Genomic DNA, 144179 nt, shown 5'->3' with positions numbered 1-144179 from the left:
CCGCGCTTTTGTTATAGAATTTTGCGCGTGGCTTTGCCCTCTCCCCTGATAGGGTTGTGAGGGCTATAGTGGTGCAACTTCTTGCAACTAGTGAAAAGTTTTTTTTTTTTTTTTGATAATTTTGTTTTTGTTTTGCTTGGTTGTTTATACACTGGGCAACAAAATATTAACATCTAGTGGTTAAGTAGTTTAATTGGTGAAGGGTTTTTTTTTAGTTTTTTTTCCTTTCCTTTTTAAGCGGTTGTGCACCGCTTTTGAGCAACACTCATGGCGTCTTCGGATACCTACGTTGCGCGAACTAGATACTACCAACCGTCTTCGAAAGGACCATGGGTTGTCTTTTTTCGGCCTAAAAATAAACCTTTGAAAACTCTCGACATTTCGAGAGATTTGCTGCGGAAGTATCCGGGAATCTTGGTACATAAGGAGAGATTCAATAAACTGCGTGTAGAAGCACCGACTTATGATGTGGCAAATAAAATTGCTGAACATGAGCTGTTTAGTGTTGAGTACAACATCTACATCCCTTCTCGAGATGTGGAGATAGAAGGTGTGGTCTCCGACGCGAGTCTGAGTGTCGAGGATTTAAAACGAGCATCGGGTTGCTTCAAAAACTCGAAAATCGGTCAGCAGGTACAGATACTGGATGTTAGGCAACTGCATTCAGTATCTTTGCAAGATGGCAAGAAAGTTTATCAGCATTCAGACTCGTTTCGGGTGACTTTCGCTGGTTCAGTTCTCCCAAACTTTGTCAAAGTTGATGGTGCTTTTTTTCCGGTGCGGTTGTTTGTACAGAGGGTATATAATTGTACCAACTGCAAAAGGCTGGGACACTCAGCCAGCCATTGCGGCAACAAAACTCGTTGTGGCAAATGTGGTGAAAACCACAAAGAGGATTCTTGCCACAAAGAATCAGTAAAATGCGCTTACTGTGGCGAGAATCCTCACCCCTTGCAGGAGTGCCCGATGTACAAGCAGCACTCCGATAAAGTGCAGCGTTCAATCTCTGGACGCTCCAAGCAGTCATATGCACAAATGGTGAAGGCTGCATCAGCCGTCCAAGATGAAAATCAATTTTCGATTTTGTCAGCTGAAGAATCGGACTCTGACTCATCCGATGAGGGTGACTCTACGGTGGTACACGCACCTTTGAAAACGATGGGATCCTCAAAACGAAAATGCTCCTCCCCGAAAGTGCGCCGTAAGAAAACTAAAGTCACTCCCAGAGGATTGCAAAATTCCCAGGGTAATGGGGATGAAAAAATTAAATCAAAGGCTCCTACTGCTCCACTTCCTGGCTGCAGTAAGGATTTTCCGCCATTACCCAACAAAGAAAAGAAAAACAAAAAAGCTGCTCCTCAAACTTCTCAAAAGAAATCCAAGTCCGAACGCGGTTTGCTAGCTTTTTCGGACATTGTGGAATTCATATTAAATATGTTCAACATTCAAGACCCTCTTAGAAGCTTAGTTTCTGCCTTGCTTCCAACATTAGAATCATATCTTATGCAATTGACTGTTTCATGGCCCCTCCTTGCATCAATCATATCTTTCGATGGATAATTCGTCGAACGAGGTTGAAGATATGATCACTGTGCTACAGTGGAACTGCCGTAGTCTAGTGCCTAAACTAGACTCGTTCAAATTTTTACTTCACAATTCTGATTGTGATATATTTGCTCTCTGTGAAACATGGCTTTCTTCCGATAAAGAACTCAACTTCCACGATTTTAACATTATTCGCCTGGATAGAGACGATTCTTATGGAGGAGTACTTTTAGGGATCAAAAAGTGCTACCCTTTCTACAAAATGTCCCTTCCTGCTCTATCAGGCGTCGAAATCGTCGCTTGCCAAATAAATGTGAAGAACAAAGATCTTTGCATAGCTTCAGTATACGTTCCACCAAGAACCTCCATTAGCCGTAGTCAACTCTGGAATCTAGTTTCGATTCTTCCATCCCCAGTATTAATTCTGGGTGATATGAACTCCCATGGTACTGGGTGGGGCGATCTATATGACGACAATAGAGCGGCTATTTTTTACGATTTATGTGACGATTTCAATTTGACTATTTTGAACACTGGTGAAGCGACACGTATAGCAAAACCTCCGGCTCGAGAAAGCCGACTCGACCTATCTTTGTGTTCAAGATCGCTATCATTGGATTGTCAGTGGAAGGTTATCAATGATCCCCATGGTAGCGATCATTTGCCAATCATCATTTCAATAAAGTGTGGCTCTCACTCTGCAGAACCATCTCGGGTTCCATTTGATCTTACAAGGAACATCGACCGGCAGAAATATGCAACGGCGGTGACAATCGGTGTCGAATCAATAGATGCGCTTCCACCATTGGAAGAATATCGATTCCTAGCCGATTTGATTTACAAAAGCTCACTGGAAGCACAAAAAAGAAAAGTTCCAAGTGCACCCTTTAAAAGAAGACCAGCCACACCTGGTTGGGACGAAGAATGCACAAAATTGTATGTAGAAAAATCTGATGCTTTCAAAGCTTTTCATAGACACAAAACCTCCACTTACTTCGAGGAATATTCAAAGCTTGAGACAAAGCTGAAACAATTAATCAAAGCAAAAAAACGCGGTTATTGGCGCAATTTCGTCGAGGGACTCTCACGAGAAACCTCAATGAACACCTTGTGGAGGGTGGCTCGCAACATGCGTAACCGCTCATCTTTCAATGAGAGTGAAGAATACTCCAACCGATGGATATTCGATTTCGCTAAAAAGGTCTGTCCGGACTCAGTTCTAGCACAAAATATTCTTCGAGAAACGTCTCCTAGCGGCGGCTCTCTGGATAGACCATTCTCAATGCTGGATTTCTCTATGGCTCTTCTTTCATCGAACAACTCCTCACCGGGAAGCGATATGATTAAATTCAATCTTCTGAAAAATCTCCCAGATATCGCTAAAAGACGCTTGCTAGACTTATTCAATTCCTTACTAGAAAACAACATTATACCGCCTGAATGGAGACAGGTCAAAGTAATAGCCATTCTAAAACCTGGCAAACCAGCGTCTGACCATAACTCATACCGTCCGATTGCCATGCTTTCGTGCATTAGGAAATTGTTGGAGAAAATGATCCTTCGGAGACTCGATCAGTGGGTCGAAACAAATAATTTGCTATCAAATACACAGTTTGGGTTCCGCAAGAGCAAAGGAACAAACGATTGTCTAGCGCTGCTTTCCACAGATATTCAACTGGCCTTTGCGCACAAGGAGCAATTGGCTTCAGTATTCTTGGACATTAAGGGGGCTTTTGATTCAGTTTCCATTGAAATTCTGTCAGACAATCTGCACAGATGTGGACTTTCTGGAATTTTAAATAATTTCTTGTACAATTTGTTGTCAGAAAAGCAAATGAACTTTTCCCTTGGACAACTGACAACTTCCAGAATTAGTTACATGGGCCTGCCCCAAGGCTCATGTCTCAGCCCTCTTCTTTATAACTTTTATGTCAAAGATATCGACAACTGTTTGGCAGAACAATGCACGCTAAGACAACTTGCAGATGACGGAGTGGTTTCCGTAAGAGGTCCACATGCCGTGGACTTGCAAGGACCATTGCAAAATTCCTTAGATAACTTGTCTTCTTGGGCTATGAATCTAGGGATCGAATTCTCGCCGCAGAAAACTGAACTGGTAGTGTTTACTCGAAAGCGGTACCCAGCCCAAATGCAGCTTAATCTTTTGGGCAGAAACATTGCCCAATCATTGTCTTTCAAGTACCTTGGGGTCTGGTTTGATTCAAAGTGCACTTGGAATGCCCATATTACGTATTTGAAGCAAAAATGTCAGCAGAGGATCAACTTTCTCCGTTCAATTTGCGGCACATGGTGGGGTGCTCATCCGGGAGACCTCATAACGCTTTATAAAACAACTATTCTCTCTGTTCTCGAGTACGGCTCTTTCTGCTTTCTCTCGGCAAGAAAAAGTCACCTAATAAAATTGGAACGTATTCAATATCGTTGTCTGCGTATTGCCCTTGGCTGTATGCACTCAACGCATAACATGAGTCTCGAGGTTCTGGCAGGAGTAACACCCCTCCAGAACCGTTTCTGGGAGCTCTCTCTCAGAATACTAATCAAATGCGGAGTGACGAACACACTTATAATTGCTAATTTTGAAGAAATTCTTGGGCTGAACACACAATCTCGATTTATGAGAATCTACCACCACTACATATCATCAGATATGTGTCTTCCTTGTTATACTCCAGACCGTGTTCACTTCACCAATCGCAGTTCCTCAATTGAATATGATCTGACCATGAAACAAGCAACTCATGGGATTCCCGATCAACTTCGACCTATTATTATTCCGCGTATTTTTACTGAAAAGTACCAACAAGTCAATTGCATGAAAAGATATTTTACAGACGGGTCCCGTCTCAATGGATCCACTGGCTTCGGTGTCTTCAATGAAAACTCTAGCGCCTTCCGCAAACTTCAGGAACCTTGTTCCGTTTTTGTTGCTGAGCTGGCAGCAATCAACTTCGCATTGGGGATGATTTCCAACATGCCCGCAGACCATTACTTCATCTTCACGGATAGTCTCAGTTCGATTGAGGCTATTCGGTCGATGAAACAAGGTAGGCACTCATCTTATTTCCTTTCAAAGGTAAGGGAGCAGATGTGTGTGCTGGTCGAAAGATCATATATGATTACCTTTGTATGGGTCCCCTCACATTGCTCAATCCCAGGCAATGAGAAGGCGGACTCTCTCGCAAAGGTGGGCGCGCAGGAAGGCGAATTGTATGACAGGCAAATTTCACACGATGAATTTTACCATTTAGTGCGTCAGAGTACCTTTTCGAGTTGGCAAACCGATTGGGACACTGGAAATCTTGGACGGTGGTTACATTCAATTATTCCTAATGTTTCTTCGAGAGCGTGGTTTAAAGGCTTGGGCTTAAGTCGTGACTTCATTCGCGTGATGAGTAGACTTATGTCCAACCACTACTCGCTAGATGCTCATCTCAATAGAATAAACCTCGTGGACAGCAACATCTGTCGGTGTGGAAACGGTTACGATGACATCGAACACGCAGTTTGGCAATGTACGGATAATGACGCCGCCAGAGAGCGACTTTTGAATACCCTCGAGGCCCAAGGAAGACAACCCTATGTTCCTATGAGAGACGTGTTGGCAACCCGTGATCTCTGCTATATGCAGTCCGTTTACGTTTTTCTTCAAATGTCTAGTATAAGAATTTAATTCCTTTTGTCTTTTGTCTCTCTTTATTAGTTTTTGTTTGTCTTGTCCCCCCGTCTCGATGAGTCTCATCGTCGCCCACTGGTCACCCACCATAGCCGGTCGAACTCTGGACGAAGCTAGAACAGCACTACCGTTCATACTGGCGACAACGCTCTGATGAGACAACGAAACCCTACCCCAAGCTCCTCCCCTGATCCTATCCTTCGAAAATGTACCCTTCTAACCTCGAGCAAGCCGCGAGTAATCGGCCCAACTCCTACTAGACATAGAATTAAGTGAATTTTGTTACACACAGTGAACAATGAATTATCGGCTCCGTAAAGCTAACGCGATTGAGCCTTCCAAATAAACGAACTAGATAAAAAAAAGAATAAATTATGGAATGATTTTTTGAATGTTTTTATCCCATTAAAAATGTTGATTAAAACAAGATTTTTATGGAAAATTCGTGGGAAAAAAAAAAAAGGCTGTAAGTTTTTAAATGACTTCAAAATTAAATTTTTAATTAAGACATAATATTCTAGTGAACGATAGAAATTTATTTAGCTTCACTCTCATAAAAAAAGATTTAAAATTGGTGCACTAGTTCCAAAGATATTGACATTTTAGTAATCGTACTTTTGTCCAAAATTCAAAAAATCAAAATTTTTGTATATCTCAAAAATGGCTCTACTTTAATTTTTTCTGACCACGGCATTGAATTCAGCGTAGGATTTTGCATTAGAAACGTTGGTCAACCACTAAAGTTCACACTTTTTATGTTATTTTGTAAACTAGTGTAAGCAGGGAACATGGCACTCTTCCTAATGCAAAACCCACCACCTCCATCGAACTCTTTGAATCACAACACATTATAAACAACGAAATTATCTGCAAGCATCAAATTTATTCTTTTTCTTCCCGGACGCGTACACAGAATTTTATAAAATACGAGTAGGCACAAGTCCATTTGATCCGCAACTTGCCACCGAGTTCATTAAGAAATATCAGCAACAACCACTTTTACCTTGCACTATAGACGAGTGCACGGATGTCGACAAAAAGTGACACAACAGCGGGGCCCTGTTTACTAAAAATGAACACATATGTGTTCATTTTTAGTAAACAGGGCCCCGCTGTTGTGTCACTTTTTGTCGAGTGAATGAACTCAAATTCATCCGTGCACTCGTCTATTAGGTTTTGCACCGTCGGGGTTAACCTCAATCTGATGACAGTTCAGTGGTACTGTTTACGTGGACTTAGTCGTATTTTTCTTGGGTAGATTTTCTCGATAATTTTTCAGACTGCAGTGAGATGTAAACCACACTTCTGCATTGTCCACGAGCAACATCCTTTCACCGCGCTGTTCCTCGACAATTTTCAAGTTAAAATTCGGAAATTTTAGAATTTTTTTTTCGAAAAAACGACTAAGTGCTTGTAAACAGTACCACTGAACTGTCAAAAAGGTTCAGCCTATTAACACTGAGTTCATTTGTGACGTCACGCTGCAGAACCTAATAGTAGGTCAACAGGCATTAGGTACTGCAGCGTGACGTCACGAATGAACTCAGTGTTAATCGGCTGAACCTTTTTGACAGTTCAGTGGTACTGTTTACAAGCACTTAGTCGTTTTTTTTTCGAAAAAAAAAATCTGAAATTTCCGAATTTTAACTTGAAAATTGTCGAGGAACAGCGCGTTGCAAGGATTTTGCTCGTGAACATTGCAGAAACGTGGTTTACATCTCACTGCAGTCTGAAAAATTATCGAGGAAATCCACCCAAGAAAAAATCGACTAAGTCCACGTAAACAGTACTACCACAAACGAAGTGACAGACGACTAACTGGCGAAGAAATCCATTTAAATAATGTGGTTCACTGTAATAGAATTTTCTTGGAAGCTTGTGCCATCATCCACCAGATGGGTTAGTTTTTTTGTTTTGATTTGAACAAAGTTGATTTTGTGTACAATGATTCTTTGACAGTGTGCAAAGAGTGCGTATCATTTTGTAATTTTTTTATGCATTTTAGTTTTGAGTAGAGTGAAAGAGATAGAACCAAAACATTCTAATACATTTGGTGAAAATGCTAGTACAATCCAGTAGTAGTGTTGCCATGTGGTACAATCTAGTAGTAGTGGTGTTGCCATGTGGTACACTGAAGAATTGAAATAGCCGGTTAGTCACCAAAGTTTTCGAGCCGCTCCGTCTGTCACTTCGTTTGTGGTACTACTAAACTGTCATCAGATTGAGGTTAACCCCGACGGTGTAAAACCTAATTGTGACTACTTCTCCGAGTACTTCTCCGACTCTTGTCACTTATTAACAAGGCATAAAAAGTAACATGGACTAAAATGTGTTCCTTTGATTACTTTGATAACTGAAAAATTATGTTCCCGTAGTTTGAAGTTGTCAGGACTAGGGTTCGGAAATAGATTTTATACCAGTAACGCACCACGAAAAGGTGATCTACCAGCGCACAGTGGTCCAGAATGCAAATTTAGGTGGAATGATATGTTTTGAGCCGGAAATTGAAACTTTAGACTAAAAGTCTCTTCTACAAGGTATTGACAAGCTTTGTGCGGCAAAAATTTGCGCCTTCTTAAGATCTAAAAGTTATTTGGAGACACCTTTGCTGAGAAATTCGAAATAAGAAAACTAGAGCAAAACAACTGTTTTTTTTAGAACCACCCTAACTCAATTCAAGAAAATAGCTCTAAATCGGCCAATTTAAGAGATACAAAAAAGTTGTTTTCTACAAAGTTGCTATAGCTCAGCTATAAATTTGCAAAAGAATGTATACCTTAATTTATTCAAACAAATAAGTTAAATTTTTGATTTTAATGATAATAGGAACCACCCTAGAATTCATTGTCATAAAAATGAGGGCATAACTATAAGGAACAACTTGGTAGAATAGACTTTTAGTCTAAAGTTTCAATTTCCGGCTCAAAACATATCATTCCACCTTAATCTGCATTCTGGACCACTGTGCAGCGTTACTGGTTATATGTCAGATGCGAACAAAAAGTGCGAAAAGCCTGTTTTGCTACACTGTCTAAAATTTATAAAAGGAACAAAATGTATGATCATACAAGTACCTACAAGATTTTTTTTCTAATTTATTTTTGTGAAGTTAACCTCAGGATATGACATAAATATAACTGGAGAAACTTATTTAATTTTAAAATATTTTTTATGGATTTGAAAAAATTACCTACAACTTATTTTCGATTAAATACGAACCTGAGAAATTGTGGCGAAATTTGAATGACTAGTCTTAGAGCCTTAGATTCGTTCCCAAAATCCTTTAGACTCACTTTTGAAGTCCTGCCGGTTCTTCAAAGATGTTTACTACGAGATTTCCCTTTGCAATTAGCAATGCAATATGTTGACATTATTGTGACCATATTAACTAAATAATATATTTATTTTATACACATTCTTAGCCTTAGGATATTTGCTGTATTGTAAATGTAGAGATAATTTTACGGATAATTTACGCAAACTATCCGGAAAATACTTATTTCTTCTGTTCAGCGGTAGATAAATCTTGAATTACGTAGTCAGTATGTTAATTGGAACTAATTAGCATATGTCATAATTTGTTTCTCTTGCAAGGGCTCGTCTTGTGTCAACATACTTAGATGTATTCACTTCACGCCGTACGGTACGGTCTATTATGCAGTAATACGTGAAACTAATCAAACATGCATAATTAAATAGCTAATGGCTAAAATTAACACCCATCAAACAGTGGGTAGCACTGGGATCACTGATATTTGATCGCAATCATTATGATCGTCATTCCAGGCGAGCAGTGTAGCTGTAGGTATTAACAAACCAGTTTAATTGGCAATGCAAAACGTGTGCTTGGGCGCTCACACCATTTCGCAGAGCTATCGATTGGACCACGCGGTGACGCAGTTGGCGGCACTGATGGTAACGGCGGCGCTCCATCGATAAACGGGTTTCACTTTCACTTCCATCCTAGGGCCTAGGTGGAACATGGTATGCTCTTCTGTGCGTTCTAATTCGGATTCAGGAATGAAGGAAACGTTTTTCAAATTTTAACTTCATAAAACAGGGACTACATTATGCCTACATTTTTTTTTTTTAAATATGTGATTCAATCTAGTGTGGAGTTTAACGGATCGATTACAATACTAGCGCGGTTGATGAAAGTCTTAGGTCAACCATGAAAGAGAGTGTACACACTCAAAATACGTACAAAAAAAATCACTTGGGCCGCACGCCGAATGGCAATGTCACGGCATACATATGGAGACAGTCACGAGCCCCCCGGAACAGAAATTTCTCTCTCTGCTCAGTTCAGCTACGGCAACGGTTTCGTGCGGTTCGAAAAAATTTAAACACGCTAATCTGGCATTTCGCATTTGGCAAGAGTGTAAAAGGCGAAAATCAAGCATATCGTATTGAAAAATGCTCCACACTTTCGGTTACCTAAGGCACCCCGCTGCGGTGTTGTTTTCTCTTAGCCTCGTTTGCGGGGCTATAATTTTCCCGAGGGTCCCGGATGTCCTTAATCCGCCCGTTCCGGATAGTGTTGATCTGGTAGAACAATCCGCTGCTCTACAGGAAGGAAATCAGGACCCGGAAGTGACACCTGGGTTGTTTCAGGGTGATATGGCCCTGGACAACCGCATGTACAAATACTGGAGAGTTGGTCTCAAGTGGGATGTCTTCCCGGAGCGGAAATGGCCCAATGGGACCGTTCCCTACGCTATTAGCCCGTTATACGACGTCGATGATCAAGTCACGATACTACAGGCAGTCAGAACGCTGAACTTCATGACGTGTGTAAAGTTTGTACAGTGGAATGGAAAGGATAAGGACTTCCTGCTAATTTGGCCGATCAAGTACCCCAAAGGATGCTGGAGCTATGTAGGAAAGACAGGTGGAACCCAGATTGTGTCGCTGCAACCGCCAGATCATCAAAGTGTGAATTGCTTGGGGAATGAAGGACGTGCGATTCACGAGCTGATGCACGCGATTGGTCTATTTCACGAGCAGTCTAGAGCCGACCGCGATCGATTTGTTAAAATAAACTGGGACAATATCATTCCAGGTTAGTGCGGTTAACATGTTAAGTAAATTGTCAGTGATATAAATACAGATTTAAGTTATTGATCAATTCAACAATGTAAGGTAAATCAACGGAATTACATGGTCATTGAACTGAAACATAATAACATTGACAATACTTGAAGCAGGATATAATTTTGCATAAGCTCAGAAGTTCGTTAAAGAGTTATAAATGAGCATCCAGAAAACAATTTGAAATAGTGTGGGAAAAACCTCTAATTAAATTTATTGATGATCCAGCGAGTGAAAATCGCTCAGTTAATTGGTTACATAACCAATTCATGTCAGTTTAAATCCATTGTTTTCAGATTTGGCTATTCCTACCATGAAAGCCACTTAAATTGCAATCTAATCTTCTTCTGATCTCTACTGTTACGCCATCTTCAAGAATAATAAAATTCAAAATAATATTGGATAAGCTACACCAGAGCAAGGGGGACCCGAGAGGGACGACTCTATCTACGATGCAGGAAATATTGTGTTTTGCTATGGCTAGCTGCGCGTACGCTGAGTAGATAGAAAGAAGATTTTTTTCACGATGTTGGAGATTTCCTGCAAAAAAATGATGCGCGATGCAACTAGATGCGAGAAATGAAAGAAGAATTGAGATTTAGATGTGTCGCCCCCCTCGGGGGGGACCAACAAATTTTATAGTTCAGCTTCATGCGATTGTGTAATGAAAAATAATATTTTTTTAATATTTTCAAAGCATTAGTAATTATCTGTAAGCATCCCTGCAGAATTTTGAGCTTTTTTTTTTGAGGCTCTGGTCCAAATTTGAGCTAAATCGGGTATTATTTAACCCATTTCTCAAGCGGGTTGAAGTTTGTAGGGGAAAAATCAGCAAAATGTATGGAGAGCCACCATGTCTAACAACTTTTCCGAAGACCGGAAGACGATCCGAGATGATTGGAAAAATTATTAGCATGTTTTGAAGTGATGTCTGACTGATACTAGGAAAAGGCCTAACACAGTAATTTGAAATTCAACCATTCATGCAATTTTGATTATCCAGTATGATCAGAAAAGTAAATCGGTGCTGTTTATTTGTTTGGTACGGTTAGGTTGACGCATTAGGGGGAGAGGAGTTTATGTTGTCCAAAGTAGAAATACTCAGAGGGAGAGATGGGCGGAGAGAATGTTTTGAGCCAAATGAACTGTCAAAATCTAAGCCAATCGAACATTTCAATTAGAATTTTCCGAGGATTTCTTATTCTTACTAGAATAAATTTGAGAGTATTGCAATCGAACAGAAATTCAATCACCTTTATGTTTTGTGTGCTTCTCAAATTCAACTAGTTTTTGGAACCAAAAACAATATTCTAACTCTATTGATTAATTGATCTTCGTTGGTTAATGAATGGCACCAAGAAATGCGCAAAATATTGCGAAGCAATCGATTATTAGTTTTGCACGTAAATCGAATCAAAAATAAAAGTCATTTGAAATGCTAGCTTCTAGCAAGGGTTGAAAGATAATTTAGGAACAAATCCCTGCTGCCGAATTGACCAGTTTTGGCGTGACTTTCTACCAGCGATATCACAAAACTGGACCAACTAAGTTCTATTTTTTTATGAAACGCACAAATGTTGGCTACTTTTCTCGTGGTTCTAGAAGAAAAAATCTCAAAATAATGTTTTATTTCAAAGTTCGAGTGGTGGTAAACGTCATTTTATCTGCTCGAATGAAGCACAGAAACAAAATACATTGGCAAGAATACTATATTGATGGTTTAAATTAAATACTCCCACCAATAGATTTTTGCAGAAACGAAATTCATTTAATTTTACTATTTTTTCTATCAAAACTACTATCCCGTAGAAATCATGGTAGATTTAACGGTATTAAGCGTAGTTATACTGAAAATAATTTTTTTCTGCAAAATAGTATTCCTAACTATGGTCATTGTTTCAGTGTATGCATTAAATACATTACACGCAGAAAAATATTTTAAACGTAATAATATTTGCCGTAAAATCAATAAGAATTTCATTTTGTTTTAGCGTTAGCGTTAGCGTTGTTATGATATACTTCGTAGATTGGATACTAGCGACACTCATGTCTCTTCTGAAATTCTCAGTAAGACTACTTTCAGGAATAATGCTGGGGAGTAAACGTTGGTTTCAATCTAAACAAGATCAACAGAAGCATGACTGTCGCTATTCCTGGCCACGCCCATCTTTACCATATCTAGGGATATAGAAGGCAACAGATGTAATACTTACTTAACGAGAGGCCACCGACTTAGCGACACCCTCATAAGTGCTACGGAGTTGGAGGGTTGGGTAGGGTATTCGGTTAGGATTCACCTCAAGTTGGCGATGCAACCAAAAGTATGTATTGTTTATTTGCTGTTTATTTAATCTCTCGATAGCCGGCTATCGAAAGAACATATTCATTTTGTTTAGTGATCATGAATTTTAAGAGTCATGACGGAGAGCTTGGGATAAACCTATGATTTTCTGCTCAGTAAGCAAAAACGATCCCTCCAGGGTCATCGAGCATCTCAGAACCATAACGCTTCGCGAAAATGCAGGACTACGTTTTCGCTTAATATGCAAATAGTTTCCGAGGTTAATGTTCAATATCAAATATACAAATGATGGTGGCGAATTATTGTGCTGTGGAAGAGCTTGAAATTAAATCCATGATTTTCTGCTCAGTAAGCAAAATCGATCCCTCCAGGGTCATCGAGCATCTCATAATGCACAGCGCTTCGCGTCAATGTACGAATATATAAGAATTTCATTTTGTTTTGGCTACAAAAAGAAATCCTTATTGTTTCAACAATCCAGTATTTTTGTTCCTTAAAATCCATGGATTGTTAAATCAAAAAGAAAATCTTTTCGAATTTACAAGAGCTTTCATGGTTTTGACCGAGGGGGACGACTCTATCTACTATATGCAGAAAAGATTGTGGTTTGTTGTTGGTAGCTGCGCGCACGCTGAGTAGATAGAAAGAAGATTGATGATGATTCTGAAGATTTCCTGCAAAAAGATGATGCGCGATGCAAGTAGATGCGACAAATGAAAAAACTGAATCATACGAGAACAGTTTTGTGTTATTGTTTACATTTTTGTCCAGGTGAAAACGAGGGAATGGTTGGTAGTTATTTTTGCATGCATAGTCCGGGGAATGGACACAACAAATAAATGCTAAATTAAATTTAACTATTGTTGGCTAAATAAAAGAATATTGTTATTTTTACAATAGTTGCAGTTTATGTTGAGTTAGTGGATTTTAAACTCAGTGGGAAATGTTCTCCACCTGAGGGATTGATAAGCGAACCTCAGTGAGATTATCACCACCTGAGGAAAACTAATTTTATTAACTGGCTTTTTCTTTATACTCAGAGGGAAATTCTACCTCCTGAGGGCCAAAACCATTTGATTCCTGAAAAACCCCATCAAAATACAAATGCAGGCTTTTGGATTGTTCAAATATCAAAACAAGTAAACAGATAGGAATAAACTCCTTCTCTTTATTAAATACCTGTTACTGATATACAAAAATGTATTTCTAGAATACATAAGTTTAGGTAACCTCAGTTGAACTTTTTTTTTTTTTTAACTTTGAATGATCTATATTTCTTGTATTTGTTTGGTTTACATGTATGAATTTTCAAGTGACACAGATGCGTCTTTTCAACTTTAGTTATTTTGAAATTTTTAATTATTATTTACTGTTCCTAGTCCTATCAGGCCTGTTAAAGTATGACCACCTTAGTGGGATTGGTTTGTTTTGAATTGGAAAAAGGAGACTACTTAAAACTACTATTTACAGCTACAACTAATCTACAACTACTATATACACCTAACCTACTATATACAAATTGCTTATCAAAGCATGTTCTGATGTATTGCATTTCTGTACAAATTTGTTCCTAGTTTCGTTAATTTGAAAATCTACTTTCGGGATGTTAGCCTCTTGATGGAGGTCGGAAATGCGGGTATCGAAAGGACGATCTAGGATCATCCTCAATACCCTGTTTTGCGCTACCTGTATTTTGTTCCTGTGAGTTTGTGCACATGATTCCCACACCGGAGCTGCGTAGAAGATCGCAGGCGCAATGATTTGTTTGTAGACAGCCAGTTTGTTCACCCTAGAGAGACGAAATCTGCGGCAAATAAGTGGATACAAGCACCTAACTAGATTGGAACACTTAACTACTGCCCTATCTATGTGCGAGCGGAAAAGGAGCTTTTCGTCAAATAACATACCAAGATATGTTACTTCGGTGGACCACTCAACCCTTGTGCCATCCATTATTACAGTACAAGAGGGAGCCGGTTTTAGTTTGGGAGACTGTCGATGGAGGAACATTATTGATTGGGTTTTGGAGGCATTGATTTTGATTTTCCACGTGTTGGCATAATCAGCAAAGGCGTCAAGGCATCGTTGAAGTTTGTTTGTTATTTCACGAGGCCTCCTTCCCTTAACGGTAATAGCGGTATCATCTGCGAACAGGAAGAACACGCAACCGTTGCCCAAGGGAGGAATGTCGGAAGTGTAGATGCTGTATAGCAAAGGGCCCAACAGGCTACCTTGCGGAACACCTGCTGGGATGGAAAAGGTGTTTGAATTGCAACCATTCAACGATACCTTAAACGACCTTTGCTGGAGGTAGTTACGGGTGATTTTTACAAGATGTGGTGGAAAGTTGAAGTTACAAAGCTTGTATACAAGCCCATTGTGCCAGACATTATCAAACGCTTTCTCAACGTCTAACAATGCCATGGCTGTAGACTTGGATACAGCTTTGTTACTTCGAATGTTATTCATCACCCGAACTAGCTGGTGATTTGTGGAATGCCCTTTCCTAAGCCCAAACTGTTCAGCTAGGAGAATGTTGTTCTCCTCGACAAAATTGAGCAAACGATTGAGAATTAGTTTCTCGAACAATTTGCTCAGCGCTGAAAGGAGGCTGATTGGTCTATAGCTGGAAGGTAGTGATGGATCTTTACCGGGTTTGCGGATTGGTATGATTTTTGCTATCTTCCAGATACTTGGAAAGTAGTGCAGTTCCAAGCATCTGTTGAAGATAGCAGTCAAAAGCGAGTACACTTTCGTGCTCAGCTTCTTCAATACCAAGTTGAATATACCGTCAAACCCGGGAGCCTTCATGTTCTTGGTGTTTTTCAGCGCTGAGCAAATCTGCTCCACTGTAATATTTTCTGCCGGAGGGACGACACAAGCAGAGGTATCCAAGTTTTGTACGCATTGCGTCACCTGATTTTCGAGCGGACTTTGGATAGTTGAGCCAAGCAAATGCGATGCAGCAATATGATTGCCAATCGCATTTGCTTTCTCTTGTGGGGTAATGAGCCGATTGTCATCATTTCCGACTCTGAGAGGAGGAATGGGTTTGGGATGAGTTTTCAGCACCTTGGCTACCTTCCAGAATGGACCGGAGCGGTCATCCAGATTCTGGACAACACGCCCGAAACTTTCATTTCGGAATGAGTCCATTCGGGAAGCAATCTGCCTGTTCAGATCGGCCATTTCATGTCATGTCCTCTGAAACTGGCGTCTACGCACATTTCTCAAGCGAATCAGTAACTGGGTGTGGGAATCAATAGCAACAAACTTACCCCTCACAGGAACTTGTCAACCGCATGTCTCGTCAGCCACGGATATGGCCTGGTGGAGTCCTTCCAGAGCCCGGTCGATGTCCTCTACGGTGTCAAGCGGCGGATTTTCGTTGATGTTCAGGTCTACCACACCTCCAAACTGGACCCAGTTTACGTGGTGGTAGTCTTTTCGTAGGATTGGAGCAGGAGCTATGTTGATACCGAACTCAGCCACCACCGGTTGGTGATCGGACCTTAAGTCGTTGATTGCCACCGGCTTGGATAGCCCGAAGTTCGTCAGGAAGAAGTCCAGCGTGGAAGGGTTTCCCGCCGGAGAGATGAATGTCGGTTCATCAGGAAATTGCACTGTATACAGCCCATGCTGCGAGTGGTCGAAGAGCAGACGTCCATTCTGATTCCGCTGATAGTTCCGCCATGCTTCGTGGCGGGCATTTAGATCGCCTCCAATGACGAATCGTGAGCTCGTGCGAGTGATAGCGGTGAGGTCGTTCTTGAATTTCATCCTTAGTCCGTTGCTGGCAGTACACTGACGAGGGCAGTATACGGCGATGAACCGGACGTTTCCGGTTGATGATTCCACCTCCACACTAAGGGCCTCGCTGATAGAAGTGCGGATATGCGGCAGCGTGTAGAACTTTATTCCTTTCTTGATGATGATCGCAACACCACCCCCCCTGGAGTCGATACGATCAAGCCGGATAATGTGGTGATCAGGTAGCCAAAAACTGTCACCGGATTTAAGGTGGGTCTCTGTTAGGAGGCCCACGTCGATACTTTGCTTGCGGAGGAAGTCAGCAAGCTCGAGTATTTTTGCTCTTACAGAGCAAGCGTTCCATGTGACGACAGTTATCGGTTTAGACACCATACTGAATAATAAACTTACCGAGCACTTGGATCTGTTCGGGCTTGCTGCGGCACTGACCAAGAGCACCGGTCATGTCGACGAAAATCTTCATCAGCTCATCCGCAGAGAAGAGATCGGGATTGGCGTTTTGTGCTGGTGGTTGTCTCCAGAATCCAGGGGGGATAGAGAGCTTTGTCCAGCTGAGGCACCAGATGTTTCTTGGCGGGGGCCGGATTGCACCCGTGGATTTGCTTGACCGTGTTGCGTAGCAGGAAGCGGCGGGAAATCCTCCTGTCTGAATGCCGGCGTATTGTCCTTCTTTCGTCCTGGTTGATTTCTTGTGGACGCCTGCTTTCGGATCCGTTTGAAATCTTCGCGTTTGGGGCACTGTTTGTCGGACCCTTGATGAGCGCCATTACAGTTGGCGCATTTGGCCGTTTCCGACTCGTCGACAACACACTCGGAGGAGATATGGTTTTGGGCGCATTTGCCACAGCGCGGCTTGACGAAGCAGTTTCGGGTGCCGTGCCCGAAATTCAGGCAACGTTGACACTGGGTGACGTCGTGACGGCCGCCACGGTATGGCTCGGACAATGATGGAATTGATGGAGCGGATAGCCTTCAACGCATTGATCGTCACCGTTCCCTTCTGGAAATGCACCAGGAAAAGACAATCCGGATACCTCTTGACGTTCTCGTCCCTCCTTGTCATTCGGAAGACGGCAGTTGGGGCCAGCTTGTAGCGGTTCTTGATTTCCGCTTCAATCAACTTCGGGTCAAAATTCGGTAGACCCCTGATGACGACCTTGAATGGTTTCTCGCCGGGAATGTCGTGGGTGAAAAATTCCACCTTGGTAGTCCTCAGGTGGGCAACGACCAAGTCATACTCCGCTTTCGTACGGAGCATGACCTTGGTGCCGACTCTGCCCAACTTGAATTCGGCTTTAACGCCCAGCGACGCCAGATCTGCGATGAGATCGTTAAGATGGGCATTTTTTAAGCCAACCAACGGAGGTAGTTTTACTTTTGCCGTGCTTGTGTCGGCAACGTCACCGAAATCTCCGACATCACTGCCGTTTGTCACAGTGGCATCGTCGCAAGAAATCGTGCAACCGGACTGGCTCCGATTCTTCTTCCTCTTCTTGCTGCGCTTTCCTTTTGCAGCTGGCTGGGTATGCCCATCAATGGGAAGAACAGCAAACCTGTTCGATGTGGGCACACCGGAGCTTCCTTCACCGGGGTTTTGGTCCTTCACCGGGCTTCGTGAGCGATGCTTCCCCATTTCGGGGCACACACACACGCACAACAGACCACGAAAGAGAGAGCGCGAACACTAGCTAAAAAACTTTCCGAACAACTCAAGAGAGTGAGCTCTAACCGAACTAAACTGCTTGACGTTCAAGCAGAGAATGATGGTAACCTCAGTTGGGTTTGTAGCTACTCTATTACCTACATGGAACAAAGTCCATTAGCGATTCGTACTTCAAACCTATTCTGCTTATTTACTCTTTATATACCTAACGCACTAGCTCTGCTGCGAGCAGCTGTTGCTGATCGTTTTGGATCGTTTTACTGTCAAGAACTACTGTCTGCTATAGCTATATGCCCTATGGAAAATTTCAACACCAACAGTTTAAAAGTGGCTTATTGAAACAAGAATCTTAGTTTGAATTTATTTGAATAAGGATCATCGAAACAATAAAATGCAATATAATTTCAATCGGAATTGTTTGTTTAAATACAAATAAAGTTTTTTTTTTGGTTCAATGCAAAAAAAAAAAATCTGTCCGTTCAGTCTAACAACAAAACAAAATCAGTAGAGTTGTGGTTACCATTTCCGCTTTCCACGTAGAAACCGAGCATCCTTTCCTTGGAATTAGAAAGGCGAAGAGGTAATCATTCCCACAGGGCCTTGAAGGAGCTAGAGTTGCGATCGGGAGTGCTGATAGGTATTCACTTACAAGCAAGCTGTTATTGATTATTGAGCTGCCCATATGATGCATTCAGTGACGTCGCGTAACCTCACTTTTTACCTGTTCAACAACTTTGAAAACGATATTTAGGGTCATGTTTACATTCAAATCAATTTCAAAGGGCACAGAGTTCTCCATTTTGACTGATTTGTATCCATTTGAACCAATATTGTTTTGTTTGAGGAAGGGACATGGTTCGAATGTATATGTATGTCATACATTTTCTAATATCTGTGTGGTGCGTGCCACATCAGAAATAATGAAAACAATCACTAAAGAAACACCCTTCCCTGTTCTTATTTTGGGGTTAATTTTCCCACAGTTGAATAATATTTAGTAAATTTTGCACATCATTTTATTAATATTTTATTTTATTTAAGCATATTATTTTTGTTACAGTCAATTAGCATTAGCATACAATACAAGAGATTTAATATTACTTGCTCGGTTTTGCGTAAAATAATCAATATGTATTTTGCTTGTAATTACCTTTGAATTTTTTTTTTTTTTTGTGATTTCAAAATTTTCCTAGTTTGGTTAGAAGTTTCGAAGCTAACACATGTCCACAGGCCTAATAGAAAGATAGACAGACAAAGCGTATCATGAAGAATAGTTGCATGCCGGGTTGCTTCCACTCACTTTCTATAGATGAGTGATTTTCGGAGTTTTGAATTCGTTAGATGTTGTAATGGAGGTTTGTGTTGTTGGATGCGGGAGGAGATTGGAGGGCGGGTGTTTGACGCATAGAGCCTGTCAATTTTGCTTTCAGAGTGTCGCAGTCAGCGGTTTTATGATTCGTGAGCGCTCGCGATTCGTAGAATCGTTGATTGTGACTGCCAGTGGATTTGGCGGGTTTTGTGTGCCGGACGCTTGCTTTTTGGCCTTTTCTTGTGTCTAACATGTGCAGAGTATCATTATAGCGTCTAATGGTTTTGAGATTCCTGGTTGCGTGAAATATACTTGTGAGAATATCTTTTTGAGATTTTAGTAGTCACGTTTTGTTTGTATGTTTAACCAAATGAATAGTTTCAAGTCCTATTTACATAATGAATACATATTGAGGCTCTGAACCATTTGGTGGATTATTTTAACTTTTGGTTAAAATTTGAGAGATGAAAAGTTATCGATTAACCCTGCTATCCGAGCATGGTTATTTCTGACAGACAATAAGTTAAATTTTGACAACCGTGGCTCGAAAACCGGTCGATCGACAGCACGGGGATTTTCGAACATAGAAAATAACTTTCGAAATGTCACTTTTAACCACGAGTTAAATTTAACTCGGCAAATGGTTCACAGCCTGAATATTAAAAGTAACCTTTGTTATACACCATTAGGGGTAACAGGGGTATAGTGAGCATCCCGTGCACCAGCTTGTACTTCCGGCCTTTCTGAACAAACTGGTTGGTTGTAGGATCAATATCATAATGAAATTGAACCTACTGCCAGTTGATTTGTTTCATGCAGCTAGACTGCCCATAATCGCAAGTCAGTCCCATCTGTAAAAATCTGGAAATGAGAAAACGGCGTTCAAAGATTTTTCAAGTTTGCTGATTTTCATTCCACTGCGTCCTAGCAAGAAGTACGGTCGACTTAGTTCGCGCTCCGCTATTTTGGAAGTTTTCTCGCTATTCGCTTGATTTAAATTGTCAGTTTTTTCTCGCTTAGAGTTCCCAGCTAAATAATTAACTAAAAGTGAGTTTTTTTCTGAGAAGAAAGTGTGTTTTCGGCATCATCGGAAGGAAAATTGTTTTTACGATTGCCAATTCGCCAACCATTTTGCGCACCATCGGTGCGTGGTAACGCATACCTGCACACGGATCATCGTCATCGAGTGTCAGCATCTGCCTCCGCATTTACACCGCTCATCTATCATCGTGTGTTCAGCTGAGTGCCGACCCTCACATAAGCACACACCAACGAAGATCATCCACGCTGCGCGTCGCTCCGCTGCTGCCGTTTATACGCTCGGTGGTAGTAGTATAGGATTATCAGATAAGTTTTTGTTCTTGTTTCTCTCTTTCGCCAACAGTTAAATTTTAAGTTTGTGTTCTGTGTTTGTAGTTTTTTTTTGTGTATTGTGTCCGAGTGATTATCGTTTCAGTGGTAGAGCGTTTTTCGCTCCCACTAGTACGGCAAAATGGACATTTTGTCGCAAGACGAAATGGACGTTTTGTCGGAAGATGACACCACTTTGCCACGCGATGGCAAGAAGGGTCGAAAACGTACGTCATCTCAAAAGAAAGATGATGTCATCCCTGGTTCATCGTCTCAGTCTGGCAAAGGACAGGCTCAGATAAACCCCGATCGCGAGCCTATCCAGATGACTCGACTGGCCCATGGGTTGTCTACTTTCAGCCCAGAAACAAACCTTTGAATGTAATGCAAATTACTAATGATCTGACGAAGCGATACTCGGCCGTGACTGAAATCACGAAGGTTAGGCACAATAAACTTCGTGTCTCCGTCTCTAACCTGAAGCAGGCTAACGAGATTGCTGCCTCCCAGCTCTTCACGCTCGAGTACAGAGTTTACATCCCAGCTCGTGATGTGGAGATCGAAGGTGTGGTAACCGAAGCGAGTCTGACCCCCGAGATCTTGGAGAAGCAGGCGGTTGGCCGTTTCAAGAACCGTTTGCTTCCTCCGGTGAAGATACTGGATGTCCAAAAACTGGGCTCAGTATCTATCAGCGAGGGTAAAAAGAGTTTTACCCCCACAGACTCGTTCCGTGTGACCTTTTCTGGTTCAGCCCTTCCTTACTACATCGAGCTGGGAAAACTTCGACTACCTGTGCGTTTGTTCGTTCCCCGGGTCATGAACTGCCAAAACTGTAAGCAGTTGGGACATACGGCCTCCCACTGTGGCAGCAAGGCACGCTGTTCCAAATGCGGAGAGAAGCATGGGGATGACACCTGTGCAGCTACCGCACCAAAATGCGTGTACTGTAAGGGAACTCCTCATGCTATCTCGTCATGCCCGGTGTACAAACAACGCGGGGAGAAATTACAACGCTCACTTAAGGAACGTTCCCGGCAGTCTTTTGCAGAAATGCTTAAGACGGCCACGCCATCGACCAACGACAAAAATCCCTTTTCTCTTTTGTCAGATGACGAGACTGACTCTGACTTGGCTGAGGAGGGAACTTCTTTCTGTTTTTCAGCACGGAAACGAAAAAGCATCCGTTCGCGGAAAGTTGAGAATGAAGAACCCCAAATCAGCTTGCCCAAATCAAGGAGTGATGGAAAAAAGGAAGTTTCTACTCCTCCTGGATTCAGAAGAACTGACTATACCCAGGATTTTCCACCTCTCCCGGGGACATCCAAAACCCCTGATGTCCCATTTTTAAGAACAGAAGCCCCTTCTTCATCTGGGTTGTTCTCATTTGATAAAATTGTGGACGATATTCTCAAGTACCTGAATATTTCTGATCCTCTCAAAAGCATTGTTCTGGCAATGCTTCCTACTGTGAAGACCCTCTTGAAGCAATTGACATTGAAGTGGCCCCTCATTGCAGCAATCATTTCTTTCGATGGATAATTTTCCAAACGAGGTCGGGGATTTGATCACTATTCTACAGTGGAATTGTCGAAGTCTTATTCGTAAATTAGACTCTTTTAAGTTTTTAGTTCACAATAATGATTGTGATGCATTTGCTCTTTGTGAAACTTGGCTCTCTTCAGATATAGATCTTCCCTTTTATGATTTAAACATTATTCGACTGGATCGTGAGGATTCGCGTGGAGGAGGGGTACTTTTGGGGATCAAAAAGTGCCATTCTTTCTATAGAGTGAATCTTCCACAATTTACAGGTATTGAAGTTGTCGCATGTCAGGCTATTATTAAAGGTAAGAGCCTTTGTATTGCTTCTGTTTATATTCCTCCTAGAGCCGTTGTTAATCGAAAACAACTTTCAGATATATGTTCAGTACTTCCTGCTCCACGGTTGATTATGGGAGATTTTAATTCCCACGGTACAGGCTGGGGGGAACTGTATGATGACAACCGTTCTACTTTTATATATGACCTCTGTGATAACTTCAATATGACAATTCTTAACAATGGAGAAGTAACACGTTTGGCTGGACCATCTTCGAATGGAAGTAAATTAGACCTCACACTTTGCTCTAACTCATTATCGTTGGATTGCACGTGGAATGTGATCCAGGATCCCCACGGTAGTGATCACTTGCCGATCAAAATTTCGATTGCCAGTGGGTTCAATCCGTCAGAATCCGTTAACGTCGCGTACGACCTCACCCGTAATATCGATTGGACAACGTTCAAGACCGCGATAGAGGAAGCCGTGTCGTCGGTAGAAGGGCTTCCACCGTTGGAGGAATATAACTTCCTCTCCAATCTGATCTTGGACAGCGCGCTTCGAGCTCAAACTCGGCCGGTTCCAGGAACGTCTTTGCGTAGGAAACCTCCTTCCCCTTGGTGGGACCACCAATGCACTGAGGTTTATCGTAAAAAGTCCGACGCGTTTAAGCTTTTCCGGTAACGTGGAACACCCGTGTATTTCGAAGCGTACTCGGCTCTTGAACGCGAACTCAAGAGCCTCATCAAAGCCAAGAAACGCGGATACTGGCGGCAATTCGTGGACGGATTATCGCGCGAAACGACGATGAATACGCTTTGGAACGCGGCGCGAAGGATGCGTAACCGGTCTTCGAACAACGAGAGCGAGGAGTACTCAGATCGTTGGATTCTTAAGTTCGCGCGAAAAGTATGTCCTGATTCCGTCCCGGCACAGATGATTCCTCGCGAAACGACGAATTCTGTAGACGAGATCAGCTAGCCTTTTTCAATGCTGGAACTCCCACTCGCGCTCCTTTCGTGTGGCAATTCGGCTCCGGGGGCTGATAGAATCAAGTTCAACTTGTTGAAGAACCTCCCAGACGTCGCTAAGAGGCGCATGTTGAACTTGTTTTGTCAGTTCCTGGAGCTCAATATTGTTCCGGATGATTGGAGGCAAGTGAGAGTTATAGCCATTAAAAAGCCTGGAAAACTCGCTTCAGATCATAACTCGTATCGTCCCATCGCGATGTTATCGTGCATTCGAAAATTGTTGGAGAAAATGATCCTTTTTCGCTTGGACAAATGGGTTGAGACGAACCACCTACTCTCAGATACTCAATTTGGATTTCGTAGGGGCAAGGGAACGAACGACTGTCTCGCGTTGCTTTCCACTGAAATTCAGTTGGCTTTTGCTAAAAAAGAGCAAATGGCTTCTGTATTCTTGGATATCAAGGGGGCTTTTGATTCAGTATCGATTGAAGTCCTTTCAGACAAACTCCACGCTTGTGGCCTTTCTCCATTAATAAATAACTTTTTGTACAATTTGCTGTCAGAGAAACATATGAGCTTTTCTCATGGAAACTCTACAGCTTCTCGATTTAGTTACATGGGTCTCCCCCAGGGCTCATGTTTAAGCCCCCTTTTGTATAATTTCTACGTCAGAGAAATTGACAATTGTCTAAGTGACAACTGCACGTTGAGACAACTTGCAGATGACGGCGTAGTGTCTATGACAGGGCCCAAAGGGGTCGACCTGCAAGGACCCTTACAGGATACCTTAGACAATTTGTCTACTTGGGCTATTCAGCTAGGTATCGAATTCTCCACGGAGAAAACTGAGTTGGTCGTTTTTTCTAGGAAGCATAGCCCAGCACAACCAAAGCTTCAACTTTTGGGTAAACCGATCACTCATTCTATGTCCTTCAAATATCTTGGGGTCTGGTTCGATTCAAAATGCACCTGGAGATCCCACATTGAGTATCTGAGACGAAAATGCCAACTAAGGATCAATTTTCTCCGAACAATTACCGGAACGTGGTGGGGAGCCCATCCGCAAGATCTTCTAACGTTGTACCGGACAACGATTTTATCAGTTTTAGAATACGGTAGTTTTTGTTTCCAGTCGGCGGCTAAAACTCACATCATCAAACTGGAACGTATCCAGTATCGTTGTCTTCGTATCGCGTTAGGATGCATGCACTCGACTCATACGATGAGTCTCGAAGTGTTGGCGGGCATGTTGCCACTATCGGATCGGTTCTCGGAATTGTCCCTCAGGTTCCTCACCCGTTGCGAAGTTATGAACCCACTGGTAATCGAAAACTTTGAAAAGCTTCTTGAGATGAACCCTCAAACTCGTTTTATGTCATTGTACTACGTGTACATAACACAGGATGTCAGCCCTTCACAGCATAATCCTCATCGTGTACACACTTAATCTAGCTCGGTAAAATCTCCAACAGCCGATTACCTCGGCATTTACTTTTGCTGATATCTCTGCAAAATTTCTATTTGTTAGCTGATGTCTCAGCAAAATGTTATTTGTTAGCTGAGTCTCGGCAATTGTTTTACTGAATCTCAGCAAAATAAATTGCAGAACTACTCGGCTGTTGGAATCTCGGCGAAAAAAATTAAGTGTGTATGCTTCTCCGACTTCGGCAATTCAGTTAGTTTTGATTTATCTATGACGCGGGAGATTCGTGGAATCCCAGAACATCATCGTTCCATGATTGTTCCGTCAATTTACGCTGCAAAGTTTGGCCAAGTTGATTCCGCAAGATCGTTCTTCACAGATGGATCACTAATAGAGTCGTCCGCTGGTTTTGGTATTTTTAACGAATTTCATAGCGCCTCTCGAATGCTTCAAGCTCCTTGTTCCGTATATGTTGCTGAGCTGGCGGCAATACATTATACGCTAGAAACGATCGCCTCACTTGCACCAGATCATTATTTTATTTTTACGGATAGTCTCAGTTCTGTCGAGGCTATTCGCTCTATGAGGCCGGTAAAGCACTCCTCGTATTTTCTCATGAAAATACGAGAGTTTTTAAGTGCTTTATCTTTAAGATCTTTTGTCATCACCTTTGCATGGGTCCCATCTCGTTGCTCGATTCCGGGCAATGAGATGGCTGACTCACTTGCTAAGGTGGGCGCTATGGAAGGCGATATTTACGATCGACAAATCGCCTACGATGAATTTTTCTTCATTTATCGTCAACAGTCACTCGTCAGCTGGCAGAATAAGTGGAGTGAAGGAAGTTTGGGACGATGGCTATATTCGATCATCCCTAAGGTGTCGAAGAGTTCTTGGTTCAAGGGGTTGGATGTGGGTCGAGACTTCATTCGTATGATGTCTCGCCTCATGTCCAATCACTATTCGTTAAACGCTCACTTGTTCCGTGTTGGGCTGAAGGACAGCAATCTCTGTGAATGTGGACAAGGTTACCAGGACGCAGATCACATTATTTGGTCTTGTGCTGAGCATCGCGGAGTCAGATCTGAACTGTACGATTCCCTTCGGGCTCGAGGTAGACAACCTAATGTTCCAGTTCGGGATATTTTGGCTAGACGCGATCTGGAGTTTATGAAACTCATATATGTTTACTTTAAGAATATTAACATTAGATTGTAAGTTTTATTAACCTTGTGTTTAGTTTGTATTTTGTACGTGTGGGTTTTTTTTATGTTTGTTTTCAAGATGAATAGAAATTAGTTCATGTTTTAGGATTAATTAAATATTTGTATCGTAAACCACATTTCAAACCTCCCTCTCCCTTTTCCCATCCAAAAAAAATGTAAATCCCCACTAACCTCGAGACAACCGCGAGTATCCGGTCCAGCTCCTTTAACTTTAAATATAAGAAATCAATAATGTATAACAAAAATGATAACTCGGCTCTGTAAAGTTTATTCGATTGAGCCTGTACAAATAAAGTAATTAATAAAAAAAAAAGTTTGCTGATTTGACACTTATTTTGGAGTGATAAATTTAAAAATAAATGCACAATGTGATAGAATGCATCTATGTTTGCCCAAAAATATTGGAAAAATATCATGAAAGTTTTATTTTATGGCCACAATCTGAGTGGGACTGACTTGCGATTACATTTAACGTCAATGAGAAAAATAACCGCAAGTCAGTCACAATTCCATGACGATGCTGCATTAGTTTAGCACAGTATTGAACAGTAGAAAGATACCATGGTCCCATAGAAAGTTATTGATTTCTGGATTTGTTCCTCTGGTTCCAGAGCAATGGCCGGAATATATTCCGGTGAGTATGTGTCTTCATCAGACTACAGCTTTTCATCAATGTACCAAACTCACCATGCGATAAATCAATGCGCATGAGAATTCTAAAATAAGATCAATAGGAGTCATGATGAGTGAGCAGTACCATGTGGGCCACACCCGGACATGTTCCGGATATCCCCGGGGAAGTGGTAAATCCTTTTTAAATCAAAATCCATCAAGCCATACATCAAATCGTATGCGAATTCAAAGCCATAGGGTAGGCGCTAATTCGTCGTAATCGCTCATTTCCGTTCTATCGATCAGAAAAGATCAATAATATCAATGATTTCACCGTTCTTCTATTATCCACGAGTTCCAACTTTGATTTGCCAATTCTAGAGCCGTAAATAAAAATAAATTTTACTAAAGATCGCCCAATCCTAGGTTGAATACAAAACCACATAACATGTGGAACTCGATCATCAAAAATCGACCCCATTTCAGTGATTTCAGGTGATATAGAAGGACATCGATCTGTCAAATTGATTATACCAGCTGTAAAATGAGAAAGAAGATCAAGGGGATACCCAACAAATAATCGTCTATTGAATAAACTAGAGTCGGTGTATAATGAGTCACGCCAAGAGTGAAGCCAAGTCTACCTATTGAACTGTCAAAACGGCTACCTATCGTGCAAAGTAAATAAACATTACGATGCTATGAAAGGTTCACGAAAGGTATTGCAATAAAATATAAAATATAATCGAAGAAATGAGCATAAACACGCAGTGAGCGTTAAATTGTCATGGGATACGCTCGGTAATGATTAGTAATGAGAATTTCTACTATTTTTTGTTAAGATAATTTGACAAAATCACTGATATAATAATTTACTACAGCCGCAGTATTTTTTCTCTCGCTAGAAGTCATTTGAAGTTGTTGTAGAAGTCCTCTGTTGCCAAGTGAAAAGAATTGGAATCTTTCGAAAACCGTGATGCGAGTTCAACTGTTTTTCTCTTGGCGTGACTCATTATACACCGACTCTAGAATAAACGACTTGTTTGATTTTCATTTCATTTTTCAAGCACAGAAGGGGGTCATAGGGCCAAGTCACCAGCGAAAAATCGCTGTCCATACTGCACCAGGGTAGAGGTATAGATTTGGCATCACAGAATAATAACCACAGGGGTCAAATGAATCCTGTTTACGATACCGGAAGTAAGGAAAGCTGTTGAACATAGGGGATAGTCAGAGTAACAGCAATAATAGTGAAAGTTAGGAAAATAAGCAGGTAGAGATGGTTGATTTGCAATGGCTATCGACTCTGTTATATGGCCTGTTTATATGTTATTTCTTTCATGTAATTATCGTAAATAATTGTTATTCAATAATAGATAATTCATCCATATATTCAATAATAAATTTACGAATGACTATAATTTGGATACCTAACAATTGGACAGAATCACTAGCAAGAATAGGTTGTGTTCGCCTTCGAAAATATCGATTCGTTTTTTCAGGGTTGTAGTTTTGGTTTTCATCAGTGGCCCGGCTCTGATTGTGAACGATTTAGGTAGTATTTTTAGGTAACTATTTAGCTTTTAGCACAACTTTGCTACTACGAATCCACACACTTAGAAAAAATTACCGACTTCGGTAATTCATTTACCGAATTCTCAACAGCTGAACGGTCGGTAATGTGTTCGGTAATCGAGAACATTACCGAAAAATCTGTAAACTGAATCAGCAAAATTAGCTGTCAAATTTACCGAACGATCGGTAACGTTTACCGAAAAAAACAAGCTTGATTTGTAATTGATTTTACCGGAGAACTGTAATTTTGGAGTCGATATGGAAAATGAAAATTACCGAAAGATCTGTAATTTTTTTTAAAAGTCTACCGACTTAAATTTAATTCGCTTTAATATTGTTTCAATGTGTTTTTCGGGTTTTATCAATTATACAAATTAAAAACAAATACTCCGATGAATATTTTTGTTAAGTTCATTCAATGATGTCTCTGATTCACGGGTAGAACTTGCTTCATTGCATTGAGTAGGCATTTCATGACCGATGAAAAGGGTTTCCCCGAGTGGATCGTTTCCCTTCGTGGTACTTTCGGCTGGAACCAAGTCCCCGGCAAGGTGACAGATAACCTTAGTTTCACGTACCCACCTGCAAATAGTAGATGTCGCCACATAACGTAAACAAAAGGATTGTCCTTCACCATCGCAACGGCATTTCTCTATGAGAAACCAACTTTTTGTTTCACCATGTGTGGATGTCAAACAACAAGCAAAAATGCCATATGAAAAGAGCGAATTTATGATTTTAGAGGGGAAATGAAATAAATCCAAACAAATTGAAACAGATTGATGGAGGTCATCCTTATATAATCAAATGGAAATAAAAATACTTTGGTTACTTCTATTATATTTTGCTCTTGAATATTATCAGCCTTAAGAATAATGTTTCTGAGCATAGTTGTGCGATGAAGACTTGCAATAAAAAGCCGTATAAATAAACAGAGTTTACTTCCCCATCGAGGTAAACAAAATAATACAAAATTGTTTCTTATTCGCGGTATACACTAAGCTGTGTGAACACTAACATTTCGTATATCCATTTAAAAATAAATAAAATAAATTAAAATAAGCATCTCACAAAAAAAGGTTATTCATAATGAGCTTCTAAAACGAATAAATTTTAGTGATTGTGTATACACGATCTAACTCTAAGACCAGAAGGTCCCGAAGAAACGTGCTCAACTGTTTGGCTCAGCTCTGGTACTCTCTTCGGTCCCAAGCTAATCGAACCCCTCATTTTATTTGTCAAACTTTCATAGCGAATCAAAACAAACATAGTGTAGTACTAGATTGTCGACTAGAATGGGATACGCTTATAGATGTACTTGGGACCAATAGGCTAGTCAAGTAGAGAGCCAATTTAAAATCGTTAGTTTCCACCGGTTGATTGTACTAAAGTTGTACTCTTTTAAGCTATTACCTCAAATTGTGTATTTTGCAGTACTAGATGCATATAATTAGTATGCTCTTACTCGCTGCAATACCATTCTTTCTTTGTTCATGATCGACGACAATAGCAATAGCGTCTAAGACATCGAAAGTATCCTCGCTAAATTCTCATTTTTTTCGATTCATTCGATGGCAATCACATTTTTTTCGTTTTACAAATCATATATTTAAGCCTTTGGTTTCGTTCTGCTGCTAGCAAATCATTTCCGCATTCGCCCTATTCAGATAACACTTCTGAACTTTGTGAGTTTAACAGAACCACCAGCACCAAAATTTCGAGGTACACTGGAAATGTACTGGACTTGTCAAGTTGCCCCCGGGTTGGCTGGAACAAAGCTTTCAAGTGGATGCTTTTCAATGATATGGCGTTTTTAAGAATAGAAGTTTTTTTTTATCTTGCATCACATTTCTGATATGTACAATCAAAAATTGTGTTTGCTGGTATAAAATCTTTCATTTTTATGTGGTTATTGAGGTTCGCAAACGACCTCTCACTCCGTGGTGGGATAAGGATTGCACCGACGCGAACAGCGAGAAGTCCGCCGCGTTTAAACGTTTCCGCAAACACGGTAAGGTCGAGGATTTCGAGCGGTACACCGACCTCGAGAAAACTTTTAAGAGCTTGATTAAAGCCAAAAAACGCGGTTACTGGCGTCGGTTCGTCGATGGTTTGTCGAGAGAGACTTCCATGAGAACACTCTGGAATGTCGGCAGGAGAATGCGCAACGCGTCATCACCGGTCAACGAAGACAAGGAGTACTCAGACAGTTGGATATTCAGCTTCGCGCGGAAAGTTTGCCCGGATTCGGTGTCGGTTCAAACCAACGTTCGTGATAGTCCGTCGGGTAGTAACGAAATAGATTCTCCGTTTTCGATGGTGGAATTCTCACTTGCTCTCCTCTCATGTAACAACTCAGCTCCAGGAATGGATAGAATCAAGTTCAACTTGCTCAAAAATCTCCCAGACGTCGCGAAGAGACGCTTGTTGAACTTATTCAATCAATTTCTGGAGCACAACATTGTTCCGGATGATTGGAGGCAAGTAAGAGTTATCGCCATTCGAAAACCCGGTAAACCCGCGTCGGATTATAACTCGTACCGTCCCATCGCGATGCTGTCCTGTATACGGAAATTGTTGGAGAAAATGATTCTTTTTCGTCTAGACAAATGGGTCGAGTCGAATGGTTTACTTTCAGATACGCAATTTGGATTTCGGAGAGGCAAAGGAACGAGCGACTGTCTTGCGTTGCTTTCAACTGAAATTCAACTGGCCTATGCGCAAAAACAGCAAATGGGTTCAGTTTTCTTGGACATTAAGGGGGCTTTTGATTCTGTTTGTATCGATGTCCTTTCGGATAAACTCCACGATAGTGGGCTTTCACCAATTATGAACAACTATTTGAGCAACTTGTTGTCTGAGAAATATATGAGCTTTTCTCATGGAAACTCGACAACTTCACGAATTAGTTACATGGGTCTCCCCCAGGGCTCATGTTTAAGCCCCCTTCTTTATAATTTTTACGTTAAAGACATTGATGGTTGTCTTGATGAAAATTGCTCGCTAAGGCAGCTTGCAGATGACGGCGTTGTGTCCGTTATAGGGCCAAGTGCACCGGACCTGCAAGGACCATTGCAAGATACCTTAGACAATTTGTCTACTTGGGCTATGAAGCTGGGTATCGAATTCTCTCCGGAGAAAACTGAGTTGGTTGTTTTTTCTAGGAAGCATCATCCTGCACAGTTACAGCTTCAACTAAAGGGTAGAACAATCACTCAAAGTATATCTTTCAAGTATTTAGGTGTCTGGTTCGATTCCAAATGCACATGGGGAAAACATATTGCGTATCTAAAACAAAAATGCCAACAAAGAATCAATTTTCTTCGTACAATTACCGGAACTTGGTGGGGAGCACACCCGGAAGATCTTATCAGGTTGTATCGAACAACCATCTTGTCGGTTCTAGAGTACGGTAGCTTCTGCTTTCAATCCGCGGCGAAAACACATATCTTGAAGCTGCAACGAGTTCAATACCGTTGCCTCCGAATCGCGCTTGGCTGTATGCACTCGACGCATACGATGAGCCTCGAAGTACTCGCGGGTGTTCTCCCACTGACAGATCGTTTCGCTGAGCTGTCTTTCCGGTTCCTTATCCGTTGTGAAGTATTGAATCCTTTGGTAATAGAACACTTTGAGAAGCTGCTCGACCAAAATCCTCAAACAAGATTCATGAGTTTGTACTATGAGTACATGACGCTGGAGGTTGGTCCTTCTTCATTAATCTCCAATCGTGATTGCTTCCAAGCCTTCTATAGTTCCTCTGTAAATTTTGATCTGACCATGATGCAAGAAATCCATGGAATACCAGATCACCATCGGTCGATGGTTGTTCCCTCAATTTTTGCAATCAAGTACCACCATGTAAGTAACGATAAAAGATTTTTCACAGATGGGTCAACCATAAATGCTTCCACTGGATTTGGTGTATTTAATCAATTTCATAGCGCCTCCTATAAACTGCAGAAACCATGCTCCGTATACGTTGCGGAACTCGCAGCTATATTTTACGCAGTAGAGCGAATTGCCTCACTACCTTCTGACCATTATTTCATTTTTACGGATAGTCTTAGCTCATTGGAGGCTATTCGTTCAATGAGGCCGATGAAGCACTCCTCGTATTTCCTGCCTGAAATACGATCTAAACTGAGTGCTTTATCTAACTGCTCCTATACTATCACCTTAGCTTGGGTCCCATCTCATTGCTCAATTCCGGGTAATGAGAAAGCGGACTCATTGGCTAAGGTGGGCGCTATGGAAGGCGATATTTTTGAGCGACAAATCGCCTTCAACGAATTTTTCTCCATTGCTCGTCAGCAAGTCCTCATCAGTTGGCAACAAAAATGGAATGATGGTGAATTGGGAAGATGGTTACATTCTATTCTCCCACAGGTGTCGAACAAACCATGGTTCAAAGGGTTGGACATGAGCCGCGACTTTATACGCGTTATATCAAGGCTTATGTCCAATCACTGCTCGTTAGACTCGCACTTCTATCGAATTGGGCTCTCAGGCAGCAATTTATGTGCGTGTGGCAGTGGTTATCACGATATCGAGCATGTTGTTTGGTCGTGTACCTTACACCGTGTTGCCAGATCTGAGTTATCCACATCCCTCAGGGCCCGAGGAAAACAACCCGCGATACCCGTTAGAGATGTCTTGGCGACCCGAGACCTTGACTATTTGAATTTAATTTATGTGTTTTTAAAACGGATAGATTTGAGGATTTAGAAGTTAGTGTCATCTTGTGTTTTCCCAAGTTGTTAGCTACCCATCGGTGTACCCCCATGTTTGTCTTTTTCATCAGAGTGTCGCCTAGTTCGAGATCAAGAGCACATTGCTCTCCAAACCTTGTGTTCACAATCCCTACCCTGCCATCCATTTGTTACAATTTGTTACCCCTAACCTCGAGATAGCCGCGAGTAATCGGCCCCCGCTTTACTAACGTTAGTTTTAAGTAATTTTGTTATCTAAACAATGAATATCGGCTCCGCAAAGCTACAGCAAATGAGCCTGGAAAAATAAACGAATTATTAAAAAAAAAAAAAATGTGGTTATTGATGAAAAAACAAGCAACAGTATTGGCCATCTGTAACAATGGGTATTTATTTAGATAACGAAATATCATTACTTACGGAAAATATCTACGAATCGCTCATCTTGGTGTTGCAGCTGGTCCATAACAGCCTCCATAATTGAACTTTTTATTTTTCACAAGTTTCCACTTACATTTTTTTTTAAGAAGGTCGAAAATCACAATATGGTGAATTTGACGTTTCTCGCTGTGAAAACTACCGAACTCGGTAATGGAACGGTTTGTTTACCGAAACTTCAGTAAAATATTTCGCCGAAGTCAGTGATGAAGCTGATTTACAGATCTGCCGGTAATTTTTTTTACCGTTTTCGTTGAATTGAAATGAAATCACCGAAATTCGGTAATTTTATTTACAGTTTTCAGCAATAGAGCGAGAAAATACCGAAACATCTGTAATTTTTAGGATTACCGATCTAAGACGGTAATTTTTTTTACCGAACTCAGGGTCTCTGTTTAAGTGTGCATCATTCGAATTTTCCATTGAATGTGTAAAATTAGTGATTTTCTTAAGGTGGCCAAACTGCCCCACTTACCCTTATTATGTTTTTTCATCAAAATTCACGGACTTTTCCCGGCGATTTCGAATTTCCAGTTTTTTCCAGGTTTCCCGGTTCACTGACCACACCCTGAACTGTTGGTTAATTCATGATTTCTCCATTACATCTATGCTTAAAGTAAAGTATCCAAACGAGGTATTTTTTAAAGAAACATTCTCTCTAAATATCTTTGCAGCATTCAAATCCAACTTCGAGAAGCAATCACTCAAGAACACCACCTATAACTTCGAGTATGACTATAATAGCATCATGCACTACGGGCGGAATTATTTCAGCGTCGGAAAGGGTAAATCAACCATCGATCCCAAAATGCCAGGCGTCAAGATTGGACAGCGACAAGCCCTTAGCAAAACGGATTGCTTGAAGATTAACGATTTATACGGATGTTTGGATAATCCTAAATTAAGTAAGAAGTACTACAACATCTGTAAAACGCTCGGTATTTGAAAAGTGCGCAGAGTTGGATCCAAGTGCCATTTGATGAATGTGTATTTATGTGAAATAAAAGGTAATTTATTGTTATGTGAACTGATTTTTATTAGCTTCTTTTGTTTTTTCTTTTTTCATTGAGGAACCACGCGGTTTACTACAAATACATGGAATGTCACCGCTCTTGTGTTGAACGGGTCAATCCAAACAAAAGCCTTCAATTTAAGATTCCTGTTTTTATTTGTTATTTCCAATTTTTGGTAAATGATTGCCATTTCAAACTAAAACTTCGAACTAATCATTAACTGATTCGATTCAAACGTGATACTCGACTGATGCTATATCACAGCAATTAGGATTTGTGTAAGTATTTCCATCTACTTCCCGAGCTTTCGGTGCGCGATCATTTTCAAAAGTTTTGTTTTTTGTTCAACTTCGGAGGGCAGAAATTCACTTTCTCTTATCTAAGATTTGTAAAAAAAAATTGTATGAAACGTTACTGTTTCGTTCCTTGCACGTCACTTAGCGTAAGACAACGCACATAAATCAACTAAAACAATACTTTTCGTACGATTGGGTTGTTTAAATTAAATAGAATATCTTTAAGATTAGAGATAAGACGTTGAACTAAGACTAAACTTACTAGAGATGAGACAAAGTGCAGTTAGACGAAGCACCTAAATGGGCGACGCATTTAGTCGTCGAATTTTATGTGCTTCATATTACTGCTGCCTCCTCCACTAGAACCGTTGCGATAGCTGCTCGAGCTACCACCATAGCCGTTCGACGTCGAGCCTCCTCCGTAGCTTGAACCTCCAAACGATCGCTTCGGACCACCTTTGTCGTACCGATCACCACTGCCTCGGCCAAAATCGTTACTGCGTCCTCCCTTGAATGTACCGAACCGGTTTCCACCGCCGCCGCTGTTGTATCGGTTGAAGCCACCTCCGCCCATGTGACGCCACTTGAGCAACTCTGGTGGAACTTCCTGCTTGGCTTCTTCCAGGATGGCGACCAGTTCTTTGGCCATCTTACGCTCGTTCGATGTGAAGAAGGTGTATGCTTCTCCGGTGGCATTCGAACGGCCGGTACGACCGATACGATGAACGTAGTCTTCCGTTTGCTGGGGGTAGTCGTAATTGATGACCACTTTGATACCGTCGACATCTGGCGGGAAATGGGGAAGGGTAATCGATTGATTAGCGATTGGTGGTGTAAAAGATTAAAAAGAAATGTTCCAATTCATCAGATCGCTGAAGATAAGTCATAATCGGAAATAGATGGCTAACGCTGGCTCGCAAAATGGATGTTCTTCGTTTGAAATTTCGAACAATCGTTGTATGTATGATACCGTTTATGTGATTTAGTTAGATTGATTTGCATTAACGAAAATTTAAAAGGACTATTAATGTTTTCTAATGTCTCTTCAGCGCTCATCACGAAAACACTGCAATGCCACACCTTTTAAGGGGGCGGTTGAGTTTTGTATGTGCCGGAGAGTTTCACTGTTCGAGCAGAATTAAAAGCACTGGCAGGACCGGAGCATATTGCTTAACATCTCAACCAGCGACTCTATGCTCGTGATACACTATAATACCACCTATCACGCAACCGATTGTGACCTTTCTTCAACATTTGTGTGAATAAAAAAAATGAAAGTGAAATGACGAATTCATGTTAATGAATGATGTTAAAACGAAAGATGAGATTGGTGAGAAAGTATTGTGGTAAAGCCAAGGAACGAACCAGATACAAACCATTAGTCCAATATATAAAGATCAAATTTTGGAATCCGGAAGCGCTCCCACGTCCAGTTGTTCAACTGAACATAGAAGACATCCGGGGGATCGATATTGGACGTCAACATTAGCAGCAATTCACAAATGACGGAGTGTAAACCCACCCCAACGAGATATCACCAGACCAATCAATCAATCAGCAACAACGATTCCGGAATCGATTTCAATTCCGTCGATTTCGTTGTTCCAACAGTGCTTCCATTCCAATTGCTCAGTTTCTTCAGCAACGACGACCGATGCTGCATTAGATCCACAAACTCCGACTTCCGCATCGATAGAACGTGGATCTGTGCTAGCTGTTGGAAATGCTGATCGATGGTGGTAGGTCAATATCTCACGTCACAAAAACCCCATTCTGCGAGGCCGAATTATTTCCTTCATTGGATGAGGATAGAGTGCCATCTCCGAATATTAACTTCCGTTTATCGCTGATTGTGTCATAGTTTTCCAAGCGAATCTGTTTCACATACACTTTTCCCGGTCTCCCGCGCTTTTACGAGACACCAACCGGGTGAAACATATGTAAATCGCTCGGCGTGATAGTGCAATTAAAACGGAGATGTGCAGCTGGCGGCAATCGCAAGTGATTGCCAACCGATTTATCCCCATCACGAAGTGTTCCGGCCTCTGGAAGCAGAAGAGTGAGAGAAAAGAAAAAATGGAAAACGTATGGTGAATCAACTGCTACAAAGCCATCTTCGAAGGTGGTTTGGAATGTTAGAAGCTTCGAAGAATATGACGAAAGCTGAAATTGCTCACTCTAATCTACTTTTTGTCTAAAGGTGGAATGTTGCTGCTGCTGTTGCTGCGACTGCGGTTCGTATTGTTACAAATCAAAATTTACTACAGAAACGAATCATGAAGCGGATAGACATCTAAGAATATCACTTACCTAGACCACGAGCAGCAACATCGGTGGCAACCAGGATGCAGCTGTTGGAGTTACGGAATTTGTTCAACGCTCTCTCACGTTCCTGCTGGCTCTTGTCTCCGTGCATGCCGACTGCATCTTGGCCGTAACGACGCAAATAGCTGGTAATCTGATCGCACTTGCGTTTGGTTGTGCTGAAAATCAGGATCTTGCCCGAAGGCCCTTTGGAACGTAGATTGTCCAAGAGTTTTCCAAGTCTGTCATGAGAGAAAAACAATCGGGTTAACTGTGTTCAGAGAGCTTTGATCGATGGATGTATCCTCAGCGCTCATTACGAAAACACTGTAACGCCAAAATGGCAGTTAAGTTTTGTATGTGCCGAAGAAGTTACTTTTCGAGCGGATATAAAAAGCACTGATGGGACTGAGGTTCGTAACTTAGCATCCCAATCAGCGACTCTGTGCTCGGTAATTGAAAGGAACATCAAAAAAAAAGTAGAATACTTACTGTTCATTCTTCTCGTGTTCCTCGATCACTTTCACGTACTGAGTAATGTTGTGATTAGCAGATAGTTCCAGAGATCCAACGTTGATCTGAACGTAGTCACCGAGGAAATCTCGGGCCAAACGCTGCACTTCTTTGGGCCATGTGGCACTCCACATGAGAATCTGGCGATCTGGGCGAACCTGCTCCAGAATTTTACGAATCTGAGGTTCGAAACCCATATCCAACATACGATCGGCTTCGTCCAATACCAAATAGGTAACACGCTGCAGCGTGGTTGTGCCAGTTTCAAGGAAATCGATCAAGCGACCAGGAGTTGCAATGACAATCTCAACTCCTCGACGCAAATCACTTGCTTGGGGTCCCTTGCTGGAGCCTCCGAACAAGCAGGTGTTGCGAATGTACGACGACGAACCGAAGTCAGTCGCAACCTGTTGGATCTGCTGGGCCAACTCACGGGTTGGCGCAAGAACAAGCACCAATGGACCGCGAATGTTCGTGTCTGGTTTCTGGTGGTTGATGTGCACAATTGCAGGAAGCATATATCCAAGTGTCTTACCGGAACCGGTCTTAGCAACGCCGACCATATTCAAGCCACTCAGGGCGATTGGCCACCCTTGAGCCTGAATCGGCGTAGGACTCTGGAATCCTTGTTTTTCAATTTCATTCATGACGTAGTCTGGGATGTCAATTTCATCAAACTCAGTAATTGGTTTGGGACACTGTCCAATCAATGTTATGTCATGCTTTTCCAAAAAACGATCAACGTCTCGCTGAGAGCGATTCTTGATTGCCGAATGTTCGCGGTAAAAGTCCTTTTTGAAGGGAACCAACTGCATTTTGCTCCAGTTGATCTTCTGGAGCTGCTTAGACTCCATGGTCCATTTATCGCGGCCTCCTCCTCCTGAGCCACCGAAGCGACCACCGCCGCCGGCACCTCCACGGAACCCACCTCCGTCACGGCCATCTCGACCGGATGGGCGCTTAAATTCCGTTCCCGTGCGCTTCACTCCATTATACGAATCCTTTTTGTAGTCATCACGTTCGAATCTCGGAGCCCTGTGCAGATGAGAGTAAAAAAATATATATATATTTCATAAGTATCCATACAGATTTGAAGAGAAATCCCATTCAAACATCCACAAGCGATGTACATTATTTTTTGTGTAAAACAGCACATCCATTCGAATCGAATTTAAATTGTTTTCTGTTTCCAACCAGAGTCAATGTTATAATAAGAGTCCCACCAAGAGTAAAGCCAGAAGATAGTACCAATCGAACTGTCAATCAGGGTCCCGAACAAGAAAAGTAAATAAACATTATTGTTCCCACAGCCAGTGAACTACAAGTAGTATTGCATTCATTCAAGACAAACAATTGAAATGGCCTTAACTCCATTTTGTAAACAAACCTTGTAAGGCCATTTTCTCGCGAACCGAATCCTTCATTCGCAAACCTAAACCACAATTGGGTAGAGGAGAATTTTTCCTACCTGTTAAGTATGTTGGTTTGCCTTTGCGGACTTCGGTGCGCGAGAAAATGACCTTACAAGGTTTGTTCACTATCAAGCTGGGGTAAATTTCCCCTATCTGGTGGTAGTGTGATAGCGAATTCGTTTAATATTCAATTCCAACCTGGATCGGGTATCAAGATTGAGTCTGCTTGTTTTCTGACAAACGTCAATTTGCTCGTTTGTTTTTAAAACCTAGCTCAGGTTGAGGTTCGCACTGACAAAAAGTTCGGTTTCACACTGGGTTGGAACTGGTTTCAACCCCGATAATAAACGAATTCGCTATTAGTATGCGTGGGCGAGCTGCCAGTTATGCTAAATCGACGATCAAATGCATTGTTTACCAAATCTGATGCGTCCCTTTGAAAATAGTAATTTTAGATGAACAACATTACGTCGCTTTATTTACTACATTGCGGAATTTTTTTTTTAATTAATACCAAGCACTTGTTTGAACATTTTTCAGGTTCTATAATTGTTTTTGTCTCCCAGAAGCTCCGTTATCGACATGAAATTTTTCACTTCTGAATGAGTCATCGGCAAAAAATCTGGTTGCCGTTTACTGTAAAATAAATCACAAACAGTGCTGATTGTTCGCAACATTTTCTCTTGGTGGGACTCTTATTATAAAATCGACTCTGTTTCCAACCAACTTCATGTCGGAAGTGTATGTATGCACACAACAACCGTTACTTTCCCTTCAACGCTATGACTCTCTTCACCACGTTCACCCCCACCAGCTGACTCATTCGCGAAACGTTGCAAATGCGTCAAACACAGCTGAAATTCACTTTCCGTTTGTTCCTTGAACTTGAATCTTCGTGCTTCTCGGTGTGACGTCACGCAGCAGCACGTTTTTGCAAATGTGACGAGCACTCCGAACTTGATCAAGTTAGCCGCCATTTTGAATTTTTCTTCCAACAAAGAAAAAACGGAATTTCACCATTTCAATCGAATTTTCCCAAGGTTTTTCACCGATGAAAATCTTTTTACGTAGAATATAAGTCCACGTTCGACATAATCTCGAACATTCAAACGCATAAATCAGAATTATTAGCAATTACATATTGGCAAATTAGCCACGTGCGGATTCTTCCGGTACTTACATTTCACTGAATTCTTCGTTGTTCTCCTTGTCGACTGTAAATGATGCGGTCGAATGGTAATGCTGGAGAACCGTGGAATTCCTTTCTACGGCCTGGTACCTGTGCTGGTAGAAAACGGCTTCCGAGCGCAGCAAGTTAGAATTTCTTGCGGCGAAGATGGAACTACGACGTGCGCTACAAAAAGGCGTCGATTTGCTGCAAGCAGAAATGATCGCTGACGTTAGTACCCGTTTCGTTTGGTGGAAGAACATGATGGCCGGTCCCGGGTAGTTGCTCCAGAGTTGGTTAAGGTAAATAGGAAGTTTTTTTTTTTTGTACGGCACAGCCGCGCTTCCTCTCCAAACGCTGTCTAGCACTACACGAGCACGCGGATCGAACACTTGCGATGCTTACCTAATCACGTTCAATAATGGAAAGAAACTGCTCGCGAATATACACACTGAAAAGATGTGACGCGAAGCGAAACGTCGAGAACACGACCAAAGCATCCGAACATTTACAGCTTCCGAAAAGGGAAAACCCGAATACGGTTGTCAGTTGCAGGGTTGTCATAAAGGGACATTTTCTGATTGCACGAAAAGACGAAACAACCCAAAATTAAGTCTTTTTTACTCATCCTGGCACCAAAGTGAAACCCAGCCCAGTGGCAGGCGCGTAGGCAACATGTTATGTTATATACCTAATACCCCGTACAGACTATGGCTTATATCATGTACCATAGGCTGTCTTGAAATGAGCACTCATACACGGATACGAATTTTGTTCATTTAAACAAAAATTTAAATGTTTATACTTTAAACATATGACTTATTCAAAGTAAATTGAAAGTAGGTTTAAAACTAAAATATTTATGTTTGAATTATATTCAAAAGCATGTTTATTTCAACAATATAGGATTTGGGTAAACGGTTTTTAGCGTGTTATGCCTTTTTATTTCCTTCTTGTTACATTCGGAAAAGGTTGCCCCAGCTTTGCTCAACCTCAACAGAAAACGGCCATCCATTCCGAATCCATTCCGGATCCTCCTCCGATACCGAACATGGAAAGAAACCGGTATGAGGACCAGTGGCAGAAACCGAGGCAGAAACGGCAAAACGACGCTAGTAACACAAATTTACACCGGTTCAACTGAACTGGAACCCCCGGACACCCACCCCGACGGGTCCTCGCATCCCGGACCAGGAACCCATTACTCATAGGTCACCCTTAATCGCACCCGAAAAAGAGCATGAATTTAGATGCCCTGCCCGAAGATCTTTTTTTTCATTTCTTTGCAAACCGTTTAATTTTGCTTTACCCTGCACTCAACTACTAAAATAATTCCAAAATATGTATGTTTATTTTAAACATCAGAAGCATGTTTAAAATAAACATATTTACTATTGTTCGCATAGCTGTCAAACCAAACAAAACTAAATACGTTTATTTTCAACACGAATATTTTTGAAATAAACGTAACATTATTTTTATTTCATGACATCAAACATGGAATACGTTTGAAATCAACCTAATTTATGTTTGTGGCCAGAACAAACTGAGTTTACGTTTAAATTTACCTCAAATATTTTTGTTACGACGATAGTTTTTTTCTGCGTGATGTATTCAAATACGCGTTTATACTGTTTAATATGACACTTTCTGGGCTAACAAAATCCGCATTATAGAGTGTCGGATTACCGGGGAAACATCAAACATGGAATACGTTTGAAATCAATCTAATTTATGCATTCAGACTCGTTTCGGGTGACTTTCGCTGGTTCAGCTCTCCCAAACTTTGTCAAAGTTGATGGTGCTTTTTTTCCGGTGCGGTTGTTTGTACAGAGGGTATATAATTGTACCAACTGCAAAAGGCTGGGACACTCGGCCAGCCATTGCGGCAACAAAACTCGTTGTGGCAAATGTGGTGAAAACCACAAAGAGGATTCTTGCCACAAAGAATCAGTAAAATGCGCTTATTGTGGCGAGAATCCTCACCCCTTGCAGGAGTGCCCGATGTACAAGCAGCACTCCGATAAAGTGCAGCGTTCAATCTCTGGACGCTCCAAGCAGACATATGCTCAAATGTTGAAGGCTGCATCAGCCGTCCAAGATGCAAACCAATTTTCGGTTTTGTCAGTTGAAGAATCGGACTCTGACTCATCCGATGAGGGTGACTCTACGGTGGTACACGCACCTTTGAAAACGAACGGATCCTCAAAACGAAAATGCTCCTCCCCGAAAGTGCGCCGTAAGAAAACTAAAGTCACTCCCAGAGGATTGCAAAATTCCCAGGGTAATGGGGCTGAAAAAATTAAATCGAAGGCTCCTACTGCTCCACTTCCTGGCTGCAGTAAGGATTTTCCGCCATTACCCAACAAAGAAAAGAAAAACAAAAAAGCTGCTCCTCAAACTTCTCAAAAGAAATCCAAGTCCGAACGCGGTTTGCTAGCTTTTTCGGACATTGTGGAATTCATATTAAATATGTTCAACATACAAGACCCTCCGAGGGGCGATTCACTTGTGTATTTTCGATTCAGGCCAACGTATTGATGAACGTATTGAAGTATTTTTTTATCGAATAAACGTGTATTTTGTGTAATAATGTATTTTTTTGTATTTTTTGAATATATGTATTTTTTGTGTATTAGAAAAATAAAAGTGTATTTTTATGCATTAATGTATTGAAAATCAGATATAAGTGTATTCTGTCATATCAGTGTTTATGTTTACCACTCGAACCGAGGATCAAACGGATCAAACTCACAATTTTGACGTTTTGTTTGACAAATGCACAACACACGTGAACTTTAAAATACCCACTGATGAGTAGAATTTCACCCATTTTAAAGAAAAGAGGCTTAACTCATTAACTACTTAGACAGTTTTTTTTTGGGTTTCCTCCCCCCCCCTTATAAACCTGCGTAGACAAATGCCCAGACAAAATTTTTAAAATTTGTATGGGCCGCGAATAATTGCCATCCCCCCCTTAATTGTCTACGTAGATTATGAACAGCCCCTTACCTCGCTCATTACGCATTAATAAGCATCTGTTACATTACGCTACATCTGTTACATTACGCATTAATGAATTATCGTTACTTATTTGTGGCTCACAACTACTCAAAATGTTTTTTTTTTATTTAATAAATGATTTAAGGCACTTTTCTTAAAAATGGGCGAAATTCTACTCATTAATGCATTGTTTTGTGATTCAAGCTCAGATTAAAACACAAAATAATAAATTTACGCATTTTGTTCGAATTCAGCATTTTGATTGTATATTTTCGATTTTTTCGTGCAAATGACGAATTATCGTGTATTTTTATTATTCGTCGAATATTTTTGTATTTTTTTTCCGAATTTTGTATTTTTTTGCATTTTTTTAATAATGACGAGTAATGATGAATTTTTGTGTATTTTTTTCATTAACGTATTTTCGATTCATTCTCGAGAGCAGTGAATTGCCCCTCGAGACCCTCTTAGAAGCTTAGTTTCTGCCTTGCTTCCAACATTAGAATCATATCTTAAGCAATTGACTGTTTCATGGCCCCTCCTTGCATCAATCATATCTTTCGATGGATAATTCGTCGAACGAGGTTGAAGATATGATCACTGTGCTACAGTGGAACTGCCGTAGTCTAGTGCCTAAACTAGACTCGTTCAAATTTTTACTTCACAATTCTGATTGTGATATATTTGCTCTCTGTGAAACATGGCTTTCTTCCGATAAAGAACTCAACTTCCACGATTTTAACATTATTCGCCTGGATAGAGACGATTCTTATGGAGGAGTACTTTTAGGGATCAAAAAGTGCTACCCTTTCTACAAAATTTCCCTTCCTGCTCTATCAGGCGTCGAAATCGTCGCTTGCCAAATAAATGTGAAGAACAAAGATCTTTGCATAGCTTCAGTATACGTTCCACCAAGAACCTCCATTAGCCGTAGTCAACTCTGGAATCTAGTTTCGATTCTTCCATCCCCAGTATTAATTCTGGGTGATATGAACTCCCATGGTACTGGGTGGGGCGATCTATATGACGACAATAGAGCGGCTATTTTTTACGATTTATGTGACGATTTCAATTTGACTATTTTGAACACTGGTGAAGCGACACGTATAGCAAAACCTCCGGCTCGAGAAAGCCGACTCGACCTATCTTTGTGTTCAAGATCGCTATCATTGGACTGTCAGTGGAAGGTTATCAATAATCCCCATGGTAGCGATCATTTGCCAATCATCATTTCAATTAAGTGTGGCCCTCACTCTGCAGAACCATCTCGGGTTCCATTTGATCTTACAAGGAACATCGACTGGCAGAAATATGCAACGGCGGTGACAATCGGTGTAGAATCAATAGATACGCTTCCACCATTGGAAGAATATCGATTCCTCGCCGATTTGATATACAAAAGCTCACTGGAAGCACAAAAAAGAAAAGTTCCAAGTGCGCCCTTCAAAAGGAGACCAGCCACACCTGGTTGGGATGAAGAATGCACAAAATTGTATGTAGAAAAATCTGATGCTTTCAAAGCTTTTCGTAGACACAAAACCTCCACTTACTTCGAGGAATATTCAAAGCTTGAGACAAAGCTGAAACAATTAATCAAAGCAAAAAAACGCGGTTATTGGCGCAATTTCGTCGAGGGACTCTCACGAGAAACCTCAATGAACACCTTGTGGAGGGTGGCTCGCAACATGCGTAACCGCTCATCTTTCAATGAGAGTGAAGAATACTCCAACCGATGGATATTCGATTTCGCTAAAAAGGTCTGTCCGGACTCAGTTCCAGCACAAAATATTCTTCGAGAAACGTCTCCTAGCGGCGGCTCTCTGGATAGACCATTCTCAATGCTGGATTTCTCTATGGCTCTTCTTTCATCGAACAACTCCTCACCGGGAAGCGATATGATTAAATTCAATCTTCTGAAAAATCTCCCAGATATCGCTAAAAGACGCTTGCTAGACTTATTCAATTCCTTACTAGAAAACAACATTATACCGCCTGAATGGAGACAGGTCAAAGTAATAGCCATTCTAAAACCTGGCAAACCAGCGTCTGACCATAACTCATACCGTCCGATTGCCATGCTTTCGTGCATTAGGAAATTGTTGGAGAAAATGATCCTTCGGAGACTCGATCAGTGGGTCGAAACAAATAATTTGCTATCAAATACACAGTTTGGGTTCCGCAAGAGCAAAGGAACAAACGATTGTCTAGCGCTGCTTTCCACAGATATTCAACTGGCCTTTGCGCACAAGGAGCAATTGGCTTCAGTATTCTTGGACATTAAGGGGGCTTTTGATTCAGTTTCCATTGAAATTCTGTCAGACAATCTGCACAGATGTGGACTTTCTGGAATTTTAAATAATTTCTTGTACAATTTGTTGTCAGAAAAGCAAATGAACTTTTCCCTTGGACAACTGACAACTTCCAGAATTAGTTACATGGGCCTGCCCCAAGGCTCATGTCTCAGCCCTCTTCTTTATAACTTTTATGTCAAAGATATCGACAACTGTTTGGCAGAACAATGCACGCTAAGACAACTTGCAGATGACGGTGTGGTTTCCGTAAGAGGTCCACATGCCGTGGACTTGCAAGGACCATTGCAAAATTCCTTAGATAACTTGTCTTCTTGGGCTATGAATCTAGGGATCGAATTCTCGCCGCAGAAAACTGAACTGGTAGTGTTTACTCGAAAGCGGTACCCAGCCCAAATGCAGCTTAATCTTTTGGGCAGAAACATTGCCCAATCATTGTCTTTCAAGTACCTTGGGGTCTGGTTTGATTCAAAGTGCACTTGGAATGCCCATATTACGTATTTGAAGCAAAAATGTCAGCAGAGGATCAACTTTCTCCGTTCAATTTGCGGCACATGGTGGGGTGCTCATCCGGGAGACCTCATAACGCTTTATAAAACAACTATTCTCTCTGTTCTAGAGTACGGCTCTTTCTGCTTTCTCTCGGCAAGAAAAAGTCACCTAATAAAATTGGAACGAATTCAATATCGTTGTCTGCGTATTGCTCTAGGCTGTATGCACTCAACGCATAACATGAGTCTCGAGGTTCTGGCAGGAGTAACACCCCTCCAGAACCGTTTCTGGGAGCTCTCTCTCAGAATACTAATCAAATGCGGAGTGACGAACACACTTATAATTGCTAATTTTGAAGAAATTCTTGGGCTGAACACACAATCTCGATTTATGAGAATCTACCACCACTACATATCATCAGATATGTGTCTTCCTTGTTATACTCCAGACCGTGTTCACTTCACCAATCGCAGTTCCTCAATTGAATATGATCTGACCATGAAACAAGCAACTCATGGGATTCCCGATCAACTTCGACCTATTATTATTCCGCGTATTTTTACTGAAAAGTACCAACAAGTCAATTGCATGAAAAGATATTTTACAGACGGGTCTCGTCTCAGTGGATCCACTGGCTTCGGTGTCTTCAATGAAAACTCTAGCGCCTTCCGCAAACTCCAGGAACCTTGTTCCGTTTTTGTTGCTGAGCTGGCAGCAATCAACTTCGCATTGGGGATGATTTCCAACATGCCCGCAGACCATTACTTCATCTTCTCGGATAGTCTCAGTTCGATTGAGGCTATTCGGTCGATGAAACAAGGTAGGCACTCATCTTATTTCCTTTCAAAGGTAAGGGAGCAGATGTGTGTGCTGGTCGAAAGATCATATATGATTACCTTTGTATGGGTCCCCTCACATTGCTCAATCCCAGGCAATGACAAGGCGGACTCTCTCGCAAAGGTGGGCGCACAGGAAGGCGAATTGTATGACAGGCAAATTTCACACGATGAATTTTACCATTTAGTGCGTCAGAGTACCTTTTCGAGTTGGCAAACCGATTGGGACACTGGAAATCTTGGACGGTGGTTACATTCAATTATTCCTAATGTTTCTTCGAGAGCGTGGTTTAAAGGCTTGGGCTTAAGTCGTGACTTCATTCGCGTGATGAGTAGACTTATGTCCAACCACTACTCGCTAGATGCTCATCTCAATAGAATAAACCTCGTGGACAGCAACATCTGTCGGTGTGGAAACGGTTACGATGACATCGAACACGCAGTTTGGCAATGTACGGATAATGACGCCGCCAGAGAGCGACTTTTGAATACCCTCGAGGCCCAAGGAAGACAACCCTATGTTCCTATGAGAGACGTGTTGGCAACCCGTGATCTCTGCTATATGCAGTCCGTTTACGTTTTTCTTCAAATGTCTAGTATAAGAATTTAATTCCTTTTGTCTTTTGTCTCTCTTTATTAGTTTTTGTTTGTCTTGTCCCCCCGTCTCGATGAGTCTCATCGTCGCCCACTGGTCACCCACCATAGCCGGTCGAACTCCGGACGAAGCTAGAACAGCACTACCGTTCATACTGGCGACAACGCTCTGATGAGACAACGAAACCCTACCCCAAGCTCCTCCCCTGATCCTATCCTTCGAAAATGTACCCTTCTAACCTCGAGTAAGCCACGAGTAATCGGCCCAACTCCTACTAGACATAGAATTAAGTGAATTTTGTTACACACAGTGAACAATGAATTATCGGCTCCGTAAAGCTAACGCGATTGAGCCTTCCAAATAAACGAACTAGATAAAAAAAAAAAAATCTAATTTATGTTTGTGGCCAGAACAAACTTAGTTTACGTTTAAATTTACCTCAAATATTTTTGTTATGACGATAGTTTTTTCTGCGTGTACCCATAATCGAGGGCGGTGACACACTCGGCGACACATCTAAATCTCGATTCTAGATGCTCAAAAAATCTCACACTAGCGAATAAATCTTTGAAAAAATTTCTTTCATTTCTCGCATCTACTTGCATCGCGCATCGTTTTTTTTTTTGCAGGAAATCTTCAAAATCGTGATAAATCTTCTTTCTATCTACTCAGCGAACGCGCAGCTAGCCACCAGCAAAACACAATATTTTCTGCATCGTAGATTGGCGTCTTGCAGTGAAACTTTTCCAAGCTTTCGCCACCTACATTTCGAAGTGAGAACTACTAGAAGGAGGATAGATTCCAAATTTTCCAAGTAAAACAGACGCTTTTCTTGGGGCAAATTGGTCCATAAAGAAAAACTAATAATTTCCCGTGGAAACTTTTGCTTGAATCGTGTAAGGAAACGGGTTTGAAAACTTTTTGTTATTAATTCGGTATGGATCGGAGATGTTTTCATGGAAAATTATGCATAACAAGTTTGCACCCACAGGGAGAGGTTACCTCCTGCGCAGCTGCATTTTTCAGAAAATGGTTAATATGTGCGATTTTCACTAAGATGAATGTGGAAATTAAGTGAATTTACTTGGGAAAGGTTGTATCATGCTGGTGGTAATAGATAATTGGTTGTATGGGACGCCAAAACTCAATAAATGCTCATTTTGGCCTTTTTTAAGCAAACATATTGATACTCACAATTTTTGACGAAAAACGCACCGGAGCTTGATTTACTCAACACGCACCATACTATAAAATGGTGCTAGATGATCTTCAAAGTGATAACAAGATGACAAATCATCTTTATTTTGAGCAATTTACTTCTGTTTACCATCATATTTACGATGCAGTATTGATGGAGCCGTGAAATGAAATGAATATATCTTATGAAAGTTCACCTGGAAAAGTCAAAACTGCACATCATTCTGATCGTAAAAACGTTTTCTTCTTCAATTCGAATGTTATATTGGAAAGATTTCACGCAGGCTTGATGAAAATTATGATTTCATGCTAATTTTCACGAATTTTATATGCAGTCTGTCAACATTATCATCATCATGCAGTGGCGACATCTACGTTGAGCTTTTGCGGCAATCTTCCAATAGAGTCGTCCCCCTCGCCCATAATCGCATATCAGTCCTATCTTTGCTTGATTTCCTATCCATATGGCACTGGTATGCGATTATGGGCAGAATAATGGGTAACAGTTACTCACTAAATAGGTAAACAATTTACCCATTAATGAGTTAAGCTTTTTGAAGAACTTTTCTTCAAATTGGTTCTTTTTTTCAACCATTAATAAGACTTTCAAGTTAGCGTGTAGTTTTGACAGCTCGTTGCATTTTTCTTATATGCGATGAAATGCAGCAACGCATGAACGCATCATTCAAAGGGAAAGCGAGATAGCAAGTGTTATTCTGACTACATTCAATGTGGAAAAAAGAATAAGCATGACGGTACTTTCTCTTGTGCTGCGCTGCACTCCACGATCATCATCATCAAACGCCAGTGTAGTTCTTTATTATTTTTCATTGAGCCAGAATAAAAATAAAAATACGGCTTCATTTTTATTGCCGTCACCACCTAGATTAAGTACCAAAAGGTTGATCAACACAAACGCGAGTGAATGTATAATAATAAAACCAAAAAATAATACTGTCCACTTCACAGCCCTAAAAACCGAAACGACGACGACGACGGCGGTGGTGGTGAGGATGATAAGCGCTTCGGATCTGTTCCTGTTCGAATAATATTTTGTTTGCGTAGGCAGATTTTCTGCTAGAAGAAGTGCTTAGATTGGCGGTCCGCCGGAATCTTGAAAAGACGCAAACGATGAACCTGATGGATAGCAACCCATATGGGAACGGACTGCTGTATGCAGGTTTCAATCAGGACCAGGGTAAGTAGGTGTAATGATTCTGCGGCCTGTGGCGTCATATTTTACGATTTTTTTTTTGTTCGGATATGGATGGTAAATACTACCTATGATTCAGACAGTTCTAATCTAAATGTATAGGTAGGTATCGGTATGAATTTCGAATTGTTCTTGCTTTTGGGAAGACCTTTTCTGAGGTCATGTAAAATATGTAATGTCGCGTTCAATTCAATCCGGATTTACGAAGGGGGTGTATGGGGATTTCAATAAATTGGCCAAGTCAGCTTGTAATTTCGTTGCAGGAGTTAGGTCCCTTTAGTCGTAAGTGAACTTTAAGCCGTGTGCCCAGTGGATGAAGAAAATTTGTATATTATTATTTTTTATGTTACTTCATACGCGAAGTTAGCGATTTTCAGAGTTGGTTGGAAATGCTAACATAAAGCTTTAGTGTGATAATTTATTAGCTAGAGAATGATATTGGGAAGAGGGTAGGTGGATAATCGTCGAAATCACGCACGAGTTTGTCACTGTTGAGACAATTAGATGAGGGTGATGTGGAACTAGCTTAGTTAGTGCACAAGGAGCCGAGGAAATTGATGGAGCCCTGTCCTGTGTGCTCACGGAGCAGAGGTCCAAACTATTACCATTTTCGTTAACTACATGGTTAATTTGAGAAAGCGTCGCTGAGCTGTAGTTGTCGAGAAGGCTAATAACTCCTGCGTGAAATGTAGAGCTATCAGGATCTGGGTACAGGAATCCGCTATGAGATGAACTCGACGAAACGCCTGGCAAATTGAAGTCAACAAAAATGAATATCTTATCAACTGGAGTGGCACTTTCGGTAACTGTGAAAACTGACCGACAGTGAGTATCGATGAGTTCATTGTCCCGGACTCGATCAGGTGGAATGTAGAGAGCGCATAAAAATAGTGTGCGATCGATTGATGGCTGTCCAAACCTGCTCCACTTAGTTCCATGAATCGTTCTCGATGGCCTTTGCCTCCAACCTTTGTCTCGGACAGCTACAAGGACACCTCCAGCAGTAGATTTACGGCTGTTGTTAGGATTCCGATCGCAACGAAAGATCTCGTAGTCAGGACCGAAGACTTGACTGGAAAGCGTTCGATGATCGAGCCACGTTTCGTACAGGACAATTACATCGTAGCAACAATCCGATACAGCTAGGCGGTACTCTTCAACATCAGAATTCATTCCACCGGCGTTTTGGTAGAAGATCACGACGTCCTGCTTGCGGCAAGGAATCGAACGACTGCTCTCCCTGGAAATCACAGATACATCAGGCAATAACTGGTCATCATCAAGTCTCATTGGATACTCGCCATAGTGAATGGGTTGGAAGACATCCTCCACATCCGATAGCAGGTCCGGAACGACTATGATGAACGAAAGCTGCTGATGTGCAATTCAATTGCTGATGGTTGATGGCAATTCAATTTAATAAACTATTAAAATCTCTAATTCACCTAATTAATCATAACCCATGCTTTATTAAGTACCTGCACTTGTGCTTGTAATCTAAAACCTATAACCTATACCTATTTATTATATATATTTATTATATCTTAGTTCGACCCAGGTGACACCTTCAAGTTACTAAAATGCTTCATTTTGAAGCTAGTTCCCTAGCTGATTTTTAAATTATATAGTGTATATGCTCCAACTATGCTCACACGCTTCCACTATTTCGCACCACAAAAATACGTATGGGTATGTCACAATAGAAGCACACCACAGTGGAAATCCCGAGCCATAGTTCAAACATTTATCCCAAATCAAAATGAAGCACATATAAAATTAGTTACAATAGCATGTACAAAAAATGATGTTTAACATTGTTCCCTGGGTAACGGCGCCGGTGTTGTAGTGGTAAGCGTGATTACCTCTCACCCCAGCAGGCCTGGGTTCAATCCCAGTCGGCGCCGCCGGGATTTTCTGAGGCATAACATCTCTGATCACGCCTTCCTTCGGATGGGAAGTAAAGCCGTTGGTCCCCGGTTCATGAGTTGATGGGTCGATAGGTAGGGTCCAGGTGTGGGAGCTGCCTTCCTGGCACGTCGGTAGCATTGGTGCTTAGCACGGAAAACAAGATCGACGGAAAAAAAACAAACCAAAGGAAAAAAAAAATTGTTCCCTGGGTAATACCTCAATGAAAACAACAATGAAAGCTTTTTTTTCATTTCGTTTATTTGGAAGGTTCAAATGTTATAAAAATAACTTAGCGGAGCCGAGTACATGGAATACCAATTTTGGTACTCAAAATACAAAAAAAATATATATAAAAATGCATTTTATCATAGGATTTTTCTGGGTGGCGATCGAAGCGGCGACAAAGCGATCTTCTCCCGTGCACGCAACTTCTTTCTTTCCGAATTTGTTCCTCATTTTCATTGAACCCGAATCGTGATCGCTGCTGCTGCTTCTGAACGTCGTTTCCCGTTGCATGCTCTCCGCTACTCTCGTCGGTCGTCGGGGTCGTCACGTCCATTTCGTTATTTTCATTCAGCATCTCCAACCTCGTGTCCGTTTCCTGGTCGCTAATGACTAGCGACGCACCTTCCACCACTACACCAGCATACGTACTCCTGCTGTTTTGTTTTCTTTCACTTTCCTGCTTTCCTTTTTCCTTAGGTTGCTTCTCCGCTTCCTTCCCAGCCTTCCGCATGGGACAGGAAAGCTTCCGGTGTCCGTCCGCCTTGCACAGAAAATATTTATCTTTGTTGCCATCGTAAAATATATTTCCTTTGCGATTGAAGAAATGTAATGACGTGGGGATTTCCTTCTTCACATCCATATATATACCGCGTATCCCTGTATATACCTCAAAACACAGATCAGATGGAAATTTCTCCCAGATGATGCGTTTAATTTTTCCATATTTCCCCAGCACTTTATCCAGCTCGTTGTCGGGTACCTCTGGTGGCAAGTCATACACACGCACATATTGAATGTATTCACCAGCATGCGACATGCGTACCTTTGCCGTCGTTCCATTCGCATAATGGAAGATTAAATCCTCCGAATTGAACGTCAGAGCATGGAGCATCGCTTCCTCTGATTTGAACTTGATGAATACTCCCCTTTCCTCACCAATGCGATAAACAGCTTTCTTTTCACTTCGATCCGCGTCGAGTGCTTTGGCGAAATTTACAATCTCTCCGATGTTTGGTTTAGCATCATGGTGGCTTCACACATCTTGCACCGTAGCAACGGTAGCAACAAAAGGCACCGAACTGCTAGCAACGAACAAAGAGCAACTATATAATAGCGAGTCTCGAAAACAGGCTATCGCGTGGTTCACACCGAAATAAAAAATCGACTGCTGCTGTAGACAGCTGTGGGACAACTGAACAATGAAAGCTTGTCACGCAAATAGAAGGAGCACTGTTGGGCACTTTCTGAAATATTTCAATAGTATAATCGTATAATCATAGAGGTAACTCTAAAGGCCGGCGCACAATAGATACGTTTTCGGGTTTTTTGACAGATAATGCATGGGCTAACTGTCATAAAACTCGAAAACGTATCTATTGTGCGCCGGCCATAAGACTAGAAGGTCCCGAAATAACGTGCTCAACTTTTTGGCTCAGCTCTGGTACTCTCTTCGGTCCCAAGCTAACCGATTCACCCCTCGAAGCATAGGAAATTCCACGAACCCCTCATTTTATCTGTCAAACTTTCATAGCGAATCTAAACAAACATAGTGTAGTACTAGAATTTCTACTACAATGGGATACGTTAATCGTTTGCTTGGGACCAATAGGCTAGTCCAGTAGTGACCCAATTAAAAATCGTTAGTTTCGTATTGATTGTTGGTATAATTCCCTTGCAGTCCCAAATAAATCGATCTGCGTACATCTGCGAATGACAAAGATACAATTCAATATTGGAAACATTTAGTTATCTCTTGTAAATTCTTACATAAGTCATCAGTTTTTTTTTTGGCATATCTCAAAAACGGTATAAGATACCATCTTGAAATGTTCACCGAAAAAAAGCTTATAAATTTCCAAACATGATTTTTTTTTTGATAAAAATCCATGATGCAGACGATAATTTCCACAGCTTTTCTTTTGGATTTTCATTAATGGTGAAAACTTTCATGAGAAATTTGTTTCCAACTGTATTTTTTTATGAATAGTTGACAAAATTTCTTTTTTGAAATTAACTTTTGTTAATATATATATGAACTCTACGCATGGGCAAAGTTTCATAGAAATCGAAGTCCCTTCGGCACAAACCTGTTCGGCAATTTAAAAAATCCCCACTCTCAATTAATAACTGTGGAAGTGCAACCGTAACGGTCGTTGTCATTTGCGCGACTATTTTAACAGCGCACAGCGCTCTCATTTTAGTTTAGTCACTCTTCTCCACACCGGTCGCTGCTATCGCGGTTATCAATTTACTCGCCTTTGTCCGTACCGGTAGTGAGCATTTTGACATTTCTACGAATAGCAACCTTTCTCCCGCGCTGCTATCGCGCTGCTATCCCGCTGCTATCGCGCTGCTAAATTTGGTAGCGCGCTTCTCACCGAGAAGCCGACCGCTATTTTAGTTACTCGTATGGCAACCCCCGATACGGTAGCTGCGCTATGATGAAGGCTGCTAAAATGAGTTTAGCAGCGTACCGTTACGGTTGCTCTAAGAACACTAAGTTGAGAGCACACAATAAGCTAATATGCGATAAGCAATAAGCTTGATATGCGAAAAAGAAGAAGACTTCTTGTCACGTGAGTGGACGCGAGTTGATCAAATTCTCCGCCTCGATCAGTGCCGTCTGTAGGATTTCGACTGTCAGCTTCCGACCATTCGTGAACACATTCAATGCTTCTTTCACCATTCGCACCATAGTCTCTCTCGCGCGCCTCATATGTGTGCTACATATTCATCCGTCTCTGTCCGATCTTCCATCCTCAAGATTCCATTGTATGCCCCGCGTACAAGAAGCGTACCAACAATGTGAAGCGTTCCATAAAAGAACGCTCCAAGCTGACGTTTGCAGAAATGGTTAGGTTGCAAAATGGAACCTCTGCTTCGTTGGCATCAGCCGCTCAAAATGAAAACACTTTTAAAATTTTGTCTTCCGATGAACTAGACTCTGACATAGCAGATGAGAGTGAGTCTCCGGAGGTACACGCCCCCGGTAGCCGACTAGCTCCCCGGGAGCGCGCCGGAAAAAAAAATAAAATCACTCAAAAGCAGTGTTGGGAAAATATCAAAAAATCAAATCTCACCAACGCCCAAGATCACGCTTGATTTTCGTAGACAAAAATCAACAAGCAAACAACTGCGGTTGATTTTGCAAGCTGTGATATCGCCGCTCGGAATATCAAGCTAACAAAACTCACCAGCTGCAAATCTCAACAAACTATGGTGTGATTGAGGTTCATGATGTTTGCTTTACACCCGAATGCAACCGAAACTTCCATAACGGCTGGCAGAAGTCACTTCGTGTCTGCCATCGGTGAATAGTAAAAAGAGATAGCAAACTATACTTTCTCTTTCTAAGAAAACGATGTGCAACGGAATCATTTTTATGTTGCGTTAACTCTCAGCTTGATTTTTGCACGTTGTGAATAGTCTCGCAATATCAAAGGAGCTTGTAAAATCAATATCACGCGTGATATTGCGCGCGCATGAGAGCGGAAAAATATCAATTGATTGCTGATTTTGCCAACACTGCTCAAAAGCATGCAAAAATCTGAAGGTAGCGGGGATTCATTGAAAAAGCCGAACAAATCGGTAATTGCTGCTCCATCTGATCCTTGTTGCAACTATTCCACCCCGCCGCTACCTAATAAAGGTAATCGTAAGAGGTTACCAAAAACAAACACCACGTCTACTCACAATTCAAAGAAAACTCTCCCGTCCAAGCGAGGAAAGATTAAATTTAAGGACATTGTGGATAATATTTTGAGGGCTTATTGACCTGCTTGTTCCTATAGTGGGAAACTACTTCAAGCAATTGACTGTATCATGGCCCCTCATTGGTGAATTCATATCTTTCGATGGATAATTCGTCGAGTGAGGATCAATACATATATGATCACTTTATTACAATGGAACTGTCGTAGTTTAATACCTAAATTAGACTCGTTCAAGTATTTGATTGCACTCTGTGGAACTTGGCTTTCTTCTGAAGATGAACTAAACTTCCACGATTTTAACATTATCCGCCTGGACCGAGATGATTCATATGGTGGCATACTTTTGGGGATCAAAAAGTGCTACTCCTTCTATAAAATCTCAATCCCAATAATTTCAGGCATTGAAATTGTCGCATGCCAAATAAATGTGAAAAACAAAGATCTTTGCATAGCTTCTATAAATGTCCCTCCAAGGACTTCCATAAAACGCCGTCAGCTTTGGAGTTCAGTTAATATCCTTCTATCTCCAGTTCTAATACTGGGCGATATGAACTCACACGGTACTGGTTGGGGCGAAACATCTTCTTCTTCTTCTTCTTCTTCGCATTTCAAACTTATTGCACATCGCATATTAGCTTATTGCGTGCTCTCAACTTAGTGTTCTAGATGCACTTCCACAGTTATTAACTGAGAGCTTTCGATGCCTGTACCATTTTTGCATTGGTATAATTGTTTTAATTGGTTCAATCATACTTCTATGCCCAGGGAAGTCGAGAAATTTTCCAACCCGAAAAGTTCCTAGACCGGACCGGGAATCGAACCCAGTCACCTCCAGCATGGTCTTGCTTTGTAGTTGCGCCTTTACCGACTGAGTTAAGGAAGGCCCAAGAGCGAAACATACGATGACAATAGTATAGCAAACCCTCCTGCTCGAGAGAGCCGTCTTGACATATCTTTGTGCTCTAACTCACTATCATTAGATTGTCTGTGGAAGGTTATTAATGATCCCCATGGTAGTGATCACTTACCAATTATTATTTCAATCAAAAGTGGTCGTCTAAAAACAGATCAGTCAATTCAAGTTCCTTTTGACCTCACGAGGAACATTGATTGGCAAAAATTTGTATCGGCGGTGACTCTTGGTATTGATTCTACCGATCCTCTACCACCACTGGAAGAGTATCGTTTCTTTACTGAACTAATCTACAAAAGCGCACTAGAAGCTCAGAAACGACGTGTTCCAAGTGCATCGCTCAAAAGAAGAACCGCCACCCCTGGATGGGATGACGAATGCACAAAGTTGTATCTTAAGAAATCCGATGCCTTTAAAGATTATCGTAGACATGATGAAAGATCTGAGCTTTTTGAAAAGTATCTAAAGCTTGAAAAAAAAAACTTAAAACTTACTAAAAGCAAGGAAACGAAATTACTGGCGTACTTTTATCGAGTGACTTTCTAGAGAAACCTCAATGACAACGATTTGGAAAAAGGCTCGCTATATGCGGAACCGTCACCGACTTCGCTAAAAAGGTTTGTCCAGATTCTGTTCCAGCACAACCAACTTTACGGGATACAGCCCGAAGTAACGGTTCTCCGGATGAACCATTCACAATACTGGAATGTTCAATGGCACTTCTTTCATCGAATAACTCTGCTCCGGGAACCGATATGATCAAATTCGACCTCCCCGATATCGCTAAAAGACGATTACTTAACCTATATAATTCATTTATGGAATTCAATATAGTTCCACCAGCATGGAGACAGGTTAAAGTACTAGCTATTCAAAAGCCTGGGAAATCAGCGTCTGATCACAATTCTTACCGTCCGATCTCTATGTTATCATGCCTAAGGAAATTATTAGAAAAAATGATCCTATTAAGACTTGACCATTGGGTTGAATCAAACAATCTACTTTCAAATACGCAATTTGGTTTTCGAAAGAGTAAAGGAACAAACGATTGTCTAGCATTCAACTGGCCTTTGCGCACAAGGAGCAATTGGCTTCAGTCTTTTTGGATTTAAAGGGCGCATTTGATTCTGTTTCCATAGACATACTGTCAGACAATTTGTACAGTAGTGGATTACCCGGTATTTTGAATAATTTCTTGTATAATTTGCTGTCAGAAAAACAAATGACCTTCAATCTAGGTCAACTGACAACTTCTAGAATTAGCTACACGGATAGAAATCTCCTTATACCTTTTGGCAAATTTCTATTGCTGATTATTCATAAAATGTATAAGTCAACTAATATGCAGGCGCCTTGTAAAAAGTTAATGAATATCATGTGTCAAATCAAATGTATAAGCGGTCACACATATCTTTTATGCATTCTTATAGGACCTATGTGGTTGTATAATGGAATGTATAAGGCTGATGTTTTGGCAAAAATGTATAAGTTAAACACATGAATAAAATAATTGATTTTCGTTTCGTGTACATGGGCTTACCCCAAGGTTCATGTTTAAGTCCCTTACTTTATAATTTCTATGTCAAAGATATTGATAACTGCTTAGATAATTTATGCACGCTTAGACAGCTTGCAGACGATGCCGTGGTTTCCATGAGAGGTCCACGTGCGGAAATCTAGCAAGGACCATTGCAAAATTTTCTAGATAATATGCCCTTTTGGGCCAGAAATTTGGGGATCGAGTTTTCCCCGCAAAAAACTGAATTGGTAGTGTTTACAAGGAAGCGGTTTCCAGCCCAACTGCGTCTAAATCTTTTGGGCAGAGACATTACCCAATCTTTAACCTTCAAATACCTTGGAGTCTGGTTTGATTCAAAATGCACTTGGGGTTCCCACATTACGTATTTGAAACATAAGTGTCAACAAAGGATCAACTTTCTACGATCAATTTCCGGGACATGGTGGGGTGCTCACCCGGAAGACCTCATTAAACTATATAAAACGACGAAGTTCTTGAGTATGGCTCTTTTTGCTTCCTCTCGGTAAGAAAAAGCCACCTAATCAAATTGGAACGTATTCAATATCGTTGTTTACGTATTGCACTTGGCTGTATGCATTCAACACACAATATGAGCCTAGAGGTCCTAGCGGGCGTAAAACCCCTGCAGAACCGTTTCTGGGAGCTCTCATTAAGAATATTGATTAAATGTAGTGTCAGTAGCAACCTTAAGATTGAAAACTTCGAAAAAAATGCTCAAATTGAGCATCCAGTCTAGATTCTTGCGAATCTATCTTAATTATATGTCATCGGATATTAGCCTTCCTTGCTATAACCCCTCTCGTGTATGCTTTACTAACTACAGTTCCCCCATTGACTATGATCTCTCCATGAAACAGGCTATTCAAGGAGTTCCAGATCAACTTCGACCTAATTCAATTCCCCGCATTTTTGCTGAAAAGTACCAACAAGTCAATTGCAATAGAAGATTTTTCACTGATGGATCACGCATTGATGGATCCACTGGCTTCGGCGTCTTCAACGAATACTCAACCGCCTTTCGGAAACTTCAGGAACGTTTATGTTGCTCAGCTAGCAGTAATCAACTTGATTACTTAAAAGATATAACTTGATTTCCGATATGCCCATAGACCATTACTTCATCTTCTCGGATAGTTTCAGTTCGATTGAGGCTATTCGGTCGATGAAACAAGGTAGGGACTCATCATATTTCCATTCAAAGGTATGGGAGCAGATGAGTTTGCTGGTCAAAAGATCATATATGATTACCTTTGTATGGGTCTCCTCACATTGCTCAATCCCAAGCAATGAGAAGGCAGACTCTCTCGCAAAGGTGGGTGCACAACAAGGCGAGATTTATGATAGAAGAATTTCACATGATGATTTTTTCCCATTAGTACGTCAGAGTTCTCTTTTAAGTTGGCAAAACGATTGGACAAGTAATTCTCTTGGGCGGTGGTCACATTCCATTATTCCAAATGTTTCTTCGAGAGCGTGGTTCAAAGGTCTGGATGTAAGTCGGGGATTCATTCGAGTGATGTCAAGATGTCCAACCACTACTCGCTAGACGCACATCTCTATAGAAAAAACCTCGTTGACAGCAATATATGTAGGTGCAGAACCGGTTATGATGACATCGATCACGCAGTTTGGTATTGCCCGGGTAATGACGCCTCCAGAGCACGACTATTGGATACCCTAGTGGCCCGAGGTAGACAACCCTTCCGTGAAGTAAGAGTTTAATGTGACCATCCCATCCTTTCCAAACAATTTCCCGCCATTGTGTCCCAGTCTTATAATCCTCCTGTTCCTAAGCTACTTGCCCCTGCCCAGCCAGGATTTGGTCAACCGTCCGAGAGTAGTATCTGAAGGAGGCTTCAGAAACCAGTTTCCTACCTAGCTCCTTCCAATCGAAATTGTTACCCATTAACCTCGAGCCCGCCACGAGTAATTGGTACCCAATACTAATCTAGAACTACTGCTATTTAAAATGTGAATTCAAACTGAGCCTAGTAAATAAACGAACTAGTAAAAAAAAAAAAAGATTCCATTGTAGCAAGATTGAATCAATAAAAGGTTAATTATTTTTTACAGGCTGCTTCGCGTGCGCCACCGATAATGGCTTCCGTGTATACAACACAGATCCATTGAAGGAAAAAGAACGTCAATACTTCTCTGATGGGGGTGTTGCCCATGTAGAGATGCTCTTCCGGTGTAACTATCTGGCACTGGTTGGTGGCGGTATTCGTCCTTTGTATCCACCGAACAAGGTACTGGTTTGGGATGATCTCAAGAAGGCTCCTGCCATTTCGCTAGACTTTAACGCACCGGTTAAGAGTGTCCGTTTACGGAGGGATCGAATTGTGGTCGTTTTAGAGGGGATCATCAAAGTATATACGTTTACACAGACTCCGACCCAATTGCACGTGTTTGAAACCAGCCAAAATCCTCAAGGACTTTGCGTGCTTTGTCCAAACAGTAACAAATCGTTGTTAGCATTTCCTGGCCGAAGAACCGGACACGTGCAAATCGTTGACTTAGCTAATACGGAAAAAGCTCCACAGGAGATCATTGCCCATGAAACTGCAATCAGCTGCATTGCACTCAATCTGCAAGGAACGAGGCTAGCCACGGCAAGCGACCGAGGCACACTGATTCGAATCTTTGACACAGCCAACGGGAGTAAGGTGGCAGAACTGAGGCGCGGTTCGAATCAGGTAATTCAAAACGATTCGTATGACCTACCATTTTTCACACACACAATCATTTGCATTCTGGATAGGCTAAAATCTACTGTATCAATTTCAATCATCAATCCACGGCGGTTGTCGTTTCATCCGATCACGGCACAATCCACGTGTTCAACTTGGATGAACCGAAGAGCAAAGAATCCTCTAGTTTGCTCACAAAATACTTCACCAGTCAGTGGTCGTTCTGCAAATTTTCGATACCACAAGGTCCACCCTGTATATGCGCTTTCGGAACTGAGAACAATTCGGTGATAGGTATGTGCTTAGAACTAGGAGTGAGGTGTAATTGAATAATGTATTATTTTACCTTTTCAGTGATATGCGCTGATGGTCACTACTACAAGTTTGTATACAACAGCAAGGGCGAGTGTAGTCGAGAAGTTTGCTCTCAGTTTCTAGAAATGACTGATGATCACACATAAATAGACACCGACTGGCGTGACCTGTGGTGAGTTGGACAGTGATGAGAATGGAATTCTGGTGTCTTCGAAACTGGTAGATTTATTTTAACCTGAAAGCAACTGCAACTGTTTGCGAGCAACTCATCCGGTTTTATTTTTAAGATTTTATTTTCTGTTCTATCGAATCTTTTCGGGGCAGAACGGAGCTATCGAAGAGAATATCCTATTGATATACAATAGATTATATGAAGTAACAAATATTACTAATTAAAACTATTACAACTACTTTTACCTTGTATGTCATCTGAAAGTAAGAAAATCTGTTGCAAAATGCACTATTCAATAAAACGTTTTGTTGGATAATTCCAGTGAGGTATTTTATTTAAGATTAAAAACATAAATGACAGTAATTTCAGAAATATTCCATAATTGCATGGCGTTTCCACGAAAAGTAATGTTGGATCAGCTTGATGAATCAGTGCCGTAGTGAGCAAAAAGGCCCCAGCCAAGGGCAACCTGCCAAATGGACAAATTCACAGTTTATACTAGACATTTTTTCCACGACATTTCATTTCATTAACATATTTAATAAATTTTAATCAAGGTTGCAAATGTCCTTTCGCATAAAAATATGTTTTTTTTTTTTTTTTTAATAATGAAATTAAAATATGTTATGATCACATCTTTTAATTGTAAGTTACAAGAAGAGGTTGTGAAGTATATGTTTGACACATACAACATGTCAATAATGACTCTAAATTATTTAGCTTTCGTAGAGTCACAATCAGTGATTTTATGATCGAATAGTGGAGAGTGAAAATTTGTAAAATCACTGATTGCAACCTTGCAACTCTCAGGAGTCCGAAAGCGAAATTGACAGGTTTCATGTGTCAAACAGATACTATGCAACCCCTTCTTGTATGTATCTTACAAGTAAAAAATATGATAACATCTAATGATTGCATAATTCCGAAAATATTGTTTGCTTTTCTGAAATCTTTATTTGCTACCTTGATTTTAATCCATAGGCGTAGCCAGAGAGGGGAAGTGAAAAGGTTGGAAAATTTCCTAGATCTCATATTTGAAAACCTGAATTTATATACCTATGGTTTTCTGGCTTGGTTTTTAGGTTTGATGCATAGGGGGAGAGGGGTCTAAGATTTTGTGACAAGCAATGCATTAGGTATAGGAAACGATAGGGCGCCCACGCATGCTAACACTACCATCAGATAGGGGAAATTTCCTCCTACCTGTTAGTGGCGTTAGTAAGCGTGTGCGAGCTACCAGTTACGCCAAATCGACGATCAAATGCATTGTTTACAAAAGCTGATACGTCCCTTTGAAAAAGTAAATATTAATGAAGGCTCGCGTAAAAATTGAAAAGGGCCTATCCTCGTAGATCGATTCTCTTCATCGACTTTCTCTTTGATTTACCCAAGGGGGGGAGATGGCTGTCAAATACGAACAATCGTCGCCTACCTCGCATAACTGGTTCCAAACGTAAACAAGCCATAAGAAACCTACAGCGTTTGTTTACGTTTGGAACCAGTTTCATACAAGAATGATCAGTAGGCTGATTTGACAGCACGTCCTCTCCAGGATTTACCACGGCAACATAAACGAATTTATCGCTAAGCTCGCAGCACAGTTAGACAGAAGATGATGTTATAGCTTGCGCCTGAAACAACACACTGAATGGGAAATTCATTTGCAGTCGGATTATTCGCGAAAGAGGAAATCGATAAAGAGAATCGACCAACAATGATAGGCCCTTTTCTCGTGTTGCGCGAGAGGGCAATCTTTATGATTTCCTGATTTCCTCTTATTCTTCTTGGGAGGTGACTTGAGCTTAGGATCTGAACCATTTATTGGATTTTTTTAAACTTTTGATTAAAATTTGACAGATGTAAAGTTATCGATTAACCCTGCTATCCGGGCGTGGTTATTTCTGACAGACAAGAAGTTATATTTTGAGTCTTCAGTCACGAGAAAAGGGGTTCCGAAGTTTTGTTTGCAATGGCTGGTGTTGGCCTATTTGGGCTATTTGACAGCTTAATTGGTTCCCGAGATTCTATCTTCAATTATCTTCTTTTCCTTTCGCTTAGATCTCATTCAGCCCTGGCCGTAGGGTAATTGCGTTAGATTCTGCAATCTGTACCGGGAGCTGTGATTGATTAGTTTATGGTTTGCTCTTAAGAAACTTTTGTTAAAGCATACGTTTGAACATTAGTAACGATATTCGACCGTGTGTGAACCCTACATAAATTGATCCTTAAAAACCCTGTTTTTACTTCTAATAAAAAATATTCATAGACAAACGAAAAAAGAAGCAACACAATTTAGTTGGGTAAAGAAGAATTGCATTATATAACACACCGATTATGTGACACTACCCCGAATGTCACTACCCCGAACGCCATAACCCCGAACGCCATTATCCCGAATGCCACTACCCCGAATGTCCTACTACCCCAAATGGCCATTACCCCGAATGCCCTACTACCCCGAATGGCCATTACCCCGAAATTAAGACAAATGAAAGAACAGCAAGGGGTACATTTTTAGAAGGAAATTTCGTTTTGGAATTTATATATATCAGTGCCAACATTTCAAAGGGGCGTAATTGCTTTAGTAACCAATGGCTTTAGCCGTCGATTTCTCGCAAATAAAAGCCCACCCCTCCAAATTACCAATGCTAGCTGGGACAGGAAACATTCATTTACCTGCTGGTGTCATACATTTACATGAGTGAGCTTTCATTCGCGAGAAATCGAAGACGAAAGTCATTGTTTACAAATGCAATTACGCCCTTTTGAAATGTTGGCACTGATATATTTATATTATTAAATGATAATTTTTTATTGGAATTTTGAAGCTTGCAAGCGAGCAAGCTTGTTTTACGCGAGAAGCCCGAGAGATGTCGTTACTGAGGTCCTATATTTTGAGATACTATGTTTTCAAGAAAAACTTTTTCAAAGTGTTATGTCTGTTGTCTGTGATTAAACTCTCTGATTAGTTTCACTTTACTTAATTGATGATGCACTACGTTTACTTTTATGGAACTATGTATTTATCAATTCCAAACCATTTTAAAGCTCTTTAGAAAATGACAACCTTCAAGTTTTCGAGCACTTCGTTCACCATTTAAAAAGTCAAAGGGTCTAATATGCAATCCAATTCAATATGCAATACCAGTCGGAAACTGTTAAACCTTATCAAAGAATTGTTCGACCTGAGTCTAGACCTGAGTTGAAGAATTTCTCGTTATGGATTGAAAAATCGGTGCATGGAACGTTGAACTATCGATTACAAATTTATAACATTATTCCACACGTTATTATCCCAAATGGTCATTACCCCGAATCCCTTGCCAAAAGCTATTGATTACATATTTTCCTTATATATTAAAAGAAGGGAATATTCCCTTCCCTTCTTTATCATACATCAAAAGAATAAATTATTTTCTTTTTATATATTCAAAGAAAGGAATATTCCCTTCTTTATCGTTCATCCAATAATTAATTATTTCCTTTTGTTATATTTTCAAAGAAGGGAATATTCCCTTCTTTATCATATATTTAACGAATTGATTATTTTCTCTTTTATATATTAAAAGAAGGGAATATTACCTTCTTTATCGTATATCCAAAGAATTAATTATTTCCTATTGTTATATTTTCAAAGATGGGAAACCCCCTTGAGCCATTAAGGGGCTGTTCATTAACTACGTAGACAGTTTTTTTGGGATTCTTGACCCCCCCCCCCCCTTTCCCCTGCGCAGACAATTTTCCATACAAAATTTTTAAAATTTGTATGGACCGTGCACAATTGCCAAACCCCCCCCCCCTTCCCTAAACTGTCTACGTAATTTATAAACATATCCTAATAAGTTTTTCTTTTCTTTTTATATACGCGAAAGAATATTCCAGGAATGACTATAATAAACAAAAATAGTCAATCTAATACATGGCATACTTTTCTGGGGAATGGTACATTCTGGGGAATGGTTCATTCTGGGAAATGCTTTTCTGGGGAATGGTGCATTCTGGGGAATGGTTTTCTGGGGAATGTTATAGAATCCTATCATTTGTATTCAGTATAAATTGACCACTTTGTCAAGCAGTTTTGGCGTGACTTTCTACCAGCGATTTCACAAAACTGGACTAACTAATTTTTAATTATAAAACGCACAAATGTTGGCTACTTTTCTCGAGGTTCTAGAAGAAAAATCTCAAAATAATGTTTTATTTCAAAGTTCGAGTGGTAGTAAACGTCATTTTAAGTGCTCGCATGAAGTGGTTAATTAGAAAAGAAAATTTCCTTCTCAAAAATGTATCCCTTGCTGTTCTTCTATTTGTCTTAATTTCGGGGTAGTCGCCATTCGGGGTAGTGTACTATTCGGGGTAACGGCGTTCGGGGTTATGGCGTTCGGGGTAGTGACATTCGGGGTAGTGACATTCGGGGTAGTGTCACAGAATCAACACACCATCGACTGTAAATGCTCTCGCAACGTGGGGCTCTAGGTAGTGATGAAAACGTCGCTAGAACTATTCCACAGCCGCAGTCAGTTTATGAGCAAAAGAAGGACGCACATTTTTTGCCTGTAGACTTGGAGACATACTTCAAGTCTCCGCGTACATTGTACGGGTTAGGCAAAAGATGTGCGTCTAACTTTAAAAACTGTCGCATTAATGGCCCTTCGCTCATTTTCAACTTCTATTCAATTTTCATACTGCCGTACTCTAACGGAACTATCCACCTACCCTCTTATAAAGATCATTCTCTACACAGCAAAAAAAGTTGTTGAATATTACATCGAAACTGCTGCAACCAGGTCAATCCATCGGTTGTGTAATATCACATTGTACGATGTACATCGATTTTGCGAACAAAATTACATCCATTGATGTAATATTGTATCTGCGTTTTGCTATTACATCATTATTTCATACATCAGCTTGAATTACGTTGATCGATATTACATTTTTTTTTGGCTGTGTACCCAACAAACAATTTTAGCTGCAGCTTAGCTTATACAGGCAAACATTAGCTGCATAAGACAAATTTTGGCTGCATAAGCTAATCTGCAGCTTAAATTGTTTGTTGGGTAGCTAATAAATTATCACACTAAAGCTTCATGTTAGTATTTCCATCCAACTCCGAAAAAAGAAGCTTAAAATGCTTTTGCCAAATAAACCAGACGTATACATAGCACAAATACTTCTTTTTATACTAGGATATGTACATATCAGTGCTAACATTTGAAAACGGCGCAAAAGCCCCTACCCGATGTTGCTGTTGTGTCGCGTGGGTGTACTTCAAGTAGTGAGTAAAGGGCCCACAAACCATTTGTTTACAAATGGCTTTTGTGCCGTTTTCAAATGTTAGCACTGATATGAACGATTTTTAAACTATGTTCGTATTCTCTCTATAAGAGCAACCGTAACGGTACGCTGCTAAACTCATTTTAGCAGCCCTCATCATAGCGCAGCTACCGTATCGGGGGTTGCCATACGAGTAACTAAAATAGCAGTCGGCTTCTCGGTGAGAAGTGCGTTACCAAATTTAGCAGCGCGATAGCAGCGCGGGAGAAAGGTTGCTATTCACAGAAATGTCAAAATACTCACTACCGGTACGGACTACAGTGAGTAAATTGATAACCGCGATAGCAGCGACCGGTGTGGAGAAGAGTGACTAAACTAAAATGAGAGCGCTGTGCGCTGTTAAAATAGTCGCGCAAATGACAACGACCGTTACGGTTGCTCTAAGTCGGTAAGGAGAGTTGCGATTTAGTGTAACTTTTAATTTATTTAGATTTGAAAATCTTTTGAGTGTATGCGATGTTATTTATTTTCAGTTGAGGGTATCGGTCTCGGTCTCGACCCTCTTACTCCTCTTAGATCTTGATGAATCTACATAGAGCTGGAAATAGGGCGTAACAGATTTTGTAAACAATGACTTCTATCGATGATTTCTAGGAATTCAAGGCACGTCAACGCAGACTAATCTAACCATCGGATAGGAGAAGTCTTTCCCTAACCGATGAGGTTGTTGGTTTGTGTGGGAACTAGAAATCATCAAGAGAAGTCATTGTTTACAAAAGCTGTTAGGCCCTAATTCCAGCTCTATCTAGGAATGTCGAGTATCATCATCAGTCAGTACTCGCATGTTTTGTGTTCGATTGGGAGCAGAGATGCGTTACTAAATTTGATCGTGCAAGAAATTTCCCTTCACGTCTTCAAAATTTACGTAAACATAAACAAAAGAGTGAAACGTCAAAAACGAACAGAAGGAGGAATCGAATCAAATCGAGAAAAACGAAGCAAAATTTTGTTGGAAATAATATAAAATATTTAGCTTGTCGCTTATAATTTACCGTCAAAACCTAAAATGGAGGAGACCGACGTTCACATCGACGTAAGCGGAAATATGGACACGCCGAAGCAGGAATCAAAATCTGGTTTCAACATGTCCGCGTAAGTGCTGAAGTATGAGTATTATGAACGTCGGAGCACCTTTGTGATGACTCAATCGCTAAATTTAATTAAACGTCATTTAATTTTCTGCTGCACTACAATTTGTTTACAGGTTTACCAGTTTCGCTCGGATTCCGAGTTTGTGGGAACTCCTACGCCTCACCCGACAGAATGTTCGACCCTGGTCAGAATTTTTACAGACATCAAATTTCAAAACCGTAGCAAACATCCCAAGACTCTCGAACCGAATCATTCGCAATTTGGGCTACTTTCAGAGCAATTACTTGTTCGTTTTTCTCGGATTGATTGTCTATTGTCTGTGAGTAATTGATGGTTAGCACGCTCAAGTAATTATTGATTTTCATGCGTTACCCCTCTTTCAGGCTGACATCCCCCCTGATCCTGATCGTTTTGGGAGCCGTATTCTACGCATGCTACAAAATCAAGCAAGCAAACGCTCCAGTGGCTTTCTTCTCCCGACAGTTGAACACAAATCAGCAATGCATTGCGGTTAACGTCGCCTCGATCCCGCTGCTATATCTGGCTGGAGCGGGTGCAGTCATGTTCTGGGTTTTGGGAGCATCCTTCTTTGTGATATCGCTACATGCGGCCTTCTACAATATCGATGCGATCGTTACGGAGGACACGGAATCTTTTCTTACGGAAACAGTCTAAAATAGTCCTTCTAAATCAACGTCAATTGCTATACTATCTTTGTCTCAGTATATTAAGAATGTAGCTTAGAAGCGAAGATACCAGTAGAGTAAATTGTCGGTAGCCGAAAATGAGACGAATTATCAATTGATTGGTATCTGACCATAGAAGCTGTATATCATCACTAAAGCCACTCAGAGCAATATTTTTTTGTGAAATTTGAATATCCACTTACGAATAACAAGCTTGATATCGAAGTAAATATATCAGTTATTATTTATCGTTACTTTTGTATGAAACAAAACTTGTTTGATAATAAATTTCCACACAAATTCCATGATTCTCCAATTTATCTAAATGTGGTAAACTCCAAACTTTTGATCAAGTTATATGGTTCTGTTGTAACACTATAAATTCCGGTTTTCTTAAATAAAATCTCGCTAAAGTTCTATTTTTACAGGCCTTTAGGACAAAATATTTAAAAAAATATTAAAAATTTAATTTGGGTTTGGTGCCAGAAGAATTTAAAGGACTGGTTTAAAAAGTATGGTCAGGTTGTAGTCAGGGTTGCTTCCACTCACTTGCTATAAAAACATATTTTTCGGAATTATGCAATCATTAGATGGTATAATGATATTTTGTACTTGTAAGTAACGAGGAGAGGGTGTAAAGTATGTGTTTAACTCATAAAACCTGTCAATTTCGCTTTCAGAGCGACACAATAAGCGATCTTATGATTCGTGAGCGTTCACTCAGAGTGAGCACTCACGAGTCGTTAAATCGCTGATAGTGACGCACTGAAAGCAATATTGACAGATTTTATGTGTCAAACACATACTCTACGTCCTCATCTTCTAACTTACAAGTACTAACTATAACTATACCATCTCATGATTTCATAATTTCAAAAAACATTTTTTTATAGCAAGTGAGTGGAAGTAACCCTGCTGGACAGGACCGGTAATCGAAGCCGCCGTCTCTGTCTTTAAAATACCATGCCTTTACTGATTAGGCTATCTAAGGCCCCTTCCTATGATCCCGAAACTAACGCTCATTCATTGTACTTTAAGATATAAGTATGTAGTTTTATTTTCATTCTAATCTATCTATGCTTCTTTCTATTATTTTTATACTTTACTAATAATCTGCCTACGTTTCTTTTTCTTTGTTTTCTACTTTATCTGTATTCCCTTTTTATTTTTCTGCTCTTCTTTTGTTTTTTTTTTGCTTAAATATAACTAATATTTATACCTCCTTGCTTTCTCTCGAATTTATCTGCTACATCCCACCATCACGACGAGAGATGAGCTATTCTACATGGTACACGCCCATATGGACTCCTAAAATAGTATGCCGCTAGTAAGTATATCACAAAAACAAGGGCCTGTTCATAAACTACGTAGACATTTTTTTGTTATTCTTGACCCCCCCCCCTCCCCCTGCGTAGACAATTGCCCATACAAAATTTTTAAAATTTGTATGAGCCGTGGATAATTGTCAACCCCCCCCCTCTAAACTGTCTACGTAGTTTATGGACAGCCCCCAACTCAAGATCCAGAAACAAAAACCGATGGCACTGAAGATAATGTGGTAACTTCTACACTGTATTGTTATTTGTACAATAATACCCATATTACTTATTTGAAAACGAGCAAAATTCCCATTGAACTATGACAGGATGCAGGATATAGCACAATAAAGGAGCAAGTTCAAACAAACCACTAAAAATCTGTATAGTAGCATGGTAGAGTCGGAATTTAAAACTACTTAGCAGCGACTTCGGACTTCTCCGGATTCAGTGACCCCATCATGAGAGGAAACGATTTTGGCGAAGAAGTCGGTCCGAGGCAACGACAATAGCAACCCACAAAGCACCCCCAGTCAACCGATGATTTAGCAACACAAGTAAGCCCAGAATTTCGTAGGTAAGGTCACACAATCGTTATATTAACATGCTACCCCAATAGACCCCTATTCCAATGTGTTAGCAGTGCCTTGTTAACCACACTTGGTTGTCTCTTCTGGCGTTCGGGTAGCGGATCCATTGGACAGAGCAGGCGCAGACAACTGAGCCCCCACACGGCTGCAACCTGTGAGTAAAAAAGTAATGACCCCATTTTTCAGCCCCTCTGTGCATCAGACTTTTACCTTTCAATAATTTCGCATAGCTGTAAATTTAAATCTTTCTCATTCATCTTGAAGATGGATGCTTGAGATATACTTTTGTGCAATAAGAGCAATGAAAAAGTGTATGGGTTTCGTAGAACATTATATAGATAAACAAATTTCGCATGCACGACCAATGAGAACGACTTAAAATTGAGTAAGAGCTACTCATATTTGAGTTCCAGTTACTCAAATTCGCAAAAACGTAGGTCACTCATAGAATGAGTAAATTTTCCGACGATTTGCCGAGGAAAACTTCTCGAATATGAGGAAAACTGATTGTGGTTTTAGTCTGTCTACTTGTATACTTCTAACATGTGTACAATTTTCTTAATTTTTCCCCATATTCGAGAAGTTTTCCCCGGGAAAGTGTTAGTAAATTTGCTCAAACTATGTGCACAGAGAACAGACGTCCAACTTCGGTCAGAAACTTGTGTTAAATAAGTGGGAACATCGCCGTTACGTAACGCTAGCATCTCCTGATTTCCCCTATAAATTTTCCACTTTCAACCAATTTGGCGCTAGTATCGATAAATTTTCTGTTGAACACCAGCGCCTTCAGGTTTTCAAAGAGAGTTTTTAAGTGGGGAAGAACAGACGTTGAGGCTCGAAATTTTTTTTTCTAAAAACTAGTGTAAAAATTCCTATTCGACTTAAGCGCCACTAACGGTGACTTCCCCGCTTAAAAACCCTCTTTAACAACCTGATGGCGCTGACGTTGCACAACATATACTAGAAACTAAGTGTTGGTAGCGCCAAGTGGCAGTTTTCAACAGAAAATTTATCGATACTAGCGCCAAATTGGTCTAAAGTGGAAAATTTATAGAGGAGATCAGGAGATTCTAGCACCACGTAACGGCGATGTTTCCACTTATTTTTACACAAGTTTCTGACCGAAGATGGTCGTCTGTTCTCTGTGCTTTAATTTCGATTCTGACTTTGAATTAATTTGTTTAAGTCCTTTCTTCCATAACATCGAGAGAGCTAAATCATTTTTGTTATCCTCCTCTATTAAAGTTGTAATTTATTTCCTCATAAATGGTGTGAATCATGTTTTGTTTGAGGAAATATTTTGACATTATAATAGTCCCACATTTTATAAGGATTGTATACATTGTATTGTTCTATCTACAATGGATGTTTGGATTTCGTATAATAATCAGTATCCAACCTCGATAAACACTCCGTCTTTTATTTGATACATTATTCTTTCAAAATATCATAAAATACACCTCCTTCTGTTTCCTGTTACATTTCACCGATGCATTGAGTTAAGTTCGTTTCATAGTTTAATGCTCCCAACGCTAGTGACAAAAAACACGTTTAAGATTATATACATAAATAATAGCTAACACAACAGTGAACCGTTCGGTAAGTGGGATTTTGTTCAATTGAAAATCAAATCGTTGTAGTTGCTGAGCACATGGTAGGCCGACACGCGACAGCTGGTTGTAGTTCGGACGACCGTTGTACGATCCGCACGTTCAAAGTTGGCCTTTACTGTTTCGTAGTAACGACCGTCGCTGGAAAGAAAAGGAATAGAACTTTAATAATAAAACTAAAATAAATAAAGATAGAAACAAATTGATAAAAACTATTAATAATTCACGATGCGATCAATTTTGTGTTGAAGGGGCCGCAATATTTAGAAACATATCGCATTTAAACCCACCCAATTATAATTGTTTAAAATATTTGTTAGTAAAGGGCGAACACGAAATTATTGCGACACCGAAAATGTCATGCCAATTTTCTTATCCAGCTTTCCATGCTCGGTAATGGCGGCCTGTTTGTATGAATAAATGTATCCTTCACTGTGCTTTTTGACACTAACTGGAGGGCGTATGTTGTTCCATTTTCTACTGTTCCTGGGAGAGGGAAAGGGAAGGGGTTGAAATTCGAACATCCAGATAGTGTCAAAAAGCACAGTGAAGGATACATTTATTCATACAAACAGGCCGCCATTACCGAGCATGGAAAGCTGGATAATGTTTAGAATCAAACCAAAATTTTAGGGTAGTTTTATACATATATTTACTTCAAAAATCAAAAGATGGAGCCTTGAGTGTAAAATTGAACGCATTTTCGCTTGATGCCCTCCATCAAAGTCTTTACAGTGTCATCACAGAGAACAGACGTTGAAGCTCGGTCAGAAACTTGTGTAAAATAAGTGGGAACGTCGCCGTTACGTGGTGTTAGCATCTCCTGATTTTCTCTCTAAATTTTCCACTTTCGACCAATTTGGCGCTAGTATCGATAAATTTTCTGTTGAAAATTGCCACTTGGCGCTACTAGCACTTAGTGTCTAGTGTAATTTGTGCAACGCCAGCGCCATCATGTTGTTAAAGAGGGTTTTTTAGTGGGGAAGTCGCCGTTAGTGGTGCTTAAGTCGAATAGGAATCTTTACACAAGTTTTTAGAGAAATTTTGTTCGAGCCTCCATGTCTATTCTCTGTGGTGTCATCCGGTACCAGTTTCTCAGTTTTTTTTTTCATTTTCTTAACATGTCCTTCTCGTCTTTGACTGTCTTCTTGCTCTTCCGAAGTTCCCGCTTCATTATTGCCCAGTACTGCTCCACCGGGCGCAGCTCCGGACAGTTTGGCGGATTCATGTCCTTTGGAACAAAATGGACAGAATTGGCCTCATACCACTCCAGGACACTTTTAGAATAGTGGCATGATGCCAAATCTGGCCAAAATAGCGGAGCTTCGTCGTGCTGCTGCAAGAACGGCAAAAGGCGCTTCTCGAGGCACTCAGATTTGTAGATCTCGCCATTTACTGTGCCCTTTGTCACGAAAGGCTCACTCCTCAGTCCGCAAGAGCAGATGGCCTGCCAAATGAGATATTTGGAGGCGAACTTCGACATTTTCTTCTTCTTAAATTTGTCATCCACATCGAACTTGCTCTTGCTGGTGAAAAACTCCAACCCCGGAATTTGCTTTAAATCGGCTTTTATATACGTTTCGTCGTCCATCACACAGCAGCCATATTTTGTCAGCATCTTCTCGTAGAGCTTCCGTGCCCGAGTTTTAGCCGTCGATTGTTGCCGCTCATCGCGGTTTGGGAAGTTCTGTACCTTGTATGTATGTAGTCCAGCTCTCTTCTTTGCATTCTGATGGACGTAGCTCTGCGACATGCCGATCTTTTTAGCCAAATCACGGCTTGAGACGTTGGGATTTGCTTTAATCATCCGCTTCACCTTTCCCTCCGTCTTTTTGTTCTCCGGTCCCGGTTTTCTTCCAGCTCCTTTGCCGTGGTCCTACGTCAACCGCTCCTGGAACCGCTTCAACACTCTGGAGACGGTTGAATGGTGAATGTTCAACATTTTTCCCAACTGCCGGTGCGACAGGTCAGGAAATTCCAGGTGTTTGGAAAGAATTTGTTCTCTCAACTCGTGTTGGTTCACCTCCATTTTCGTTGAATCGAAAAACACGACTTCGAGTTTGACAGCATGTACACAATACACATCAATGAGAAAGTGTGCACAATTTGGTTGATTTTTACCCAATGGTAAAAAAGTTATGCCCTGTTGAATGTGTCGCAATAATTTCGTGTTCGCCCTTTACACGGGATTTTTTTTTTGATTATCGAACAAAACAGGCTGAAGGGTCTCATATTTTTATGAAATTTTGCCCAGACAGCAGGGCAAGGCGGATAGAGAACAGTAGTACAGAATTTTCTCACTATGCGGCGCTAATGTGCAAGTCAAAAACCCATTCTTTCTGCTTGAGAGCCCCAGAACGAACCGCTACGTCATTTGAGATATATTAAAGTGGGCTGTTATCCCGCCTACTGTTCGAAACACAACACCTTGATGAATTTTAAATAGGTGTTTACCCGCAAGGGATTCCAACACACTTGTGGCGCAGTGGTTAGCGTTCGTAGATCGCATGCCAAATACACGGGTTCGAATCCAGGAAATTGCTCATTAATTTTTTTTTGTTTGGATAGAATATTGATGCACTGCATAAATAAAAGAATTATGATTTATTTGAGCCACTGAACATTTCATATTTACGTACATTAAATTTTGTTACTAATAAAGAATTGTGTGGATTGCTTTATGTGTGCTATGACGGACAACGCAGGGAACTTTTAAGAAACTTTAAAGTTGCTAAGAAGTTTCACTGGTAGCTTGTTCGGAGCTTTGTTGTGGCCATGTTTTCAGCCTTGCCTGAAGTTCCTAAGAATTGCTAAGGGATGCTTTTTGGAACTTTTTTTGAACTTCAAGTTGCTAGGAGTACTTTATGGAACTTGAAAGTGGGTTTTATTGTTGAATGTGGAACTTTTGGTTGCTTGGGAAGTAAGTTCTGTCAGAAATTTAGTTGAACTTTATGGAACTTGAAAGTTCTGTCAGAACTTTATTTGAACTTTATGGAACTTGGAAGTGAGTTTTATCGTTGAATGTGGAACTTTTGGTTTCTTGGGGAGTTTTTCAAGATATAGCTTATAGATACAGAAAGTTCACATGTACAATAGCGCTGCGTAGTGAGGGAATTCCTAATTTACTTGTGCACCATCACCATTTGGAATGCCTTGATCATCTTACTTATAATGCCGGGGAAATAGCTCTAATGTTGGCCTATGGATATACATCTGGACCTATCGCAAAAAATCTGCTATTTATCAATTTTATCTAGATGAACACGTCATTGGGACGGTACTAATGGATATTTTTGGTCGCTATTGAAACTTTAGTCGATTGCTGAATTTATGTATGGGCCCAAATTAGGGGCATATAGGCCAACATTACATCCATTTCCCCTATATTTCAGAAACGAAATATTGTTATTTACGCATTCAGTTTCAACCAAAGATGGTCGTCTTACCCCGACACATGTTAAACTGTAACAGCTTCTGTAATAACTCATAATTTCATGAAAACTACATTTTTCACTAGTACATCGAACAAACAAAAGCAGGTCGCTGTCATGCGCAATGTTTTTTTTTTTTATTATTTTGACGTTTCACTTGTTATTAAGCTGAATGCGAGGGGCACGCAATTGCCTTTTTGACTGCGTTGGATTTAAAGTACAAGGTGTTCAACTATGTAATTAAGTAATTAAAAATGAAAATTAAGTATTTCATGTAATTAAATTTAATTTCGCGTAATCAAAGCAGTGTCAGTGTAATTACTGTAATTAAACACGTACTTCAATTTGATTACGTAATTAATGTTATTAAAAATTTATTTTTTGTAATTAATGTAATTAAAGTTACACAAATGTAATTAAAAACGTACCTAAATCCTTATGTATGAACTATTTAAAAAAAAACTAAGAAAACCCTCAACACATAATTGAATGAATCAGTTTATTCAAAAACTCTTCTTACACCCCGAAATACGCCCATATATGTTTTACTAGACTACAAACATGACCAATTCTGCGAATACTTATACTAAATTTCTTGAAGCACCATGCTAGAGTTCCCACATAAACAATAACCATAAAAACCACCTAGCCACCAATTCGGGATATCATCCCAACTTTATATGATGTGGTCGTACCATCTATGATATCGTAGGTGTATGGCACCCGTTGATTAGGGTTGGAAACTGAATAGTCCACTCGCGACAATCGATTTCACTCTCGTTTTGTACGTTAAACTTAATTTCGTATCTAGTGCACTGTATTTGTTGAATAATGCGACGTTATGTTTAACATATAGTAAAGAACGAGAATAAAATCCATTGTCACGAGTGGGTTGTATCGGTTTACAACTTTAGCGACAATATACAGTGATAAGGAAGTGATACTCATAATGAGGGTTGTGATTGCCGTACAAATGAAATGGGAATCACTTAATTGTGACGACAAGTGACAAGTTTTCAAGGTCCAATATCAGCTTTAAATTGTTTAATTAGAACCTCAACTTTGAGTCTTCAAATTTTACATTTCCTTAAATTAAAGCAAATCCTCGAGCAATTTCCTCCTGATTAAAAAATGTTCGAATTTTAAGCTATGTTCACAGCGCAGTTCGAAAGATGATGATATTAGCTTGTGCCTGAATTAACAGATTCAATGAAAGATGCATTTGCAGTTGGATTAATTTTCTAATGTTACGCGTGAATTCTTCGATTCTTTCAATATTTCTCTCAAACTAAATATTATAATATAAATAATAATTAGCAGATTTAAGGAAAAGTTCACTGCCAAAAACATACGTTTTGATTTTTATAAAAAATATTGAGAAAAGATATCAATAATATCAATTTTTCTTTTCTTATTATTTTCTAAAGAAAATTCACGTACAAAAACATTTGTTGTAAGTCATTATGGCATAAAGTTAGACTCTAAGAACCCAAAAAAATCGAACTTTTGGCTTTGCTGAGGGTCCAAATTTTTGTCATGATGACACGCAGAAAAAACTATCATCGAAATAAAAATACTTTAGGTAAATATAAACGTAAATTCAGTTTGTTCTGGCCACAAAAATAAACTAGGTTGCTTCAAACGTACTTTAAGTTAAAAGTTATGTGATATCGTATATTCATATCAAAAATAAACGTGAATATTCTTGTTTTATTTGACAGCTTGTAACCAGTTGGTTGCAATCCGTGGATTTTCGTCTGTATGAGTTATTGTTGGTTGGGAAAATTCACGTTTTGTTAAACCTAAAACAGTAGCCACACACAAGAGCGAGAAGGCTTCTGCCGCTTCCAAAACACTCATAGGATACTGAAGGGAGGAAAACCGTAGCCTTAAGCTAAAAATGGATGCGCATATGATGAAAAGAGGATTGGCAAAATTGATTGAAGAGAGCCATCTTAGATATGGAAAATTAGGCAGAAGTAAACAGGCATCCGTGTGAACAAGACCATAGTGAAGTGCAGTGAAATGGTTTATACCCGCCATGGAAATGGTTTATACCCGCCATGGTACATATAGGGAAAACCCACATCCACACGCCACAGAAAAGGGCAATACATGTTTAAGAAAATGTGAATATTCCTGTGTTTTCATACTTTGTCCGCGTAGCCCATCCGAATACCCAGTAACATGCTGGCCCTGCGACACAGTTCAGGGGTCTCATGCTACTGAGCTAGTTACCCGGGAGTGTTCGATTAGGTTAAACCACCTTGGTAGTTTCGATGCATCTGGGTTTAGATTTAAATACGTTGCAGACACTAAGATGATTCAAACCAATTGTGTGCTCTATTATCACCATCATATGAACCGGAACCAATCAAATCCGTATTCAAAATTGACGCGATAGCACTTATGAAATTCGATAGCCTCCCCATTATTCATCTTTCCATGGGTAAACTAAATAATACTATGGGCAGAACTCCAAACCGATAGGGAACGATGAGTCCCATGTGCACAGGACACGAAATAATCGTTACCGATCAACTTGACAGACTCAAGTTATCCGTGCTGGGAGGACAATTGCATATTAGCTCCAATTTTTTCCCGGACATAGGGCAGCGTGTCGCAGAATGTCCAAAGTATACACCAGCTCCAGTGTCCGTTCAGCTCTTGCTCTTATCGGCCTCAAAAAACTTCTGATCCTGCGAAATGGCCAGCGAAAGAACTACCGCCTTCTGCGCCTTTGTCACCGTTCCCGCTTGACCAGGAACCACGTACAGAAACCGATCATCGCCAGTCAAACACCAACACATCGGTGACAGATGCTTTCAAATACGATTGATTTCTATATTGCTGAAATAAAAATGCTTTTGAATTTAATTCATACATACATATTTTAGTTTTAAACATGTTTTCAATTTGCTTTGAATAATTCATATCATTAGAGTATAAACAAACATGAACAAGAGTATGAACAAAATTCGTATCCGTGGATATATAAATAATATTTTTACATGATAATGTTGTCAATAATCTAAGAAAAAAGGTGATTTTCTTGGATTTTTGATAATTTTTCCCATTATTTAAAAATAAAATAAAAACGTGTAGAAAAAAACTATTTTCGCGCGGTAAACTTCCCCTTAACCAAACATTTTTAGGTTAAATGCGAAGAGGCAAAACGTTCTTAACATAATTTTCTATTGTAATTTTGATTTCGTTCACATTCACCAAATTAAATTCGATATTTGTTTCGTTGAACCAGTTAGCATAAACAAACATTCCTTTCGTTGAAGAATTCTCCGGTGCTTTGACAAAAGCCTGATCCAGGATATAGTTCATTGCCCTGCCAACGGCTGTATTGAAATTCGACTACATTTCCAATCACGAACCGATCGTTGCATGTGAATTGGCACCAATCACCAACGTAGATTTCCTCGTGTCATAACAGCGGACAAATCGATACAATCTATCAGAGCTGACAGTATCCTTAACGTAAACATATAATGATACGCATAGCAAAAGGGCCTGTGCAATTTTTGTTTCACGGGTTAATAACGAAAGGGCCTAACGGTACACTGGAGGGTAATTAAAGTACATTTCTCGCTGTAATTAATGGATGAATATATTGGAGTTAATGTAATTAATTTATGTTACTTGTAATTAGAGCTGGAATTTGTACTTAAAAGTAATTAAAACAAAAATTATCCGGCGTTCGTAATTAAATTAATTAATTATGTAATTAACTGTAATTATTGTACTTAAAAAAGGCTTGCGTAGGAGTTAAAGGTTATTGCGTGCCCCTCGGCTGAATGTGTTTTACAACGCAAACTATACTATAGCCACAGACAAACAGACATAACACATTGAATATTTCTCACTGTATAACATCGTCGCTAAAACATTATCGCCATCTGTTGAGTACACTGTGGTGGGCACTACACTGAACAGATGGAGGTAGTGTGTAAACGTCAAACGCAAGGGAATTGGCTATGCGTGCCACAGGTGGCGGTATTACCAGCTACGATGCTTTTAAATTGTCGGTTAAATGCTTGTTCGATGAATAACTTGCGAGTGTTATGTCTGTTTGTCTGTGCTATAGCGAAGAAATCTGCTGTCTTACCCCGGCTGGCCAGCTTACCCTGTCGTCCCCTACTATGGAACAGTAATGAAATATTGTTTTCAATACAGTTCATACTGGCTAGCGAGCTTTGCAGGGAAAACCTCGGGAAAAACAATCAATGATACTGATATTTGGCCATGTACACGGATAGAAATCTCCTTATACCTTTTGGCAAATTTCTATTGCTGATTATTCATAAAATGTATAAGTCAACTAATAAGCAGACGCCTTGCAAAAAGTTAATGAATATTATGTGTCAAATAAAATGTATAAGTGGTCACACATACCTTTTATGCATTCTTATAGGACCTATGTGGTTTGTCTTATGGAATGTATAAGGGTGATGTTTTGGCAAAAATGTATAAGTGAAACACATGAATAAAATAATTGATTTTCGTTTCGTGTATCAGAACCTGGTCCAAGACATTTCTTGTTTCCAATCCTAGTTACCCGGAATATGCATACAAAAAACCAAGTATCAATCGATCAATCGATAGAACTGTTTCCGCACATCGAAGGTACTTGAGCAAATCGGCGATCATTACACGGTATTATATTTCGTGCCTGAATATATAATTCGTGCCCGTTGATCTCACAATTGGATCTCGAATGCCGAGCTCAATATATATTTCTATAGACATTCGAGAAACGTAAGTGTCATTGCAGGCAAGCACTGCATTCGATGCTAGCAGAAGCGAGTACAGAGCAGGATGGCCAGATTATTTTTTTCATTATCGGTAGCTTCTCAAAACTTTTATCGGTAGTCATCGGTAGGCCGTCTGAAGAAGGCTTTCCTGATACTTGAAACCTTTGTGAGCGGGGGGGACTGTCCTTCAGTTCTTCTACTTTAAATGTGTCAAAATCAATATTTCTCATTCTAATGCACACATGTGTATTGAACATTTTTCAAGATTACTAAAAATTTGTGATTCTCGGTAGGCAAAGTGAAAAACCGGTAGGCATCCCAAAAATCGGTAGGTCTGGGCACCCTGGTATAAAGGTTCATGGTGGCAGAGCCTCAACAAGGAAATTAAGCAAATCGACAGTGTTTGAGCAGCCGGCGCCGGTGGTGTAGTGGTAAGCGTGACTGCTTTCTCACCCCAATGGGTATGGGTTCAATCCCAGCCGAGGTCGGTGGGATTTTTCTGAGGCATAAAAATCTCTGGTCACGTCTTCCTTCGGAAGGGAAGTAAAGCCGTTGGTCCCGGCCCATGTGTTTGAATGGGTGCGATATCCTACGCAGGTGTGGAAGCTGCCTTCCTGCACATTCGATTGCCGTCAATGGATGGCAATGGATGTCCGTCGGTGATTGGCACTAGATTGCGGAACAGAGACCGACGTTAAATAAAGGAAAGAAGAAAAAGAAGACAGCGTTTGAGAGCATTTTGCTGGCTCTCAACTTCCACACTTTTTACTCGAGCACTTTCTATGCCACCATGCATGAATTTGTATATTGTGTGGCAAGCACAACCCAACTTACAATTTTAGCTGCAGAATAGCTTATATGTACAGGCAAACATTAGCTTATACCACATACAGACATACAAATTAGTACCATTGTGCTCCTTTAATCTATTACTTAAAAAAGTACAATTTGTGGTACTAGATTAAAGCAGTACAACCATAGAGGTAACTCTAAGACCACTGGGTCCCGAAGAAAATCATTATTATTTTTGGCTCACTCAGTACCAGAACAACGGTCCCAAGCAGTCCCAAGCTATTTCACTCACCCCTGCATGTTCTGCATGAATCCACACACCCCTGATGTTATCTGTCAAACTTTCATAGCGAATCAAAACAAACATAGTGTAGTAATAGAATTTCAACTAGAATAGGGTACGTTAATCGTTTGCTTGGGACCAATAGGCTACTAAAGTGGTGAGCCAATTTAAAATCGTTAGTTTCGTATTGATTGTTGGTACAACCATAGAGGTAACTCTAAGACCACTGGGTCCCGAAGAAAATCATTATTATTTTTGGCTCACTCAGTACCAGAACAACGGTCCCAAGCAGTCCCAAGCTATTTCACTCACCCCTGCATGTTCTGCATGAATCCACACACCCCTGATGTTATCTGTCAAACTTTCATAGCGAATCAAAACAAACATAGTGTAGTAATAGAATTTCAACTAGAATAGGGTACGTTAATCGTTTGCTTGGGACCAATAGGCTACTAAAGTGGTGAGCCAATTTAAAATCGTTAGCGGCATAAGTGAATATCTTAAAGAAAATAAATGACTTTTTAGAAGTTCCAAAACATATGCGCTTGAAATGTTATCGTGTATATTGGGATAATATGAGTGTTAAATAAATGCGCCTCCAAAATAATTCAAGTTAACAAAAAAGATGGTTTCAGAAATCAAATGAACTTGATGGAATCACTTTAATTTTACATAAAATAGATCTCAATACATAAATTCATACCAATGCACACTGGAAATCATTTCGGATCTCTTATTTAGCCATTATTTTATTGAAATTTCTTGAATTTTATTCCAAGGCTAATGGCATTTTCATAATGACAATATGGCGACAGAGGACAGCAGAGAGAAAAACATCAAGCGCAATTTCTTAAAATGTCTAATGCTTACATTGCACACTGGGTCAGGAATGCAACCTAGCGGAGCAAAATTAATAACTCCGAAACGAAGCATTTCCGCGACTTGGTGTCTTGGGCAAAATTTCTCATCATAATAAGGACCATCTGTTGACATAAACAAATGGTTCAAAACTCTTCCGCAAAGATGGTGCCACAATCTAACTTCTTGGGCAAAGTTGTTTATCTTGACACCAAAATATACCTCTCTCAAATTTTGATATTTTGTTTATCGAGTATTGCTTAATTTTTGCTAAAAATGTCAGTTTGTGATTTTTTGCGCTTTGGGAGATATTAAAGTTCAAAAATTGTGTTTTTTTTTCGTTCTTTCAACAATATCTTTGAAATTTGAAGCTTAATCCAGTATGTTTCTTCACAAAAGCTATTTATTTAATGTATTTGCAAAAGAGAAAAATATAACATTATATAGTTGTAAGCAAAACACCGAAACAGAAAGAAAAAACCATGTTTTCGACATTTTTTCTTTAACTCCATATAACTTGGAACCAATAGACTATGGAAATTTAACGTCTTTGAAAGAGCTGTTCATTTTGTCAAGATAAACAACTTTGCCCAAGACATCAAGTCTCCAAAACGTCAGAAAAAGAAGTTAGATTGTGGCACCATCTTTGCGGAAGAGTTTTGAACTATTTGTTTATGTCAATAGATGGTCCTTATTATGATGGACAATTTTGCCGAAGACACCAAGTCACAGAAATGCTTCGTTTCGGAGTTATTAATTTTGCTCCGCTAGGTTGCATTCCTGGCCCAGTGTGCCTAGGATGAAAGCAGAACAGAAAAGCATAATGCATGATTTTATTACGAGAACTATTTTCTTTTTACAAGAGCAATTCAAGCTGAACTTTGCATTAGGTCCTAAGTAACATTTATCGATTCCCTTCGTCGACTTTCTCTTTCGTTAATAACTTATTCACCGAACCGTTTCTTGATGTGCTTGTCGTATTGGATGCTAGATAAAAGCTTCTTTTATCGATTTTTGTGCTGAAAATACCTGGGAATGTCTTTACATGACCGTGGGGATGCAAAGAGAAAGTCGGCGAAGAGAATCTGTCAATATTACTTAGGACCTAATGCAATGTTCAGCTTGAATTTTTTTTTTTATTTAATGACAAATGTATATTCCTGTTCTACGGGTGCAACCGATGAATTTTACAAACATTTGGAAAAGTTTTGAATGGTACATTAACCTTTATGAAAAGTTATGCGTGATTTCAACCTTTTTGTGCTAGGACTGTCACCATTCCATGTATTTCGACCAAGATTCGACAGTGTCACCCCATGTATATGCGAGCGAGAACGGAAGAATTATAGAGACTGCTGACGTTTTTCTTACGCACAGTACGTCGCGTATACGTATACACGAAATGTTTTCATGCTCATGCTAACAATTTTGTTGATTTTCTTTGCGCTCCGCTTGGAAGTACCGGAAAGTTTTGATTCTTTTCTATGTTGTAAAAATAAACCGCCTATTTACATTTCTGACAAGTTGCAACTGAATGCTTATAATGGTTTTAAAATAACTGTTTCATGGCCAACTAGTTTTATTGCGCTTACTTATAAAGCAATAAAAGGATTTATTTTTGGGTTTTATAAGGGTAATTCATATTGCTTTTTTTTATACTTCAAAGCAATCATAAAACCTTTCATAAGTGAAAATAGCATAAGCATCAGTTGGTTTTTTCATTAGCTTTATAGGGGTTGTGTAGATAGCTATAAGAATGTTTCATGACTTGCATTGTATATGACCGTCATAAAGCAGTAGGTAATGGTTGCAGCTGCAATAAAACCTTTATAAATTTTGAATATAGCCAAGCAGCTCTAGATTTGTTACTTGGGATAAGGATTATACACAGGTGTGTAACTTAGATAGTATTTTATGGCAGCGGCCTGAGGAGCGAATCCTGGATAAAGAGCCGCCGTGTGTTAAGTCAATGGGCGCTGTCGTACGGCTATAAACATAAAACAGATGGTATAATCCCATTTTGTGAAATTATCCTGCCACACACAATTTTATCATATAGGTAACTTATGTTGATATTATACAGCAAATTTTTGCCTGTGTACACGCTTAGAAATTCTTACCAACTTTGGTTATTTTTTAACGAACTTTCAAAAGCTTTTGTTAAAACTTTGACTCTCATTTCAAAAGTTATTTCACTAAATTTTAATTTCAAAACACTGTCAGTCTTTTTTAATTAATCGAGTTTTGCCATTGCGGTGAAGTTTTCATAGTTTTGAAGCTTTAAAAGTAATGAATTAACGTGTTTCGCTGTGAGATCCTTATTCTCTTAACCACTTCGAAACTTCAAGTGCACAAGTATCACCTTCTACGACACGTACACCATTGAAACTGTTACTCCATTCTTGCTACACTGCAGCATACATGAAGTAACAATTCCTGGTGAAATGAAGCACTAACTTCCGAGAATTGTGTAATGGAAAACTCGAAGTGGAACTGCATGTATAGCCTACATGATTTTCACCAAGCAGTTCTGAGCTGTTGAAAGTTCGATAAACATTACTGAAGTCGGTAATCATTTTTAAGTGTGTAGGCTAGTATGCAACTAATTTTGTTGTTGGGAATGCTAATCCCAAGTAACAAATCAAGAGCTGCTTGGCTATATTCAAAATTTATAAAGGTTTTATTGCAGCTGCAATCATTACCTACAGCTTTATGACGGTCATTACAATGCAAGTCATGGAACATTCTCATAGCTATCTACAAAACCCCTATAAAGCTAATGAAAAAACTAACTGATGCTTTCGCTATTTTCACTTATGAAAGGTTTTATGATTGGCTTGAAGTATAAAAAAAAAAGCAATATGAATTGCCCTTATAAAACCCAAAAATAAATCCTTTTATTGCTATATAAGTAAGCGTAATAAAACCACACATTTAGAAATAACTAATTTTACATGTGACGGAATCCATCTTTGACATAAAAGATGAGACGTAAACCAACATGTCATGTGATATTAAGTGCTCCGAAACTGAAAAGTTAGTTGCTCGATGAAAAATACGTTTGATTGAGCTATATTTCACGTCTGACTATGTATGTATAGTCAGTATGACTCAAATTTATGTCAAAATTGACCCTCGTATATGTCACTCTCAGAGCACCTAAATTTACATGAATTTTTCTATGTGTGTAGTTGGCCATGAAACAGTTATTTAAAAACAATTATAAGCATTCAGTTGCAACTTGTCAGAAGTGTAAATGGGCGGTTTATTTTTACAACATTGAAAGAATCAAAACTTTCCCGTACTTCCAAGCGGAGTGCAAAGAAAATCAACAACAAAGTTGAAATCACGCATAACTTTTCATAAAGTTTTATGTACCATTAAAAACTTTTCCAAATGTTTGTAAAATTCATCGGTTGCACCCGTAGAATAGGAATATACGTTTACCCTCAAATAAAAAAAAATGAATTGCTCTTGTAAAAAGAAAATAGTGCTCGAAATAAAATCATGTATTATGCTTTTCTGTTCTGCTTCCATCCAATGTAAGCATTAGGGAAAATCTCTATAATAAAGCAAAAAAAAGTAAGCATTAGACATTTTAAGAAATTGCGCTTGGTGTTTTTCTTGCCTGCTGTCCTCTGCCGCCATATTGTCATTATGAAAATCCCATTAGCCTTGGAATAAAATCCAAGAAATTTAAAAAAAAATAATGGCTAAATTAGAGATCCGAACTGATTTCCAGTGTGCATTGGTATGAATTTATTTATTAAGATCTATTTTCTGTAAAACTAAGATGATTCCATCAAATTAATTTGATTTCTAAAACAATCTTTTTTGTTAACTTGAATTATTTTTGAGGCGCATTTATTTAACGTTCATATTATCCCAAAATACACGATAAAATTTCAAGCGCATATGTTTTGGAACTTCTAAAAAGTAATATATTTTCTTAAAGATTTTCACTAATGTCGCCATGAAACAAAATTGATTGCATGGTGATCTTGACACCAACACTCAAACCTATTTTTACAGCTAAAGATTACCATATGAAAAAAAAAAGTTTCAACAGAACAGAACAACAACAAGCTAATTTATGGCGGTTGCTTTGATGCAATAAAAATTAAATTGGATTTATAACTGATTTTCACCAAAGCGTAATAAAACTGCTTGGATACAATATTACTCTTAACGAGGCTATGACAACCTTTTGTAGAGCATGAGGCTTTCTTACAAAAGGTTTTAAGACAGCTTTATTGTGATTCTCAAACATGCTTTATAAACCTTATCAAGAGTGGTCCACTAAGCTGGAAGACGATCTTATAGCGGTTATCAAAAGGTTGTGCTGGAGCTATTAATTTTATTGACGGTTTTATAAAATTGATCTAAAAAACCACTAATAGAGTGCAATAAAACAAGAAATGTTACTTGAAATATGCCCAGGGAAGTCGAGAAAATTTCGATCCCACTGCCTCCGGCTTGATAATACCATGTCTTTTCTGACTAGGCTAACTGCTGCCCCAAAGCAAGAAGCCACCTAGGATGTAAATCTTTTAGGTTGGCCCACCACTGGAGGCGCTCAGGATACATGAAGTGTATAGATTCGCAATTTTATGTGATATGATCGCACAATTCCTGATCTCGTTTATGTATGGTACTTGTCCGGTAACTGTTTTTCGTGAGTATAAAGTTTAAAAAAGACACTTAAATAAGCTTACCTCAAAACCAAGCCTCGCAGCTTCGGACACTTCACGCGCAGCATATCAATGGCTTTCTGGCTCTTATCAGAGAAACGCAAGTTCTCTGGATCCCATCGCAGCTCCAATCGCTCCAGTGCGGGGCAAGACGATCCAATTGTATCCATTAGCTGATCAACGTGAATATTACCTCCCAGTCTTTCGGTGGTTCCCATCACGATAATCTTCACGTTGACCAAAATCGGCAGAATCGTCATCCACAGCTGATCGGTAATGTGTGTCATTCCAGATAGCACACAAGCTTGTAACTGTGCGCCATAGCGGGTAATGAATCTTCCCAATGCTTCATCAGAGATGTTATCCGACGAATCAATGTCCAGAGCGAGTAAGGTCTTCGGATTACCACCTTCGGCCCAGGCCTTAAGAACAGAATCGTTGAATCCATTGATTTGTCCAGCACTCAAAAAGCGCAAGGTAGGAATACGAGTCAGTACATCAATGAGGCATTCCGTGGATAAATCTGTTCCGGAAATGTCTAGTTCTTGGACGGAGCACTTGTCCCATTCGGCTTGCATAACATATTCCGACTTGAGGTCGGTACCATTCATAAGCAAGCACTTAAGTTGCTTGGAGCGTGCGAGTAGCGGCTTCAGTGTGGAACCAGTTACTTTGCTGCAATAATTGACAGCCAAGCATTCCAGTTGAATACAATTCGAGCTGAATGCGTCAATGTGTGAGTCGTCGATGAAATTGATGCCATACAGGTTGATCACGCGCAGATTTGGAGTAGCTGATTTGAGCTTGTGGACGTTGATAACTTCGTAGATTTCCTCTTCCTCTTCTTCGCACTTTTCATAGGTTCCGATCAAGTGCAGGACTTCAAGGCCGTTGATAAAGTTGTAAATTTTGCGCATGAAACCCTCCATGAAGATTACCTCCGACAGGCAAATGCACATGTAGCGCAGCTTAGCTGGAAAGGCTTGCATCTCGCTGAAATCGTGTAGCTGCATAGCTGAAATGTGATTCGTTTGATAATATTCAGTTAGCTTGGTTACAGAGAATTGTCTTACCAGTGGAGAAATCCAGAAGCATATGGGTCAAATTGGGACATTTGCTGGATAGTTCATGAAGTACGGTATGCGTGATAAGCTCAATTGGCAGCTCGATGTAACGAAGTGATGCACCGAAGCGTACCGAGATCATCTGAAGCAACTGCTCTAATGAGCCTACGTGTAGACCGGACACTTCTGGACGCAGAGAAACGTTCTTCCACAGTTTGGTGTCGTAGGCGATCGTACGCCAACGACGGCAGACTATTGCCATGCGACATATCTCTAGGTGGCTGAGGTACGAAAAGATATGCAAGACGACCTTATCCGGAAGTTTTTCGATGGTCTGGAATAGACGTTAGAATAAGATTAGAATCTGTTCTGGCTGTTTGACAGAGCGGTTCATTATATAATTTTAGAACTGTATTAAGCCCATAAAAAGCAATGACATATTACAGAACTGTCACACACAGACCGTATTGGCGAATGGGCTTTTGCCGTCCTCGGTGAAATACAGTTGAGACGCTTCCAAAGTGACCTGATTCCATACGTCACTGGACAGATCCATCGCGAGGTATCACTGGAGGGCGGTTAAGCACGGAACAAACCAAAACAAAAGCCACAAATTTGACCCGAAAGGTTTAGAGGATATGGAAGTTTCACTAAGAAAAGTCCGTCGTTCTTGTATGAGTGTGAAAATTTTTGGCAAAATTTCCCACAGCTCTCATGTGGTAAGAGAGCGGGAGAGCTAATATTAATATCTGGGAACATGAACTTGGTGAACCAAACAGTCAGTGGTAGACGCAGAACGCATATTTTTCATACATTGTAACTGAGCTGGTATGCGTACGAGAGTGGAGTCTAAATTTAAACCTCTCACGCGTGCGACTCATCCACGAGAGCGCACGCGCACTTTACTTGCACGATTATTCACGGTTAGTTGTGGGATGCAAAATTACACTGATAGGGCGAGGTGGATCTGATAGGTCCGAGCTCTTTACAACCAAAGCAAATGAAAACAAAATTTAACAGATAGACGAATAAATAGGGAAACAACGCAAGGTGGATTTATAATCAGGTTAGCATTAATGATTACGATGCCGGATGACATCACTGGTGTTGAATTTACCGTATCGAAGTAGCTATTGAGAAAAATCTGAAATGAGAATCAAAGCATGTTTTTTGTAGGTAAGCAAAGCAGTCATCGATAGACAACAAATATGTATACAAAATCACATTTCACGAACAACATTTATCGATGTGGTGAATCTGCATGTTAACGCGAATGCATGGAAATAACGAAATTTTAGGCGGATAGGTTGTCAAAACGTCAAGCGTCGCACTGGGGAGAGAATAATAATGTTGATACTCACTGTTCGACTCTTGCGATAGTTACTATTGAAACTATCCTCTCGAATAAGATTAGAGGATATGTCTATAGTGCTCCAAGAATCCATAGTTGATGATTTGAAATGCGAGTCTTCTACTACACAAGTAGTAAAGAAACATTATTTAATATAATTAGATTGAAAATATTCCAATATGGAACATCTAATGCTACGTTGTATGACTATGGTTGATATCACTCATACGGAAAAAAAAAATCTGTAAATCATATACATGACATGTGATGTCTATATAGCCTATTTGCAATACCTGTATATAGCTGACGAATTGACTTTCAATGCGACTGGTAGCATTGCAAGAGAGCTGTCGGAAGTACCAACTATAGCAACAACAACAATTTTAAATTCATGGTTTTCGCAAAAGTTTTAATAAAGGTCGGAAGTCAGACTTCCTAACTTTAATTTAGTGCTGTCGACACAATATATTAAGTAATATTACACACTTAGCAAAACCTAATTTTACACACAAGCGAATCAAACACGAAAAATCTTTTTTCATCTCTTGCATCTAAAGCCATCTACTCACATCGCTTTCCACCTTTTTGCAGGAAATCTTTAAAATCTTCATCAATCTTCTTTCTATCTAATTAGCGTGCGTATCTCACAAAAGCAAACCATTTTTTTCCAGCATCTTAGATAGAGTCGCCCCACTCGCTTATAACACTTCTTCATGACATTTCAAGCTTATTGCTTATCGCATATTAGCTTATTGTGCTCTCCACTTAATGTTCTATCTAAATGCACTTCCACAGTTATTAATTGAGAGTTTTCGATGTCAATACCAATGCATCAATTTGTGCAGTCCTCTCTTGCCGTGCGGATCTATTTGATTTTTGCTGAAGGATGTGTTACTACTACCTAATGCTACAACAAATTTAAACAACACTTTTCAACCTGTAAAATTTCTACCTTTTTTTACTCTTATTCTTATTCCAAGGTATAAGGCCATCGACTTGGAAATTTCCTCTTCGGTCCTTCGGATTCTTATAGTAATCTGCTGGAGAAACTTAGTTCTGCCGCCATGGCGCATAAGCGCAAAAGAAAAGGGCAATCGCTTGATCCCCCTTTTGATGAAATTCAATTGAACAATCAATCCAGGCAAAATTCCATTAAAAATTCCCGGTTTAATGCCAAAAAGGAAAAGGTTCCCCCTAGGTGACGTGTTTGAATTTTGCTCCCGTGTTTAACAAATTGTGAAGTTTCTTGCGAACATGTGTTTTTGCGTATTGGAATGTTTGAATCTGATAGTGGAACAGTTAGAGCTGATCGGAACGGGTATCGTGAGCCAACGTCTGGAGGTTCATCGACAATGCTGCAATGACGGTGTGTTTATTCCGATGCACTTCTTCCCGAGGCCAGAATAAAGGGAAACTGGTTTTGTTATTATCAGGATCAAGGAGATGGAGCTCCATTTACGAGAACAATTGATCTTAAGAATCACGAAGAGGCGGGCTAATTACAGATCATTCGGGTGAGATCCTTTCTTTTTATTTAATTTGTTTGCATTATAATTCTATTAGTATTCATAAAAACTTTACCAAATTATGTCCCAGGGTTTAAATTGAGGAGCTTGGCTAGCTTAGTGGCTGCCGCTTTTGCTTACTGAGTAGAAGATCGTGGTTTTACTCCCAAGCTCCTCCAAAATAAAACAATTCCTAAGGTCGCATCGTCTGCATAAGTGAATCTTGACCCAACTCCGTAGCATATACGGGGGGCGTCAGTGAGTCGCTGGCCTCTCGTTAAGTACAGCTAAGGTACACCAACAATATCCTTGCTTTCCCCGTAACGGTGAAGATGGGGCTGGCCGGCAATGGCTATTATCATGCTTTTCCTGTTCTGAATTCTGAATGGAAAGCTATTCACTCCCAAATTTCATTTTTCAGGGATTGAGAAATAACTATTAAACTTCATTTTACCATTTTACTCGTATTTTATTTACAGTCCATACGCAAATGCCCGCACCTTGGCCTTAACCCCGGCCATAAGATTTTGCACAACCTGTGAATCAACCATTTTTTGCATGTAAACCCATACTTTCTTCAGTTCCTCGACTGTCTTCACTACCTTAGGTCGTTTAAGAAGGTGCTGCTTCATAATCGCCCAGTACTTCTCGATGGGGCCGGAGTGTTGGGAGGGTTGAACATTTTCGGCACGAAATTGACCTTATTGTCCGCATACCACTTCAGCACGTCCTTGGAGTAGTGGCATGAGGCCAAATCCGGCAAGAAGATTGTTGGGACGTTGTGGGCCTTCAGGAGAGGAAGCAGCCGCTTCTGGAGGCACTCTTTTATTTACACCTGTCCGTTCATCGTGGCCTGGGTCACGAAAGGTGCACTCCGCTTCCCGCACGTGCAGATGGCTTGCCAAACCAGGAATTTCTTCGCAAATTTGGACATCTTCTGAGTGCGGACATGCTCCGGAACGCTGAACTTATCCTTGGCCGTGAAAAAGATTGCCGGGGATCTGTTTGAAGTCGGCCTTCACATATGTTTCGTCGTCCATGATGCAGCATTCAACTTTCGTCAGCATGTTGAGGTACAACTTCCTGGCATGGGTTTTGGCGGACTTGTTCTGCTTCTCGTCGCGATTAGGGGCCTTTTGTACCTTGAACGTTCGAAGCCCAGCCTTAGTTTTGGCCTTCTGGACAAAACTTCGGCTTAGGTGCTGCTTCTTAGCCACATCCCTAACGGAGCCGTTCGGATTTCGGTTGAAGGCCCCAACTAAGCGGTTGTGATTTTTGGTGTTGTACGGAATACTTTTTCCTTCACTTCTGGGCTTCCGATCGGTGGTCAACCGTTCCTCGAACCGCTTAATCACTCGCGACACCGTGGAATTCGCGATTCCCAACGTTTTAGCGATGGAACGATGCGAAAGATCCTTGTTCTCGTGATGAATGCGCAAGATTTTATCACGCACGAGCTGTTCTTTCGACTCCATTTCCGTGAGTTTTGATCACAGGACTTTAAAACTAGCAGGATGTAAATAATGCACTATGAACTAAATCCACCCAAATCTTCATTAAATTCTACCCAACGGTTAAAAAGTTAGAGCAATTTCATAGTGTGGCAATTTCATCGTGGACACCCTTTAAATTAGGAAATTAGAATATGAATGTTAAAGTAGATGCACCACAGTTGTCAGTATGCAATCTACGAATTACTCCGTTGCAAACGACGATTTTTTTTTAACTTTTAGAACGATTCTGAGACTTAAACTTATTCGAATTTCTGGATATAAAAAAAACTAATAGGGTTACGGGATGTGAAGGAAGACATTTCGCGCAACTACCATAAACCGGGCTAGTTCATGTTGATCTTCGTCATGCTTCGTCTACAATTTTGACTTCTACATCAACGCATGTCAGGCAGCCTTCAGGTTCAATTGGCTAAACTTGGTGAGTTCGTTATATTTTGTAATTTTTTATCTTTCAAACCAGTTAAGTTGGGAGATCACCTTTTTGTGGTGCGTTACTGGTATAAGAACTACCACCGAACCCTAGTCGTGACAACTTCAAACTAGGGAATCGGGATTTTCCAGTAATCAAAGGTTCACATTTCAGTCCTTGTCACTTTTTATGACTTGGGTAGTGACCACCGCGCCGTTATGCATTTCTATATTGTGTATTTCAAATCAAAAATATTGTTTATGTTCATAGATTTCACAACATCCTTTTCTCTTTTGTCCTTCTCCTTTTCCTTTCCCTCTTCTCTTTTCAGAAAGCCAGCAATGGCGCTATAGCCATAAGTCATACGTTTCTTCCATTTATTGGATTTTGAAGGCCCGATGTTTTCTGAATCATCTTGCCCCTTAAATGCTGCACAGTAGGCCTGGCCGTTTTGATATGTGTGACGGACGTATCTTCCATGTGAAACATATATCAAATAGACAACAAAAATGGTGTAGATATATATATCATTTTCCAGGATGCTTTCAAGAACTGGCTGTGTTGGTGTTAGAATAGATTAGATTAGAAAAAGCAAAAGGTTCCCCCTATTGTTGTAACCACATCCAATTTTCATGCTCTTCGCACGGAACTTTTGAACTTCGTTCAATTTAAGTTTTCACTTCAAATTGACCATCGGAGTGAATGCTGTGTAACCTTGAACGGATTCAAACGTCTTCTCAAGTACTTTCTTGAGAAGCAACACACATTTTTTACTCATGCCACCAAAACTGAATGTCTGGTTGTCTTGAAAGATCTGCCCAGTGGTGAATCCATGGATCAGATCAAAGATGAATTGACTAAATTACTTGTAGTTGAGCCTGTCCAAGTAATCAAAATGAAAATGAAATCGCGTCCTGGCGATTCGTGCAACGGGATTTCCAATGATTTTTATTTAGTTCACTTCAAGTCTAGTGAACGAAACAACCTTAAGGCCTTAGAAAAAGCTAGCCTTATGCTCCATGTCCGAGTGAAGTGGGAACACTTCAGAAAGATTGGAGGAAATGTCCAAAATCTCACCCAGTGCCGCAAGTGCCAGGGATAGGGTCACGGAACCAATAATTTCTACATAGGGTTAAATACCCCATTTCCGGCCTATTAACCACAACCCACACTTAATCTTTCTTCAGCTAAAAGACATCAACACGGAACGGAAATTTTTATAATGTTGACTTAGAAACTGTGTCAAAAATGGATTTTTTTTTACAGAAATAATTAATTGACATGATTACTGATATGCTTAAATGTAACTTCATGTTTTATGCTATTCAAACTGGAATTAAATTTGCGAACAATATTGTCATGATTTTTAAATTCAGCTATTAAATCTTTTGAATTGGAATACTCGATGTCTTAAATGTAAACCTTAAATAGCTCAACTTTTTTTAGAGTTCATAAAAGGGACGCAAATTATTTCAATTATCGATGGACCTTGTGGTGGCGTTGCCATCATTATTCGTAGACGTATCAAACATCAAATTCTTTCTTCATTTGAAACCAAAGTTTTTGAAACTTTGGCAGTTTCTGTTGAAACAAAATTTGGACAACCTATTTTCCATTCCAATGCGTAGGCCAGCAAAAGAATTTTCTCAAGTTGACCTTCAGAAACTTACCCGTCATAGGTCTAAATTTTCATTATTGGTAATTTTAATGCAAGACGCCGCTCATGGAATAATGTTCAAGGCAATTCCAATGGTTATATTCTGTTTGATGATTGTGCTGCAGGTTATTACACTATTCAATATGCAAACAGCCCAACATGCTTTTCTTCAGCAAGAAATCCCTCAACTATTGATTTGGTCTTAACTGATTCATGTCAACTTTGTAGCCAATTGGTTACCCATGCTGACTTCGGTTCTGATCACCTTGCAGTAACTTTTGAAATATCTCAAGAAATAATTTCTAATTCCAACAGCTCTTTTTTCAATTACCATAGAGCTGATTGGGAGCAATATCGAACATTTATGGAATATAACTTTGATCAAAATATTCCTTTGCAAACCAAAGATGAAATTAATTATGCTCTTGAATCTCTGACTACTTCTATAGTTGAAGCAAGAACTGCCTCAGTACTTAAATGTGAGGTTAAATTCGATTCAATTATAATAGACGATGATCTTCAGCTCTTGATCCGCCTGAAAAATGTCCGTAGGAAGCAATATCAAAGAATACGCGATCCTGCCATAAAAGTGATCTGGCAGGATTTGCAAAAACAAATTAAAAAGCGATTCTCCGCCCTGAGGAACAAAACTGTTGAAAATAATGTTTCTAAATTAGACCCGAGTTCCAAACCCTTTTGGAATCTCACAAACATTTTGATAAAACCTCAAAAGCCTATTCCAGCGCTTAAAGAAGGTGGTACGATTTTGATTGGAAAAAGCTCAGAAACTTGCTAAGCAATTCGAGAGTTCCCATAATTTCAGTTTGGGTCTTACTAGTCCTATTGAGAATCAGGTTGCTCGGGATTACCTGAATATTTTCTCTCGGGAAAATACTTTTGATGATTCCTGGGGGACTGATTTGGATGAATTAAGATCTATTACTAAAAATTTCCATAATATGAAAGCTCCAGGTGATGATGGAATTTTCTATATCCTCATCAAAAAACTCCCAGAGAGTACCTTGTCTTTCTTGGTAAAATTATTTAACAGATGTTTCGATTTGGCATACTTTCCTGATAAATGGAAAAATGGAAAAGTTGTTCCAATTTTGATGCTGGATTAAAATCCAGCTGAAGCTTCAAGCTACCGTCCAATAAGTTTACTTTCTTCGATAAGTAAACTTTTTGAAAAGATAATTTTGAATAGAATGATGCTTCACATCAATAAAAACTCAATTTTTGTATGCCATGACATTCAACTACTCATCAACTCTTAAGAGTTACAAATTTAATTCTTTCAAACAAATCTGAAGGCCACTCAACTGGAGTTGCTCTTCTAGACATAGAAAAAGCATTCGAAAGTGTTTGGCATGAAGGTTTGATTGCTAAATTGAAAAAGTTTAATTTTCCACTTTATATTACAGAACTCTGCAGGTAAATTATAAAAATTCCAAATCTAATCGACTACCTGTTAGAGCAGGAGTTCCTCAAGGTAGCATTCTTGGGCCTATATTGTTTAAAATTTTCAATTCGGACCTCCCTGAGCGGTAGCCCCTGGTAGTCGAGGCCCCGTCGCGTCGGTGCGGACACCACTCCTACACCGGAACTGACGGCAACCCCCCGGCGCCGGGGGAAGTCTGGAAGAGGGACGCACAAGGGCGGAAACGCTCATCCGAGCGCTCATCCCCCTACGGACAACGAGGGAGTCAAGTCTGCTCGTGATATCGGGACGGACAAGGGCTTATCAACCCATTCCCCGAAGGACTCCGAGGGAATCGAAACCGCCACCACAACGACCGAAGTCACTAGAACGTCACCGGGTAACACATCCTTCGCTTCTGTTGGGACATCTCTGCCCAGGGTGGGTGGAACGCCTCCACCTGCCTTTGGTGAGGCTCTGTCTCATTCGGCATACGAAATCGACCTTCGTCCGTTTCGCAGCACTACGATGCATCGAGTATGTTCGATATTAGCCTACCCGACGACCAGAGCAGCAGCCATCACCGTAATAAAACGGGGTCCCCTGGTTCGTACAGCTCGTACCCCCTACCGGCCTTGCCAAAGCCGATAAAGTCCCTGTTGCAATGGAACATCAACAGTTTCTTGCATCATCTAGCGGATTGGGAGCTGCTATGCCAGGCCAATGCTCCCCGGGTGATAGCACTCCAGGAAGTCAACAAGGTAACAGTTGAGCAGATGAACCGTTCGTTGGGCGGTTGATACTGCTGGACAGTTAAACGTGGGAACAATTTCCGACACTCCGTCGCCATCGGGGTTCTGAAGGAGGTTCCGTTTCGGTTTATCGACCTTGACTCAGAGCTTCCCATTGTGGGAGTTTGCTTGGAGGAACCAGCCAACATCGCAATAGCATGCGAATACCTAACTTGTGGGAGAATACCAAACCTCAACGGTCAAATCGACAGCATCATCGATAACCTACCTGAACCGCGTATGTTTTTGGGAGACTTGAACGCGCTCCACTCTAGCTGGAGGTGCCCCCGGTTCGACTCGAGAGGTTCAACACTGGTAGACAAGTTCGAAAGGGAGGATATGATCAACCTTAATGACGGATCGCCGACCTTTTTCAATGGACGGCACACCACGGCGATCGTCGTTCCCTCGATGGAAGAATGCAGTGGAGCGTCAATCCGGACCTCTACGGTAGCGATCATTACCCGGTTCAGGTGCAACTCTTTGCCGCCGCTATACCGGTAGCAACGTGGAGACCTCGGTGGCGCTATGACGAAGCCGATCGGGAGAGTTACAGTGAAACCTTCCAGTCGCTCCTTCGACAACGTAACCCTGACAGCATCGAGAATCTCACTGAAGCGAAAAACGCAGCTGCGTCAGCAACCATTCCGAAAACCAGCAGCATTCCGGGGCGTAAAGTCCTCAGATGGTGGAACGAGGAAACGAAGAAGGCAGTCAAGGCCCGGCGAAAAGCCCTTCGACGAGTTAAACGGCTTCCCATCGATGATCCGGATAGGGAAACGCGCTCTGTACCTATCGAGAACGGCACAACCAGTGTCTCCAATTGGTCTGAGATGCCAAACGATCCAGTTGGACGGACTTCCTCGAAAGCATAAATGCCTCACAGTCTTCGGCGGAGCTCTGGGTTAGGTCAACGCCCTCAGTGGCAAGCGCCGTACGGCCACGCTGCATATACAGGTAGACGGCGCTGAAGTCTCCGACCCCGCAATCGTTGCAGATAAGCTTGGCGACTACTTCGCTGACCTCTCTGCGATTTCCAAGTACGAGGCGACCTTTCAACGGCTAGCAAACCCATCGACTTCGTCTGTAAGCAGTTTTCGAGTTTCTCCGGACATGAACAACCTGATAATCAACCACGATTTCACCTGGCAGGAGCTTTAGTTTGCGCTTAGTATAAGACACGGGAACTCATCCGGCTCAGACGAGATCGGCTACCCGCTGCTCAAGAACCTGTCTACCCCGATTAAAGAAAAAATGTTGGAACTCTTCAACCAGCTTTGGCAGACAGACTCGTATCCAGAGTATTGGAGGGAGAGCTTGGCTGTCCCCATTCCTAAAGCAAACGAGCCGACACGGGACGTGGCGAAGTTCCGACCCATTGCGCTCACCTGCTGCATGGCAAAGGTGTTCGAGCGGATGGTCAACCGACGCCTGAAGCAGTTTCTCGAGTTTGACGGCCTTCTAGACCACCGCCAACACGTATTCCGGCAAGGCTACGTATTTTACGACGCTAGGAGAGCTCTTCAAGGATGCCCAGGATAACGGTCTCTATACGGAGTTGGTTTCCCTGGACATTGCGAAAGCCTTCAACCGTACATGGACACCCGCGGTACGGAAGCAACTCGTCAGCTGGGGCCTTAGCGGCCATATCATCCATTTCGTCCAAAATTTCCTGACTGGCAGATCCTTCCGAGTCTCGGTAGGTAATACCAAATCCCGCACTTTCTGCGAGGAAACTGGTGTTCCCCAGGGTTCAGTGATTGCTGTCACCTTGTTCCTGGTAGCCATGAACAGTGTCTTCGAGCAGTTAGCAGCGAACATCTACATTTTTGTGTACGCAGACGACGTGCTAATCAGCTCCGCTGTCGCAGCAGGATCAACCTTATCCGCACAATATCCCGTCTCCACCGGTCCATCAACAGAGAAGTACGTTTCCGTGTTGCCCATGCCATCGTAGACAGTCGGCTGATGTATGAACTCGAGCTGACCTGCATCGCCACCGACAAAGCAATACAAATACTCGCTCCGGTGTACAATAGCTACACGCGCATCATCTCCGGTCTCCTACCCCCGACGCCAGCCGATGCCAGCTGTGTCGAAGCCGGCACTCTCCCTTTCCGGTACCGCATCTACGCAGCCATTGCCAACAAAGCCGCTGCATTTTCAGCAAATACCGCCGGAAACGATAGAATCTGCCTCCTCAGCGAGGGGGCAGAGTTCTCCGTACAATCGCTAACGCAGAGCTCCCCCCGTGCCAAGATTCACTGGTACGGAGAGAAGAGTTGGCAATCTCCCGCACCAAACATCGACAGCCGAATAAAGGAGAAGTTCAGAGCCGGAGACGATTCCGTAGCCCTTAGGAGATCGATAACCCAAACTACATGCATCGTTACACGGATCAAGATCGAGAGCTGAAGTCGGAACGGGAATCGCTGGTGACATTTCCCCAACGAGTAGAAGTCTGCCAAAACAATGTTCGGTGTTCTCGGCAGAAGCAGCGGCTATTCTTCATGCCGTCACGGTTCCTGCGGATCGCCCAATCCTGATCCTGTCGGACTCCCACAGTGTTATTCAGGCCCTTTTGTCGGAGGTCCCGCTCCACCCCTGGATCTAGGGCATCCTGAAGGTTACACCACCAAACACTACCTACGCATGGATTCCCGGACACTGCGGGATCCCAGGGAACATCGAGGCGGACAACCTAGCCAGCTCAGGCCCATCTGGTCCTCGGTACTCGCACTAGGTAATTGATGCACCCCTCGAAACATCCCTAGCAGCACACTTGTCGCTGAGAGATTGTGGTTACTTGTGTGCAACCCATTCCAGTCACAATCACGTTGCAGCAACTTATTACGATGGAAGTGTGCTGCTTGGGATAGGAAAATCCACGAACCCCTCATTTTATGTGTCAAACTTTCATAGCGAATCAAAACAAACATTGCGTAGTACTAGAATTTCGACTAGAATGGGGTACGTTAATCGTTTGCTTGGGACCAATAGGCAGTCAAGTAGTGAGCCAATTTAAAATCGTTAGTTTCGTATTGATTGTTGGCTGTACTGCGCTTTTTGAAGGCGGCAAAGCTATACTGCAGGATTAAGCACCATCGATTCCTTCGGATGTCAGGGCATCACCACTGGAGAAAGCTCCCAAGGACCTCCTACAGTGGACCTATGTTTTGTTATTGTTTTTTTTTGTTTTGTTCACTTTATATTTTGTTCTTCTTAATTTGTATATTTTTGTGTCTTTTTCGTATGCTGTTTACTGTTTTATTGTACTAGCTGTTTATATTTTTAGCTAAGTAGATTATCAAAGGTTGAAGTAGCATAAAACTCAAGCAATGTGGCTGGGGGACCTTTTTCTAAGGCTTCCCACCCTTTAGGGAGATGAACTAGCCAACGGCAAAAAATCTCCTAAACAATAAAAAAAAACTCCCAGATTGCCTCAGAGTTGCCACAAATCTTTGTTCGCCGATGACACAGGAATTTTCGCTAAAGGAAGAAATCTTCGTGTTATTTGCAGCAGACTGCAGAAAAGTTTACATATTTTCTCTTCTTATTTCTAAAATGGAAGATTTTTCCCATCGCTTCCAAAACTCAACTTATAATATTTCCACATAAGCCTTAAGGTTCCTTTTTGAAAACTAGTAGTAGTCACAAAGTCACTATGAACCGAGTTCTAATTTTCTGGTCAAACCAAGTGAAATATCTTGGATTAGTACTAGATCAAAAATTAACTTTTAAGGATCACATGGAGGGCATTCAAACCAAATGTAACAAATATATAAAATGTGTGTATCCTTTTATAAACAGGAAATCCAAACTTTGCCTGTCGAATAAACTTCTAATATTTGAACAAGTTTTTAGATCGGCCATGCTTAACGCTGTGCCAATATGGTCTAGTTGTTGCACTACCAGGAAAAAAGCACTTCGAAGTATTCAGAACAAAGTTCTGAAGATGATTTTGAGGTTGCCTCCCTGGTATACTACTACCGAAGTACATAGAATTTCGAATGTTGAGACTTTAGAACAAATGTCCAACAAAATAATTAATAATTTCAGGCAAAAATCGTTGCAATCCTCAATTGCAACGATTAATTGCCTTCATACTTAGATGAGATTAAGTTTTAGTTTTTAGTTTTAAGATTTAAATTGTTATACTGACATCCAGGTTTAAAAAACCTGTTTAAAATACTGAATTGCCAAGACAGGAACAATGTAAAATCACTTAGATATTTATCATAACAATTAAGGCTGGTAAGCTACTGTAGTAGCTGGATCACCTAGGTTGAATTTTTTTTTTTTTTTTTTCCTTTGGTTTGTTTTTTCCGTCGATCTTGTTTTCCGTGCTGAGCACCAATGCCACCGACGTGCCAGGAAGGCAGCTCCCACACCTGGACCCTACCTATCGACCCATCAACTCATGAACCGGGGACCAACGGCTTTACTTCCCATCCGAAGGAAGGCGTGATCAGAGATGTTATGCCTCAGAACATCCCGGCGGCGCCGACTGGTATTGAACCCAGGCCTGCTGGGGTGAGAGGTAATCACGCTTACCACAACACCACCGGCGCCGTTCTAGGTTGAAATGAAATGTAATTTATTTTCAATTTGGAACAAATAAAGAGTTAAAAAAAGAACATGAGAATTTTTATTTCTGCCAGTATTTTATCAATCCATGGTAGGGATACTAGGTCCGCTTTTCCATATTTCAGAAAAACAGCTTTGTAACTTCACAAAAAACTGCTTTCTTCATCTGCTATGGTCATTGAAGTGTGTCTTATTGACTACTCTTAGATGTCACAGGCAAACAGTTTGAACTTAAACATTACTGGCTAAGTTAAGATAAATATAAAAAGGGGGTATCAAGAATCCCCACCTTCCCCTAATATCGTGATTTATTTATCTCAGTCATAGCATTTGCAATGCACAGTTAGACGACTTCATGTTGCCCCGAATACAACCTATATTCGTTATGAGTCAGGTAGACAGTAGACCGGACCGGGAATCGAACCCAGCATGGTCTTGCTTTGTAGCCGTGCCTTTACCGACTGAGCTAAGGGAGGCCCTACCGATAAACATTGAATAGTTGATCAACCAGCAGCCAAATTTTAGAAATTTTGATGCACATCTTGAAAAGTTACAGCTTATTGAACTTTTCCGGAGTGAATAAAAAACACGATCTTATATAATTTTGTTCGGTACTGTATGAACTGCTTATAGTTTTCAAATGCAATGACTGCATTCATTCAGCTGGACATAATTTTTTCGACTTCAACTTGTTTATATGTAGGACACCATTTTCCAGCATCTTCATCGAACAAATTCACAAAGCATGAGTGATGGGTTCCTAAATCGTTCAAGTATTAATATCTCAATTAGTTAGAGATGGTTCACATGGTTCACTTCAAGCAACACCTCATTAACAAGAGGGTGTGGTTTACACACATTGTTGGGAGATGTTTATCCTGCTGCCCAAAATTCACTATCGGCTTGGGTGTATTCGCGCAAGATCACAGACAGTAAAACATAGAATCTCATCTTGGCCCAGTTCCAAATCACTTGATTAAGTAGCAAAATGCTTGCCCGTCCTTTCTCATCTACAACTGTTTATGCCTGTCTAATTACTGCTGAATGATAGGCATGCCGCGAGGCTTAGAGATGACGCCGGAAACTAGTGACGCTATATGAAAATGTTGAATCCGATCCTAACCGATCGTCGCTATGATGATCAAACCAACACTTCGCAATCGCTTGTCGTAAATAAAATGTACTGCATAACAAAAGAAAAATCGATGATCATGACCGTTTGTTCTTTTACGATTTTTCACTGTTTTATTATCACAAAATCGATATTAAGATATTGGTTAAAATAAATAAAACTACGAATGACTTTAACATTTTACGATCACCTTATATCGCCACCACGAGATTTAGGATTAATTTTTCCTGTTATCAATAATATAACTAGAATAAACTTAGAATAAATTGAAAAGAAAAGCGATCACTACGCCTGGAAGCCACGTATCACTTGAAATAGAAATGTACCTTTTCCACAAGATGTTCGATCTATGCCCGAGCAGCTTGACTGAGAAAATCGACCGAAACGCACCTACTACCCTCTACGGCCTACTATCTAACCGAGCATTGGTTCTCGATGGCGGTGAGTCTTTGCTTTGTTGTTTGAGAGCATCCAATGATCATCGTTCTCGATTTGAACCGGTGATGTGAAGCTGATATATATACATAGATCTTTGATTCGCAATCTACGGGCTGCCAGAAGAATGATGCAGAAAGATGCGATAATTAAAATAAGCTTATTTTTACGATGAGTAACAATCACATGGGGCATATTGTCTCTCCACTAACTCAATTGTTGACTTTTCGTTGCAACGAGATTTATATTTTTGGGTTTTGTTAAATTCCGATGCACCGATTGTAGTGTTGCCGCTAGTGTCTTGGTGTCGTACAAAATTATATAGATCGGAAGCCATGATTTCGGTTGTAGTGGATCGGAGATACACTACAGTGGTTGACGGAAATCCTTATTTTAATAATGAAGGCAGGTATGTAGGTCAACTGTGAGAGATTTTTTTTTTATCATTGGCATCAATTTAGAGGGAACATTGTAAAGGTCAAACTCAATTATTCGCAGTTGACCAGTTCCACGCCAAATAGCAAAAAAAAAAAAAATAAAAAAAATCTCGGCCTTCTCCGATTTGCATGAAACTTGTTATGGTCAATCATCCTATTTTGTTTTCCAAAAAAATCGGCCATTTTGGATCTTGTATTTTTTTTTTCTAAATGGCGTCATTGACATTTTTCAATAAATTGTAGAACGAAAATATCACTTTAGATCGAAATGACGCCTGAGACAAAGTTGTTGAGAAAAGTATAGTCTTTCTGGAAAAAATCGAAGCACGTCGCTGCCAGTACTAACCAAGCAAACACATTCGCAAATCACATCGTCGCACCAGGTGCGAACCAAACCAACTCACACTCCGCCAATTTGGTTAGCATGCTGCCGCCGAAAAAAAATCCCTAGCGAAAACAACAGAAGTTGTTACCACCACCGCTCCTCATCGATGAACATTTCCCAACGTTAGCCTCTACCTCGGCTTCGGTTTAATCATCGGAGAGCGGATTGTTGACTCGCTCTACAGTTCAAAAGCCCCCTGCTAGCGGCGGATTGGATCGCAAAACTACTAGTTTCGTGTCCGATGGAAAAGAAACAGATTCGTCTGATGGCTTATCCAGCTCCAGAAGGCTCTTCCGCACTTGACCACCAGACAAGAATGGAAACGAATACGACGACAAGCGAGATGAGAGTAACCAATCGTCGTAATGGCTGAGTTCTCCAGCTATAATCTCACCTCTATCAATATCAACCTCCCTTATGTAAGAAAGGGTTTTCCTACAATTGGGAGCATGCGACTTACCTTAATGACTCATCTCAGGGGGAGCCTAGCTTCCGTCTAAAAGGTTAATTTCTACGTTGGGAGAGGGGACTCTCCGTTCCGCTGTCACGCCAAAGAACACCACCTTCACGAACGACACCAATTCAACGCGAAGCGTCCACTCGAACCGTAGTTTTTCCTTGGTTTTCGCCCCGGACCAGAAAACGGCGATTATTATTCCTCCCGCACTTTGGGACCACGGGACAAATCGGATCCGCTCGCGGAACGAGATCGGGAGTCGATCTTCAAATTACACTGCACTATCTTGGTTCCGGAACGAGAGTCGACACTTGGTCTCACTGTGAACTGGATGCGACGCAAGTGATATTCACACGCCGGTTTATAATTTTTCACCACGGACTAAATTTTCGACCTTATCGTTGGGAGGTTGGTACGCAAGAGACCGACTTCTCTTTTTTTCCGATCCTCCTCCACCTCCCAAGTTCGTTTTTGCGCGTCGTTGTTCGAGCGACGCTCGTTTCGGCGGAAGCTGCCCACCGATCGTTCTTTGCGTTTTGGACGCCTCCTTGTGTCGGAGTGGGTGTTGGCGTTTTGCGGCAAGCCGGAATGCAATTTTATTTTAAATTTATAAACCTAACTCCTACAAGCAATACTAAACAATTTTGATAATTAATTTTTGATTATCTTTGGGACATTGCAAATATATAACATTTCCCCCGAGGTATAATAAAAAAAGGAAAATTATTAATTTAATTTTTTTTAACGAACAATTTAATTGCTTTATTTGCATATAAATGACAAAATAATTGAATACTGATAACAAACTAGATCTGAATAATGTAAACTGAAAACGAACATAAAGAAAAAAAAAATCAAAGAACAAATTTTACCTACTAACAAACAAAATATGGCTAGGTTGATCATATGTCCAGGACAAATGAATTATTGGGTGCTCGAATCGGGTTCGCGCAATGGGGGGACCCCCGTGATCTGGCACGCCATCACGGTGAATCCAATAAATGGTTTTCGAGCTCATCGAACACCCGTAGTACTCTGCCCTTTGGCGAGAGTTGCGCTGGTCGACTAATTATCTTCGTCCCATCTAACCGTCATAGTTGAGTCGCGTCCTGTTCCCTGATCGTCAAAGGAAACTTTTGGGCAACGGATCAGCCTATTTCCGTTCAATTTCTGTCCCATCCATTTAGAAACTCCCTGAATAAATCATACTCACTTTTGGTTTGATCGCTAGAGAACCTCCCTAATTTGGCCATCTTCCCCTAGCGGAAGACACACATTAGTTATTCTTAGTGATCGATTTTTGTTTGAATATGTTAAGTAAAACTTATATTTGTATTTTGGCCGGCCTTAAAATCCCACTCTGGTTTTTTGTTCCAGAATGTATAAACTATCTCCACAGACAAACAGACATAACACTTGCAAGTTGTTCGTCGAACAAGCATTTAACGGACAATTTAAAAGTATCATAGTTGGTAGTACCGCCACCTGTGGCGCGCATAGTCAATTCCCTTGCGTTTGACGTTTAAACACTGCCGCCATCTGTTCAGTGTAGTGCCCACCAGAGTGTACTCAACAGATGGCGGTAATGTTTTAGCGACGATGTTTTACAGTGAGAAATATTCAATGTGTTATGTCTGTTTGTCTGTGCTATCTCCTTTACGTTTATCTAACACCCTACTCCTTTGAGTGGTATAATAAATATTAAATTGGAGAAAATGAACACTCACAGCATGCTATCCTCTCTCCGTATTCGTGAGAGAGACAAATACTGTGTGGTGCAGAGAGTGAGTTGGTTTGAATTTTCACGGCAGTTTCTCAAATTAAATACAGGAAGCAGAAAAAAAAGAGAGAGAGAAAAAGGAAACCATTGCACGTGTAACGACGACAGGAAACTAGGGCTTGATATGCTCCGCGGGCCAAATTCCTAAATTTTTCCCTTCGTGGTCCTCCAGTTCGTAGGAGCTAGAACCCCGCTTAGCTACAACACGACATGGTAAATACATTGGCGCTAACTTAGCATTGTAATATTCTCCAGCACTCGATTGCTTGAAGTTGCGGTGGTATACGTTCTGACCCACCTTAAGATCCTCAGGACGTGCACACTTGCGTAAATTATACCGCTGCGCGCTAGATGTATAAGCTTTTAACAGGTTTTTCACTACCAAGTCGTATATCTCGCCACATAGGGGAATTTACGTATTCCCGTCAATCTAAGCAGCGTCTGCACTTCTACTAGCATTTTCTCAGCGTCACGCACATATATGATCTGTCTGTTTGTTTACATTCATCTGCTGCTTGCTTTTCTATCCATTCCAATCGACAGAATTTTTCAAAACGTTTTGAAAGCGTTTTTACAACGCTCCAAACTTCTCAGGTGAGTGTGACTATTGTCGGCAGCCTCTTTTTCTTCGGCTACCTTCCCATTAGAACTGCGTGTTAACCTGCTGTTCTATTATCGGCATCTTGAAATCAACCCCATTTTGTAGTGCGTATGCTTTATTTGAAGAAAAATGTAGCATTACTGGATTGCTCGATCGTTCAAATATAATCAGATTGAAGCTGAAAGGCTAAACAATCGTTTGGACACATTCAGGGAAGTGCGTTGATGGGAAAACATAGTGAAATTAACGTTTCAATTTTGGTTGCCGAAAACAGTCAATGGGTACCGAAGCCAACATTTACCCTATTATCTTCTGTTGCTTAGCTCGATCCTCCGGCACGTATTCATCTTTCCGTCGTATCCTCAAATAGCCGTTTGACCGGGTTTCCTTGACTGTGATGCCTTGAAGTTGTCCAGTGTTTAATTCTAAACTGTTTCAACAACGCATCGAATTCTTTCGAGTGGAAGGTCGTTGCATTATCCGTCAGAACTATCTCAGGGATCGAATTCCTGAGGAACCATCCTTCGCGGAGAGTCTTGCAGAGGTTTCCCGCCTCAATCCTTCTTATGGGATGGAGTTGACACCATTTACTAAATAAGTCCTGAACTACTAAAATGTGCATGTACCCTGCATTGCTTTTAGGAAGTGGGCCTATGTAGTCCATGGCGATGATCTGCCAAGGGTGATCGGCTATTATTTGCTTTAAAATGACTGGGATTGTTGGAACCGAAGCAGGTTTACTCTCCTTACATACAGTACATTTCTGAATCCACTTACGGGTTTCCGAGGCCATATATGGCCAGTGATACCGAAGTTGTAATCGTGCTAACGTCTTTTCCACGCCAAGATGAAACGATTGTCCATGCTCTAGTTCTATAATTCGTGGACGGTTCTCAGGCAGAGGAACCATCTTCCATTCAAATCGCACATCAAAAGGCTCTTCGTCCACCGGGATATATTTCCACAGCTGCCCGTCCTCGAGACGAAAGTCCGGATATACCTCTGGCTCATCTTGAACCTTTTGTACGAGTCCATCATAAGAAGATATTCCTGACCTGGAAGCTTCGATTGCGCATATACTGCGCGATAGTGCATCCGGTACAATATTTTCGCTACCTTTGCGATGAATGATTGTCATATTCAGATGCTGTAGGTCCAGGCTCCATCGACTGAGCCTGGATGATGGGCGCCATTTGTTGTTGCACTGAAAATAAAATTTCGTTTATACAACGAAATCGCTCGTTTTTTCTACGAATTTATTCGTTGTTTTCTGCAACGAAATAGATTTGTACATTGTATGAAGCTAGTTTCGTTAGAACTGCCATACTCGCTATGGCTACACCCAACCAGCGGTTCACAAGTGTTGGTTGTGGAAACCGAAAAATGTGGAGTGTGTTAGTGAGGATGGGTAAAAATAACTCCATCATTGTGGGGGCGACCCCGGCGTAGTGGTTAGCATTCATACCTCTCACGCCAAAGTCACGAGTTCAAACCTCACCCCCGGACAAGTCACGAATGACCCAAGAGCGTTAAAGTGACTATAATTTAAAAAAAAAAAAAAAAAAAAAAAAAAAAAAAAAAAAACTTCATCATTGGAAGGAATAAATATGACAAAAAAATAAAATTAGGCTTCAGACCGGACTCGACTCATGAACCTTGCGATCGTCAGATCTGTGCTATATCCATTGCTCTATCTGTGCTGTGAGAAATGGTAAAGCTAAAGGCAAACAAGAAGCACTCATGGAGCGGTACTTCGATTTCTCCTGCTTTTTCTGCTGCTTGCATGTATTTTTTTCTCTAACATAAAATCATCATGACGAGTAATTTGATTTATTGTGGTAGCTTGCATGTATTGGTTAAACCGACAATATTTCTAAAAAAAAAAATATCCCATCTCCAACACACAATCAGCACTTTAGGAGACAATAAGCGCAGTTGTTGGTTTGATTGTACGAAGATGTATTTGTATATTATACGAATAAGGCGTAATATTGACATTGCGCCAGATGACAGGAAAAACGATTGGTTCGTACCATTTATGAAAGATGTGTTGTATGTACGATATTCATTTTTACGAAACGGTTTTTAGATAAATAACGAAAATACATTTTCAGTGTGCGGATGTACTGAAGCGCTGAAGCGTCTGTTACCTTTTCCGTGGCCGAAAATTTTGATGAGCTGAGTTCAACTTCTGGGATACGAAGCTTATGACCTTCTCTAACCCGTCCTGAATTTGAGTGAGTACTTCTGCTACTGCTCGATCACTCGCGTCCGTTTGTATAATAAACTCTTCCTCGAAATCAGGATTGGCAAGAATAGGGGCAGTGATGAGACGCTCCTTAATTTTCCGGAACGCATCATTCATCTCTTTAGTCCATCGCACAGTCTTAGGTTTCCCTGCCAGGAGGTCTGAGATCGGTGTAATGATGGCGCTAAAGTCGGGGATGAAGCGTCGGTAATAATTGGTTATCCCAAGAAAGCGTCGAATTTGACGAATAGTCTTGGGGGCTTCGAAATCCAGGATTCCCTGTACTTTAGAAGGGTCCGGACGGAGTCCGTCGCACGATAGTAAGTATCCCAAAAAAGGTACCTCCGATCGGCAAAATTTTGACTTCTCGATGTTTATTGATAAATTTGCTTTCGTCAGCCAGCGTGCCACTTCTTCAAGAAGACGGATATGTTCCTCAAAACTGTCACTGGCTATGATAATATCGTCTAAATAGACAAAAACCCAAGGTTCCAGCTCTCCAGCTCCGAGGATTTTATCCATCAATCTGAACAGTGTCGCTGGGCTGTTGGTCAGGCCGAACGGGAGGCGAGTCGGTCAATCTCCTCGTTCAATGCCTTATGTATGGTTGGAGAGTACGGATATGGGGCTACCCGTACAGGTTGAATATCTTTAAATTCCTCCTTTAGTTCTATGGTATGTTTGATCAGCGAGGTTACCTCAAGCTGATCTGACATAGCTGGCTTCCACATTTTCTTAACTTTGTCTAGTGCCGCGACCTGTTCGGAGCTGAGCTCTACAAAACGAGGTGGGTTACTATCAGAACACTCTTCCGCACTTACAACGAAAAGAATGTCATCTCCTCTAGTTATGTGGAGGTCAAAAGCGGTGAAGAAATCCATGCCGGCTATGCAATTTACCGACAGATTTTCTACTATTGTAGTTTCCAGGATCTTTGTACGGTCCTCCAAGTGGAAGGGAAGAAACACCCGCCCTACCACATCTAGAACATCACCTGAGGCACTGGTAAGAGTTAAATTACTGGGAAATATTTTAGTACCTGGACATTTCCATAATGGGGCGGTTGCCGCCGAAACTAAAGTTCGCTGACTTCCACAATCTAAAAGTGTCCGGATGGATGTTCCGAAAATATTGGGTTTAATATAAGGACGGTTATCAGTGATTACAGATAACACTGACGAGCATTGAATATCGTCTTCAGAATTATCCGCATAGTCTGGCATTGGTTCCGGAACGAGAGTCGACACTTGGTCTCACTGTGAACTGGATGCGACGCAAGTGATATTCACACGACGGTTTATAATTTTTCACCACGGACTAAATTTTCGACCTTATCGTTGGGAGGTTGGTACGCAAGAGACCGACTTCTCTTTTTTTCCGATCCTCCTTCACCTCCCAAGTTCGTTTTTGCGCGTCGTTGTTCGAGCGACGCTCGTTTCGGCGGAAGCTGCCCACCGATCGTTCTTTGCGTTTTGGACGCCTCCTTGTGTCGGAGTGGGTGTTGGCGTTTTGCGGCAAGCCGGAATGCAATTTTATTTTAAATTTATAAACCTAACTCCTACAAGCAATACTAAACAATTTTGATAATTAATTTTTTATTATCTTTGGGACATTGCAAATATGTAACACTTAGCTCAGTCGGTAAAGGCGTAGCTACAAAGCAAGACCATGCTGGAGGTGGCTGGGTTCGATTCCCGGTCCGGTCTAGGAATTTTTCGGGTAGGAAAATTTCTCGACTTCTCTGGGCATAGAAGTATGATTGGACTTGCCACACAATTATACCAATGCAAAAATGGTACAGGCATCGAAAGCTCTCAATTAATAACTGTGGAAGTGCATCTAGAACACTAAGTTGAGAGCACGCAATAAGCTAATATGCGATATGCAATAAGCTTGAAATGCTAAGAAGAAGAAGAAGATCAATATCAACAACATCACGAACGCATTGAAGATCGACGCACTTAGGAATTTTCTACGAACGCGGGAGCTGGATATCGTTTTCCTCCAGGAGGTGGAAAATGAACAGCTCTCTCTTTCCCTGGTTACAACGTCATCTGCAATGTGGATCACGCGAGGCGGGGAACGGCAATCGCGCTGAAAGAGCATATATACAATTCTCTGGATGGCCGTCTCATCGCTTTGATGGTGCTAAACACGACTCTCTGCAACGTCTACGTGCCATGAGGAACAGCTGTTAGTGCGGAAAGAGAGCGATTTGCGAGGCGATTTGTCAACGGCACGAGCACATATTACCGCTACAACACGTAACATGTCACCCTCTCTGGTGATTTTAACTGCGTGCTTCGTCCGAGCGACTCTACGAGTACCAACACAAACTCGGCTCTCCATGCGACCGTACAGCAGATGCAGCTACACGACCTATAGTTGAAGCTGTACCCTACTACCATAGAGGTAACTCTAAGACCACTGGGTCCCGAAGAAAATCATTATTATTTTTGGCTCACTCAGTACCAGAACAACGGTCCCAAGCAGTCCCAAGCTATTTCACTCACCCCTGCATGTTCTGCATGAATCCACACACCCCTGATGTTATCTGTCAAACTTTCATAGCGAATCAAAACAAACATATTGTAGTAATAGAATTTCAACTAGAATAGGGTACGTTAATCGTTTGCTTGGGACCAATAGGCTACTAAAGTGGTGAGCCAATTTAAAATCGTTAGTTTCGTATTGATTGTTGCTACTACTCTCGCACCCATGTACGTTACACAAAATGCAGCATCCAGGCTCGACCGCATGTATGTAAGCGCTGGGCCGCGCTGGGCATTGCGAGCATTTACGCAGCGCTGCTATACGCACGTATGCTCGTTTACAGACCACAAAGCTCTAACAGCGCGAATTCGCCTCCCCCATCTCGGTCGCGAATAAGGGCGCGGTTTCTGGTCCCTCCGCCCTCATCTTTTGACTGCAGAAAACATCGACGATTTCCACGTTCGGTGGCAGTTTTGGACCCGCCAACGGAGGAATTTCCCCAGCTTGATGGCATGGTGGCTCTCATGCACGAAACTAAAAATCACATCATTTTTCCGCTGGAAGTCGAGCGAAACATTCAGCAATGTAAACAATGCATTTGATCATCGGTTTGGCGTAGCTGATACCTTTCCCACGCATACTAATACCATAGAGGTAACTCTTAGACCAGAAGGCCCCGAAGAAACATGCTCAACTTTTTGGCTCAACTCTGGTACTCTCTTCGGTCCCAAGCTAATCGATGCAACCCTCGAAACATTGGAAAATCCACGAACCCCTTATTTTATCTGTCAAACTTGCATAGCGAATCAAATCAAACATAGTGTAGTACTAGAATTTCGACTAGAATGGGGAATCGATTTGCTTGGGACCAATAGGCTAGTCAAGTAGTGAGCCAATTTGAAATCGTTAGTTTCCAACCGGTGGTATTTACGTCATTCTCTAATAGCTGATCTGAGCAACGCGTTCTATCACCTTGAACTGCATAACAAATCACGTGATCTCACCACTTTTCTTTCCGAGAGCGGTATGTTCTGGTTCACCAGGCTAATGTTCGGGGTTGATTGTATATATAGACGACGTTCTAATATTCACAAAGACTCTAGAAGAGTTACGAAAAACCGTTAGCCAAGATTAATATCAAATCAAATATTCAAATCTAATACTTATATCAAATATTTTATTCAAAGTGTTTTTTATGTTACTTCATACGCGAAGTTAGCGATTTTCAGAGTTGGTTGGAAATGCTAACATGAAGCTTTAGTGTGATAATTGATTAGCTAGAGAATGATCTTTAGAAGATGGTAGGTGGATAGTTCCGTTAGAGTACGGCAGTATGAAAATTGAATAGAAGTGATTAATGCGACAGTATAAAGTCAAACGCACGTCTTTTGCCTAATCCGTACGATGTACGCGTTTTCTCAAAAACGAAAGAAGCGCTTCGACTAAATAATTTTTGTCTTCATCCGATAGGTCGAATTCAATGGCGATTGAATCATAGAGGTAACTCTAAGACTAGAAGCAAAAACGAAGTGACAGACGACTAACTGGGGAAGAAATCCATTTAAATAATGTGGTTCACTGTAATAGAATTTTCTTGGAAGCTTGTGCCATCATCCACCAGATGGGTTAGTTTTTTTTTGTTTTGATTTGAACAAAGTTGATTTTGTGTACAATGATTCTTTGACAGTGTGCAAAGTGTGCGTATCATTTTGTCATTTTTTTATGCATTTCAGTTTTGAGTAGAGTGAAAGAGATAGAACCAAAACATTCTAGTACATTCGGTTAAAATGCTAGTTCAATCTAGTAGTAGTGTTGCCATGTGGTACAATCCAGTAGTAGTGGTGTTGCCATGTGGTACACTGAAAAATTGCAATAGCAGGTTAGTCACCAAAGTTTTCGAGCCGCTCCGTCTGTCACTTCGTTTGTGGTAAACAGATAGGATCCAGCGAAATCTAATTTTGTGGATCGTATCTTTTTCGCTTACGTTTATTTTTTCTTTCGCGCATGCAGCGCTAGCGAAAAGAGCAGCAGCTAAGCGAAAAGTTGACGTTTCGAGAAAGAGCGTATCTGTCATATTTTCACTTCACCGGAGGTGTAAACTGATCGATTTCGTTTCACATTAACTGTAAACTGCAAAAAAAAGTAAACTGGAAAATGTTCCACAAACATTTCGACAGTAAGCATGCATCGAGGGGCGATCAACTTCATAAATCAGGTGAATTGTAAATACACACTTCGGAAAATACATAAAAAAATACGTAAATGCGTACACACTGAAACTAAAATACCCTAATAAAAATACTCAAAAATACCTTGAAAATAATTTGTACACGAAAAATACATTTCATAATGAATTTAATACACTTAAATACAAAAATATACAATAGTTAAAAATACATAAATACGAAAAAATACAAAATACACCTTTTCAAGTCGGGTAGATGAATCGAAAATACTCAAGTTTACAGCCCCTCGGCATGCATAAGGGCCTATACGCGATGATCGATTCTCTTCGTCGATTTTCTCTTATGTTAAAAACTCGCTGGATTTATCTTTTCTCGGTGCGTTTGCTGTTGCTTTTGATAGCCAATACAACCTGTTACTACTCTGCATTGAACAAATTCTAGAAAATTGTTTCGCTTAGCTGTAGCAATGCAAAGAGAAAATCGATGAAGAGAATCGATCATCGCGTATTCGCTCTTATGCATGCTCACTGTCGATTTTTTCACAACCTTTTTCGCTACACTGAAACAAATCGACATGTACCGTTTATTGGATCCATCTTATAACATAGCAATGTCAGCATATATATTCATTCTATGTGATGATTGATAGATTCCATTGGATTATCACTTAAAAACTATGACTGCGATATGGAATGATTTCTACCGTAATTTCACATACTTAGTACTTGATAATACTTTGCTTCGAACGTGGTTAGCGAAGGTACGAAGTATATGAATATTGTCTGATATATTTCATGGTGAAAAACTGTTGATATGTCATGGGTGGGAACAGACATCTAGAAACTAATGGAAAATCATATAAGTTTGCACTATAAGAAAATTCAGTAAAATATACCTGTTTTCATGATGAATATTGCTCACTAAAATATATATCTTATAAGATAATCATGTATATTTTATTGGAGTTGCTTTTACTGATTTTTGACGTTTGTTGATATGTCGCGTGTAAATAGACATGTGGAAACTATTGGACTGTCATTTAACTTTGCAGTATAGGAAAACATGTATATCTCATTGTAATAACTTGCTTTGATTTTTGACGTTTACAGATTGTAAACAGATCTATCCCAATCATTAAATAGTCATATAGAAATGCCTTTTAAGAAATCCAACAGCAAGCATTTGTTTTTGCATGTTTTTCTGGGATGAATATCACTCCCAATAAAATACATCTTACATGATTGTTCTTTATAAATTATTGAAACAATGTTAACGTACACTCATTCATATGATAATTGGTTCCAGAAAAGAATGTATTGAGATTGAAAAAAAAAATGATTCTACTGTAATATTTACTTTGCTATGATTCTTATTGTAAGCCTTCTACACGGCTAATTCAGATTCCAGCTCTAAGTAGTACTCGAACTTCATGAGCCAGTTCTATCAAATCATATAATTTAGTCGTTGATTTATTGCACACAGGTGCATTAAGAAAGATTTGAACAAACCACACCACCGAAACGGAACATAAATTTGTCAGTGCTATTTGTCTTCATTCTAGCAAAACGAGCATAAAGTTGCACTACATTCCATGTCGGGAGAGCTGTTCTTACTTCATGCTATTTGAACGAGCTCAATCTTGAAGTCAGCCGTGGCCCAGTGGAATCGAGCACAGACACCGAAAGCATCACACCTCAACAGATCTTGATCGAATCCCAAATCAGCTACAATAAAAAAAAAGGCACAACTGTGAAAGCTCCCACTGCCTGATGTTTATTTTTCGAATTTATTTTTAGAAATCGATTAAATATATGTGTCAAAAGAAGAAGTAAATTTCATGTTATTTTCACATAAACTTTACTTCGATTGATTTATGACACATATATTATATTGTGGTGAAAAGTATAGCTTATGCTTATAAGTTTCAAATCCATTTCAGTTAATTATTATAATTTAAACGATTTTCATTTTTCATATGACGATCATATAAAAGTTACCAAATTATAAGCATTGTAAATGTATCAGATATTCATATAGAATTTACCTGACACATTTTCAATCATATCATTTTCAATGGATTATCTTATAGCGCAAATTTATTAGACTTCCACATAACAGGAATATGTCAAATTCGTTCAGTGTAGCGAAATTTCATGATTTTTCGAGGGCTTCAATTTTGGTTTCGCTTCGATCTGTATACTATAGTATATACTAGGGGAATTTACGTATTCTCGGCAACCTAAGCAGCGACCTTCCTTCTATAGCCTTTTTCTCTATGGAACGCACACATATGCAGTATTGGTTTGTTTACAATCTTTTGCTGTTTGCTGTTCTAACAATTTCAGTCGAAAGAATTGTCGAAAACTGTTTTGAAACGCTTTTACAAAGCTCCAATCTTCTCTAGCGAGAGCGAGTATTGTCGGCAACCAGTTTTTCTTCGGCAACCGTTCCATTTGAACTGCATGTAAATCTGCTGTTCTATTATCGGCAACTCGAAATCAGCTACAATTTGTAGTGCGTGTGTTTCATTTCAAGAAAACCCTGCTAGATTGCTTTTCTCAGTGGTAAAAATATAGTCAAATTGAAGCTGAAAGCATAAAGAATCGTTTGCATGCATTCAGCGAAGTGTTTTCATAAGAAAATCCAGTGAAAATAGTGTTTCAATTTGGGTTGGCGAAAATAGTCTGTCATGCCGAAGCCGTCATTTCCCCTATAGGCTTATGATGTAACTTATTTTGAATACTCCAGTTGATCTCATTTTGGTTGACTTAACGGTTAACACAGCAAAAATGAGAGCAAAATGTTACACTGTTGAATCAAACGGAAAACTAATCCTGCTATCAATTAAATCAATTTGATTAATGATTTTGCATTCATGTTGTTTAACTTAATACAGGCCTGGTGTAAAAGGTTAGCAAAGACTTGAGCTCAAATCTCACCCTCGATTTTACCCATCCACTGAGACCTCACTAGAAATACTCAGAGGGAGAGATAAGCGGAAGGAATGTTTTGAGCCAATCGAACATTCCCATTTGAATTTTTCCGAGGATTTCTTATTCTTACTAGATTAAATTTGAGAGTATTGCAATCGAACAGAAATTCAATCAACTTTATGTTTCGTGTGTTTCTCAAATTCAACTAGATTTTTTAATTAAAAACAATATATTAACTCTACTTATTAATTGATCTTAGTTGGTTAATTAATGGCACAAAATAATGTGCAAAATATTGCGATGCAATCAATTATTAATTTGCACGTAATAGAATCAAAAGTAAAAGTCATGTGAAATGCTAAGTTTTAGCAAGGGTTGCAAGATAATTTAGATACAAATCCCTGCTGCCGAGTTGTATTTTGATTTCTCCGCCCATCTCTCCCTCTGAGTATTTCTAAACCTCACATTTGCAATCGAATTCGACTCAATTTTGAGTTACTCTTAGCTGCCGTGTACCCGCAACTGAAAATGACAGGCGCATGCAGTTCTTGCTGATGAATCAATGCAAATATGCACTTTTCTTGTTTTTGTTGATGACTGTTTACTTTGCTTGTGTTTACATTATACATCTCGTCTCACATCCAAGTTATTTATACTCAGAACCTACATTTAGTTTACAATTTGCAACCGTAAAACCACTAAAATGGATTTCGAGAAACGAGATCAGGATTTTCCAGAATTATCTTCAGATGTTTGTTTCTAAAAAGGGTTGGTATGTTTTATGTTTCTTTAATCAGCAATATCCTTCTTTTCTCAAGGTTCTGTTACTGATCTTCGACCGGCTGAGTTTCCGGAGTCGCCTAACAGCATCAATGGTATGTCACCGGTGGAATCGATTGGCATTCGCAGCAAATCTCCTGCATAGGCTTCGAATTACACTGGATATCCGGAATTTGGATAGTCTAAACAGTGCCATCACGTTCTTGCAAGGGTCTGACCGACCGTACAGAAATGTGCGACTTGTTTTTCAAGGGTGTCGACAGCAAAGCTTAGAATCGGTTCTACAGTTGCTAAGACCGATGCATGCCTTGATAGACTTGGAAATGGTGTTCTATTTCTATTGCTTTCGAGAAAAGCTAAACATCGTTCTGAGAGAAGTGTTATCCACTTGTCCATCATTGACAACTGCTTCTTTTGAAATTCGTGGACGGCTCATGAGCTGGGGATGGGCAGGTGAAATGCCATCGATTCGTTCCTCGTCAGCTGTGATCGATCTAGACGAGGAATCACAACATTTTCCGTCCCTCACAAAGTTGACCATCAAACGAAGTCCGGACATCTTCAAGTTCAATACGAGGTTTTATGAGGTACAGTTATCGCCTTCGTATCTCACATTTCACGCACCACCTGAACCGGAAACAGTTCCCAATCTGCGCCATTTGACGATGACTTGCGAAACACCTGAACAACTGTACCTGTTTTCCAGACTTTCCGAACAACTAGAAACGATATCGGTGGTTTCGTTCGATCCCCACGGCAATTCAATAGAACCCTTCTTGAAACTCAATTTACCTCACGTTAAAAATCTGAAGCTGAGCCATATAAGCGTGCCGCATTTTAGTGCATTAAGTTACTTTATTCGCACGCTACGCCGAATTGAAATACTTCAACTCGAAGAGGTACTTATAGATTCTGAAGTAATTGATGCTGTGATTGAAAACTGCTCAGAACTGCAACAACTTGGGCTTCATTTGGAGTCGCTAAATGCTGGTTGCTTGAAAAGAATCGATAGGTTAACAAAGCTGAAAAGACTTATTCTCGATGGAAAGAAACCGATTAGGAACGAAATCTACGTGGATTATTTTAGCGGAAGTGTTGGTCAACTCACAAGTCTTAAGTCGTTATCGCTGCAATTCTTCGGATTCTCGTCAAACCAGTTCGTTTTGAACCTGGCCCGACTGATGTGCAATCTAGCAAAACTACGATTGCATGAATGCAGAGCAAAAAACAATATTATCGGTCCAATCTTCGATCACTTTCAAGATCTAACGCAGTTGGAATTTGTAAAGGTGACCCACGGTGGAGCCCAACCAATTTGGCCACCAAAATTGGTGATCGTAAGGCTGATAAACTGCTCTTGGGTAACGAGCGATCATCTTACCAAATTGATCCAACGTTGCCCTAAGTTAAAGCACCTGAATATATACGGCTGTGGAGCGTCAAAGGATAAGCTGGAAAAGATTGTTGAAATTGTCCCAGCTGGATGCTTTGTGGAAAGAACACATAGTTTTGCTCCTTCGGTGATGAGATGAAGATATTTGTGTCTGTGGTTAACAAATTCCCCCTTTTTTTTAATATTATTTTACAAACAATAAAATGCTTAAATCAGTATTGTTTTCGAATAAACAATTCAATTAGTTTTTCTTTACCTAAAACAAAAACGACTTCTTCTTCTTCCTCGTATTTCAAGCTTATTGTGTATGGCATATTAGCTTATTGCGTGCTCTCTCAACTTAGTGTTCTAGATGCACTTCCACAGTTCTTAAATTGAGAGCTTTCGATGCCTGTGCCATTTTTGCATTAGTATGATTGTGTGGTAAGCACAATCATACTCTATTACCCAGGGAAGTCGAGAAATTTTCCAACCCGAAAAATTCCTAGAGCGGACCGGGAATCGAACCCAGCCACCTTCAGCATGGTCTTGCTTTGTAGCTGTGCATTTACTGACTGAGCTAAGGGAGGTCCTCAAAACAAGAACGAACGTATCGTAATTTAGGCATATACACTCAATTATGTTAACGCGATTTTCAGTTTTTCGATTTTGCCCTTATGTAGGATGTGTACAGCCTTTCTAATTCTGCCATATTTTTATTGATTTATTTTTCATTTTTTGGAACAAGTTGCTACAAATATGGTTGAAATTCAACGAGCATATCCGCACTGTCACCGCTAAAGGATTCGTTGCTCTTGGCTTCATACGTTGTAATTCCCAAACATTCCAGGATCCATACGCTGAAAGCATTATATTGCTCACTAGTACTGAGAGGTATCATGGAGTATCATAGAATATGCAGTTTGTGCGCGCGCAAATAACTCACATTGAAAAAGTGCAGAGAAGCTTAATCCATTACTCGTTGAGATTATTTCCCTGGAACGACCCTTCAAATCTTTCCGAGTATGCAATTCGCTGTAGATTGAACTAGAAACCTTACAGTTCAGGCGTTCTATAATCCAACGCATGTCTGTATTCGATTTGTTAACTAGTAACATAGATTGTTCTGAACTAGTCAACGAGGCACGATTCTACTGCCTATCTACACAGATTCATGGTAGACAGCTCCTAGCGATTCGTCCGCTCAAGACCAGCTACCGTCACAACAGCCCATTGTTAATGTTTCCGTGTGTTCAATAAGGTGAATAATTGTTTTGATTTTAATGTGTATGTATGTTAGTTAAATCATAGAATTAGGAACATAGCAGCAGTAGGGTTTTTGATCTAATTTCCGTCCTACTAAGCACAACCCGCGCTTTACCTCTCTTTTCTGAACGATTTTCAACAAAAAATGAAATATTTCTGTGAAAGATGACTTGCAAATTTATTCACCTTTCTATAAGTACCGTTGGATTTGATAAAGAGTCACAAATTGTTGAGATATTGTCTAAAATCTAACACTGCTTCTTGATTCTAAATTCGTTCTACGAGTTTCAATTCCGTCCTAACGCATTGAAACGCCATTAGATTTTCTTCGTCCTACGGATAAACGTAGAAAAAGGGGATTCGCTAGGGGCGCTTCTTTTGTTTTGAGAACAATGAGCGTAAATATGCATACAATGCGCTCTAACAGAATTTATGTTGTAGCTAATGAACTAACGCATCGGAACAAACCTATTTTTGATTTGTGCACGGTGAAATCATTGATATTATTGATCTTTTCTGGTCGATAGAACGGAAATGGGCGATTACGATGAAGTAGCGCTCTACCCTATGTAGGATTGGAACCAAATTTGAGATCACAACACAAACTAGGGGCGAGTCAAATCACGAATTATTTCCTATATTCTCGTTTTCATTCGAAATGTATTTTCCATTTAAAATCCGTAAAAAATAAACATAAACGAGAATATGAAAACAATTTATATAAGTTAAAAAAAAATACAATTTTCATATCCAATCAGCATCGTGCTCTCTTGCCATGTGGATCTATTTTCATTTTGCTGAGGAAAGTGTTATTGCCACGATTATTGCTACCTACAGTTACGAAAAATTTCAACAGAACTTCTCATTACTAAATACAATTCCGACATTGTTTTATACTTATTTCTCTTCGATCCTTGTCTGGATCCTATCCGAGGTATTCCTGCTAAGTCATCGATTTGAAAAAAATCCTCTTCGATCCTTCGGATCCTTGTAATCTGCTTGGAGTCGATTTGGAGAAACTTTCTCCTGCCGCCATGACATATAAATGCAAAATAAAAGGTAAATATTTTTATTACCCTTCTCATGAAACTCCGTTGAGCAATCAATGGTGATTTTAATGCAAAACACCACTCATGAAATAATGCTAAAAGCAATTCCAATGGTAATATACTAAGGTATACTGGGGGAAGTGGGTTAGGAAAAATTAACAGTTACGTTCAAATCTCGCTACATTAGCAAACATTGGCAGCAGAATAAGAGCTTATTCAGTCAAAACGAAACGAAAACTAATCCACCCATCAGTGAGAGAATCACTATAGTCTTGCATTGAATTTTCAGAACGAAAAATCGTTAAGGTCTCAGTAAAGCATGTGCTTCATTCACTGCTGATAAAAAGTCTGTCATTTTGTACTGACAATCAAAACATGTTGCTAGTGATTTCTCTATGATCGTCAAGACAACAAAAATATCATGTCGCTAAGGGTTTACGTATTGGACACTCATCCTGCTCATTTTATAGTAGAACAAGTTTAACCGTCAGGTTTGAAATCTACCCGAACAATACATAAGGTCATAACTATATGGATCGATTCTATGAATGATTTTCTGTTTGGATCGCCACGGCCATATACAATCGTTTCGGGCTATTTTCGATAATCAGTTTGACGAAAGAAGCTAATATCTAGCAATTTATACGACAAACACAGCAAGAGGCGTGTTTGCAGCCAAGTTATTAACGAAAGAGATAGTCGACGAAGAGAATCGATCAATGTAGATAGGCCCTTATGCATTGTTCGGGTTAAAATAATGATGTTATTTAAATAAAATATGTAATTGATCTGAATGGTTTTCCAAAAAGCATCTTGATAATAGAGCTAATATCGACAGTGAGCATGCATAAGGGCGTATACGCGATGATAGATTCTCTTCATCGATTTTCTCTTTGCATTGTTGCAGCTAAGCGAAACAATTTTCTAGAATTTGTTCAATGTAGAGTTGTAACAGGTTGTATTGGCTATCAAAAGTAACAGCAAACGCACCGAGAAACGTTAAATCTAGTGAGTTATTAACAAATGAGAAAATCAACGAAGAGAATCGATCATAGCGTTTACGCCCTTATGTATGCACACTGTTTAAATATTATCTTTAGGCTGAATGTATTTTAATTGGTGATCAAAAAAATGCTTCCTTTGCACTCGATTTCCATCGGATATTAATCACCAATTGGCAATCGGAACACTTTGGTGATTATAATAGTTTAGTTTAGTTTTGTTTATTTGCGAGATTTAGAATAGAAGGATTATAAAAATGATAATTATAATCAAGAATTTTCACATAAACAATTCCATACGACGTATTAAATGACATGAAAATATTCGTATGTTGCTTTGACGTAGTAAACGATAGTCTTTAGATCCTGGAAAAACGAGTATTGTTGGAATTTTGTAAGGAATAGTGCGGATCGTTATGTTTTAGTTATAATTCTATTTTATCAGGATTACGGTATTTTTTTTATTAGAATATTCCTCGTTGAGTTCATACTGAGCATTGATTCTGAGAACGTGGTATCCATGTCGTGATGCAGAACCTAGCAAGGATAAATACTAGTTGGTGTTTTTATCTCGACTGCGATTATTGCTCAGAGTTTGCTAGTTATTTTCGATCCAACCAGCATTTGTTTACCTTCCCATTCAAAGAAGTTAAGGGTTGTGTCGCATGATACGTTTCATGAATCATTCGGTGTGCTGGAACTGGAAGTATGTATGTATGTGCAATGTGCAATTGTCAGCAGCAGCTTGACGCTTAGTAATTATTCGCGACTTTTTGGCAAACGACTTTTTAAGAAAAAGCCCTCTACCCGAACCTCTACCTCCCGCAGCCGTTGAATGATCCGGCATCAAATTCCTAGAATCTGGAAATATGCACAACTACTGTCGGACTCAATGGAAAATGGAACAATAATATTCATAGCCGGTGATCTTGCCGCACTCCTGCGCTATGTCCGCAAAACTTTTAAGCCTCTTCCTTTGGCGAAGAAGGGTACGCGGAACCACTGTTTTCGTCGTTAGATATCTACTAAGTATAGATACTATAGATTCCATAGATAAGCGGAGGCAAAAAAGTTGTTTTGGCAACAATGTATCGAGGAATGGTTTACGTTATCTTTCCTTCTTCCGTTGTCCTCGAAATAAATCGGAATGTGGAGTGTGGAAAGCGTTTTAGCGTTAGCGTTAGCGTTAGCGTTGTTATGATATACTTCGTAGATTGGATACTAGCGACACTCACGTCTCTTCTGAAATTCTCAGTTAGACTACTTTCAGGAATAATGCTGGGGAGTAAACATTGGTTCCAATCTAAACAAGAGTAACAGAAGCATGACTGCCGCTATTCCCGGCCACGCCCATCTTTACCATAACTAGGGATAGGGAAGGAAATGTTGATGTAGTACTTACTTAACGAGAGGCCACCGACTTAGCGACGCCCTCATAAGTGCTACGGATTTGGAGGGTTGGGTAGGGTATTCGGTTAGGATTCACCTCAAGTTGGCGATGCAACCAAAAGTATGTATTGTTTATTTGTTGTTTATTTAATCTCTCGATAGCCGGCTATCGAAAGAACATATTCATTTTGTTTAGTGATCATGAATTTTAAAAGTCATGACGGAGAGCTTGGGATTAAACCCATGATTTTCTGCTCAGTAAGCAAAAACGATCCCTCCAGGGTCATCGAGCATCTCAGAACCATAACGCTTCTCGACAATACAGGACTACGTTTTCGCTTGATATGCAAATAGTTTCCGAGGCTAATGTTTAATATCAAATATACAAATGATGGTGGCGATTTATTGTGCTGTGGAAGAGCTTGGAGTTAAGTCCATGATTTTCTGCTCAGTAAGCAAAATCGATCCCTCCAGGGTCATCAAGCATCTCATAATCCACAGCGCTTCGCGTCAAAGTACGAATATATGGATGAACTATCTATTATTGAATAACTATTATTTACGATAATTACATGAAAGAAATAAAACATAAACTACAAACAAAACGTGACAACTAAAATCTCAAAAAGATATTCTCACAAATATATTTCGCGCAACTAGGAATCTCAAAACAATTAGACGCTATAATGATACTCTGCACTTGTTAGACACAAGAAGAGGCCAAAAAGCAAGCGTCCGACACACAAAACCCGCCAGATCCACTTGCAGTCACAATCAACGATTCTACGAATCGCGAGCGCTCACGAATCATAAAACCGTTGACTGCGACACTCTGAAAGCGAAAATGACAGGCTCCATTACAACATCTAACGAATTCAAAACTCCGAAAATCACTCATCTATAGCTAGTGAGTGGAAGCAACCTTGTATGCAACCATTCTTCATGATACACTATTTCTGTCTATCTTTCTATTAGGCCTGTGGACATGCGTTAGCTTCGAAACTTCTAACCAAATTGGGAAATTTTCCAAATCAGAAAAAAAAAACTTTCAAAGGTAATTACGAGTAAAATAAATATTGATTATTTTACGCAAAAACGAGCAAGTAATATTAAATCTCTTGTATCGTATGCTAATGCTAATTGACTGTAACAACAATAATATGCTTAAATAAAATAAAATATTAATAAAATTATATGCAAAATTAACTAGAAGATCATTACTTTATTGGTGAGAAGTTTCTAATAAGCCCTCCCAGTTCCTCTGTATACAGAACAAATCTGATACTATAATCAGAATTGCTCAGTCTGCATGAAGCAGCCGATTGCATCAAGGAAGTTCTATTAACAACCAAGAATTAATCGTTTGAGGTATACTGAAGCATTAAGAAGGTGATATGTGTCACTATAGGAAATCATCATCGTTGCAAATATAAAGGAATTAAACATAACCCTTTGCTTCAGTACCGTCAACCTCCATGTCCATGGGGAGGGGAATGTGGAGTGTGGAAAGCGTTTTGTGCTCATAATATTACAATACTTCTCCCTCAAAAAACACCATGATGACGTCATGCTCGTTTGGCTACACTAACTGACAGCTTACCTATGGAATCTATAGTATCTATACTACTAAGCACAACAAAAAGACAACCGAAAAGATGAGAGAAACACGTGACTCAATGAAGAAAAATAATAGCAGTCTGCGACAATCTCAAACTGTAACAAACAATTTTCCGGACTACTTTGTCTGTCAAAGTGTATTGACGAAGCAAAGCAACGCACGTCGTGTCGCATCATATTTTGTATCGTCAACAGGGGTTTCGTCAGTGATAATCGAGAAATGTAGCACGTCAGTTGTCACGTGATATTGATGAAATAATGCAGCACTGTTAAGTGGACCCTACACGATAGCTTTTATTGACAATATTTCTGTAGTTACATCATCAATATTATTGTCAATAATTCCCCTTCGCGTCAATATATTGAAACGTGTGGGGTTCGCTTTAAACTAAACTGCATATCGTGCTCAATTGTTAAGAAAATGATAAGCCTATGCCACATATGCCACTAATATGCATATTGACAAGTATGTTCTGGGGTTCGTTAGTTGAATTAATACTGAAAATAGTGATACAACCGAGGGGGACGAAAGTAATCTGTTCTACATTTCTTTTAACGAATTTCAATAAAATTTGCTTAATTTTCTCGAATTTGTTTTGAAAAAGTAGAAGGGTCTGTGCCTAGGGGCACGAACGGAAACTTGACGTAGCACCGGTAGTGGACGGAATAAATGTGAAGAGCATTTAGTTCTTTTAATTGATCAATTATCTATTATCTCAACTCTTTCCGTTTTTGAATTGTAGGCGTACCAAATTTGTAGTGATTTTTTCAAAGAGAAAGTTGATTAAGATAATCAATCAAAATCACTTGCACCCCTGCTACCAAGTTTTGTTACAAGATTACAACTCTGGAGAGCATTTTGTGTGGTCGTTGGGGGCTTATGGTTCTGAATATGGACAAACAAGCACAGATAAATTCTATTCTAACTCTTTACTTATGTAAGCTTGATGGCCCTGAAAAGGGCCGTATTATTGAAGAGGACATCCATGGCCACTTACGCTTGGCGTGTTTAGTTACGGACCTCATTTTCTAGGAACACCTTCAGCACACCTCGTAGATCAGACCGGAGATACGTTTGACACCGCCTTGGCGAGCCAGTCGACGGATGGCGGTTATCGAAGAACTTTGCGATGACGCTTGGCGCCTCCTTTACCAGACCTTTTCCTCCTTTGCCACGACCAGTCAATTGTTGCTTGTTAGGTGTGAAGGAGTGGACTAGCCACCACCTTCCTACTGCTGCTATTGCTGTTCACCACGCCGTCTGAAGCGAAAATGAGCTAATGCCATACAGCAGCGCTCTATTTTATCTTTTCAGGTTAAAGCAGAATGATGTACAACCAAGTGGTATAAAAGCTACAAAGACTCCTCCCATTATGAGTAGTTTGCTATCAAGCAGCGACACTGGCTCTTTTCCTTTTGCGTACACGGCGAATGAGAACGACCCAAATTTGAGTTTAGTTCACTCATAATCGCCAAAAGTGTAGGAACTCAGCGATGATTTTCCTGTGGAAAACCTAAAAAATCTGCCAGAAAATGAGGAAATTGACGAAAATTTTATTCAGTGTCGGTGTAGTACCACACTCTTAAAATTTTTCTCCGAGATTCCAGCAGCCGAGTAGTTCTGCAATTTATTTTGCTGAGATTCAGTAAAACAATTGCCGAGACTCAGCTAACAAATAACATTTTGCTGAGATATCAGCTAACAAACAGATATTTTTCAGAGATATCAGCAAAAGTAAATGCCGAGGTATTCGGCTGTTGGAGATTTTACCCAGCTAGATTAAGTGTGCAATAGACTGAGCGAATCCAATCTTTACTTTTCTCAAATTCGGGAATTTTTCTCTGGAAAATCCTGGAAAAACCTGAGAAAACATGAGGCAAATTTACTCATCGCTGAGTTCCTGCACTTTATGTGATTTCTGAGATGACTAAACTCAAATTTAGGTCGATCTCATTCGCCGTGATATCATCTTGAAAGATATCGGCGCCGGTGGTTAGCGTGATTACCTTTCACCCCAGCAGGCCTGGGTCCAATCTCAGTTGACGCCACCGGCATGTTCTGAGGCATAACATCTCTGATCACGCCTTTCTCCGGATGGGAAGTAAAGCCGTTGGTCCCCGGTTGAGTTGATGGGTCGATAGGTAGGGTCCAGGTGTAGGAGCTGCCTCCCTGGCGTCGGTAGCATTGGTGTCCAGCACGGAAATCAAATCTCGCGTCACTTTTCAATAGGTCCTATCTACATTGATCGATTCTCTTCATCGACACTCTCTGTCGTAAATAACTCGGCTTCACAAATGTTTCCTACCGTCTTCGTCGAATTAGATGCTAGATTGTTGCTTCTTCCATCGAAAATATCAGGCCGTGGCGATTCAAAGTTGATCAAAATAATTTGTACCCCTGCTTCTAGTTTGATTACATGAGCATTTTGTGTGGTCGTTGGTTCTGAATATGGACAAACAGGCAGATGAATTCTATTCCTACTCTTTACTGTAATAAGCTTGGTGGCCCTGAAAAGAGCCGTTTTGTTGCCAAAATTGGTGAAGATTTAACCTCCGAAACCAAACAGAGTGCGTCTCTGTCACTTCAAAACGTAGATGACATCGATGGCCGCTTACGCTTGGCGTGTTTAGTATAGGTGACATCATCACGGATCTCATTTTTCAGGAACACCTTTAGCACACCTCGTAAATAAGACCGGAGATACGTCAGACACCGCCACGGCGAGCCAGACGACGGATGGTGGTTATCTCGAAGAATTTGAGTTTGGTTCTGAATATGGCGATGAGTGTGCAAAATATTACGCAATTCCATCCTTCTATTCGCACGCGCTCGAAGATCGGAGGCGAATTCCACTTCGACTTGTTTCGTCTACTTACTACTCTCTGACGACTGTGCTGGGGAAGCAGCATATGCATGTAGGTAATTGGTGGATTTGTTAGTTAAATCGACGCTTTTGGACAATGCTGGACATTTACCAGTTTTCAATAGTTTCTTGTTGAAAATCAACATTCGGAAGCATTGTTATGCGATGCGTAGCCATATTTCTGATCGATTGGTGATTAAATTATTGAAATTGGACCAGGGGCAGCTGAGTTTTTAACGTTCAAAATCTTTCTTAATTTGTTACATGTTCCATTTTCGGTTTTCACAAAGTGTACCCCCATATAGAAATCAAAGACGTAGTCCTACGTCAAAAATTCGATTCGTTATGAATTAACGCGCGCCTTTCGATATTATCCGATTTCATCCACTATTCATCGATAATCTTGAATGTGTTAGAATTATCGAGCATTATGCTGATATTATTTTTAGTGTGTAGTGTGATGTGAACTGTCACGTCCTGAGCACCTGCTTTTGTGATTGTTTCAAACCCTTTTCAAGTTCCAACTCTGGAAGCAACGAAAATATCTGCACGGAGGACCAAACCCGAGACCAAACCATAGATGCCGTATAACCGGATGCCAGGGTAGTCCAAATCATAGTCCGTGATCTTGAAGCGACTATACCCAAGGCAAAGATGAATGCAGTTCCTCTTTTTTTTTTAATATTTCTAGAAGACTTCCTTTACATGATGGTTATGTTGGTTTGTGTGGGCGTGCCTTGAATTCCTAGTAATCATTGAGAGAAGTCATTGTTTACAAAAGCTGTTACGCACTACTTCCAGCTCTATCTATAGATTTGTTTTAGAACAAAGATTTTCGAGCTCGACCAACAATACAGAAGGGCGGATTAAACAAATTGTAATGATCTTATCTCGCATATCGAAGCTCACCTATCCAAATCGAACATCACTATCGAAAAGCAAAGAATTTCCCCTTCCTAATGGTGTTGTTGGTTTGGCAAGGCAAGCTCGGTTCACGAGGAAAGAGCATTAAAACTTTGATTACAATAGTTTATTCGCTTTTTTGTATTGTTGGTCGAGATTTCACGATGTTCCTTTCTTATAAACAAACAGATATTATCCGTTTTTAGAGATTTAAGCTCGATTATACCCGATAAAATCGATAAAATGGATTTGTCCGACTATGAATCGATTCATCGATCTTTCGAGTTAGTTTTGGCAACATTTGAATAAATCTGGGACTTTCGTCCCCCTTGGATACAACACTGTTTATGACCTGTAAATACAGACTTCGGAAAATACACTCACAAATACGTAAATGCGTATACGCTGAAACTAAAATACCCTAATAAAAATACTGAAAAATACCTCGAAAATTCTTTGTACACGAAAAATACATTTCATAATGAATTTAATATACTTTAATACAAAAATACACAAAACTTAAAAATGCATTTATACGAAAATATACAAAATACACCTTTTAAGTCGGGTAGATGAATCGAAAATACTCAAGTTGACAGCCCCTCGCTTTAAACGGACATTTCAACAACCTCAGATTGCTTTGATGTAAACAATCTCCAACAAATTTGATAACCAGTACACCTAACCGAGAAATTGAAGATTCTATTACAGGTTTGCATGAAAAGTATGCAGAACTTGCAATGTTTCACGATATGAACATATTCTGTAATGTGGTCGCCGGAAGGTTGTTAAAATAAATTTGTAATTTTTATGTTAGTTTATTTTTCGAACATAGTTTGTTTCCCCAAATGCATTTTATTCCTTGATTTGTTTTCCGTCGAACTTGTTTTCCGTGCTGAGCACCAATACTACCGACGCCAGAGAAGCAGCTCCCACACCTGGACCCTACCCATCGACCCATCAACTCATGAACCGGGGACCAACGGCTTTACTTCCCTTCCGAAGGAAGGCGTGATCAGAGATGTTAAGCCTCAGAACATCCCGGCCGTGCCGACTGGGATTGAACTCAGGCCTGCTGGGGTGAGAGGCCGCTACCCCAAATGCATTGCGGCTAGAAAATCATCCCGTGAAGGTTTAATTTTTTTTTTAAATATGCATTCTGGAAAAACATCTACGCTGCAGTTCATTGCAAGGACCAAGGCAAGAACAGTAATTACATTTGTTATTTTTAACATATTCAGAGGATGTAATAAATCCCACCTCACATTGGATGCAAGAGAAATTAGTTTTCCGTGTACTCATCAACTCATAAGAGTTACTAACTTAATTCGTACTCACAAATCTGAAGGCTGCTCAACTGGAGTTACTCTTCTAGACATAAAGCCCTGATACAGATTGAAGCGAAGTGAAATTTGAAGCAAGCGAAAAATCATGAAATTTCGATAGCGTAAAAGGTTGTGAAAAAATGGATGTGGGACAGATTCCAATTTTCTCTTTTCGCAGTTCAAAGTTCACGTGAAACGAAATCGATCAGTTTACACCTTTACACCTCTCAAAAAAATTGATAGATACGCTTTTCTCGAAATGTCAGCTTCAAGCGAAGTGGAATTTTGTTAATTTATTTTTTCACGCTGGTGAAAAACCGAGAATTTTATATGAAATTTTCACTTCGCTTCGATCTCTATACAGGCCTTTATACCGTTAAATGCATGTTTGATGCACACCATTAGAATAGTATGGTATGTCTGGTTGTCTGTGGTAGTAAGGCTAGGGAATTTACAACTTACGATGACAGTGATATGGAAACCGTTACCGGTAATGGTGATGATAAAGAAGAAGTTGAGTCAACTGATCCAAATAAATGGATAATTAAGATTCAGAAAAAGTACAGTCAATATATGTAATGTGCAATCATAATCATTTTGTAATAGACTGCAATATGAATTATACATTACTGACAAAATGACATTTCCTCCTAATAAAATAAAAAAAAGAAATCCAATGCATATTATTTATTCCGCGTTCTTGTTTTTTAGGGAATTTTAACGCTCCCCCCCCCCTCCCCTTTTAAAATTGACAATATTTAAAATTATCATTAGTTCCCGCCTACTGCGCATTGCACGTTTAAGATTTAAATGTTGTGATTTTTCTCACTTCCCTTGAATATTGTTTTTTTTGGATTTCTGCCATACATGCCTATGCCGTCATGGCTATGACCACTTGTTCGATAAATTTAGTATAGTAATCCCAGCGTTGCCGCAAATGTGGTAAGCCGTCCATTAATTTATGGTTCAATTTTCTTTCTTCGTAAATTTCATGTGACACGTTTTACGAATTTAAATACACTGCTATCAATCGAGATTCGAGATTTCCGTATGAAAATTAAACGTATCAAAAGATTCCGGTGGAATCATCTTTTCAATTGTGGTGGGTATTACTGGCTAACTAATACTATAACAGTAAAAAAGGTATTCTACCGATCGATCAATCACGCCTAACTTTAATTATGTTAAGCTAAATTAAAAGAAATTAACAACTTAGTGATGACTAACACACCTCCACCCTTTCGTCACGTTTTTCCTATACCTAATGCATTGCCTGTCACACAATCTTACACCCCCCTCCCCCTAAGGGGTGTGACATAATATATGTATCACCACTACTGAAATTGAATGGAATTGAGTGCAGTGGTGAAAATATGCAGCCGCCTTTGCAGTAATTTCCGTTCGTTGCGCTAACTGTTTTACTATTCTCTCATCAAGAAATTTGCAAAGCAAATGAAACCAGAGAGCACAGTGGCGACGATTTGTAGCTCACGTTTCTTTGCGAACCTGACACATGATCTTGACATGCTTGACATTCAAAACGAGTCCAAAACTCAGTTTATCCGCCAGGATCCATTAGTGGATTTCAAATATGATCGAACACAGACATTAACGTTAGTCACCTAAAATAGGCATGAAGACGCAAATGGTAGTTTTCCACATTAAGTGATTTTGGTACAAATTGACACTTGGGAAATTGAGGAAACGCGGAAAACACGAACAAATACCTGCGATGGCCGTTTCCTTAGTTTAATAGGAGTTTTAAGCAAAGCATCCATTATTATTAGGTTACCTTGGGTACCTTTTCGGTCAGCTGTTCTTTCAAAAAATGTCTGGTCGTAATCACTCATTTTGCTAATGAGATCGAAATGAATAGTCTCCACAGTTAGCACTCGCGAAGGTGACGAGAGGATTGTACGGCAAGATCGCTTTACTTAACGTTAATGATCTGCACTTTCACAGCGTGCGAGCGATCGGCATTTGTCGGCGGTGTCGAATTTCTACCCGTATTTATGTTCGTGTCAATGTGTGAATTAGTATCGGGATTAGTTTTTCGTTAGACCGTGTGGGGTAGATGATGACGTTGGCACTGTTTTCATCGATTCGGGAAAAGCGACATTATACGAGAGAAGCGATCCAAATTTATGTTAGCGTTCTTGACTCTGAGAGGAGATTATACGGACAACACGAGCATATCAGAATCTGAGATGAAACAAGCTGAGTGTGTTTAGGAAATATAATTGAAAACAAACAAGATTATCATAGATACATTAATGGATATTATAAAGACATCACATAAGGGATCGTCCATTAATTATGTCACACTTTTAGGGGGAAGGGGGGTTTTGGAAACTGTGACGAGCCATAGAATATAAAATTAAGATCCATACAAAAAATGTGACAAAGGGGGGAGGAGGGGTTGAAAATGGGCCAAATTTGCGTGACATAATTAATGGACCATCCCTAATGTACACTGCAAAAATTGGTCGATGATAAAGTTGTTTTAAAATAAATCTGCATGGTAAATGCACAAATCAGTTCCAACACTGTGTCAGTATCGAGACAGGTGAGCAATGCTCTGAACCTTGATAGAATTACCTAAAATCTCATTAGACTCCGTCACTCCATTCGAAGGCAATACCAGCGTCCTGGCTTGCCTGTCTTGAAGACCCACTGTAATCGCCTAACAAAAACCATCTAAGCTAGGATTGTGGACCTCAGAAATCAGAACTTTGCTAACAGGATCCGCTCTCTCCCAGATTGTGCAAACCCCTTTTGGAAACTAACCAAAATCCTTAAAAATACGCCAAGACCTATTCCGCTACTGACCCCACTGGATAGTTCCGGCAAAAAATCTAAGTGTGTAGATCAGCAGTTGTAGCAGAAAAATGCCCTTCCACTCTTTTAAATGAACTATTTCACTTGTTGTTCTTACTCTATCCACAATGATGTTATCTAACTGATGGATTTTAAATTCTTCATCGCCATCATCATCACTTGCATATGCAATATTTCCTACTTACACAATTAGATCTGAAAACAACCTTATGGTCCGGGTCATCATCAGCGTTGACATTGGTCCCGAGCAACATGTTTGCTATACTCTGTCGCTGCTTGAAGGTAGTCATCACTAAGTAGTTGTCGATAGGTACACTTGAATCTCTCACAAATAATTAATTTTTTCACACGGTTTGAAACGGAGGGACCACTTTTCCAAAGAAACTGATCCGCACGCAAGTATAACTGGCACTAATTTGATCATCATTTTCCGTTCGGTTAGCAGAAACGATTTCTTCCACCCGTGCCCGGTTACTCTCAATAGTGCGACTCTATTTTGCAGCATTTTTTTCTAACCAATGCAGCGTTGTTAGCGGCAATAGATGTTCGAATTTTATTAATAAATTATTTTATTTAGAATTTTATTTCACCTGCGATCACACTGCAACCTAATCATCGCCACTGTTCGACAACCGCTTGGTCGTACCAACTGCACTATACAGAGGTATAGTTGCATTTTGTTTCAAGTTTCAAATCCTTATGCCTGATCAGCTGATCGAAACTTGGCGACCACAAAAATATTTGATTAATTGCCGTTGGATTTATAGACGAAAAAATGCAAAATATTTCTATTCCTCACTTGTTGTTGGTAGCCGAAGCTGTTGCGGTGTGGATGATCCTGGTACGAGTGCATCTCCTTCGATCAACGATGATGGACGTTTTGCTAGTTTCAATCGTCTTTCTGCTACCTTTAGAAACGGAAAATGTTCAGGCTCGATACTTTCACACTTTCACCTATGGAAAGTACGCCAAAATACTGTCACCCGTCTGCTATGTTGCAGTAGTAGACGAACGTGGTCTTCCCGGTCGAACACAACAAACGATCTTAATTTTTCTCTGTTTGAGGAAAGCAGAGCGATGGGGAATGGCATGTGGGAGTCAGAGAATCTAGTTATGCAATTTGGAGTGGTGCTCCCTTCGGCCGGACAACCGATGTGGTGGTTGAAGGGTGGCGTCACTGAGAAAACGGTGACGATTTCACACGTCTTGGGCTTGAAATTTGAGACGTTGTCGCCGTATTACGGATATTGCCGAAAAATATTGAAATCAGCATCAGTAGAAAATGCAGCGTTGGAAACGTTCACGAAAACTCACTATGACTCGTGAACTTTTCCCTTGGTGAACTTCGTGAAATATCGTGAACTTTTCCAACGCTGCTGGCATGCATTATAGACCAGCTTTTGAATGCAAGTTATTCTGTATGAATTTATCTGCACCTCTAATTTTGTAGAGGGTGAATGAAGTGAAGAAAGCGTAAATTTTAAAATTGTTGTTCATGACAACTGACGCAAAGTTTCATGTCTTGGATTCTATTTATCCGTTTTATGGACCAGTTGGCCACGATACATGGTTGTGTAGTAACGCTTTTTCTTTTTTGGATATATTACGTCCCAACTTAGTGTTCTAGATGTACTTCCACATATCCCGCGTCACTTTTCAAATAGACAAATTGATCGATTCTCTTCAACGACTCTCTCTTTCGTAAATAACTCGGCGGCAAAAACGTCTTCTGTCGTATTAGATGTTAGATAAACACGTGTCTTCGATCGTCGACCGCTTCCTCTCCTCTTCCTCGTCGTGTACCTCGTTCGCGCGCTTGCTGTACGGGGTGGCTATGACGAGCACCAGGTTACACTTCCTGGACCTATGAGTTGGTGACGAACTCGGGCCGGCAGGCAATGACGGTGTAACCTTCCGGTACGTCTACCGGAACTTCACTGCGTACAGGTGATCTGTACTAAATACAGCGGGGTCCTGCTGTCCTTGACTCTCTCCTCACACTTTTATTACTTGCGTAAATTTAGCTAGCTTGCTTGCTTGATGAACCGGTTTCGCTGGTGGTCTTACGATCAGTGCTTATTAATTTCAAAGTTGAGTGAGTCATTGGATCACTGCTCCAGACTGTCGGCCAGTGACCCGGGCCATTCGTCGTTCATCGCCAGTTTGTCGTGCCCGTTATCCTCCATTCAAAATGGCCATCTCTATCGCCACCCCCCATGGCCTCCGAACAGGCAGTTGTTTGTCCATCTGGTGGCGGGTTTTTGCAATTTTCGGTGGGGTGGATTGTTGCGTTCTACAGTAAGCTGTCCTAACTCTGCCTACTAGGGAGTTTGACAACGGAGAAAACTGCACAACACTCACGAACACTACCTGCCATTATTTTCTACACTAAACAAAAAACCACGATAATCTAAAAAATACTCGAAACAAAGACACTAGCACTTACATAATTGTGATTTTCGTTCCTGAAATCGTGAACTTGGATCACATGCAATGCTGCAGCTGTCATTTTCAGTTGTTTTTGATTTTATCCTTATGTACGAGCGCACCGATGAATTTGAGTTCACTCACTCGAGAAAAAGTGACACAAGCTGCGGGCAATGTTTATTAATCATGAACACTAAACGTTCATTATTCATTATTCATTAACATTTAGTGTTCATGATAAGTAAACACTGCCCGCAGCTTGTGTCACTTTTTCACGAGTGAGTGAATTCAAATCCATCGGTGCACTCGTCCATAGTGCTCGGATCCGTCGAGAATAGTGTCTCGATTATTATTGAGTGAGCTGAGCCGTATCATCAGATTGGTGACCCGGCACGGAATGAACTCACGAAAAAATTTGACTTATGAGCGGTTTAAAAATTTTTATTTTATCTTTATTATTTTAATGAATATTTTTTAGTATAAAAAAAAATTAATAGAAGGATTTACTTCTTTCTTATGTTTTCAAGACATATGCTATAAAAGCTTATTAATTAATTTAATAATTTATCTCAATATTTAGTTAATAAAGGATTAATTAAAAAATAAGAAAAATATAAAACTGTTAAAATTTGTCCTGTTAAAACATAAGGATCTTCTACAGGTCGTGCTCCAATTCATGTTAATAAAGAAGCTACAATTACAAATTAACACATGATGCAACTTTTATAAACAACTTGTTAGGCCCTTTTCTCGCGAACCGAAGAACACTCACGGAAACCAGACCACTATCGGGAAGAAGAGAATTTACCCTACCCGATGGTGTTGTTGGTTTGCATGGGCGTACTTCGGTTCGCGGGAAAAATGCCTAATAAATTATGTATACATAAGTTGATAGGCCATTTTAAAATGTTACGCGAGTATTATTTATGTTTTCATTTTTAGTAAACACGGCACCGCTCAAACGTCAAATTTGTTCATGCAGTTCATTCCGTGCATTGGTCAATAGCAGTGGCTGGTACTAAAGAGCCTGAATTTATAAAGAGGCGACATCTTATCCATTTGACAGGTCTTCTGCTCGATTGGAATGACTTTTCCTATGACTTTGACAGATAATCGATTGTTCCAATTTTGACATATCGTCTCTTTATAAATTCAGGCTCTTTAGCTGGTACATGTCATCATACTGGCCGTCCTCGAAGAAAAAGAATCCCCGAACGCATCCGGTGTTCTTGCTCCCGCCGCTCCGATGGAAGTCGAAGGTGGTGTTGATTTGTTGAGCTGAAAACTCGACTGAAAGTGTGTTCATTCCATCTGCTGGGCAGATACCTGTTGCCAGTTTGGGATGCGGGTAAACCTGCATGAAATCGATGGTCGCGCTGAACAGGCGTGACTTATGTTCATGGATTTGGGATTTATTTCATGAAAATGTTATTTACTCCATCACGTTTACAAGAGCTAAGTCATGAATTCAAATGAACTAGCAGTTCATGCTTTCGTGATTTGTTGTTCACGAATACCGGAACGGTTTTTTTTCAGTGTAAAAATTGAATATTATTCCAGCACCACGCAACCTGGCGCAGCCCATAGATGCTACGCTTCAGGTGACATATCAGCTCCTCCTGGCCCGGTACTTCATAGCCCGGTGGCTGGCGCATGTAGAGTGCTTCGTCGAGTTCTCCGTTTAGGTACGCAGTTTTTACATCCACGTGCCAAACGGTCATCTTCTGCTTTGCAGCTACCACAAGAAACGTACGGAAAGTTGCCTGATACGTCACTGGAGCAAACACCTCATTAAAGTCTACTCCGAACTTCTGCGCATAACCTTGCGCCACTATTCTGGCTTTGCACTTCACAGCTCGTTCCAGTTCATCCTTCTTCACTTTATAGACCCATTTTTAGCCTATAACCTTCTTACTCTTGGGTAGCTCCACTAGCTCCCAAGTACCGATACGTCAATGCGATTCTAGTTCATCTTGCATGGCCTCCCGCCACACACGCTTTTCTTTAGCTTCACTAATGTCTGTCGGCTCTTCTACGGCACACGCAGCTATACCCTCAGCAAAGTCAAGCACATAATCGTCCAAATGCGGCCCCACCAGAGTTCAAGGGTGTCTTATGGATTGTCCTGGAAGGAAGTCGATTCTGAAGGTACGTAGCAGTGAGCACGGCTTCACCCCAGTACCGCTTCTCCAGCTTTGCATCGATCAGCATGCATGTTGCCATCTCAGTGATTGAGCGATTCTTCCGCTCAGCCACGCCATTGGACTGTGGAGAATACGAAGTGGTAAATTGTGGTTTTATTCCTTCCTCCTTATAAAACTTTCGCAACTCATCGTTATCGAATTCACCACCACCGTCTGATCTTACCACACGCGGCTTACGCCCGGTAAGATTTTCGACCCATCTCACATAATCCTTGATATTAGATGCAGCTTCTGACTTAGCTTTGAGCAAGTACGTAACGGTAAACCGGCTATAATCGTCAATAATATGCATGACATAGCGGTTACCTCGAGGAGTGTCATTTTTCATAGGACTACAGAGTTCTGTATGCACGATATCAAGGATTTGTGTCGATTTTCGATCAACAATCGGCGCGAAGGGAGTACGTGCAGACTTCCCCTCCATACAACATTCGCAAACAATTTTCATGCCGCAGTTGCTTACCTTGAAACCGGTTGCTAGCTCCTCCTTCATCAAACGCTCAGCAGCCGCCCAGGCACGGTGACCCAAACGCCGATGCCACTGGTGCTTGCAGTTCTCTAGATGCTGTCCAGCCGTCGCACTCATCGAAGAATGCCAAAGCCGAAGTTGGTACAAGCCACCGCAGCGAGTCCCAGTCGCCCCAACGGTTCTGTTGGTATCGCAAATCTTGCAACCATTCTTCTCAAAAACCACTTTCAGGTTATTCTGAACTAAACGCCCGACGGAAATCAAGCTCGTCGCTAATCCCGGCACGAACTTCACCTCTTTCATATCAATCTTCACACTTTCTTCCTCATTATCCACGCCGTAAAGCACACCACATCCTTCACCCAAAATCTGGGTCTTCTCACCATTCGCCAGGGTTATCCAACCAGCCGTGAATTCCTTCAGCTCACTGAAGAATGACCTGTCTCCAGTCATGTGGGTGCTCGCACCGCTGTCGATGATCCAGGTAGAGGATCCACCGCACAGCAACCTCCTTTTCATCGCTTTTAGCAGTCTTCGCTTTCACATCATCCTTCCTGGAGCCTTCCGCTCTCTGAGACGCGAGAAACTTCCTGCAGTTCCGGCGCAGATGGCCCGGAGTTTTGTAGTAGTGACAGATTGGGGTTTCTTTCACTCCGTTACCTTCGGTAGAACGCATCGCCTTCTCCGTTTCAACAGAGGAACCGTCTCTCTCCAAACGCCGGTGGTACTCATCCATTAGCTTGAACTTAACCACGTCCATGGAGATGTCGTCGTCTGAACGGCTATCCAAAGCAGAGACAGTCGGATCGTACGACGGTGGGAAGCTTCGCATAAGCATACAAATCTTTGTATCTTTGTCGAGCTCCGTACCCGCCGCGTCCAGACGATCGAATAGCTCGTCGATTTCACTGGGGTGATGCTCTAAATTACCGCGATCCGAAAGAATCACTGAACACAGCTTCTTTAGACTCGAAACGCGTACTGAGTAGCTCGTTTTCTGATGATAGGCCTTCAAAGCAGCGAATACATCACGGGCGAACAAACAATGCTTCACCAGCGGGAGCTGGCTGTCTTCCAACAACAGAACGATCGCTGCTTTGGCCTTTCTGTCATCCTTCTTCCAAGCGTCATCACGAGCGTCTTCGCCGGCAACTCTTCAGTGACAACATGTCACAAGTCTTCCCGGCAAAGTAGCATTTCTACGCGCACTTTCCACGTTTTCCAATTCTGACCATTTAGTTTCGGAATGGAAAATTTCGCGTCAACCATTTTCGCACTAGTCCGATTAATTATCTTTCGCGAGCTCTTCGCTTACACAGCGGGAGACATAACCTCGATCCAAATCACTGAGCCAGAACATTCAGCAGATCAGCCCAATCACTTCCACCGTTTACCGTACCGATTTGGCTGGGCCTATAACCTGATGGGAGAACCAGCGAATGAATCGGAATGGATTTTACGGTGAAATAATAAACACTCGCGAGGAATCTTTTTTTTTAAAGCTTTATTAAATCGCGAGGAATTGAATTTACTCTTCTATTTGATCAGAAGAAACGTTTACAATGTGTGCAGTTAGAAAAACACTTTTGTTCATATGAAGATGTGCATGTCAAAACAATGTTCGATCCGAAGATAAAGGGGTGTGCTCAAACGTGGAGTCATATCTGTAAAGCGCGTAACAATTGTTTCTCCACAACGCCATGTATCTGGCCACCTTGTCTGTGGAATTGACCCATGTAAACCGTGATTACCGATATTGTCGCTGCCAGAAACGCCAAGCAGCTGTTGCAATCACGTTGGTTGATTGCAAAAGGGGATGAGCCTGAGGGTGACCTAGCTATTGCCGTTATTGCCGATTATGATCTTGGCGCTGCTATTTATCACCACATTTTAAAAACTCTTGCAGGTAATTAGACGAAGTACTGGCGAGCAAAGTCCTAAAGGTTTGACTTCTAATCCGGAATCTGATCGTCTAGTCCGATGGATTTATCAATTTCATCCTGAAGCAAATATCAGCGAATGTCAACAAAGTGTGAAACCTTAGCAACTATTGGAAAGTCGTCAGCAAAAAACCAGTGATGGCGTTTTATATTATATTCTGTGTCATTCTTGTCAATGTGTGCCCTAACGTGCCGATTAGTGTGCCGTGATGTGTTTCGGCACAGTGTGCAGAGTTGATTACCCCTTGGGTTGTCATGACAATGATCAACGAGCCTGTTATTGTTCTGATGAAATTGGCGTTTTTGTCTTGCACATATTCATATCTTTCTGGATATGCTGTAAAACTTATCTTAACAACAAAATACATTTTGATCATTGCCATAGCAACAACACATTAAATTGCTTTGAACATTTGGAAATGTAGAAGCAAACTTAGAGCGATATAAGTGAATTTTAAAATTATTCTATTCTACACACTAAGGTAAGGTTTTACCGGATTTATGAATTGCGGAACTGTTCGGTAAATGTTTGAAATGTGTGGAAAATTAAAAAAAATGGGAAAATTTATTCCGAGCTTGTAAAGTTTTATTGGTCTAACGGTATCACAGCATTGACAAGCATTTTAAAGGTTCGATATTATGATTGTTAACAGTCCAGGGAACTCAGATATCAAGACCAACAATTGAAAAGGCCTCATCTCCATTTTGTAAACAAACCTAGTAAGGCCATTTTGTCGCGAACCGAAGTCCGCCAACGAAAATCAACAACATGAACAGGTAGGGGAAATTCTCCTCTAACCGATTGCGAATGTAGGTTTAAGCGCCCATTACACATGTCAATATATTGACAATAAATTGACATACTGACAATATTATTGAAAAGGTGATATTGACGATGCTGATTGATGACAAGTATTGACGAAAAGCTGATTTTGAATTCACTTTGTCAATACTCAGAATATATTGTCAAAAAACAGTCAATGTTGCTATCAATATCATTAATATGCGAATATTGACAACATTAATGGCAATACGTTTGAAACCTCAATGTATTAAAGTCAATATTACTTGCCTCAATTTCCCCTCACAAGAAACACGGATCAGCGAAATAAAGTGTGTTTAGCGCAGGCCCGTAGCCAGCATTTGGTTTCGGGGGGAGCTAATTTTATGACATAAAAACTTAAATGATTTATAAAATGTGCGCCTAACTGAACATCGATTGATACACTGTTTTTTTTACCCTAACCAAAATCGTTCAAAATCATGTGTCGTAATTTTTTTTTTTTTTTTCGTTAATTCGTTTTAATCTTCGATCGGAATTTTTAATGAACCATCAGAATGTCAAATAATAATTTTTCAAACTCTTTAATACGCAGTTATGAGAAAAGTTAAACAAATGTATGAAATTCAAGAAAATATTTGTAGTTTTAATTGTTTTCTGTTGGTAATGATGATCAATATTTGCATTCTGTTAAGAAAGACAAAAATTTGTTACATATTTTTTAAAACATAATTATTTTAAGATTTCAATGGTGTTGAATCGTAAAATCACCGGCACCGGATCCTAATTCATTTAAATTTATGAAGGCGGTAAATAACAAACATCCCTCGATGCAGTGATAGCAATGTGATCCACACGAAACACGAACAGCGAATATTGTTGCCTTCATCATTCTGTATGTTTTTAAGTTTTTGTTTTAGCATCACTGTATTTTTGTTTTGTTTTGAATTGATCATTATTCTGTGATATTTTGTATTGTTCCAGTTAGCTATATAAATGCAAATATTTAATGTAATTAGATTAAGTTTGAATTTGACTTCCGATCAGGGTGCTGCCTGAAAGAGGTAATAAATAGTGAATGAGAAATGTATTCTTTTACTTCATTTGAATCAGTTGCCGATCTCCAAACTGCTGTCCAAAAATCTGAGCAACAAATTAAACACAACGTAGAGCCATATCCTGGACATTATACCTGGTTATTATAAAAAGTAATCTTCTAGCTTTACTCTAAGCAGTTAATTGATATTATAGCCAAGCCCGAAAGTCGCTGGTTTCCCATTAGTTTTAATTCGTTTCAGTGTGGAGAAAGATCTTTCCACACTGGCTGTAGTGACCGGTAGTGTCAACAAAATCTTCAACAAAACATTGATTGTTGGAAAATACGTCGAGTCACATTTATCAAGCAGCCCAAATGTTTCAAAATTCTTGTTAATATTTATGGATGTCCGGCACCAGAGCTCGTATTCCACCTTTACCTGAAACCAGCCAGTGATGCAAAATATCATGACACTCACGTGACACTCGTCTTCGCATCAACCGACTATCGCTGACAGATCATTTTGTCACGCTCTGAGAGTTAGAGCTATGGCAAACAACAATCACCAGTAATGGTCGCTGCTCACAAGCAAAACGTTACACTCGCTGCTGATTATGAAAATCACAACAGTACGATGATGAGAAAAAGCGAAGCGACAGAAGAAAATGAAAACAATGCCTACGCATTCCAAGTTCGTCTCGGCAGGTGCGACTGTGTGAGTTACAAACAAAGCAGGCAACATGAAACGGAAACTGTTGGACTCACTCACCAACACACTCAAATAAGCAAACAAAGCAGCAACTGCTTCAAAACGAGCACAGATGAGTATCGTGATTGTCGGGAATGACCAGATCGGTGATGGATCACAACAGAAGAGGACATTCACCAGTTGCTTTTTACTTCTTTCGTCAACTTGATGGATGGTCAGCTTCGACGAGCACATTGATAGGAATGTACAAAGCGTTACTACCATCAACTGTTTGGCGATCGTGATTGTGATAGGTCGCAACTCTGGCAACCACGCTGGTGAAATCACAGAGATAACAGTTAAGTTTGTCAAGTTGGGATGACTCTCCAATATCTGTAAAACCAGGCAACAATATTTGGAACACCGGAAGGATTTCATTATTTTTTGTGAAACGTCCCATCATGTTTTGGATCAACCCATCGAGTCATGGAATGAAAACTGCTCTTCGATAGTATTCCTCTGATGTTTCTACTGATTGATTTGCACGTATTGTTTGCTTGCATGCACGTGGATGTAGTCGTAACTGCGCATTCAAAAACAGACATATGCAGCTTTGAGGTTGCATTAAACATTTCAGCAAATTTTGCTTCAGCGTCAGCTCGTCTCTCCTTAAAAACCTGTATTATACTGTTCGCATGATTAAGAGCCGATATGAGGTCCACATATTTAGATTGTAATCCTATTGAAAGTGGTTGTGTTGAAAGATCACATTGATGTAATAAATATATAAGATGTTTGTATCCTTTTATAAACAGAAAATGCATACTTTGCCTAAAGAATAAACTTCTAATATTTAAATAAGTTTTTAGACCGGTCCTGCTTTATACTGTGCCAATATGGTCTAGATCTTGCACTACCAGGAAAAAAGAACTTCAAAGGATTAAGAACAAAGTTCTGAAGATGATTTTGAAATTGCCTCCCTGGTACAGTACTACCGAAGTACATAGAATTTCGAATGTTGAGAGTTTAGAACAAATCTAGATAGAGCTGGAATTAGGGCGTAACAGCTTTTGTAAACAATGAATTCTCTCGTCGATTTCTAGCAACTCAAGGCACCCCTACACAAATCAACTTATCCATCGTGTAGGGGAAGTCTTCCCCTACCCGTTAATGTTTGCACTCGGGTCAAAACAGAAACGTCGTTGCTGGACATATATAAAATACTAACAACACACTGAATTCGTATCACCTAATAGTACGTTCAGACTACAGAGTTATAACATGTTATAGCACTATCTTGATGGTGGTTTCTGTGTTGCAATTATTTGACAACCGTTATAACATGTTATAACTCTCCAGTCTGAACAAGGCATAAGTCGGTAATTTCAAATTACCATTAGGGGCTGTTCATTAACTACGTAGACAGTTTTTTTTGGGATTCTTGAATCCCCCTTCCCCTGTGTAGACAATTGCCTATTAAAAAAAATTGTATGGGCCGTGGATGATTGCCCCCCTCCCCCTAATATCTACGTAGTTTATGAACAGCCCCTTACTTGTAAGAAATCAATAAAATCGACACATTATCATTGAATGGTTTTAACTAGATCCGTACAATTTCGTAATAAATTTCAAAATTGTTAACCGATTGTTAATTGATAAACTTATACCGAAAAGTTCCGTAGTTCAAAAATTACCGAAAAGCGAAGGCCTGGTTTAGTGTGTACCAAAGAAAACCAATTGTCACCAAACCTTTACTTATGCTTGTACATTTTAAATTATTTTTAGGATTTTTATAATAAGTAGTATTACCCATTCTTAAGTTTTCATTTCAATTTAAAGGAATGTTGTTTACGAAATGACAAAAGAACTAGGTGATACATTTTCCCATCCAATTTTAGTTATATTATTACTTAACTCACCTTTTTCTTCAGAACAATAATGTTTACCGAATGTTAACCATACATATAATGCTTAGTTTTATCATAATTATGCACTAGTTTTACCATGATGAAATCGTTTTATAATTTTTAGAAAATTTATATTATTGATTATTAATACTCATAAGTCA

General features: G+C 40.3%; 6 protein-coding genes across 10 annotated transcripts; 4 read left to right on the top strand and 2 right to left on the bottom strand.

Moving 5' to 3' along the window:
* The first annotated feature begins 9602 nt into the window (after nucleotides 1–9602).
* On the top strand, nucleotides 9603–34832 carry LOC135713592 (hatching enzyme 1.2). Its single transcript, XM_065236722.1, has 2 exons — nucleotides 9603–10301; nucleotides 34176–34832. Exons 1-2 carry the CDS (start codon nucleotides 9656–9658, stop codon nucleotides 34445–34447), a joined length of 918 nt encoding a protein of 305 aa, XP_065092794.1. The 5' UTR covers nucleotides 9603–9655; the 3' UTR covers nucleotides 34448–34832.
* Nucleotides 34513–40693, bottom strand: LOC135713591 (uncharacterized). The gene is made up of 5 exons (XM_065236721.1): nucleotides 40613–40693; nucleotides 40220–40414; nucleotides 37607–38662; nucleotides 37121–37356; nucleotides 34513–35596 (listed from the first exon to the last, which is right to left on the bottom strand). Coding segments are annotated over exons 2-5 (1767 nt in total). The 5' UTR covers nucleotides 40222–40414; nucleotides 40613–40693; the 3' UTR covers nucleotides 34513–35123.
* An 8915-nt stretch (nucleotides 40694–49608) lies between these two features.
* LOC135713571 (WD repeat domain phosphoinositide-interacting protein 3) lies at nucleotides 49609–61649 on the top strand. Its single transcript, XM_065236698.1, has 4 exons — nucleotides 49609–49837; nucleotides 60225–60847; nucleotides 60913–61135; nucleotides 61196–61649. The coding sequence occupies exons 1-4, from the start codon at nucleotides 49771–49773 to the stop codon at nucleotides 61300–61302; spliced, it is 1020 nt and encodes a 339-aa protein (XP_065092770.1). The 5' UTR covers nucleotides 49609–49770; the 3' UTR covers nucleotides 61303–61649.
* A 5937-nt stretch (nucleotides 61650–67586) lies between these two features.
* Nucleotides 67587–68735, top strand: LOC135713567 (prenylated Rab acceptor protein 1). The gene is made up of 3 exons (XM_065236688.1): nucleotides 67587–67757; nucleotides 67870–68076; nucleotides 68141–68735. The coding sequence occupies exons 1-3, from the start codon at nucleotides 67672–67674 to the stop codon at nucleotides 68430–68432; spliced, it is 585 nt and encodes a 194-aa protein (XP_065092760.1). The 5' UTR covers nucleotides 67587–67671; the 3' UTR covers nucleotides 68433–68735.
* Nucleotides 68736–71749: 3014 nt separating this feature from the next.
* Nucleotides 71750–133434, bottom strand: FipoQ (F-box/LRR-repeat protein FipoQ). Of its 5 annotated transcripts, XM_065236691.1 has the most exons (5): nucleotides 131456–131635; nucleotides 88959–88985; nucleotides 87851–88175; nucleotides 86802–87792; nucleotides 71750–72100 (listed from the first exon to the last, which is right to left on the bottom strand). In XM_065236691.1, exons 1-5 carry the CDS (start codon nucleotides 131576–131578, stop codon nucleotides 71965–71967), a joined length of 1602 nt encoding a protein of 533 aa, XP_065092763.1. In that variant the 5' UTR covers nucleotides 131579–131635; the 3' UTR covers nucleotides 71750–71964. The 5 variants fall into 5 exon arrangements, with proteins under 5 accessions (XP_065092763.1, XP_065092768.1, XP_065092765.1 ...); XM_065236696.1 differs by lacking the exons at nucleotides 88959–88985; nucleotides 131456–131635 and adding an exon at nucleotides 133366–133434; XM_065236693.1 differs by lacking the exons at nucleotides 88959–88985; nucleotides 131456–131635 and adding an exon at nucleotides 132752–132871.
* On the top strand, nucleotides 116741–118548 carry LOC135713565 (uncharacterized). Its single transcript, XM_065236686.1, has 2 exons — nucleotides 116741–116913; nucleotides 116981–118548. Exons 1-2 carry the CDS (start codon nucleotides 116866–116868, stop codon nucleotides 118472–118474), a joined length of 1542 nt encoding a protein of 513 aa, XP_065092758.1. The 5' UTR covers nucleotides 116741–116865; the 3' UTR covers nucleotides 118475–118548.
* Nucleotides 133435–144179: the final 10745 nt, after the last annotated feature.

The sequence above is a fragment of the Ochlerotatus camptorhynchus genome, unplaced genomic scaffold, assembly GCF_037179485.1.
Source record: "Ochlerotatus camptorhynchus isolate MF236.1 unplaced genomic scaffold, CSIRO-AGI_Acam_v1.1 ptg000569l, whole genome shotgun sequence".
Lineage (NCBI taxonomy): Eukaryota > Metazoa > Arthropoda > Insecta > Diptera > Culicidae > Ochlerotatus > Ochlerotatus camptorhynchus.
This window is presented reverse-complemented; position numbering and strand designations above follow the sequence as displayed.

Excerpts from the sequence above, each read along its gene's own strand:
- LOC135713592 (XM_065236722.1), top strand. The coding sequence starts at position 9,656 with ATGCTCCACACTTTCGGTTACCTAAGGCACCCCGCTGCGGTGTTGTTT. Across the intron at positions 10,302-34,175 it reads CTGGGACAATATCATTCCAG|CATTCAAATCCAACTTCGAG; the intron begins GTTAGTGCGGTT and ends ATATCTTTGCAG.
- LOC135713591 (XM_065236721.1), bottom strand. Across the intron at positions 37,357-37,606 it reads GAACACGAGAAGAATGAACA|ACTTGGAAAACTCTTGGACA; the intron begins GTAAGTATTCTA and ends CTCTCATGACAG. Across the intron at positions 35,597-37,120 it reads TGTTGCTGCTCGTGGTCTAG|ATGTCGACGGTATCAAAGTG; the intron begins GTAAGTGATATT and ends ATTTCCCGCCAG.
- LOC135713571 (XM_065236698.1), top strand. The coding sequence starts at position 49,771 with ATGAACCTGATGGATAGCAACCCATATGGGAACGGACTGCTGTATGCA. Across the intron at positions 60,848-60,912 it reads TGAGGCGCGGTTCGAATCAG|GCTAAAATCTACTGTATCAA; the intron begins GTAATTCAAAAC and ends CATTCTGGATAG. Across the intron at positions 61,136-61,195 it reads TGAGAACAATTCGGTGATAG|TGATATGCGCTGATGGTCAC; the intron begins GTATGTGCTTAG and ends TTACCTTTTCAG.
- LOC135713567 (XM_065236688.1), top strand. The coding sequence starts at position 67,672 with ATGGAGGAGACCGACGTTCACATCGACGTAAGCGGAAATATGGACACG. Across the intron at positions 67,758-67,869 it reads TCTGGTTTCAACATGTCCGC|GTTTACCAGTTTCGCTCGGA; the intron begins GTAAGTGCTGAA and ends ATTTGTTTACAG. Across the intron at positions 68,077-68,140 it reads GGATTGATTGTCTATTGTCT|GCTGACATCCCCCCTGATCC; the intron begins GTGAGTAATTGA and ends CCCCTCTTTCAG.
- LOC135713565 (XM_065236686.1), top strand. The coding sequence starts at position 116,866 with ATGGATTTCGAGAAACGAGATCAGGATTTTCCAGAATTATCTTCAGAT. Across the intron at positions 116,914-116,980 it reads TTCCAGAATTATCTTCAGAT|GTTCTGTTACTGATCTTCGA; the intron begins GTTTGTTTCTAA and ends TCTTTTCTCAAG.
- FipoQ (XM_065236691.1), bottom strand. The coding sequence starts at position 131,578 with ATGAGTGATTACGACCAGACATTTTTTGAAAGAACAGCTGACCGAAAA. Across the intron at positions 88,986-131,455 it reads TAAGGAAACGGCCATCGCAG|ATTTTTCTCAATAGCTACTT; the intron begins GTATTTGTTCGT and ends TTCTCATTTCAG. Across the intron at positions 87,793-87,850 it reads GCTTCTGGATTTCTCCACTG|CTATGCAGCTACACGATTTC; the intron begins GTAAGACAATTC and ends ATCACATTTCAG.